Here is a 144,179-nt window from a genome sequence, read left to right on the forward strand (position 1 = left end):
GGAATGAACCCTGTATTACTGTGGCTGGCACTGATTTGATGTGTGCATATTAGTCAGACACCTTCTGTAGTGTTGGTTCTGCCAGCAGTCCAGTTTCCAACCACTCCTGTGACATAGGAATGTACACCTAGTTTACTGATTGTAGCTGGAACACAGTATGGGTGATGGTGTCCTATGACCTGGCAAGGTCATGATATGCAGTGTGAATCGACTCACTGTCATCTACATCTGTACCGAGTACATCAAATACATTGATCATGGTTCATGGCCTTACAGACCATACTCAGCAGGGTAGTTGTGCTCTATTTCCCATTATCAATGGTGTCTACCTCTTTGTGGGGTGTGATAACTGTTGCTGTGCACCATTCGGTGTGTCCTGGCACATATGTTCACATAATGGTGAGGGTGTTCAATTAGTCTTCCGGGTTATGGCTCATCTGAATAGAGACTGGGACTAACCTGTACCTGTTTGAAAGTCAGACTTAGCACGTGGACAAAGTTAGTTCCACTGTTATCCTCCTACCTGTAGTTGGAGATGCAGGAGGTTTGCTCATCACTGGCCAGTTTGATATGACAGCTCTAAATAATATAGGGGGTTCCGCTGCTGCTTCCCTTCACATTCGTTATGACTGCTTTATTGCAACCATGTTCATTCTTCATGTGTATATACATACATATATATATATATATATATATATATATATATATATATATATATATATATATATATATATATATATATATATATATATATGTATATGTCTGTACATACACATGCATATACACCTACATACTTATTTACATTTCCCATACTGTTGAATGCCGCCACTTACCACCACACATACCCACTTACATCATCTTGCAAGTTACTTCTTGCAAGTTCTGGAGCATTTCTCCCCAGGCCTCCGCTGAAAACAGGATCTGCGGAACCTAGTCGGACTTTCCCGGTCAACAAATGTTAAATAAAAATAAATAAATAAAAAAATAAAAAAACTTAATCACCCTATATCTGAAGGCCATTATTCTGGGCATCATATAAAATTAGCAGCCCTTGCATGGCTTGGACCCAGGAACAAAAACACCTTAGTTTGGTTTGACCACTACACCATCTGTGGTACATTCTGCATGGATGGTAGTTAGGCTATATGACTTTACTACAGGCATTCCACACTACTGGCAACAAATGTGACAGTCGGTTGGTGTACATATGTATAACATATGTTAATGCTGATATGTGTCTGAGAGATATATGTATACATTTGCAAGTATACATATTTCTAAATAGGACACATACTTGGCAACTACTTCTATGCATGTATGCGTGATGTGTAGCTGTAGCTATGCATATATAAGTATGTACATTTATAGATGTATGACTACATATCTGGGGTTGTAGATGGCCATGTATATGAACACCCACATCCGGGAGGGACATGTACCATTTGTATACGGGGGTTGTGTGCATCATTATGACGTGGAACCTGGACAGGGTATACAATTTGTGGACATGTACTATTTGGACGATGGCTATGGGGAAGCTTCTGGGGAACATGTGAAAGGTATATATTCCCAATAATGCACATGGGGAGATGTGCATCATGGTCAGGTGTTTAATCCCGGGCCATAGGTTATGCAGGACTGGCTGGAGGCTGAGCAGGGTTGAGGACAACTACTGCTAATGCAACTTGTGTCCGGATGTCTACGGGGCTGGACATCGTGTTGTGCCACCAAGTCTAATCTTTAGAACAGACACTTAGCCCATGAGGGATATCCAAAAATTGTGGACGCCAATGACTCCCATTCTTTTGGCTGTATGAAAATGATGGAGGGTTTTACATGCATGGGATACCTAGTTTGCAAGCCTGAGACTGCCTAGGGTGAGAGTGCCTACTAGATGTGGGTAGGGGGCATTATGTGCAGATATGGCTGGCCCAAGCTAGCAGCCCGAGTATGGGTGGTTTTGGTGGATGTTCAGCAAGGGGGGGTGGTGTGCTGTGGAGGGGATGATGGGTATTCAATTATGTATCTAGGTGTGTAGGGGTTGGATGGCTCAGTTCAGGCCAGACCATTATGTGGGTGTGAGCCAGTACTGTTTCTGTACATGTGTATCACACACTTTAATGTTCATATGTTTGTGGGATTGTGTTCTGCAGTATGGCCTGTCAAGGTGTATTGGGGATGTGAATGTATGTTCTTTGGTTTCCTTTTTGATTCACCCACTGATTCCTTGTACACCTTCAGTTCACCTATTGTACATCTGACCCAGTCTCCCCTTGGCAAATTATTGCATAACCCGTTACACCCCCCAAATTCCACAAACACACCATCCATCCCTTCTCTGGTTGCTGGCCCATGGCACAGACAGCAGTACACATTGCGTACACTACATATCTCTGGTATCAATATGGTTGTGATCTGATGTGATGTGGTCTTCCACATGCTGTACTTCATGCACATAGGTACACGCAAATACTTATCTTTCATAACATGGTAAGTTGACCCGGGTAATACCCATTCATCTTTGGGCCATCCAGACAAGGAGGACTCGGACCGCGAATGGGCAGATATTGAGCAAATGCTCTGACCATTGGTAGGGTTGCCACCTTTTCAAATGGCCAAAGTGGGACATTTTCGGTACAAACATGGATTTTACAGGCCGACACATACACACGGTCAGTACAAAGGATAGAACGTAACTTTTTTGCCTAAATAAAAGCTTATTCTTTTAACATTTTAGTTGCTTATTCTGTTTCTTATAACATTTAGGTATTTTAGATACAGAATAACTATTTTATGCAACTATTACATAAAATATAGGAAATAATTTTGTCCTAAAAATCTCAGGACATTTGCAATTTTTAAAATTTTTGTCAGGACAAACTGCCCATAGAGGGACTGTCCCTCACAAAGTGGGACTGGTGGTAACCCTAACCATTGGGCTAGGCTTAGCAAAGGGCAGTGGTGTGCAAACACTCTGGGTTTTGCTTCCACTTGGGATAAAAATGAACACTACAATGAAATACGGACACAGGGTTTTAAATGTCATTGTTCGAGGGATGGGGGCTCAGCATTCAGCTATGTGCTTGTGTGTTTACTCCTGTGATTTTGTTTTGGTGTTCGCGGAACTCTCTTGCGTGCTTTGCATACATTTCAGTATCCATGAACACTGACAGGAGTGATTACTATTAGAGGCAGGCTGTACTAGTCAGCATTTTATGTTGTGTGACTGTAGCCGACATGTTCATGCCTCCGTGCAGCGCTTAAACACGTCCCCTGCACTTGCGCACATTTCCTGTTCCATGGACGGTGCGGCAGTGTGCCTTCATTAATATGCATATGGTGTTGCTGCGCCATCTCTATGCTGCACGCTCGATGCAAGGCTAACGCCGTCCTTGCACCGAGCTTCATGAATCCCGGGCTTGTCTTCAACATAATGGTTATTTCTCTGTAGCCTTGGCAGTCCCTTGAGTAATAATAGGAAATACTTTGCACCTTGTATGCAACTTAAAAAAAATGCATTGTTAGAAACTGCTTGCTGCCTGCTTTCAATAGAAACAGCAAATTAATTAAAAACATCATATCGGGGGGGGGGCTGTTAACTTCACTATTAATCTGAATATCAAGAGTAGCATGGCATTGTTTGTGCGTGTTGTTTTGTCCATGTAAAAATAGCACCCTTAATACATTCAGTGAGAGCATGAATGATTTTTTACTTTTAATATCAACAGATCCATTGCCATTTTTATCCACACTTTTTTTGTATAACTACAGCTAATAGCTGAAACAAGTATGACACAAAAGTGCTAGAATGAGCTTCATTCTTGGTTATTTCCTTCCAATGTTACTTTCTCTTCTATCTGTGCATAAATGCTCCGCCCATGCCTGTGTAGGTTTCCACTGGGTGCTTTGATTTTCTCTCACATTGCAAAGACCTGATGTAGGTGAAACAATGATCCTCTAACTTGCTTGGTGGTTTGCATGCCATGTGCAAGTGTGTGTGTGTGTGTGTGTGTGTGTGTGTGTGTGTGTGTGTGTGTGTGTGTTCATGCACTTGCTCATATGTGTGTGTGTGTGTGGGGGGGGGGGGGGTGAGTCCCATTATAGACTAGTGGCCTGTTCTGGATGGAATTCTGTGCTGTATACCTACTGTGTGTCAGTAAATACTTTGGCGCCCATACTATCCTGTATTGGTTCTAGCAAATAATTAGATAAAGAATGAAAGAATGAATGAATGAATGGCTATAGCAACCCTACAATGCAGGCGTGCCATACACCAAATACTACTAGCAAAGCAAAACTCTAGGACAAGTGACAAGTGGAGTACCTCAGGGTTCAGTCCTGGGAACACTCTTGTTTGGTATCTACTTCTCTGAAGTACAGGCCAATATTAAGGGACTCTGGCTAACAAAGTTTGCAGATGACTGCAAACTGGGAGCCATTGTTGAATCCCCAGATGATGTGAATATTCTACAAAAGGACCTTACAGAAACAGATGCCTGGTGCCAGAGCCATAGGCCAAGCTTAATGCCAAGAAATGTATAGTCATCCCCTTTGGAAAAAAACATGTACCCATGAACTACCACATAGGTGGCAGGACACTAAACATCGAAAGTGTGATGAGAGACTTAGGGACACAAGTGGACAGTGGTCTCACTTTCGATAACCACATCGCCACAACAGTCAGGAAATCCTTCTATGTGGCACACCTCATCACTAAGGGCTTTTCATCCAGAAAAAAGGAGGTAATTGTCCCACTGTACTCATCCCTCATTAGACCCATTATAGAGTATAATGCCCCATTTGGTATGTATCTCACAAGACATCTGCAACAGCTGGAAAGGCCACAGAAATACTTCACTAAAAGAATCACAGGCCTAAAGCAGATGCCATATGCTGACCATCTAAAAAAACTCCAGCTATACTCTGTGGCATATCGTCTACTCAGAGGCGATCTCTGCTTAACATACAAGGCCATGTCAAACCCTGAGTTGTTGGACATGCTCCACTTAAAGAAATCCCAATCCCTCAGAGCCACACGCTCCAGGGATCTAAACCTTATCATCACATTGAACAAAACATGCTGGAGGGATAGGTTCCTGACCCAGAGACTCCTCATACTCTGGAATAGACTGCCCATACATGTCAAGCAAAGCATCTCATTGGCCCTCTTCAAAAGGAACCTTGATGATTGGATGGGAGATAGGAAATTCACCCCAGGGATCATGTCAGTCACCCTGCTAGACAGGGTCCCAGAGAAGTAAATATTGTGGGAAAAAATTTCCAGGGAATTGTTATGGCTAGGCTTGCATAGGCCTTAGGGCCGATAGCCTAGTACCAACCTATGAACTTATGAACCTATGAAAGGAAAGTGCTGTAAAAATATAGGCAAAATAATCTAGTAAAAGTCCACATCATCTACTCCAGCTGTAGTAGAAAACAGAAAAGTGCTGGCAGTTGCAAGTCTACACTACTAACACAAATAAAAATGAAGTAATGCTAACCATCCCCACAGAAAAAAAAAATGTTGCATATTCTGAATGCAGAATTTATGTTTGATAATTGAAAAATTGGGAAGCACATGTATAGTACTGATATTTGCAAATGAAGTAAAGAGAATGTTAAATGTGCGCAACTTAATAATGATGGTAGACTGGCAAACCGATCTGTGCAGGAAGCAATTATGATCTACACAGATGAGTCCATTTCGGAAAAATTTTCAATAAATACATACTCTCTGCACTTTAACTACATTAAGTCTGATGGCTTGCACAAATATTGAGGTGCGCATAACAACAGACGATATGAACATAGTCATTAGATATCCAATAGTACAGAATGAAAGGTATGCACAGGAAAAATGAATGGACAGGCACAGCTGACAGTGGCAGCATAATCATCACAAAACATTTTCAAAGTTTCCTCCCACATTCCAAAGACATGCAGTAGGTGGACTGGACATTCAAAATTGGCCCTAGGTGTGAGGATGCATGTGAGCGTGGGGTATGGAAGTATTAGCATGGTAGGGTTAACCATCTGGTGGTGTGAACCTCGGCTCTAGATGATTGTCACTGTTGAAGTGACACCCTGTCCTCATACACAAAAATGGGAAAAGGGGGTGTGAATTTATGGATGGATGGATGGATGGATGGATGGAAGTACAAGTCACTATGATCCTGAAGGGGGTTACATGAAAAGCTCTGCATTAAACAGGAAGTCATGCATGTCAGTGACCTAGTGAATGGAAAATGACATACACACCACAGATGTCTGGGTGAACCTGACATCATATCTATAAAGGTAGACAAAGCCAAGACTGACACTCAGGACTATGTAACCAAATGAGTGTAGAGAAAATACTACAAATATGTGTTACATAGTGAATCCTGTGAAGTATGCCCTGGAAACATATGTATTGCAAGATTACTGGTCTTCCAAGCCACATATCGTGTATAATGATGTCACCCGCAAACACTGCAGGCAATTTGCACAACAGGCAGCATCATAATACGTTTGTGACAGGTCACGATGGTTAAGTATGCATATAGATTATGTTCAAAATACTGTGCCATTGTTTTACATTTACTTATAATATTTCTGCTGCTGGTATCAATTACCTTGAAGTGTCCCTGGAGAAAGATTTTGAGAGAAGGAAATGTAAGTATAATACTTTTCCTAAACATACCTTCTCTGATACATATTTGCAGTATAATAGTAATCACTAGTCCCATTAGAAGAAAGGCTTAATAAAGGGTCAGTTCGCATACTTAGCAAAATTAGTGTCAGGGGATGACACGTTGAAGCATGAAATGGAAAAGATAATCTCTATGTTTAATGACTGAGGTTACCTCATAGACTTAGGTGATGACATCAAGGAACAAGTTCTTAAAGATACAGATACTAGGCATAGGCTTCTGTTGGGGAATGGGTTATCAACAGATAGGCCTTTGGAAAATCCTTTACATAATAATAATTTTAATAAGGATATGGTTTTAAAATACAGTCCAGGGACTTTTAATGTTAGACAGCTAATAGAACAGAAACAGAAAATATTTTCCTATTCTAATGACATACTCTTGAGGACAGGTGATAAACCTACTTTTATTTATAAAATGAGGAGGAAAATCAAAGAATAATTGGAGGTAGTATAGAAATCTGTCAATACCACTATTTCAGAAACATATAAATGTGGTATATGTTCACAATGCCCATCTAGACATGTTGGACCTAAATTAAAATGCATTGGTTGAGACCATGATTTCAGCTTCACAAAGAAACTTATTTGTGGTAGTGTAGGCATTGTATATCTGACCTACTGTGGTCTCTGTCAGTGTTTTTATGTGAGCAAGACAGACCCCGGGATTCAAGAAGCACGGTGCAAGGACGGTTTTAGCCTTGCACCGAGCATCCTCACTACAGATGGTGCAGCAATGCCATATGAATATGTATGAGGGCGTGCTACCACACCCTCAACATGCACAGGAAACGTGAGCGAGTGCAGTGGGCATGTACAAGTGCTCTATGGGGGCTTAAACATGCCCCGACAGTTGCAAACCCTACTATGCCTACTAGTAGAGCCCGTCTCTAATAGCAAGTCAGTAATTCAGTGTCCGTGGATACCGAAATGTATGCTAAGCATACACGAGTGTCCACGAACCATGAAATAAAATTGAAGTAGTAAACACACAAGCATATAGTGGAATGTTGAGCCCTGTCTCTAGAACTTTCACAATTAGATCCCCCATGTCCCTATTATACATTTGAATTGCTGCAGTATCGAAGGTGTAAGCAAAGTGCAGCTTGTTTGCGCATCGCTGCCCTCTGCCGAGCGTAGCTTACATATCAAATTCATTGAAATAGAGAAAAACATGTGGAATCAACGTAAATGTCAATAGTGTAGTGTTTAGAGCATCCGCCTAACAAACAGGCATTCACGGTTCGAGCCCAGCGATAGCACATATCATTTTCCATGTGGAATGAATGTCGCTTTGCTGTAAAACCGACATAAGAGTATCACATGAGATATTTAGCTTAAATATCATTCTATCAAAGTGGCACTGTCATAATGAAAAAGGCACTAGTATAAGCACAAATAAGCAGCAGTAAACATATATAAGTTCCAGTAAGTGAGTCTGAGTGTGTTTGCAAGGGTCTAAGCAGTGCCCAGCATAGGAAATGTATATAAGTATTTACAGATATATAATATATATACATATATATATATATATATATATATATATATGTATATATATGTATATATATATATATATATATATATATATATATATATATATGTATATATATATATATATATGTATATATATCTATATATATATATGTATATATATATATATATATATATATATATATATGTATATATATATATATATACACATATACTATATATCTATGAAGAAAGAATGCCAAAACAATAAAGCATGCAAAAGAAATGAGAAGGGAATCAACAGCAACCCCAGTATTATATAGCACTGTCAGAGTATGTTGGGTAGGAGTGAGAAAAGCACTGCTACTCACACCACAGGCAGGATTTTACCAGTGGGAGTAACATTGTTGACCTGCTAAGTCTACTTTACACACAGAGGGTAGTCCCTGGTGGGACTACTCAAAAATTTATAGGCTATTTGGCCATCTGACCATTACACAAGCATGGGCAGGTATGTTCAAGGACTAAATGGTGGGAGAGCCTGAGAATACATAGGTCGGGACAACATACGTGTAGGGCCCCTAACGTTTGTGAGAGATCAATGGGTGGAAGTGTGTCATGGCTGCGATAACAAATGAACAATGGATGGTATGCATGTATGTTGAACTCGGGTGGGGTGGAGGAACTATGGGTATGAAATTAGTAAGCCAGGCGTGCCAGGGTTGGATGGGCTAGATCTAATTGGAACACCCTGTGGAGGTCAGCGAGTTCATTATAAGTATATATGCATACACACATGCAGACATCTATATGTAGAAGTACATCTTCTGTAACACATTAATTCCATTTGCAGACATAAATAACATGAATGTGCCCTTACAAACCTCGAAGGTAGATAGAATAATAAGTTGTGCATAAGAGGGAAGGGATGAAACAGCTAACATGCAGAAGTGTGTACAATGTCTGAAGTCAGTGCTGTGCTGAAAAAAATAAAATGTGAGGACTTTCCCACACATGGAATCATTCCTGTGATCTGCCTGCTATGGCAATGCCAATTACTAAACCAGTCGATTTGTAAAAGAAATACGCCGAACATGTACATAATTAGGCTCTCAAGTGTAATGTGTGCATTACCACATAGTCATATGTATTAATTTATTGTAGTGTCATGTTAACGGGAGTAAGGATGTAATGAAGTAAAGAGTCTAATCTTGACATAAAGACATGTGTGCCCCATGTGGCACAACCCAAGAATTGCGAATATTGTCCTTTTGGTCGCTCATGTCACCGATGTTTGTGGACTAAAAGTTTGGGAGTTCTGAGGATACGTGGAGTGAGTCAACCGATGGGATGGGTCTACGGAAGTAGGGAGTGGCCAATGTGTAGTGGTGTGGATACACCGCAAATCCAACTGGAGAATGGATGACTGCAGTTTTAGGGCGGCATTGGGGTGAGTGTTTGGGGAACCAGGAGCCATGGGTATATGGGTATATATACAAATGAAACAGCACAGCAATAGTGAATTGGTTAGAGCAACCGCCTAACGAACAGAAATTCCCGTTCCGAATCCCACTGCATCACATAACATTTAACATCGGTAATCTGTACATGAACATATTGCAACATCTGTCCACTGTATAACCTGAAAAATAACACTTAAAAGTTAACTGGAGCAAAGTGTCAGTATCATAATGAATAAGGCACTAGTAAGCAGGTTTAAGCATATATAAACACCAGTAAGCATGTGTAAGTGCATTTGCATGGGGTATGCATTGCTTTACAGACACACACATATATATATGTATATAAATATATATATATATATATATATATATATATATATATATATATATATATATATATATACATATATATAGATTTCTATATATATATATATATATATATATAGCTATATATATATATATATATATATATATATATATATATATATATATATATATACACACATATGGTTGCAGACATATACATATAACTATATATATATATATATATATATATATATATATATAAATCTATATATATATATAAATCTATATATATATATGTGTGTGTGTGTGTGTGTGTGTGTGTGTGTGTGCATAGATATACACAGATATACAGCTATGACAGGAAACAGCACACAAGAATGACATATGTTCACAGGCTATGCCAATGGAAGTAAGGGGCCCAAGCAAGAAACATAAAACACATAGCATGACCTTCCGCCCCCCCACCAGCCAGACATGGGAAACATACACACAAACAATGTAAAGAATCTACTGCTCCCCTGACCACGGGCAGGATACAACCAGGGGGGTACACAGTGCCCCCGTGAATTCTAATCTTGGAACACAGACAGGAATGTCCCTTGTGGGACACCCCAAAAATTGGGAAGACCAAAAGAAGGTGATAAACCGAACATTCTGGCTGGGGTGTATACATACCCAGAATACAAGGGTGGGAAAGCCTGATGACCCATGGGTTGAGACAATTGTATGAAATGGGTCCCATGAAGTGGAGAGTGAGCAGCGTCTAGTGGTGTGTTCAGAACTGATCAGGACCCAGAGTAAGGATGGGTGCTGTAGAGGAGGTGCGGGTGGGGGAACTATGGGTAGCTACTTATGGATCTAGGTGTGCAGGTGTTGGCTGATGTGGTCCTATATGGACAGCCCCAGGGATGTAAGCAAATGTGTTCATTGGGCAGAGGCGTCACCCAACGAGCAGCCATACCCACTACGAGTCCCACTGCAGCAAAGTGTAATCTATATGGCAAGGAATGGAATAACCAGATGTAGATGTATATATGAAGAGGTATGTGTGTGTATATCTACCCATAGCAACATAGAGATAAGCCTCTCCCTCTCTGTAGTACAAATGTATAGATACAGAGACAGAATACATATACATACCTACATATAGATATATACATATGCAGACACCCATAGACCCATATGTTGTTAGATATATTTATGAGCAGTGTGTAGTGGTGTGTTTATACCCCAGCTGCACCCACAGTAAAGATGAGTGCTGTAGAGGAGGGGCAGGTGAGAGAACTATGGATATGCAATTATGGGCCTAGGCATGCAGGTATTGACTGGTGCAGTCGTATTAGGACCACCCCGGGATGTACGAAATATTCCGAAATGGGCATAGCTGATACCAATACCTCTCAACCCCCAAGAGAAAATACACTGGACAGGACATAAACCATTGGGGGAACAAATAGGGATCATACCTCTGAACTGTCCCCGATTTCCAGGGACGTCCCTGATTATGACTCAATTTCTAACTCTGTCCCACTTAATCCCTCCTTAAACTAGTGACTATTGGAGGAAAGGTGGTGAATTACATGTAATGAATAATGACAACAATTAAGAGTTATAAACATCATTTACCTCAGAAAATGTGGATGAATTCATATGCTCTGAGTCTGTCAATGTGTCAGGTTAATAGCACTAATAATTTAAATGTGTCCCTGATGTTGTTATGACGTGTCCCTGATTCAGTTGATATTTCTCCCCAATCGTATGAGAGGTCTGATAGGGACAGAAAGCACATATTCCACTGACAACCTTAGAAAGATGATACAATATTAGGTATGTAATAGCATGATTCGGCTGAAGGATGTGGGTTCCAAAACCCAATTACTTGTTTTTATTGAAGAGTGTCAGTTCCCATGTATTAGCCAGACAGGTGCAAATAGCAAGAGGAACACACCAATAATATGAATCAAACTCTGGACAGGCCGTGGATTCCGTACAGTCAAACGGCATGCTTTCGCCTAATGGGCAGCCATTCCCAATACTGTTTGCATGTAATCCAATGTAATAGGCATCACAAGGTAATATCATAGTCCTCACTGCCACCCAGGGGTGTGAGTGTCAGATGCAAACACCAAATGCAGTGCATTTACAAGTGTGGGAGCAAGCGGGTGTAAGCCTGTTTGGCCGCCATTATGCGATTATTACACTGGTGAAGCAATGTAGAGGCTAGCTGAGTGTAAGAAACTGTAACCGGAGGTTAGCATTGCTTAGCTCCACACAAACCCACACACACCCACTCACAACTACTTTAACATGCTTTAATCACTCCGTATTCAATGGCCTTGTTCTACCCAGCAACAAAATAAATGGCCTCTGCAAGGCTCAAAACCAGGACCCTACACACACAGCTATTGTGATTTAGCACTAAGCCATGGCAGATATACAGACATCGGATCTTATCACAAACATATCATCCAGTGCAGTCATTCAACAGTATAGGAAATGTACTCCATCATGTACAAATATATAGATATTTCAAGAACATCCCATGTGACAACAAAGCATTACAAAGGAATGAAAAGGGAACCACCAGCAATGCCTGTATTATGTAGTGGTGTTGTCCTATGTAATATCAAGAGTCCCTCAGACAGACATGTGTCATTAATGCACACAAACATTTGTACATTGGTCAAATACATCACTCTGTTCATTTTCTTTACATTAACACAACAGTTCCTGTCCAATCATTATGTGAGAACAGTACACTTGCAAGGTGCTGTGTGCAACATCATCATCATGAAAAAGGTAAATGGGGTAACCATAGAGGGACCGGTAGTGTTGTGTGTACAATGGGGTCGTCTGCATTATGTGTACCTGGAACCTTAAGAAGTCATGCGCATACCATGTTCGTGTGCCTGAGAGACAGGGGTGAGGACAACTGGAGTATGTTGTGAGGCATATTAAAGGGGTTACATGTGTCCAGTGGACACATGTGTGAAATGGACAGCTATGTATGAGGCAAATGTTCTAGAAACCAATTGGCCTTTTGTTTCTGTAGGGTGAGAGTGGGATGTGGGGGAAGGAGAGTAGGTATGCTCGTGGAAGATAGGTTGGGTAGGATGACAGACAAGACAGCATACAGGGTTGGTATATGACACATGTGGGGGGATACACCTTGGACGGGGAGGGGTGTTCAGCAGTCACAAGCCCATGAGCCCCTAGATGGAAACAGTGGGATGGAGGTCCCCAGCCATGGGCAGCCACTACTGCACCAAAACAGCCACAAAGGTGGCAGTGCTGGGGGCTGTCTAGGAGGGGCAGGCTCACCCTGTAAATGTGACACTTTGTCCTCGAGCTGGCATATCTGACCTTGAACCACCTTATTGAGCCCCCTACGCTCTATGTCCGAGACTGTACGACAGTGGACATGTTCCTGTCTGGACCTGCTCTCAGGGGGGACAAGCCCCATCCTCAGTGGAAATTCCCCCAGAAGGTGGTGCAGAGCCAATAGAGGTGGAGGTCCAAGGCTGGGACCCAGATGTGCTTGCATTCGGTGCCATGGCCAGCTGAAGTGGGACAGGAGGTTCTGCCTGGACCTCCAACCCATACAGTCTATGGTGTTGCAGTTTTAACACAGATATGGCTTAGTAATAGTCAACAACATTCAGGATTACTTATAACAGCATGCATAGATATGACCATCAAACCGACACAACAGATGGTATACATTTGCAGAGGGAGTACAACACATGCATATATACTGCATGACATCTGTGCAAAGTGTAGAATACTTGTGACTGCAGCTATAAACAGTGGCCCATTATTGGCATGTCACTGAGAACTCCAGACAGTGTCTGTCATACCACTGTTTCATGTGACATATGTCCAATCAAGTATGATATGGCAGTAACTCATCACTATCATCATATACTGGCTTCAATCCTCACACCATGCTCCTGCTGTTCACAGATGTGTGTTCAGTGAGTAACACAGGAAACAAATGGTTCCACACACTGACCAGTCCACAGATGGCCGTACAGATGGGGGTTCTCTCACAAACAGAACACTGTCTTGTCAGTTTTAAAACATGCAGAATAGCCATTACCACACCCAACTTGTTAAATTGGCAGTAGTCTCAATGAAGCATAGCTACACTTACATGCTGTAGTCATGTCTGGCACATCACACTCCTGTCTTTAGGCTATTTCCCACTGTGAATGTTGTTTGAGGAACATCCAGATATCATCTGTGAGGCTGTTTACCAAACACCAGATCCAGGTACCACTCACAGCGACTGTCATGGGCAAACACCAACATGATAATCCTAGATATTGTACTGTGTTTCCATGCAATTGGCTATGGGAACATCATCACAGCTGTCCCACATGCAGTCAGCTAGAAGAGGACTGCAATAAGTGCAGAGGCCATCACCTAATCATGACCATCACTTACAAAACACAAGTTGCTGCTGAGCAGGTGTACAACTCCACATCCACCAGAGAGTGTGTGGGAGGAACAGACAGAGGCAAAGTACATCAGAGAAGGGCTTGGAGACTAAATCTTACGCATCATCTGTCACACACCTACCAGTACAGGAGTTCAAACCCCTGACTAACTAGTCATTACTATTACAAGTGCATGCAGTTACTCCATGTGCCACAAAGCTGACATATTGGTGTACTGTAAGAACATATATGTGTACTGGCGGTCGACATCTGCAACAGAGATATAGTAGACATACATTAGGTGTAGCACACATGGCTGTCCACATGAACGGATTTCATTGTCAACACAACCACACTATCCAATGGACTCATATTGACACACTTTGTCAGGCCCACAAATACACTTACTAACTACTTAGTTTGCCATACTGCTGTAATTTACAAGTACTACATGCACCACAGGGTGTATCCGGAGGTTCTATGGGCTAGGGCATGTGAACGTGTCTGATTTCAGTCGGTATGCCAATGGGAGTTATACTGGGTGTGACTGTGGGTGGGAACATCATACCCCACATGCAGACACAAGGTGCCAGTACTGACATCCATGTGTGCATTGCTTTTTGGGTATGTAGTGGTTGGCTGTGCAAGATGGCTGCACAAGGCTGGGTGAGGGGTAAACTTTGGCATCATACCACTCGACAATGGTGTGCAGTGTGGTACAGGGGTGTAGTGTTTGCAATGTTCCACACAGGTGGGTATTGTATGAACTGTCCTGACATCCTGGTTACCATTGTGTATGGCCATTGCTTTGCAATGCATGTCATGTCTGTGTTTGATTGTCCTTGACATGGACATTGCCTGGGATGTGCACATCCCACAATAATGTACAGTGACATGGACAAGTGTACCTGGTTTGGCTGGCACATGTTGTGTACACAGACTGTTATCCTCAGATATGCCAATACGGGCCTGGTGTGGCAGGACCTGCTTATAGACAGCAGGTTGACTCTGCACCTGCATCGATAGCATGATACAGGTATTCCCTGGTGTCACTGGCATCGGTCCATACAGGGCACATATGTAAGGCATTGTATGGCCTCTGTGGATCACATTTGATGGCACCACATATGTTGCAGGCATCCACTGGGGAACATAGTGAAGGCACATTGTCCGCAATTATCCACCTATTGTATTGCTGTACAGGGTGCCATGCCCTCTGCAGCCCACTGCAATCACACCATGCCTACTATCTGTCATCAATGTGCAGGGTACTAGTAACATAGCAGGATATTCTAGGCAAATGTGTTAGCGTATGACACATGAGTTCAGAACATATTCTGGGTAATAGTAGGGTTGCATACTTTGTTCACCAGGCCTTTTGCCAGATGTAGAGGTATGGCTTGCCAACACAGTCCCATGGCTGACTGACATCTGTACTCCTCGTGAGGTGGACATTGTGACATATAATATGGACACCATATAGGAAAACTACAAAATCCACTCCCCAACATGTCCAGTGGTGACACTCACAGCCACTGATTGTCAAACACACACACCTGACATGTCTTATAATAGAACTCATACCTAATTAGTGTATCACACTGCAACATTACACAGTTACAGCATGCGCTACAGAGATTACTGGGTTACAGCAGTCCCAGAGGTGTATTACTAGGTGGGTGACAACAGCAGGATTGCCAAAGGTGGTTGTGTGAATTGTAAAGAGTGTGCATACTATAAAAAACTTTGCTCTTTTCTGAAGCAGACAGACAGCTGTCCTGTCATGGAATAGAACCCTACCCTAACTAGTTTATTACACTACAGCATCATGCAGTTACAACAAGTGCTATGGAAATTACTGGATTACAGAAGTCCCAGAGGTGTATTTCTAGGTGGGTGACATCAGCAGGAATGCCAAAGGAGGTTATATGAATTGTAAAGAGTGTGCATACTCTAAAAAAGCATTGCTACTTTCTCAGACACTTGGCCTCTCTCGGAATAGGAATAGAACCTGCACCTAGCTAGTTTATCACACTAAAACAGCACACAGTTACAGCATGCGCTACAGAGAACACTGGGTTGCAGCACTCCCAATGGTGTATTTCTAGGTGGATGACATCAGCAGGATTGCCAAAGGTGGGTAAGTGAATTGTAAAGAGTGTGCATACTCTAAAAACATTATTTCTTTCACAGACAGACAGATACACACACTTGATCTGTTTGGGATTAGAGCACCTACCAAACTAGTTCAGCACACTAAAGCATTATGCAGCTACAGCACGTGCCATGGAGATAACTGGGTTGCTGCTGTCCCAGAGGTGTATTCGTAGGTGGGTGACATCAGCAGGATTGCCAAAGAAGGGCATTTCAAGTGTAATGCAATTTGTACATGTCTGTTACCTGTGTGTACCCACTGCTTACTGTTATGAAAACACATTTACACCTGCTTACAACTGCTTAAATGTGTCTTATGCAGTCCTAATTGACAATATCAACAAGGCTTGTAGTTTTTGAATCCTGGACCATGCACAATAAGGTCACTGGATGTACTACTAAGCCATCTGGGTTGTATACATGTTGCATGGAGTTTATAATGCACATCGTACTACAGGTATTCCACAGTACTGAAAACAAATGGGACAGTCACTTTGTGTACATATGTACAATACCCTTGAATGTACTATACTCTGTGAAGCAACAAAGACATGTCCACATCTGTACAACTGTCTTAACTACATATATATATATATATATATATATATATATATATATATATACACACACACACACACACACACACACACACACACACACACATGTCTAAACACCATTTGTGACACAGAAGGGTACCAAAGGAACTGACATGTACACAAAACAGAGACATCTCTTGTGTTATAACATTTAAATCTTAAGCACTTCACCAGAGAAGGGATGTTTGTTGTTTATGTGGAGTTTGGGGTGGGGAATGATGACTAATGTAATCTACCCCGGGGATTGTGGAGTTAGGGTGGGGAAATGATGGGTATGGACTTACACTCCAGTGACCACTTCTGTGTAACTGCTCGACAGTGGCACAGGAAAATAACATACCCAACTGTAGTCGTGCTTGACTGTGTATTCTTTACCTTTCCTAACTATGTAATACTTTGTAGACACCGGTCACAACAGATGGCTTCCATGGTGTGCTAAAAGACATTACACATGTGTATGCCTGGCTACAGGGTTGTCACACACACAGACATGCACACACTTGTCAGTATTCTGCATACACATCTTGCCTATGTAAAGGTAACTAGTACAGTGGTATGCAGTTGGGGTATGTGCCACAGAACACATACAATTACACTTACTGATTCCACGTCTGAGCTTGGTGACATCACAGGACTGATTACTTGTAGTGGGGAGGGGGGAAGAGAGAGGTTTAGCAGTTGACCAGGATAAAGGCCAGTGCAAAAGGAAGTATCTCTTTGGAATGCAGCAAAATCCACTGTCATGACAGGATGCTGACACAAATACACACACACAACCATTTATTTACACACACAAACTCAGGTATGTGCTGTTACACACACAGTTGTTAGTGGTGGGATCAGAACTCCTGCCTATTGACAAGTCATTATTACAGTACTACAGTTACAAGACGCACCACAGAGATTACACATTCCCAGGTAGTCAGACTGCCCTTTTAAGATTGAGAACAACAACAGGGAGACTGACAGTCACGAAGTACATAGCTGTAGATCTGTGTGTTTAAATTAGGTGTCCATTACAACCTTTATGCATAAACAAGACACATCATCTGCAGGTAGGCCTGTGAGGTATAGCTGTAGCACAACAGGAACCTGAGCTGGAGTATAGCCATCTGTGGAATGGACAACTACTATCACTATACAGGGTTACAGTGGGCATGCTCATACACTTAGTAGCACAGGGCCATTTAGCTTGCAGTATGACTACAACTACACAAGGTTATACTGGGCATGCTCATACATTTAGTAATAAAGGGCTTGTTGGATGCACTGACTCAAATTACATAAGGTGGCAGTGGGTACGCACATACACTTAGTAGCACAGGGCTGTTTGGGATGTACTCTGATTCTAACCACAGAAGGCCACAGTGTGCATGCTCATACTCTTAGATGTGCAGAACACATTGTAATGGACTCCTCTTGTAAACACATAGGTTTACAGCTATGTACACCTTACCTGTCAGTATATATACACATCATACTGGTTTACTACCTGATACCTGTATGTGGCCCGTAAATTATATATCTGTGATAATTGAGTACAATGCCCCTTTTGGGATGTACCTTACCAGACACCTGCAGCAACTGGAAAGACCCCAAAAGTACCTCACCAAGAGGATCATAGGGCTCAAACAGATGCCATATGCTGCCCGGTTAAAGAAACTCCAGGTCTTCTCAGTGGCATACCGCCTGCTCAGAGGCGATCTGTGCCTGACGTATAAAGCCATGTCCAACCCGGAATTAATGGACATGCTGCACCTCAGAAAATCCAAATCCCATTGAGCTACGCGCTCGAGAGACTTGAACCTCAGCACTGAAATAAATAGGACATGCTGGAGGGATAGATTCATAACCCAGAGGCTCCCTTCACTCTGGAATAAAAGCCCAGTCCAGGTTAGTCAGAGTCCCTCATTGACTCTCTTCAAGAGGAATCTTGATGAGTGGATGGGAGATCGTAGGTTTACCCCGGGTATCACTTCTGTGTCACTGTTAGACAGAGGCACAGTATACTAACCTCGAAAAAGGGCATAGCAAAATTAATTTAAAATGGGTGGCGAAAGCCAAACACACTCTGGCTAGGCTTATAAATGCCCTAGGGCAGATAGCCTAGTATGAACCTATGAACCTGTGTCTGTGCTGTGTGATACACATGCATACATGTTCATGAAGTATTGACATATATATGTTAAGTATACACATTCATACATGTGTGGACGTGACAGACAATAGGTTACCTGAGACACACAGGTGGATGCTACCTACAGCATGTGTCACACACCTTGCTGCCCTGAAAGGAATACATTGATAGCAGGTTGTGGACAGTGGCATTATACATGGAACAGTGGAATGTGCAAGCAGAATGTGTGAGCCACACTGTGTAATGGTACTGAGGTGTAGGTGTCAAGATGACCTCTCCCGGCTGTGTTAGTAGTTGTCATTATTAGCAGGACTGCTACCCTAAGTATATCTCACATTGGTCATATACACAAATGCTGCTGCTGTCTGTCGCCTTACATGAGACATTTGTTACCAAGCACATTACTGCCACTCACAGTGGTGTCATGGTATGAGTGGTAATTGCTATACCAAAACAATGAGCCAATGTCTTGCTGTTATCATGAGGTTGTCCAGTGTCTGTCATTCCGGGCTGTCATGACTGAACGACAAGCCTTCAACACAGAGCACATGCATCCATGTTTCACATGTGTGTGGATAATACCTAGGTCACATTTACCCATATAGCCACATTCCAAGGCAAATGTCCTACACCCAGAAGTAACACCCTGACACGTACAAGACAATTGCATTGGATGATTATGCTAACCAGTGCTAGATGTGTGGCTTTAGTAATCCATTTGCTCAATGTAGAACCTACAATGGGGAATACTGACATCTGTGCAGTGAGGAACACCTGGCTGAAGGCTCTGTAGTGCACAATTGCACTACCACCATATAACTCAGATCCAGACATGTGAGCCATAACAGTGGTATGGACCATTCCAGGTGGTGATGTACACATATTCATAAAGGGTAGTCACATGTAAAGACCACTACTCTGGCATAACACATCACAGATGAGTCAGGTGCAGGTGACAGTGGCAAATGCTGCATTCTAGGTTGCATCCTCATATACATCCAGCACCTTGTCCCCAGACCACCAACACTCATCCATATGTGGTATGACATAGTATGGTAGACCACCAGATAACCCTCGATTGGTAGACTGTACCTAGTCCTACGTCAATTGTGCAAAGTACCCATGTACAGACACAGCTGGATAATGTGTTATGCAATGCAATAATACCACTGTGTGTAACCAGCTCAGTTGTACACATACCAGGGTCCCTTGGATGTTGTCAGCATTAACATGGTCGACTGTTACTGTACACCAGTAAACAACACCCTCATGGTTAGACATGACCTAACTGTACCTGCCCTGGATATCTACGTACCACACTCATACAACATAAATGACATTACCATAGCTTTCGTTATCCTTTCTACATACAAGTGGCTACAGTCATTACACACATGCACATGGCAGATAGCATGCTAACAGTACATACGGTTTGATATCTATGTTAACAGAGGTAATATTCCCTCTCTACTGGTCAACCATGACACCTATCATATCATACAATACCCCATGTGGCATGTATGTCATTAGACATGTCCACCTAATGCAATGCCTACAAACATACCCAAATAAAAGGATCATAGGACCTACACAAGGCCTGTATTGACAGACTCAAGGAAACCCATATCTGCTCTGTATGTTCCTGAGTAGTCACAGGTGATATGTTCATGACATGTACAGCCATGTGTGGCCACAGCTCCTACATATACCCCATGCCAATAATTGCAAGCCATGCATGCTGTATGCTGTCTGGACATTAGCCTTAGTACCACAATAACCAGTACATGCTGGGGTGAGATGTTTACAAGCCACAGATCTCGCACATGCTTGAATGAGTGTACTGCCTAGCTCTAACAGAGCACATTGCTGGCACTCTTCCAGTAAACATGAGGTATGTGTGGCAAATATGATGTGCTCACTGTTGACCATTACAGTGCCCTGGCTTCACCATGGCCCTGTCAAGTAACAGTTTATAGGAGCATGACATGGAATAATGCTGTGTGTGGCTCGCTAGTATGTGCTGTTGTCATATATGTACACTTGGCTACTCTGTGAAGGTGGTGGTGTCCTACTAGTACATGAATACAACATCCATTATGGTGTAATGCTCGACTATGTTTTTCACACATGCTGTGGGGAAGGTGTGGAATGTATCCTCTTGACCTGTTAGTGCACGTACTGATGTAGACCGCATATGTGTACATGTATTGATGTTTGTGTAAATTCCATGTGTGTGCAGTGTCTGATGTCTGAAGGTGACTGTTGTCTTAGTACATCATGCTGTTGCAATACAGCCTCAACATTGCCAACTGTATATGGTGATATGCTCTAAGTACAGTAAGCCATACATAAGGTAGGGACAGATGTTTGGACATGACTACTAAGTGGTGGGGCTTCTTTGCAGATGAATGATTACTGAGGACAGCTCACTGGTGTGTTATAACCATTCCTACAATAACCTGTGTAACTGCTACAGTCAGGTTTTGTTAATTGAAGTGGAAGACAGACAATGTAGAATGCTGTAAGGGTGACACTGAAGGCAAACCTCATGACACCTGTAACAGTAATACCTCCCTTATGCATATATTGTGCATATATCAGCACAGTTGGCAAAGGAAAGAATCAGTAAGCTTTGTACCGGATGCGATAGTGCTGTATTTCTGTAATACCTATCATGAGATAGGTAGGTGTTGATTCACAGTACTGGCACGTGTGGGTGTGTGTCCATATATGTCACGTATGGTTGGGAATACATCCCAAATGTTTTCACTCTCCTGAACACTGTTGTTGACACCAGTACAGAGTGAAGTGTAGAAAGAATGGCATAGGCAGGTGGTTGAACCTCACGCATGTAAAGTGTCTGTATGTGTGTGACATAGGTGTATATCTTTATGAATGCCACAGTCTGTGTGTTTGTGTGTGTGTGTGTGTGTGTGTGTGTGTGTGTGTGTGTGTGTGCGTGTGTGTGTGTGTGTGTGTGTGTGTGTGTGTGTGTGTGTGTGTGTGTGTGTGCGTGTGTGCATGTGTGCGTGTGTGCGTGTGTGTGTGTGTGTGTGTGTGTATGGCTGTCCATTCCCTGGAGTGAGACTGTATTTTACCATAGTGAAATGTTAATGCCCCCTCCCCCCATCCACTCAATGCAATCTAGCATCCCTGTTGATATCATCAATCATAGACGGGCATTCTAACCACCTCTTAACATGTACACCCTGGGGTGTGACCTGTTGTTACCATTGCCTACTAATGGACTCCCCCCACATACACTCACTGCACTGTAATATCCCTGTTGATGTCCTCGATCTTAGGCCATTCTGACTACCTGTACAAATCTAATCTCTGTGGCGCATCTTGTAATTGCATAGTACTATAATGATGATATACACATAGGCAGGGGTTCTCATACGAACACTGGCAACTGTGTGTCAGAGTGTGTGTTACTGTGTCTGTGAATCCCTGAGTGTGTGGGTGTGTCTGTGTTTGCATGCTGTCATGACAGTGGGTATTACTGCTTCCCAATGACAAGCCACTATTTCCACTGGCCTTTACCCTTGTCATCTGGCATACCACTCTTTTATCTCCTCCCGCTCCAGGTTACTATACCTGTTATGTCACCCACTATGGATGTGATGGCTCTGAACACAGTAGCTTACTACACAGCTATCATGCTCTTGGATCATTAGAACAGTAAACATAATTGAAACATGGGAGAATGTAACTATGATGTGGAAGCTACAAAGTGCATGCAGGTATTGTCATACTGACTGGGGGGTAGTCAACATGTACATATGGGACACAAATCACAAACACCGATATCCCCCGGCACATGCAACTACACCTGAAAGAGGAAAGCAGAATGTCAAGATCGATATACTGTTAGTGTTGTTACACATGATGCCTACTGTCAAACATACAAAATGCATTCTAAAATTGTAATACATGGTATGTCTGCTGCCTGTCAACACTACTCAACAATATTAATCTACAATCGTCTAAGTAGTATGTTCACCCTGTGCTTCCGACCATATGAGCATGTCCCTGCACGATGGTGTGGATGACAGGGATGCGGCACAGGCATCATCATAAACACAGGGTGATAATGTTTGCCAGAGGCCTAGGCTGCACCATTGGATGACATCATGTGTGTGTGTTAGGGCCTGTGATATTATTGGGTGTGTGTGAATGTTATGCTCGTGTGTGTTGAGGTGCCCTACATTTGTTTCTGGTGTGTGTGTATGCATGCACGCACACATGTCTGGCATGTGGCTGGCCTATACAAGGGTAGTATTGACAGCTGCAGACTGTACAAGGCAGGTTTCACAGTTCACGGTTTTCAGCCACGTGACCTGCGCCTGCCAGGGGTTGCACAGGCACTACCAGCCAGAGGTCCAGATTGGGTGCTGTCTAATGACACATGTCCACTGGAAGCATGTCCCTGTTGGAACCATCCAGGACCATGTGAATGTGGCCTGTGGTGTCCTGGTGTGGACTGCACAGCACCAGCTGCACTGCTGCTGCTACCACCAATATGAGAGCAGGCATGTGCAGTAGCATGTTCACGTAGACCTTCAACTGGTGATGTAGCTGACCTACGTCCACGTGTCCGATGCCTCACTTCCACCAGATGTTCCAGCACAGACATTCCATGCTCGAGGATTGACATGCCAAGGTCAAGGACTCCCACCATGTCACCTAACTGTCTATCCAAAACATCTGCAAGATGATGGTGAGCATTTGCAAGTGCCTGGATGTTGTCAGTTAATGAACAGACAGCAGCCCTTTGAAGCCTCAGACGTTGTCTGTTTGCCATTCAGCACATGCCTGTGCCTCCATTACAGCCCAAAACATGCATCTGGTTACTCCAGCTGATGTGCTTTGTCTCACAGGGGCATATTGGTCAGTGGTCCTACTGCGGGCAGCACTGGGCACATGTCTGTGTGGGACATCACCAGTCAGTTGACTGGGATCATGGTGTGTAGGTACACATTCCATAGTCTCCACACTTCCCTGTTCCATGCTACCACCCGCCAACTGTCCTTCCTCTATGGCCAGTGGTGATGGGGTATGTGTAGGCAGGGGAACTGTATGCGAGGATGAGGGGGAGACAGGTGGAATGGCAACCAATGGCACAGATTCAGCCCCTGACAACTCTGCCTGTGCCTCAATCATACTATCATCATCACTGCTAGAGTCTTTGGGGACATTAACATCAGTTGGATCACAGGAGGGCAACACGCCTACATCACCTGTGAGGAGAAGACAAGAACTGAACATTACAAGTTATACCAGACACACAGACAGACAGAGACACAGACAGAGACACAGACATACACACACAGACACAGACACACAGACAGACAGAGACACAGACACACACACACAGACACACACACACACACAGAGCCACAGACACACAGAGACAGAGACACAGACAGACTGAGACACCGACAGACACACAGACACACACAGGCACACAGACAGACACACACAGACACAGACAGACACACGCATAGACAGAGACACAGGCAGATACACAGATACACAGACAGACACACAGACAGAGGCAGACAGACAGAGACACACACACAGAGACACACACAAACACACACACACACGCGCGCTACATGCAGGTGATATGGCAGATGGCATTCATCATACATCCCTGGGTTGCACACAACAGTATGCATGTGTTATAGCAGACGGCATGCACCTTACACAATTATAGTGGTGGTTAGCATACATACCTGTATTGCACCATTTGTGTTAGTAGCCTGTGCCCCATACCAATAACACAATGCATGCACTTTGAACCATTGCACTGCACTGCCATGGTGTGTGCAACATACACCACATGTTAACAGGCCATCGCTGACCTTTGCACATCTGCCACTGATGATTTGTGTTGGCCACCAGCCCTATGTGTAAGGACATGAGCAGTAGGTTATATCGACTGCATACTAAACTTGCCTGAGCCCTAGCTTGCATATCTCCCCCAAAGCATTGCATGTCTGTTCAACATTATTCCGCCTACCCCTGAGCTGAGTCTAGACATTGTGCATGTGGCTGAACACACATGTTTGACAGGACTGTCCCTACTTTGCAATGGTGCCACAGACTGGTTCAGGTTTACAGTACACTGGCCTGCTGTGTGGCATATGACCTTGCCACTCACATGTAGTATGACATGTCTTCTGCTGACATGTTGAATGACATGCATACATGTGTAACACTGTGGTGTCCTTTCCAATCTACAGTACGGTAATGGTGTTCCAATGCAGCTACATGTTATACTAACATGGGCCTTCAGCTGATGCAATGTTGTCTGTCCACTCTACAAATATGCAGGGACATACTGCACATTGAGCTGATGTGCATAGCCATCGCACGGCATCATGTGGCTTTAATTTTGCTATACAGTGTGAGCTACTGACACAGTTCATAGCCATGACTATGTTCACAAACTATAAATAGCTAATGTGGAATGTGACCAACATCAATGAGGTGTATACACACTAAACCCTAATGTGGAATGTGTGACACAGGTCACAGAGGGGTATACAGATGACACCCCTGCACATCTGCAACCATATTACTGATGCCTGGCAACTATGCCCACACATGGCTAACTTAGCAGTGCTCTATGTCCCACAAGCCATCTGTGTACCTCACACACATGAGGAGCAGGCACGACAGTGATGCCTGACACCAGCAAGGTGAATGTACTGTATATGTGGCCTGATGTGGTTGTATGTGTATGTTGTGCAACCCATGTATATATTTGGATACTATATAGATGAATGCTTTCATGTCATGACACACTCAAGATGTTCAAGACATGTTATGTGGTGGATTCATGTTATGCCTACACAAGCTGTGCACAGGCCTGTATGATGTTTAGTGTTTCACATATGCAATATCACAATTACACAGAGGCCATAGTTGTAGTGTGTCGAGCCAATGTACAACAAGGTGTACACACATGTACATCACTTTTACTGTGTGTGTTGCTTCATGCTTCTGGCCACCCTCCATGGCCATGTGTACACACGTTCTGACCAATGGTTGTGATGGCCATCTTATTTCACATGTCAGTGTTATCCCATATGACATACACCCATAGATGTCATATGCACCACTGAGGACAGGGTTATGCAGACAAAGGGTGGTATGTATGGGATGTGAGACATGTTTTGCAGGATAATTGAGCAGTGTTGCAGGCAGCCCACTACAGGTCATGAACATATCAGATAGCACATGACATTGTGTGACATTCATAGCAAGGGTATAGTCCACAAGGGTGTATCCTGTGGGCTGGTAATACTCCAGCTCCAACACATTTAGAGTGTGTGCACACATATGCTCTCTGTACAATATTGTTTGTATTCTCAACATGTGTAATGCTGATATGTGGTACCTGTCCCTACAGTGAAACAAACCTCCACCGTTGTATTCACTGTTGTCTACACATCTGGCAATGACAGTTTGGAAGGTTTAGTGTAGGTGTTTCATATAATCTTCAATTGTTTCACATGGGTAAACACTGTGATGCATTGCAGGTCTGACCAGTGTCCATTAACAGGATCGCCAGACATTATGTGTATGTGTGTTATGGCAGATAGCATGCAAATAATATGTTCAATGCATTATCAAGCCTGGTAAATAATAACAATCTCACCTGACACAGGCTGCTGTCGCTGCAAAACTCCAGAGGTACCTAAACAGGAGTGTCACAGCAGTAAGATCATTATCCACACCTGTGTGATAGCTACTGGGTGCAATGTCCATGTTAGCGCATAAGCCAGTACAATACACTATACTATGGAGTATGCGCATCTGACTATAGTATGTGCCATGTGTGCATACATGCCTTGCATATGATGTTACATTACATATTGTACAGTAACACATGTAACTATGTGAAATATAGTTGTGTTATATGTGCAGTAGTGACTTAGCAGGCAACTCCAGGCTCAGTGGTTGAGAGACACCCACCTCCACAATACCAGCTAAAGCTTGTGGATGGAGGTGTGTAGGTGTCCCTAGGTTGGCCAGTAGCTCCTTAGTACATGTGTGTGGGGGCTGGGTGAGTGGCCCCCCACCTGTTGCATGTTGTTCCCTGGTGATTGCATTAGCACGCTGTTGCGCCTGTCTTATGAGGTCAATGCAGTGTCGGCACACCTGCTGATACCCTCCAGCAGAGTTCCTCCCACAGGGCATCCCACTGCTGTGCATCCTGTAGCACATGGCTGTAGAGTGGTGTGTGGTTTTCGAGGAGGTATGGGACAAGGACCTTATCCTCCAAGCGGCTGTACACCGGCAGTCTGCTACTTGACATACCTGGAAGACATACTGATGGAGACAGCTCACAGTAACTCAAAGAGAAGTACAGAAGTAGAGCTGAACATACATGTGTATCACATTTATTAAGATTACAAATACGTCTTTGCAAATCTACATGACACTAACACCATTGACATGTATAAGTCACACACATTTGACATTTACTGTCGATCTGATGTTATCGCCATATATGTGTGTGTCATGTGATGACATTGCTCATACACCATGCGGATGTTGTCTTGACGTGGGCATGTCTGTTTGCCTGTACTGGTGTCTTTACCTATCAGCAAATGCCTGGATGTGTCTACATTAATGCAATCGATCTTAATGCTTTGTATATGTCACATATATAGTTATACATAGCTGTTAGGGACATGACCTGTGATCCTGCAGACTGGCAAGCATGTATGTGTTTTGCCATATACATCTACATGGCACTGTACAGCCATGTAGCATCCTGCCATCTATTGCCTGTGTTGCACATGTGTAAGATAAGGGACAATATCTAGCCTGATGGCAATTGCAGGGTTGGATATCAACTATAGCATGCATGGTCATAGTGATCTAGTAGGTTATATGCCCTGGGCCATTTATGAGCCTAGGCAGACAGGTTACCTAGCTGTAGGCAACAGACAGTTAAGTATCAGTGGCCTGTTCAAACAGTGCCACAGAACTGATCCATAGGGTTCCTGATATATTTGGCATGAGGTCATCACACCATGTCACAGAGAGGCACGATGTGCAGCTTCGCTGGACAGGGATGCATAGTATGGCAAGAGTATGTTAAGTGTATGGGACAGAGATCTGTCAGGCATGTTGTGATCCTTGTACTAGAAAGGTGGATGTCCATGAAGTATGTGTTTATTTGGGATCAGGATGTGTTAAGTGTAGCATATCCAAAACCTCTGGGTTGGACATGGCTTTATTCAGGGTAGGCTGCATGCTACATAGTGCAGCTAGGGATTGGGAAGGGCAGTATAGGCCATCTACACATGGGCAACAACCCTTAAAGGAAATATGTGATCTATTATGGGTCACATGGGTGTTGAGGATGGCTCAGCAATTATCTTTAGATTCCTGGATGGCACCCTGTCATGATTAGGGGTCCCACATACGACTACCTGTCTGGTGTGGTGAAGTAACTTTCAAAGGAAAGAGTACTGTCCAGCTGCATCCCATACCCACAGTTGCCATTATGTTGACCACTGACTAGGAGGTAGTTCAGTTTGTAACACAGGGGATGACAATGCAATACTTAGCTGTCAGATTGTGGCCATACCTCACACACCACACATCTGACACACTAAGGCCCTTCTGTATGTTGAACGCAGCACACATTGAGTCTACTATTGCTCCTAGTTCATAGTCATTTGCAAACATCAATAGGCTGATGCCTTCTGTGTTAATCTGTGTGGTATAGAAAACAAAGAGGGGGAGTACCAGGAATGAACCCTGTATTACTGTGGCTGGCACTGGTTTGATGTGCGTGTATTAGTCAGACACCTTCTTTAGTGTTGGTTCTGCCAGCAGTCCAGTTGCCAACCACTTCTGTGACATAGGAATGTACACCTAGTTTACTGAGTGTAGCTGGAACACAGTATGGGTGATGGTGTCCTACGACCTGGCAAGGTCATGATATGCAGTGTGAATTAACTCTACTGTCAACTACATCTGTACTGATTACATCAAATATGTTGATCACGGTTCATGGCCTTAAAGACCAGACGCAGCAGGGTAGTTGTGCACTATTTCCCATTATCAATGGTGTCTCCCCCTTAGTGGGGCGTGATAACTGTTGCTCTGCACCATTCGGTGTGTACACAGCCTGACATGGAGCTATGATTGAACATGATGTGTATGTGGATAGCTGAATGTTCTTGCATTTGTGTAGGATACACCCTGGGATGTTGACAGGTCCCATAATAGCTGTATGTTTGGCTTTAGAGAGTGCAGCTTGTACCTGCATGGTCGTTATTACAGGGACCCTGTAGTGTACATGGATATATTACTAAGTGTACCTGTTGGGGGGAGGTGGGAGTGGGTTTAGGTTCTCCAAGACCCTACCTGGATGAACAGGTGCTATTTTTGTAGGTACAGTACTTCCCATGCCATAGTGCTGTGCAGCACGGCAGGTCTTGTCATTGCCATTACGATTAATGATACAGCTATAGAATGCTCTGTGCTTGGCCTCATAATATGTAGCTGATTAGTTTCACAGTAGCTTTGTGTGGTTTTATATGGTGTATCTGCATTTTACTGAGGCTGACCAGGGATCACCTACACTCATGTGTGTTCACTCATGCAACAGTTACTACCTTCTGTGGTACAGTTTAAAGCATGGTACCACTAGTTTGCCTTCTTGTTTGTGTTCAGTTAAATCCTGGTTCTGTTTCAATGGCACAATCACTGCACATATGTGACTGCTTAAGGTTCGTTTGTGTAGGATTCAGCATTTGCCTATGCATTGTCCATCTGCATGGGTGCCATGACAGTCACCACTCTGGTCTTAGGAAACATAATATTGGCATTGGAGACTAACTATGTGTAGCATACTGTTAGCCCTGTTTATGTGAATACTGTGATCCAGTTCAGTGGGGTCAATGGAATTCAACATGCATTGAGTGCAGGTGTTGGTACATGAGGAGTCTTCCCTGTTCATAATGGAATAGTTGAGAGTAGCCATCATTATGGTTCTGTCTCAGACCTAATCTTCCCCATTACAGCACATTATGACAGTTGGGAAATCCGTGGCCTGGTGGGTGATTTGTCTCAAGGTGCAATTTGAATTCCACTTTGGCACAAAGGTAGTTGCTCAGCATAATGCATCTGGAGTTATGGAAGTGCAACTAGCGTGGGGGTGTACTGGTGGTGATCTGTCGCAAGGTGCAATTTGAATTCCACTTTGGCACAAAGGTAGTTGCTCAGCATAATGCATCTGAAGTTATGCAAGTGCAACTAGTGTGGTGGTGTACTGGTGAGTGATCTGGGGCAAGGTGCAATTTGAATTCCACTTTGGCACAAAGGTAGTTGCTCAACATAATGCATCTGAAGTTATGCAAGTGCAGCTAGCATGGGGGTGTACATACCCTTCAGGAATATGGACACACCTGTGGCCCATGTGTTCCAATAAAGGATAAATGGCAAGAGGTGAGGGATGTGTTATAACAAGGTCATGCAGGTGTGCTCTCTGGAGCACTGAAACATGGCTCAGCCACTGCACAGATATGCTCTCCATGTTAGGGATTGACATATGTGTGTCTGTATAGTGCTTCTGATATGTATCATTGTGTAGCAATACCCACAGTTTATTGCTTGGCTGTCCCTGTAACAGCAGTGGACCTTCACTTGAACTGTGCATGATGAAAGCACTATAGGAGAAGCATGAGCCCTAGGCAGTATCCAGATTCCCAGGAGTGACAGGTGCAGGCCCTGTCTGGCAAAGCATCATGGTCTGTCAACCACATTATCCCAGGAAGACAGATACTGGATACCCTTTGACTTGGACCACTACACTAGACAATTGTGGAATATGATCCTTTTGTCCCTGTACGGCAGTATCATTCTGGCCAATGGCAGAATGCTACCTAAGCCTTGGGATATACCTGCATGGGCTACAAGACCTGACAGTTCCTACATGTGTTTCCATGCAGTCCAGGCTACTGCATCAAAGGTCCTGCACAACAAAATGAAATATGCCAGAGCCATGTGTATAGTTCAAAAGGTGGTCTGAGTGTATGGGTATGTCGCTAATCATGGCAGGCAGGCAGCTGACAGTATGTATGCCCTCATATAGGTTGGTATGTAACATAGTGCTAGAGTTTGCATTCACAAATGAGTACTGTTGGGCATGTTTCCAGCCACGTGCTCTGAGGTGTGGCACAATTATGCAAACTATGTCATACAGTTTGTGTATTTTGGTGTCTGTCTCTTCCAGCTTGGGGGAGTCACTTGTTTGCCCACATACTTAGAAGCGTCTATGAATGTGTGTGATTTCTGGTAGTTTGTGTGGGTGTCTTACTGTGTTCTGGAAAGGGTATGTGAAGGTTGTGTTGATGAGCTGCATTTGTTAACCTACACTTCATGACTGTCCAGTCCAGTCATCGCTGTAGACTGGGCTGCCTTCTAGCTTACCCCTGTAGCTGCATCCCAAACAATGTGTGGGGCGTGGTGTTAGGTGGGTTTGGCAGTGTACATGACATAGAGATTACATTCCCACAGGATGGCCACATACACCAAGCTGACATTAGTAAACACCAGTAGCTGACTAGTGGACATGCCTGTATGAGAATTCAGTACTACAAGTACCAAGTACTGTATTTAGTTTATGTATTGCCTATGAAGATGTTTTAGACAGTGATGCTCACATGTAAATATTTGTGTTATGGATGTAAGAACACTGGCTCTTACGGAAACATTGTAGCTACCTTTAGCAGCAATCCTCCTCTGAGGAGCACATCACATCCTGTTAGTTGATTACAGATGATGCAAGTATCTACAGGTCATTTTCCTTCTCTTGGTATATACTCACATATCCACCAGGACCATGAACTCATATGGGCACTGACACCCACTTTCCAAACAGAGTCATGTATCAATAAACTCTGAAGCCACTATCAGCATGATCAGGATATAATCAGATAGTGTGAGCCATCACCTATGAAGCAGCTATTAAACATGGGCAGCTGTCTCCTACATCTTACACTTCTACTGCAGATGTTACACTGGAGTTAAAGATGATATGCAATCTGTTTCATTACCAGTGCTGTGCACTACCTTACATACAGTATGTGCATGCGGCTGTTAAATTGTCAATGAGACATTGGGCTACACAAACCTGATAGTTCAACCAGTGTGTCTCTACTCTCAATATCCACTCTGTAGGTGTGCACATAGCCATTTGGCCCAACCCTGAAAAAAGGGTCACTACACATTTGCATAACATGTAGACATACACAGCTGTTATTGCTTGCAAACGATACTAGAGAGTACCAGCCATGTAACAAGGGTCACTACACATTTGCATAACATGTACACATGCACAGCTGTTATTGCTTGCAAACAATACTAGAGAGGTGGATATTACATGTGTTATGTGCATGGATAGTTACCTGGCTCTTCCAATTATCTTTGCTATCATGCTGCTAAACTGTCAGATGAATACAAATGATAAGTATCCTGTTACTGAGTATTGTAATTGCCAATAGACATAACTACTGTTTGCACAACATAACAGAACTGCTATGTAGAATAGAATACAGATCTGCCTAAAATACTGTACATTACACAGTTATTGGCGCAATATCCCACAATGCACACCATATTTACATGGTAAGCCCATCTTTAACATGTTCATCTTACTTATACACCCATACATATGTTGACTGTTACAGTATATCGACATATACTATCCCCTGTTATAGCACATACTTGTTGAATCAATCCTGACACTGACAGTGGCTGGAAGCAAATTGGTGGGTTCCACGCCCATATCATCTATTGTGGTGTATGCGGAGTTTGCTGTGTGACCTACAGCAGTACACACATAGAATACTACAAGCGTTACTACTGCTCAACAATACATCGCTACAAGATAGCTATTTCCACTACATGCATTGATTACACTGTAATTCTTAGAGAACAGGTATTACATACACAGACATACTACATGTTATACATACCTTCTTAGTAATCGGAGGTGTTATTGACTAGTATAATACTCATTTTCGGTTTGTCTTTCAGTGTTTTGTACTGTCCTACAGGTAGATACAGATGGTTTGAATGTGTGACAAGGCAACCTTTTATAGTTACAGATCAGTAACATGTGCTATCCCGATAATCAATTGGCGTTCCTAAGTAGCTAATTACATGCACGTCAGCTGCGCTGCTAGTGCCTTAGCCAGTACCATGGCTACAGTGGAGTATAATTGAGTAGTCCACTTAGGCATTGTTCCTTTGACTTACTTGTGAGGAGGGCAGCGTGGAAGTGCTGTTTGGAGTCTATTGCAACAGCTGTATGGAGACAAACAGTAATATATTGTGCGTAATGCCTAGAGGATTTGGTCTAAATGTGAGTACTGCTGTTATATTTCTGAACACTGCTACTTGTGCAGGGTTTGTCTGTACCTAATACTTCTGCATATGTTTCAGTCTGGCCAGGTTGTTTGACCAGCTCAAGACTGCATAGCTATGCATATAATGTTAGGGGGTTTACAGTGTGCTTGCCAGAATTATTTAGTTTGGTGTTACTGGGTATCATACTGTGCTGATAATTAGTACTCAATAACACTTCCTGGTGTACAAACCTTTCAACCCTCTGAAACGGGATTAGTTCATACAAACCCTGTTACATCAGCAGCTGTTCAATTGTATAACGGCAACTATTTCACATAGGGTCATGTTAGTGTGTCTGTGTCCAGGTATGTTAAGGTTTCAGCAGATGTTGTACAGTAGTTGAATAATAGGTTATGGTATGACAGTATGTATTGATGTAATTATTTTGGTTGTGGGGTAGATGTTGGTGAGTGTACATAGCACATGCAGGTGTGTAGGAACCCCTTTTATACAACGTCTATGTGTGTTGGTGTTCTTTCCCTATGTGAACACCTATCCCTTAGTGATCTAATACTATGGTAATTGCAGGCTGATTCATTAAGGCACTGTTAAATGCTTCCTGTGTAGCATGCAGGTACTGTTAGTCCTTGAATCCTTTTGGCAATACATCAGAATGTAATAAAGTTTTGCAAAATGAAAGCTGTCTGTGTATTTCTGTCATGGATATTTGCAGTCATTGCAGTTGTGTTGGTGACTGTGTCCATAGAACATATTTGTAATAGTGTATTGGCATATACTCTTCATATGTTATGTTCATATTGTTTGGGGGGGGGGCGCGGAATGTGTGATTGCTATGGTCCATGTTATACTCAGATATGAACACTTCGGAAGCTGTCTACAGACATGTATGCATGTATATATATATATATATATATATATATATGTGTGTGTGTGTGTGTGTGTGTGTGTGTGTGTGTGTGTGTGTATATATATATATATATATATATATATATATATATATATATTCTAAATAAACTGTAGTAATGAAGAAGAAACAATAATATTCAAAACTGAACTTCTTACACACCAAACTTCTAGTAGCTGAAGGCTATTAAATAATATAAAATAATAGTAACTGAATGAAGATGCAGACACCAAACTGATATTTAAGGTTTTGCTCTTATTAGGTAGATGAGCTTCATTAGAATAAACTTGAATTCCACATAAGCACATTCAAAAATTGTACATTAAATCATATGACAGTACATTAGCTGGTAAACAGACTCAATTTAATATATACAGTGAATATAGTAACCAATAACCTATCAGTAATACATTCAAACTGTACCAATCCTGTGAACTGTAGTAAGTAAGAAATATGAATAAACATGAATAAACATGAGAGAATCTATATATTGATGATTAGGAAAAGATACAGTATTAACAATACCGTCTCAGGGCACATTTGATATGGGTATGCATGTGAATGGAGATGAAAACGTGTGTAAACCCGGTAAACGGGTATGCGCGAGGCGCACTGCAGCTGAAACAGGAAGGATATAGGAAAGAAATAAGGAAATGCTGCAGCAGTGAAATTCGAGTACAAATGACTAATTAACACCTAGGAGCCTACAGTGGCTAACTGACAACAGCTAACAAGGCTGCAAGCAGCTACCTGCAGAACAGGAAAGTGGAGGGGCTGTACTGCAAAGAAAACAGTAAAGTGTCAAAGCAGAACAAAGCTGATTTGCAGTATATCAGCTACAAGGCATGTTTTGCCATGACTGGGTAGGGAAAGTACAAAACAAGAAAGATGGCAGGTGGATGCATGCCTGATAATGGGAGGGGACCCAGGTCTAACAGCGAATTGAAGGGCAACAGATTAATCAAGGCAGGCAAGTACATCTCCACAGTAAAGGCCCCACACATGCAGTACTTATTGCAAAACCCATAATTAGGACACGCTGCAGCTGGAATAGCTCCTACACACCCACTGACATCAGCAGCATCCATAGCACAATACTATAAAGTGTGAAAGCACCTCACACACATCTGTGTATTCCCATACACTCTGCACCAGTGGTGTATACAGACGGGGAACTTTTATTATGTACATGTTAGGGGCTGCCATAGCTTTGATCCACTAGCATGTGTTGGAGGCTGAAGGTGGTGAGGAGGATGATGCACTCGACCACCTCAGGCACCAGAGGAGGAGGTGAATGTTCAGACCCAGGGTAACCTACCAGGCGCTATATGATCTGGAGATAGTAGAGTGTTACAGGGTGGACAGGGACATCCTACAGCAACTTGTGGAGCTGTGCTGGCCATGCCTCAGAGCCAGAACAAACAGAGGGGAACCCATCCCAGTGAATACGAAGGTATGTGTAAGCCTGAGAATATTAGCTACAGGTACCTTTCAAAGACCAACTGGGGATATCATGAGGATCTCACAGGCATCAGCATACAGGGTACTATACCAGTTCCTGGATGCCATGTTACCACATGCCAATGAGCACATAAAATTCCCCCAAACGCAGGAGGAGTTGGACAGCAATATGCATCTCTTCCACCATGTGGCAGAATACCCGGAGGTACTGGGTGCAATAGACTGCACGCAGATACACATCAAGTCACCACCCGGTGAGCAGGGTAGGCGCTGCATAAATCGCAAGGGATACCCCTCCATTAACTGTCAGGTCATGTGCAATGCCCAGGGCATTATCATGGATGTGTGTGCTGGCAGCCCTTGGAGCTAACAAGACTCCCACATCTGGCATGCCTCACAGCTGCATCAGTTATTTGCTCGGGGGACATCCCAAATGGCCACCTGGTGTGGGATGCTGGCTATGCACTGGAACCATGGATGATGACTCCCATCAGAAATGCACACACACCCATGCAGGAATGCCATAATGAGGCACACGCACAAACCAGAATCATCATTGAATGTGTGTTTGGGATGCTGAAATCACAGTTCCGTTGCTTAGACATATCTGGTGGAGCCTTGCAGTAGTCTCCAGGCACATGTGCCCACATCTTAATAGTGTGTACCATGCTAAACAATATGGTCCTGCGGAAACAGCTGTAGCAGGGACAGAATGGTGAAGACCCTCACAGCCCACCACCATTGCCAAGGGCCCCACAGGCACAGAGGTACTCAGACCATGAACACCCTGAGCCAGCCCCAGTAGGCAGATGGAGGTGTGCCCAGTATGCCCATGCCTTGGCAAAGAGGAAACATATAGCACACACACTGACAGTGTAGGCACCTAGGGACTGACACCTTTCTCCACCTGCACACACAGTAAGAATGGATGGCACACACAAGACTACCTGTAAATTGTCATGTATAGGCAGCCTAGTGTGTGCATCCAACATAGACAGCACTCAACTATTGCACACACAACTGCCATTGGCACAAGGTAAGTCAGCACCTGAACAGTAAATTAAGCTATCAGAATATGCAGATACTGTATGCACAGATTCAAAGGTAGGTACTTAGCCAACTGCCAGTGACCATTCTTAAGCCCAGCCAAAATGTGTCAGCTTTTGCCACCTTATGGATTTATTAACTGTCCCTCTGTGGAGCAGAGCCAATGGTGGGATCCCTGGGGTGCATTTACTATTCCCAATCCACTATTCAAGGTTTCTCTTGCACAGTGTTAGTCAGGGGCTCTGTATAATGTAGTTAGGGTTGTTGTTCCAAAGTATGGGGAGTGTCTGTGACAGGAAGCTGTCCCTCCAGCGTCTTCCAGTTATTGTTGTGGCAAGGTTCAGCTCACTACAGTGTCTGGCTCACTGTGACATGGATTCCCATGGGAGGAGCATATCCATCAAGCCCAAGTTCGATACGGCTGTGTTGGCCAGCGGAGATCATCTGTAGACACCCAGCTGTTGGAAGTGTCTTCTGAGGAACATTCCACATGGGTTATTATACCCTATGATGGGACTGATGAGTGATGAGTAATGGGGCACTATAACCGCAGTATGTCTAGATGTGAATCCTTTAGTAATCAGATGGCCTACATACAAGAATGTCCTAACTACTGTGGAGATATGATTGTCAAAGGCGAGATCACTATCTACGTTGCTGCCCAGATACCCCAATAGCTCATTAAAGTGGCTGCCACTTATGTGTTAATATGTGGGTGCCAATTCCACAATGGAATGACCATGCAGTTAATGGCACTTGGCTGGAGGCCATGACATTGACACTCTGTGGCGTTCTCTATGAGGCCCCTTGATGGATGTCTGTGTCAGCTGGACTATAAATCATGGCTCTCAGTTCACAGTCATTGCCAAACATGGTCTGTCGTAGTCCACCTGTGTTTGCCTGTACTTCTGAAATGTATATGCCTAACAGTTGGGCTCACAGGACTGAGTCCTGTGGGACACCAGTCGTGACTGGTCAAGAGTTGGACTTGGAAACCGCTAGTCGTACCATGTGGGTTCTGTGTGTAAGCCTGTTGGCAACCCAACCTGTGATGTATGGGTGTATGTACAGGCTGGTGTGTTTATCAATAATACCTGAGTGGGACATGGTGTCAAAAACCTTAACGAGTTCCAGGTAGTATGTGTGAACCACCTTCCCTATCATCTAACGTCTTGGTGACCTTATGTAAGATGTCAAACTTCAGTAGGCATGAACAGCACTCAACCAAGCTGACCTGGGTTGGGTCACGTGTTCGGAGGTTATCAATGTCTTTGCTAATGAGTGCCATGAGGATGCGAACCATACCATTACAGACCAAGCTAGTCAGGCTTATGGGGTGGTAGTTACCATGGTCAGTTGTGATTCCACCTTGATGGAGTGGAATAACCGTTGCCACGTGCCATTGTATGGGCATGTAGCCTGTGGAGAGGCTGAGGTAGGAAAGCTTAATTAGGTGGGGGGGCAGGTTGTCCTGTACAGTTTGCAAGATGCAGTCTGGGACAACATCTGCCTTCATTGACTCTGTGTTCTGTTGTTAGAGAGGGCAATTTCTACCTGTGTGTCTCTGATGTGTGGGATACTGTACCTTTTGGGTAGTGTAGTGGGCTCTTTAGGGGGTGAAGTATGCACTGAATGTATCTGCAAGGATGTTGGCAATATCAGTAGGGTCAGCATATTTTGTGCTATATTTCACTGGCACAGTGCAAATCTGTGTGCCACCACGTAGATCCTTGACATAGCCAATGAAGGATTTGTGGTTAACTCAAATCATTGCGTATTCTCCTGCTGATGTTAGCCTTGGATGATGTCATGAGGGACCTACGTATCATACTAATAGTGGCCACATATGTCTGCCCTTCGTGGGATTTGCTGTTTGTCTAGAACACTGTCCTACTTCTGTAGTATAGCCTGTTTAGTGCAGAGGTCCACCAGACCACTGTCCTTGTCTAGGAGGAGTGTGTCTTGGTTTACCAGTAATAGCACAATCCATACATCCATGTAGGTGCTTATACACTGCATTTGTAAATCTGTCTATATATTGAGCAGTGTTTCCCCTTAGCGTGGGGGCTGAGAAACCCCCCACCCCTATCACTAGTAGTGTAAATTAAGCTGTAGGAAAGGTATACACTGTGGTATCCATGGGTGGGGGAGATGCTTGGGTGTGGAAGTAGTGAATAGTTCATGGTTTGATCAAACCAGTCACCGGTTAACCTCTGCTGTGGTGCACCTGTTGCCCATGTTGGTGATGACCACTTCTAGTAGTTTCCACCCCATGTTAGGGAGGTTACCACCTGATACAGGGCATATGAGGTGATAATTTCCAGGAAGCACTGGGCCTCGACGTGAGTACTGGAGTAAGTTTCCCAGTTAATGGTATGATAGTTGACATCGACCAATGCCAGGGTTTGCATTAGGCCAGTCATGTTCTCCACTGTCTCCAGGTAGGTGGAGTGGTGGTCCTGGGTCATGGAGGGTGATCTGTAGCAGGTCACAGTTTACATTGCAGTTGTGACTGATGTTAGCTGCACATGAATCATCTCAGAGATATCATGTTGCCCCACTAACCTGGAGGTGTAGGTATCCCTAATGAATATGGATACAGCCACTCCATGTCTGTCAGTCCATGTTCTGTGGCTGAAATGTGTGGTATGCGTTGTAGTCTGGTAGTGTTGGTGTGCTCTCAGGAGCATTAAGACAAATCTCAGTTACTGCACAGATGTTGTTGTTGTCCATCCTGAGGAGTGCTGTGAGTGCAAGCATGTTGTGATCACAACCCCTGGTGTTGAGCAGCATAACCCTCTTTGAATCTGCTATTTTGCTGTTTACAGAGCTAGTATTCACCTTCAAGACTCTCCTAAATAAGGCACCATGAGGGCATCAATAGCCTTGGCCAGTATTCTAAAGCCTAAGGCTGACACATAGGCCGGTATGGTATTGTTGCATGCATGTTCCCCATCTGTGCTTGTTGTTCATCTCTCCTATAGGTAACCAACTGGTAAGCAATAGAAAGCCTTAAACTTATACAAGTCTTCTAGCTTCCAAGATAGGCTTTTGGAGTGACTAAGTATTAGTGTTCTGTATGTTCTTGCTGCACTTAACTGTTACCTGACTACATGGTGATTTCTCACTGTATATTGTGATATTGTGAGCCACATATTATGGCTGTGATGGCCTGCACTTTAGAGGTTTACAGATAGCCTACTACCTATCTGCCCAAGGGCAATTAGAAGCATAGCTACAGTGTATTGGCTGCTGCTGCGCCATTGATGAAGTAACTGAGCCTCTGTAAAGCATAGCCAATTAAGCAATTCCAGGCAGAGTTGCTGGAAGATGTTGAAGACTGGGGTTGTGGAGTGTGATAGGGACACTTAGTGATCTAAAGAGGGCATGTTAATGTGACAATTCAACACCATGTAATTCCCCGAACAGGTCTTGCAGCTATCAAACTGGACAGGCTCCCCCACCCACTGGCTGTATGGTTCTGGGACACATGATCCCAGGGGTGTATATTCTGTTACCCATTCACACAACAAGGTTTCCCTTGAAGAGTGTCAGTGAGGGGCTATGCCCAATGTAGTTAGGAATGTAATGTATTGTTATTTCAAGAGTATGTGAAGCTCAGTGAGTATGAGGGCCTCTGCCCTTTGCTTAGCCTAGCTTACACATAGAAATTATCAAAATAGGAAATAGGCGGAAGCAACGTTAACGTAAACAGTGTAAGGGTTACAGCATCTGCATAGTATCTGTGCATTCGAGGTTCCAATCCCAAAAAGGCAGGGATGTTTATCATGTTCAAAAGTATACCTTAACCACAGCTTGCATATACAAGCAGTAATCGTCTGTATAATAAACATTTGAGACACCCATATAAACCCATGTGTGCTGGAGAGTACAGTCAAAAGAGAATGTAATGTTATGTCAGCACATAGTGAGATGTTACTTCACTGACATGTATATATTCTGAGTAGCTAGCGGATGTGGCCATGTTTGTGCCCACAGGTTATACGTTACAAAGTTTGTTTAACTGTGTTTAACTCCTCTTATAATGTCACACAAACACATTTAAACATGCTTACAACTGCTTAAATGAGCCTTATTCTGGAGTAAAAAACATTTGTAAAGCATCTCAGGTGTTGAACCCTGGACACTGTAGTAATGGGACGTACCACTAAGCCATCCAAGTTGTATATATGTTTCATGGTCCTGAGACTACACCTTACACCATATGCATTCAACTGTAATGATCACAAATCAGACAGTCACTTTGTGTACGTATGTACAGTACATTGTAATGTACTGTAGTTCGTGAACCAACACATTCCAGTCCACATATGTATTACTGTTACACATTAATTTGAAATATATATATATATATATATATATATATATATATATATATAAGGCAGTGATGTCTGCACACACACACACACACACACACACACACACACACACACACACACACACACATATATATATATATATATATAAATATATATATATATAAATATATATACAATTACATCAATAGCCACATATATAAACGTCTATGAACACACTTTGTGACACAGAAGCACTCAAAAGGAATTGGAGTATACACAAAACACATGTATTATAACAATTAATATTAACTTAATTCACCATAGAAGGGGTGGTTGTTGTGTATGTGAAGATTGGGGTTGGGGAGGAATGATGGGTAATGCAATCATGCATCAAGGAGGGCCTGGGTCGGATGTCCAATAAGTGAACTGGAGGGATATACATAGAGTATGGGGACAATATAAAAAGGATACAAAGCAAGAACCTTTCTCATTCATAATACACCCTGTCATGTCACATTGCAACACCTAATTTCACAGACATATGAACATTAACATGTATCAGGCATATGTACACCAACCGACTGTGACATTTGTTTTCAGTAGTGAAGAATGTCTGCAGTACAATGCATATTCTAAACGCCATAACATTTGTACATATCTCAGATGCCTTAGTGGTAAAGTCAGTGACTGTGGTGTTCATGGTTCTGGGTTCAAGGGCTGTTAGGTTATTTTGAGGGAAAGAATAAGGGCTGTTGGATGCAGGTGGATTAATGCACTCTTAAGCAGTTGTAAGCGGGTTTCCATGGGTTTGCCCGATGGTAAGCGGTGCTGAAACACAGTAAACAGAGAAGCGTCTCACAGATTTAACCTTTGCTTAACGTCACACAGACCATGGGCAAACCTGCTTACAACCTTGTAAATGTGCGTTATTCACACTTACCCTACTGCTGCCTACTCTGAGAGGTAAAATAATAACACCTTCCAGGAGTAGAACCCACAACCATGTACTCCATCCTCAGAGTAACCTAACACTAAGCTACCTGGGCTGAACCTATTCCAGTTGTGTATGCAGACAGGTTAAAACACAAAAGGGAAGAATGTGTTGAAATAGGACAACCTGCCATGTACCCAATTAAAGGTGTATGCTCATATAGAGATATATAGATATATAGATAGAGAGGGAGAGATACAAAGAGGCATGTCAATATATACAGGTCTGCATACATATGTAGATATATAGATAGGTTAAAAACATGTACACATCTATGGAGGCACAGATAAATGTATACAATAATATATATATATATATATATATATATATATATATATATATATATATATATATATAGATATATAGATATATACACACACACACACACATATATATATATATATATATATATATATATATATATGTATATATATATATATATATATATATATATATACACACACACACATACACACACACACACACACACACACACACACACATATATATATATATATATGGTTCTACCTGACATAATCGAAACCACACAACACCGACAACCACATCACCGACACCACATATTCGACAGTCCATAATCGAAACCACACATAACCGACAACGAAATAACCGACGGTACACAAACACGAAACCCCATACAAAACAAAACACATCCCCATTCCACAAACCACACACACAACACAAGCACACCAAAATCCTTACAAGCCCACACTAAACCTTACCCTAACCCTAAGGTCCGTCACTCACTCCTACCTACCCCTAACCCTAACTCACTTAACCCCCTATCGCCTCCCTAACCCTAACTCACTTAACCCACCTATCGCCTCCCTAACCCTAACTCACTTAACCCACCCCTATCGCCTCCTAACCCTAACTCACTTAACCCACCCCTATCGCTTCCCTAACCTAACTCACTTAACCCACCCCTATCCCCACAGACCGTCAATCTCACACTTACCTGCCGCACCCTAACGTCCGTCACTACCGCATACTCACACAGCCTTTCCCCATGTCGGCATCCTCGGCGTTGGTGTTGTCATCCGTCGTGTCGGTCTTCTGCATTGTCGATGTTCTGCAACCCGATTCGCGTCGGTCTTCTTCGCTTCGATCTTCTGGAGCTCAGTTCGATGTCGGTCTTCTCAGCTGTCGACGAAGTCAGGTAGAACCATATATATATATATATATATACATATATATATATATATATATATATATATATATATATATATATATATATTATATATATATATATATACATACATGTCTGTAGACAGCATCTGAAGTGGTCATATCTGAGGATAACATGGGCCATAGCAATCACACATTACGGCCCCCCCCCCAAACAATATGAACATAACATATGAAGAGTATATGCCAATACACTTTTACAAATATGTTCTATGGACACAGTCACCAACACAACTGCAATGACTGCAAATATCCATGACAGAAATACACAGCTTTCATTTTGCAAAACTTTATTACATTCCGATGTATTGCAAAAAGGATTCAAGGACTTACAGTACCGGCATGCTATACAGGAAGCATTTAATAGTGCCTTAATGAATCAGCCTGCAATTATCATACTGTTAGTCCACTAAGGGATAGGCATTCACATAGGGAAAGAGCACTCACACACAAAGACGATGTATAAAAGGGGTTCCTACACACCTGCATGTGCTATGTACACCCACCAACATCTACCCCACAACCAAACTAATTACATCAATACATACTGTCATACCATAACCAATTATTCAACTACTGTACATCTGCTGAAACCTTAACATACCTGGACACAGACACACTAACATGACCCTATGTGAAATAGTTGCCGTTATACAATTGAAAAGCTGCCGATGTTACAGGGTTTGTATGAACTAATCCCGTTTCAGAGGGTTGAAAGGTTCGTACACCAGGAAGTGTTACCGAGTACAGATTATCAGCACAGTATGATACACAGTAACACCAAAATAAATATGTCTGGTAAGCACACTGTAAACCCCCTATCATTATATGCATAGCTATGCAGCCTTGACCTGGTCAAACAACCTGGCCAGACTGAAATATATGCAGAAGTATTAGGTACAGACAAACCCTGCACAAGTAGCAATGTTCAGAAATATAACAGCAGTACTCACATTTAGACCGAATCCTCTAGGCATTACACACAATATATTACTGTTCGTCTCCATACAGCTGTTGCAATAGATTCCAAACAACACTTCCACACTGTCTTCCTCACAAGTAAGGCAAAGGGACAATGCCCAAGTGGAGTACTCAGTTATACTCCACTGTAGCCATGGTATTGGCTAAGGCAGTAGCAGCGCAGCTGATGTGCATTTAATTAGCTACTTAGGAACACCAATTGGTTATCAGGAAAGCACATGTTACTGATCTGCAACTATAATCGCTGGAGGTCCTCATCCCACCCACACCTGAAATAAAAAAGACCACAGTAAAGAACTTCTCGAAAGCCGACTTCACACTTCTAAAGACTAGTGTGGTCTCCTTTAAGGCCCCCGAGCCGACGGAAAACAGTACTCAAGCCGCTGAATCACTTACAAATGCCTTCTACCAGCACCTGCAGGACTGCATGGATAAGGCAATCCCAAGCAAAACAAAGACTCTTTGTACCAAAGGCAAGCGTCCACTCTGGTGGACCCCAGCCATAAACAAACTCTACAACAAAAGGAGGAAGCTACTACAAGATAGAGCAAAATCCTTAAAAGGTAAGACACCCTTGATCACTATAAGTAAAAAACTAAGAACTCTCATAAAATCATCCAAAGCAAATTTTGAGAGAAAAATAGCTAAAGACTCAAAAAACAATCATAAGGCCTTCTTTAGCTATGTTAGAAACCTGGGAGGAAACTACCAGATATGCTCAGAACTAGTTCAAAATGATGTGAAGATTACTGATCCTACAGACATTGCCAACATACTGGCTGACAGGTTCAGTGCAAACTTCTCCCCTCCCCAAAAGGAGAGATATCTATACCAGCGATTGCAGCCCCAAACATCTCCAACACCCAAGTGAGAACTGCTCTCTCCAAAGCAAAAACACAGCATCCATGGGACCTGATGGTGTCCCCGCTGTGCTCCACGAACTCAACGAGAATTAAACCCACAGCTAGGACAGCTGTTTAATCATAGTCTTACCTCTGGATACGCATGCCCAGGAGTGGCACTGCAACTGTGGTCCCACTTCACAAAGGCGGTGCCTCCACCGACCCTGGAAATTACCGCCATTAGCTTGACAAGCCGTATCTGCAAAGCCATGGAGAGGATCATAATGGACCTCATAAATAAAGACATAGGAATTTGCAGACTTTGGATCCATCCCAGTTTGGCTTTGTCAAAGGCAGTTCATGCCTTCTAAACTTGGTTGACTTTTGAAACAGTCACCAAAGCCATTGATGAGGAAAGGCAGTCCATACAGCCTACCTCGATCTGGCGAGCCTTTGATACAATACCCACTCGGTATCATTGAAAAACTCATCAGCTTAAATGTTAACCCATACATCACAAGATGGGTTGCAAACTGGCTGAGTGACAGAACCCACAGGGTCAGAGTTGCTGGCGCCATGTCAGACTCAAAGCCTGTCACAAGTGGTGTACCACAGGGCTCAGTCCTGGGCCCACTCTTGTTTGGCATCTACTTTTCCGAAGTACAAGCAAACACAGGAGGGTTATGGCTGACAAAGTTTGCAGATGACTGCAAACTGGGCCATAGTAGAAAACACATCTGACACAGATATCCTTCAGAAGGGTCTCACAGAAGCGGATAACTGGTGCCAGAGCCATGGCCTAAAGTTAAATGCCAAAATGCATAGTCATACCCTTCGGAAAAACAAGGTTACCCTAGCTACCAAATAGGTGGCAATCCACTGAGTACAGAAGAAGTTATCAGGGACCTGGGGACCCAGGTTGATAGTAGTCTGTCATTCGACACCCATGTAGTTAAAGTAGTTAGGAAGACCTTCTACATTGCCCACCTTATCATGAAGGGATTCTCATCTAGATCAAGGGAGGTCATAGTCACCCTATACTCATCACTCATCAGACCAATGATTGAGTACAATGCCCCATTCGAATGTATCTGACCCGACACTTGCAGCAGCTGGAGAGGCCACAAAGTTCCTCACCAAAAGGATAAAGGGTCTCAAACATCTGTCCTATGCTGCCCGACTGAAAGAACTCCAGCTCTATTCAGTAAACGCTTGCTCAGAGGTGACCTTTGCCTAACATACAAGGCCATGTCAAACCCAGATTTGATGAATATGCTTCACCTCAAAAATCTAGATCCGTCCAGAGCCACAAGGCGGGAGACTTAAACCTCGACACGGCTATTAATAGGACGTGCTGGAGGAATAGATTCATCACCCAAAGACTCCTATGCTGTGGAATAAAATCCGGTATATGTGAGGCAGAGCACCTCGCTGGCCTTGTTCAAGAGAAATCTTGACCAATGGATGGGAGATCGCAGATATACCCCAGGGATTTCCTCAGTGTCACTGCTCAACAGAGGCACAGCAAAATAATGGGTATAGTTCCCCATACTAAAGGGGTGGCGTAAGCCACAAAACTATGGGCTAGGCTTGTAAATGCCCTCGGGCAGATAGCCTAGTATGAACCTATGAACCTATGAACCTATAAAAGGTTGCCTTGTCACACATTCAAACCATCTGTATCTACCTGTAGGACAGTACAAAACACTGAAAGAAGAAATGAAAATGAGTATCATATCAGTCAATAACACCTCCGATTACTAAGAAGGTATGTATAACATGTAGTACGTCTGTGTATGTAGTACCTGTACTGTAAGAATTACAGTATGATCAATGCATATAGTTGAAATAGCTATATTGTAGCGATTTAATGCTGAGCAGTAGTACTGCTTGTAGTGTTCTATGTGTGTACTGCTGTAGGTCACACGGCAAACTCTGCATACACCACAAGGGATGATTTGGGCTTGGAACCCATCAATTCACTTCCAGCCACTGTCAGTGTCAGGAATGGTCCAACAAGTATGTGCTATAACAGGGGATAGTATATGTCGATATATTGTAACAGTCGACATTTGTATGGGTGTATAGGTAAGATGAACATGTTAAAATTGGGCTTACCATGCAAATATGGTGTGCATTGTGGGATATTGTGCCAATAACTGTGTAATAGGTTCATAGGTTCATAGGTTCATAGGTTCATACTAGGCTATCTGCCCAAGGGCATTTATAAGCCTAGCCCATAGTTATGTGGCTTTCGCCACCCCTTTAGTTTGAATAAAAACTATGCCTATCATTTTTCTGTGCCTCTGTCAAGCAGTGACACTGAAGTAATCCCTGGGGTATATCTGCGATCTCCCATCCATTGGTCAAGATTCCTCTTGAACAAGGCCAGCGAGGTGCTCTGCCTCACATGTACCGGGATTTTGTTCCACAGCATAGGGAGTCTCTGGGTGATGAATCTGTCCCTCCAGCACGTTCTATTTATAACCGTGTCAAGGTTTAAGTCTCCCGCCTTGTGGTTCTGAGGGATCTAGATTTTTGAGGTGAAGCATATTCATCAAATCTGGGTTTGACATGGCCTTATATGTCAGGCACAGGTCACCTCTGAGCAAGCTATGAGACTGAATAAAGCTGGAGTTCTTTCAGTCGGGCAGCATAAGACATATTTTGAGACCCTTTATCCTTTTGGTGAGGAACTTTTGGGCCTTTCAAGCTGCATCAGGTGTCTGGTCAGATACATTCGAACGGGCATTGTACTCAATCATAGGTCTAATGAGTGATGAGTACAGGGCGATGACCTCCCTTGATCTAGATGTGAATCCTTCATGATCAGGTGGGCGATATAGAAGGTTTTCCTAACTACTTTAGCAACATGAGTGTCAAACGAAAGACTACTGTCAACTTGGGTCCCCAGATCCCTGATGACTTTTCTGTGCTCAGTGGATTGTCACCTATATGGTAGCTAGGGTAACCTTGTTTTTCCCGGGTATGACTATGCATTTTTGGCTTTAACTTCAGGCCATGGCTCTGGCACCAGTTATCCGTTCTGTGAGGCCCTTCTGGAGGATATCTGTGTCAGATGTGTTTGACTATGGCGCCCAGTTTGCAGTCATCTGCAAACTTTGTCAGCCATAACCCTCCTGTGTTTGCTTGTACTTCAGAAAAGTAGATGCCGAACAAGAGTGAACCCAGGACTGAGCCCTGTGGGACACCACTTGTGACAGGCTTTGAGTCTGACATGGCTCCAGCAACTCTGACCCTGTGGTTTCTGTCGCTAGCCAGTTTGCAACCCATCTTGTGATGTATGGGTTTACATTCAAGCTGATGAGTTTTTCGATGATACCTGAGTGGGGTATTGTGTCAAGGCCTTTGCCAGGTCGAGGTAGGCTGTATGGACTGCCTTTCCTCATCAATGGCCTTGGTGACTGTCTCAAAAAGTCAACCAAGTTTAAGAGGCAGGATCTGCCTTTGACAAAGCCAAACTGGGTTGGATCCAAAGTCTGCAAGTTCCTATGTCTTTATTTATGAGTTCCATTATGATCCTCTCCATGGCTTTGCAGATAAGGCTTGTCAAGCTAATGGGGCGGTAATTTCCAGGGTCTGTGGAGGCACCGCTTATGAAGTGGGACCACAGTCGCCGTGCGCCACTCCTTGGGTGTATCCTGAGGTGAGGCTAAGATTAAACAGCTGTCCTAACTGTGGGTTTAATTCCTCGTTGAGTTCATGAAGCACACAGGGGACACCATCCGTCCCATGGATGCTGTGTTTTTGCCTTAGTGAGGCAGTTCTCACCTGGGCGTTGGAGATGTTTGGGGGCTACAATCCTCTGGAATAGATATCTCTCCTTTGGGGAGGGGGAGAAGTTTGCACTGAACCTGTCAGCCAGTATGTTAGCAATGTGTGTAGGTTCAGTAATTTTCACATCATTTTGAACTAATTCTGAGCATATCTGGGAGTTTCCTCCTAGGTTTCTAACATAGCTAAAGAAGGCCTTATGATTGTCTTTAGAGTCCTTGGCGATTGTTCTCTCAAAATTTGCCTTGGATGATTTTATGAGAGCTCTTAGTTTTTACTTATAATGATCAAAGGTGTCTTACCTTTCAAGGATTTTGCTCTATCTTGTAGTAGCTTCCTCCTTTGTTGTAGAGCTTGTTTATGGCTGGGGTCCACCAGACTGACGCTTGCCTTTGGTACAGAGAGTCTTAGTTTTGTTTGGGATTGCCTGATCCATGCAGTCCTGTAGGTGCTGGTAGAAGGCATTTGTAAGTGATTCAGCGTTTGAGTAATGTTTACCACTGGCTCAGGGGCCTTAAAGGAGACCACACTAGTTTTAGAAGTGTGAAATCGGCTTTGAGAAGTTTTTCACTGTGGTCTTTTTGTTTCAGGTGGGGCGGATGAGGACCTCCAGCAGATTAGTTTATGATCTGATCTCACCAGTGAGGGTATACTTCGGTGTTGAACATTTTGATCCCATGTTCGTGATGATGAGATCAAGTATGTTTTCACCTCTTGTGGGGATGGTGACTAGTTGTTCCATGGCATTTGAGTTTATGAACTCCAGGAATCTTTGGGTTAGAGTGTTCGGGCTTGAGTAGTGTTCCCAGTCTATATTAGGGTAGTTGAAGTCACCTAGTATGATGGTGTTTGGAGATACATTTATCCTCCAATGTTTTCAGGAAGGCCATGTGAGGTTCCTGAGTTTGAGAGGGTGGCCTGTAACATGCTACAAATTGCAGAGCAGTCTTGCCTATGGTTAATTGCACCTGGATGGTCTCCGATGCATCGTGCATTGCCACCAACCTTGAGGTGTGGGTGTCCTTTATGAATATGGACACCCTCCTTTCTTGGTGTTGTCCGGATTTTGGGGCCGAACGTATGATATGAGGTGAAACCTGTTAGTGCTGGGGTGCTCTCAGGAGCCTTGAACCAGGTTTCTGTCACAGCACAGACATCGATGTTCTCCATATTGAGAAGGGCCTCGAGTGCATCTTGAGATTGAGACTTCTGGCATTGAGCAGCATTACCCTTAGTTTTTTTCCTTTTGGTGTTCTAGGGTGGTAGGTTTAGAATTTGAGCCTTGCCTAAAAAGTCACTATGGGGTGGCAAGAGCCTTTGCCAATATCCGGAAGCCCAGGGGTGACAGGTGCAAGCTGTCCCTTGGCAGCGTGGCTTGTCCAGCATGTCATCCCAGGCAGACAGACATTGGATCCCTTTGAATGACACCAGAATTTAAGCCAATTATTAAAGCTGATCATCTTATCACTGTATTGTGGCATCATTCTAGGTGAAGGTAGGATACTGCTCAAGGTCAGGGTCATACCTGCCTGGGCTACATAATCAGAGAGCTCCTCGGCCTCTTTCATGTAGTCCAGGAGGTACGTCTCAGGTCGTTGACACCAGCGTGGACAATGACTGAGTCGTACTTGTACCTGCTGTTGAGAGACCTGAGTGCTTGCGTTATGTGGCGGATTCTAGCGCCTGACAGGCAGCTTACTGTGACCTTCTCCTTACTCAGTCTGGTGAGCGGACGTCAGTGTGTCTGACTATGGAATCACCAATGACAAGTGTGTCTGGCATTTTGTTTGGCCTTAAGGGCTGTGACTGTTTGACACTCTGACTGTGTGGTCTATGTGTTGCATGTGTTGGGTCGTGAGGTGGTAGTTGTTTGGGTGTCTGCTTTGGTGGCCTCTGCTGTTTTGGTAAATTTTTGACCAGAGCCTCCGAGTATGTCTTTGTGTGAGTATGTGTATGATTTGAAGTTGTGATGGTACCATGTGTGACTGGGTATGTATTGTGTGTGGTTGCCTTCTCGTCCTGTCTGGTCTTGCCAGTCCTATGTTGAGAGAGCTCAGCCTCCAGTTTGGCCATATAGTTGCATCTCTCGCATGTATTTGTGTTTTGTGGGAGAAGGAGAGGATTGTCTGTGTACATGAGGCAATTGTAACATTGCCTCAATATTCCCAGGTTCACCAGTTGAGCTGGAGAGGACACTAGCAACTGATCCCTCGACATACTAGAAGTAGTAGATAAAGAACTTTCAAAGGACTCGGGAAGTGGGTTTTGGGCTGGTGGGGTACTATCTATAATAAGAGTGCTTTATCAAGGTGCAAGTACTGTAGGAGTAAGTGCTAGGCTTTACAGATAGAGAATAGTCTACTTGGGAATCAAGTAGAGATGAACTTTTCAGTTATAGGATATGCTGGTTAGATCAGCAGTACAGTTTAGCGTGTTTTATAGCAGGGGCTGAAGGGAGCTAGAATTGGCCCAAACGACCAATGGACTACTAGTTTCTGGCTGAAACTTCACCAAATCGGACAAAAGGCAGCTCAGTGCTTCCCACTCCCACTGGTAAGCAAAGAAACTTCCTCCTTCCTAATAAGGCAATGGATCAGTAACAGGAACTAAAAACAAAGCCCAGGGATCAGCAACTCTGAAACTGGACTACTCTAGTTCAGTAAAGTGGGAAAACAAGAGATTTTTTGTTTTATTACAGAGATAAGGAAAAAACAGACAGTAAATGCTATAAATGCTGTAAATCGGCTAGCGACTTTAGTGTGTAGCCTACAGAAACAATTTGCAACAATTAGTAACTTAAAGTGCAATAAACAGTGTAAAATGCAGAAATCACTTAAAGTAGCAGTAAAACAGGCAAAATGTAGTCGCTAGCTTAATAACAGTGGGAAAGCCACAAAAAATACTTATATCTGGTAGAAAGTCACTCTTTTAGCTCTCTGCTGCTTGGATCACTCTGCAGGCCACCACGAGGATCTGTGCAGAGTTGGTACAAGCTGGAAAACACGTGTTTAGCGTGTTTTATAGCAGGGGGCTGAAAGGAGCTAGGAATTGGCCCAAAACGACCAATAGACTACTAGTTTCTGGCTGAAACTTCACCAATTCGGACAAAAAGGCTGCTCAGTGCTTCCCACTCCCACTGGTAAGCAAAGAAACTTCCCTCCTTCCTAATAAGGCAATGGATCAGTACATGTACAGTATTCTTGGCAGATCTGTATTCTCTTCTACATAGCAGTTCCGTTATGCTATGCAAACAGTAGTCATGTCTCTTGGCAATTATAATACCCAATAACAGGATATATATCATTTGTATTCATCTGCCAGTTTAGCAACATGTTAGAAAAGATAATTGGAAGAGCCAGCTAACTATCCATGCACATAACACATGCAATATCCACCTCTCTAGTATCGTTTGCAAGCAATAATAGCTGTGCATGTGTACATGTTATGTAAATGTGTAGTGACCCTTGTTACAGGGCTGGACCTCTCTAGTATCGTTCTCAAGCGATATCAGGTATGACCTTGACCCTGAGTAGCATCCTGCTCTCACCTAGAATGATGCCACAGTATAGAGACAAAATGATAGACTTCAACAATTGGCTAAGCTACTGGTGTCATTCAAAGGGGATCCAGTGTCTGTCAGCCTGGGATGACATGCTAGACAAGCCACATTGCTTCAACAGGGATTTCTTGCACCTGTCACCCCTGGGCTTTTGAATACTAACTAAGGCTCTCGCCACCCCCATAGTTCCTTTTTTAGGCAAGGCTCAAAAGACATACCCACCTCCTTAGACAATACAAAGAATAAAAACTAAGGGTAATGCTATTCAATGCCAGAAGTCTAAACCTAAAGATGCACGCACTTGAGGCACTCCTCAGTATGGAGCAAATCGATATCTGTGCAGTGACAAAAACCTGGTTCAAGGCTCCTGAGAGCACTCCAGCATTACCAGGATTCAACTCATATCATACTTTTCGGCCACAAAACTCAGACAAATACACCAAGGGAGGGGGTGTTTCCATCTTCATCAAGGACACCCACATCTCCAGATTAGTGGCATTGCATGATACATCAGAAACAATTCATGTGCAACCCCCCCAGCATTACCAGGATTCAACTCATATCATACTTTTTGGCCACAAAACTCAGACAAAAGCACCAAGGGAGTGGATGTTTCCATCTTCATCAAGGACACCCACATCTCCAGATTAGTGGCATTGCATGATACATCGGAAACAATTCATGTTCAACTAACAGTGGGCAAAACTGTCTTCCAAGTCATAGCCTGCTATAGATCACCCTCTCTGTCTCAGGACCCACATGCGGCCTAACTGAGAACACTAGAGAATATGAAGATCCCACCAAACACCATAATATTGGGGGACTTCAACTACCCAAACATCGACTGGGTAAACTACTCGAGTCCAAACTTATTTGCCCAATGGTTTCTAGAATTCATTAACTCAAATGCCATGGAAGAACTAGTCACTGTTCCTACAAGAGGGGAAAATACATTAGACCTAGTCATTACAAACATAAGGGATCAATGTTCCACACTGGAGGTAAATCCCTCGATGGTGAGATCGGACCACAAACTGATCACAATGGCCATCCACATCCCAACCCCAAACCCAGCCAAGGAAACCACAGTAAAAAACCTCTCAAAACAAACTTTACTCTCCTCAAGACAGAAGTAGGAAGCTTCAAAGCCCCTGAGAAATTGGAAAATGTTACCCAAACCACAGAATCCTATATGAACGCACTCTATATGCACCTACAGGAATGCATGGATCTTGCCATCCCAAGTAAAACCAAGGCTCACTCCTCCAAAAATAGGAGACCAGTCTGGTGGACCCCAGCCATAAACAAGCTATGCAACAAAAGGAGAAGACTACTACATGACAGGGCCAAAACCCCAAAAGGGAAGGCATCCCTGATCAGTATTAGCAAGAAACTTCACTCCAACGTAAAAGCCTCAAAGGCAAACTTCGAAAGAAATATTGCCAAAGACTCCAAAGATAATCACAAGGCATTCTTCAGTTATGTCAGGAACCTGGGAGGAAAAACCCAGATCTGCTCAGAGCTAGTACAAAATGGCACAAAATACATGGGAACCGACTGACATTGCCAACATTCTGGCTGACAGGTTCAGTGCAAACTACCCCCCCCTTTCCCCCCAAAAGGGCCTGTGTCTATCCCGGATGAATGTAGTCCCTTAGATATCTTAGACACACAGGTAAAAGCAGCCCTCTCCAAAGCTAAAAACACAGCATCTATGGGATCAGTCGGAATACCAGGCTGCGTCCTGCACGAGCTCCAGAAAGAACTAAACCCCCACTTAAATTCACTATTCCAACTCAGCCTTAAAACAGGTTATGTACCCAAGGAATGGCATACAGAAACAGTGATCCCCCTCCACAGAGGTGGCACCACAATGGATCCTGGGAACTATCGCCCCATAAGTCTGACTAGCCTAATTTGCAAGGCTACAGAGCACATCATTATGGATCTCATAAACAAAGACATAGGGAACCTCCAGACACTGGACCCTTCCCAGTTCGGTTTTGTTAAAGAAAGATCCTGCCTCCTAAACCCAGTTGACTTTTTTGAAACAGTCACCAAAGCCATAGATGAGGGAAAGACAGTTCACACTGCCTATCTGGATCTCGCTAAGGCTTTCGACACAATACCTCACTCTGGAATCATAAACAAACTAATCAGCTTAAACATCAACACATATGTCACAAGATGGATTGCAAACTGGCTTACGGATAGAACGCATGTGGTCAGGGTTGGAAGTGCCATGTCCGACTCTAAACCTGTTACAAGTGGAGTCCCACAGGGCTCAGTCCTGGGGCCCCTCTTGTTCAGTATATATTTCTCTGAAGTACAGGCCAGCACATAAGGACTGTGGCTTACCAAGTTCACCGATGATTGCAAACTGGTAGCCATAATAGACTCCCCGGCTGACACAAGCATCCTCCAAAAGGGTCTTACGGAGACAGATGCCTGGTGTCAAAGCCATGGCCTCCAACTTAACTCCAAAAAATGCGTGGTCATCCCCTCTGGGAAAAACAAGGTGCCCACTAATTACCACATAGGAGGAAACCCACTAAGTACAGAAGAAGTAATTAGGGATCTGGGGACCCAGGTTGATAGCAACCTCTCCTTTGACAATCACATTGCAAAAATAGTCAGAAAATCCTTCTATATTGCCCATCTTATAACTAAAGGGCTCTCATCTAGATCTAGAGAGGTCATTGTGCCCCTATACTCTTCACTCATCATACCCATAATTGAGTACAATGCCCCATTTGTGATGTACCTTACCCGGCACCTGCAGCAGCTGGAGAATCCCCAAAAGTTCCTTACCAAAAGGATCATGGGCCTCAAATAGTTTCCCTATGCAACTAGGCTAAAGAAACTACAGCTCTACTCAGTTGCTTACCGCCTGCTCAGAGGCGACCTCTGCCTGACTTACAAGACCATGTCCAACCCAGAATTAATGGACATGCTCCACCTTAAAAAAAACAAATCCATTAGAGCCACATGCTTCTCAGACTTAAACCTCAGCACAACAATAAATAGAACATGCTGGAGGGATAGATTCATATCCCAAAGGCTTCCCACACTCTGGAATAAAATCCCAATTCACGTAAGACAAAGCCCCTCACTGGCCCTCTTCAAGAGAAATCTTGAGTGGATGGGAAACCGTAAGTTTGCACCTGGGATCACTCCAGTGGAACTACTGGACAGAGGCTCTAGAAGTTAAATTATAAGGGTGGAGAAAGCCAAACACATTTTGGCTAGGCTTTTAAAAGCCCTAGGGCAGATAGCCTAGTATAAATCTATGAACCTATAAACCTATGTGTACTTGTTATGCAAATGTGTAATGACCCTTGTTACAGGGCTGGTCCTCTTCAGTATCATTTGCAAGCAATAACAGCTGTGCATGTGTACATGTTATGCAAATGTGTAGTGACCCTTGTCACAGGGCTGGGCCAAATGGCTATGTGCACACCTACATAGAGTGCATATTGAGAGTACAGACACGCTCGGTGAACTACCAGGTTTGTGTAGCCCAACCTCTCATTGCCAACCTAACAGCCACTTGCACATACTGTATGTAAGGTAGTGCACAGCACTGGTAATGAAACAGGTTGCATATCATCTTTAACTCCTATGTAACATCTGCAGTAGGAGTGCAAGATGTAGGGGACAGCTGCCCATGTGTAATAGCTGCTTCATAGGTGATGGCTCAAACTATCTGATTATATCCAGATCATGTTGATAGTGGCATCAGAGTCTATTGATACATGCCTCTGTTTGGTGAGTGGGTGTCTGTGCCCAACAGAGCTCATGGTCCTGGTGGATATGTGAGTATATACCTAGGGAAGGAAACAGACCTGTAGACACTTGCACATCTGTAATCAATTAACAGGATGTGATTTGTTCCTCAGAGGAGGATTGCTGCTAAAGGTAGCTACAATGTTTCCATAATAGCCAGTGTTGTCACGTCCATAACACAAATATTTACATGTGAGCATCACTGTCTAAAACATCTTCATACACAATATGTAAACGAAATACAGTACTTGGTACTTGTAGTACTGAATTCTTATACAGGCATGTCCACTAGTCAGCTACTAGTGTCTACTAATGTCAGCTTTGTGTATGTGGCCATCCTGGGAGAATGTAATCTCTATGCCATGTACACTGCCAAACCCACCTAACACCATGCCCCACACATTGTTTGGGATGCAGCTACAGGGGTAAGCTGAAAGGCAGCCCAGTCTACACCCACGACTGGACTGGACAGTCATGAGGTGTAGGGTAACACATGCAGCTCATCAACACAACCTACACATACCCTTACCAGAACACAGTAAGGGCACACACACACTACCAGAAATCACACACATTCACAGATGCTTCTAAGTATCTGGCCAAACAAGTGACCCCCCCCCCAAGCAGGAAGAGACAGACCCCGAAATACACAAACTGTATGACATAGTTTGCATAATTGTGCCACACATTAGAACATGTGACTGGAAACATGTCCAACAGTACTCATTTTTGAATGCAAACTCCAGTACTATGTTACACACCAACCTATACGAGGGTATACATACTGTCAGCTGCCTGTCTTCCATGATTGGCCACATACCCATACACTCAGACAACCATTTGAACTGTACACATGGCTCTAGCATATTCCATGTTGTTGTGCAGGACCTGTGATGCAGTAGCCTGGACTGCATAGAAACACATGTAGGAACTGTGAGGTCTTGTAGCCCATGTAGATATGTCCCAAGGCCTGTGTAGCATTCTGCCATTGGCCGGAATGATACTGCAGTACAGGGACAGAGAGATTGTATTCCACAATTGTCTAGTGTAGTGGTGCAAGTCAAAGGGTATCCAGTATCTGAGGTCCTGGGATAACATGGTTGACAGACCATGATGCTTTGCCAGACAGGGCCTGCACCTGTCACCCCTGGGAATCTGGATACTGCCAAGGACTCATTATTCCCCTATAGTGCCTTCATCATGTATGGTTCACATGAAGGTCCACTGCTGTTACAGGGACAGCCAAGCAATAAACTGCGGGTCTCGCTACACAATGATACATGTCAGGAACACTATATGGACACACATATGTCAATCCCTAACATGGAGAACATATCTGTGCAGTGGCTGAGACATGTTTCAATGCTCCAGAGAGCACACCTGCATGACCATGTTATAACAGATGTCTCACATCTTGCCCATTATCCTTTACTGGAACATACGGGTCACAGGTGTGTCCATATTCCTGAAGGATATGTACACCTGCACACTAGTAGCACTTGCTTAATGTCCAATGCATTATGCTGAGCAACTACCATTCTGCCAAAGTGGAATCCAAATTGCACCTAGTGACAGATCACCCACCATGCCTCAGAATTCCCAACTGTCATATTGTGCTGTAATGGGGAATAATAGGTTTGAGACAGAAAACCATAATAATGGCTACTCTCAACTATTCCATTATGAACTGGGAAGACTCCTCATGTACCACCATCTGCGCTCAATGCATGTTGGATTTCATCAACCCCAATGACCTGGATCACCATAGTCACACAAACAGGGCTAACAGTATGCTACACATAGTCAGTCTCCAAAGCCAATGTTATGCTTCTTAAGAGTGAAGTGGTGACTGCCATGGCACCCATGCAGATGGACAATGCATGTACAAATGCTGAATCCTATACAAATGAACTTTAAGCACTCACATAAGTGCAGTGATTGTGACATTGAAACAGAACCAAGATTCAACCAAACACAAACAAGAAGGCAAACTGGTGGTACCCTGCCTTAAACTGTACCACAGGAGGTAGAAACTGTTGCAAGAGTGAGCACACATGATTATAGGTGATCCCTGGACAGCCTCAGTAAGATGCAGATACACCATATAAAACCACACTAAGCTACTGTGAAACTTGTCAGCCAAATATGAGGCCAAGCACAAAGCATTCTATAGCTATGTCTTTAATCGTCATGGTAATGACAAGACCTGCCGTGCTGCACAGCACTATGGCATGGGAAGTACTGCACCTATAGAAATAGCAGCCAGTCATCCAGATAGGGTCTTGAAGAACCTAAACCCACTCCCACCTCCCCCCCAACAGATACACTTAGTAATATATCCTTGTACAGTACAGAGCCCCTGTAATAATGACTATGCAGTTACAAGCTGCACTCTCTTAAGTCATACATACAGCTTTCATGGGACCTGTCAACATCCCAGGATGCATCCTACACAAATGTAAGGACATTCAGCTATCCACATACACATCATATTCAATCATAGCTCCGTGTCAGGCTGTGTACAAACCGAATGGTGCACAGCAACAGTTATCACACACCACTAAGGGGGAGACACCATTGATAATGGGAAATAGTGCACAACTACCCTGTGAGTCTGGTCTGTAAGGCCATGAACCCTGATCAACGTATTTGACATACACGGAACAGATGTAGATGACAGTAGGGTTGATTCACACTGCATATCATGACCTTGCCAGGTCATAGGACACCATCACCCATACTGTGTTTCAGCTACACTCAGTAAACTAGGTGTATATTCCTATGTCACAGGAGTGGTTGGCAACTGGACTGCTGGCAGAACCAACACTACAGAAGATGTCTGACTAATACACACATATCAAACCAGTGCCAGCCACAGTAATACAGGGTTTACTCCTGGTACTCTAACTCTTTGTTATCTATACAACACAGACTAACACAGAAGGATCACAACATGCCTGACAGATCTCTGTCCCATACACTTAACATACTTTTGCCATACTATGCATTCCTATCCAGCAAAGATGCAAATCACCGCTCTCTCTGACATGGTGTGAAGTCCCCATGTCAAATATATCAGTAACCCTGTGAAGCAGTTCTGTGGCACTGCTTGAACTGGCTACTGAAACATACCTGTCTGTTGCCTACAGCTAGGTAACCTGTCTGCATAGGCTCAAAATGGCACAGGGCATATAGCCTACTAGATCACAATGACCATACATGCTATAGTTGATATTCAACCCTGCAAATACCATCAGGCTAGCTATTGTCCCATGTGTTACACATGTGCAACACAGGCAATACCTCGCAGCATGCTACACAGCTGTACAGTGCCACGTAGATGTATATGGCAAAACACATACATGCTTGCAAGTCGGCAGGGTCAAGGGTAATGCCCCTAACAGCTATGTATGACTATATATGTGACATATACACAGCATTAAGGTTGATTACATTAACGTGAACACATCCAGGCATGTGCTGATAGGTAAAGATGCCAGTACAGGCAAACAGACATGCCCACGTCAAGACAACATCCACATGGTGTATGAGCAATGTCATCACATGACGCACACATATATGGTGATAACATCACATCACCAGTAAGTGTCAAATGTGTGTGACTTATACATGTCAATGGTGTTAGTGTCATGTAGATCTGCAAAGACGTATTTGCAATCTTAATAAATGGGATACATATGTATGTTCAGCTGTACTGCTGTACTTCTCTGTGAGTTACTGTGACCTGTTTCCATCATTATGCTTTCCAGGTATGCCATGTAGCAGACTGCTGGCATACAGCCACTTGGAGGATGAGGTCCTTGTTCCATACCTCCTCGACAACCACACAACACTCTTCAGCCATGTGCCACAGGATGAACAGCAGTGGGATGTCCTGTGGGAGGAACTCTGCAGGAGGATAAATGATGTTGGAGGTCACAATTGACCCTATCAGCAGTGCACTGACTTCATAAGATGGGCAAAACAGTGTGCTAATGCATTCACCAGGGAACAAGGTGCAACAGGTGGGGGGGTATTCACACGTACTGAGGAGCTACTGGCCAACCTGGGGATACCTGCAGACCTCCATCCACAAGCTTAAGCTGGTATTGTGGAGGTGGGTGTCTCTCAACCACCGGGCCTGGAGTTGCCTGGTAAGTCACTACTGCACATATAACACAACTATATTTCACATAGTTACATGTGTTACTGTACAATATGTAAAGTAACATCATATGCAAGGCATGTTTGCACACATGCCACATACTATAGTCTGCTACTCTTTGTATGAACATATGTGCATGCTCCATAGTATAGTGTATTGTACTGGCTTATGTGCTAACATGGACATTGCACCTTGAAGCTATCACACAGGTGTGTATAATGATCTTACTGCTGTGACACTCCTGTTTAGGTACCTCTGGCATTTTGCAGTGACAGCAGTCTGTGTCAGGTGAGATTGTTATTATTTACCAGGCTTGATAATGCACGGAACATATTAATTGCATGATATCTGCCATAACACACGTACACATAATGTATTGTGGTCCTGTTAATGGACACTGGTCAGACCTGCAATGCATCACATTGTCTACCCATGTGAAACAATTGAAGACTAGATGAAGCACCTACACTAACCCTTCCAAACTCTCATTTCCAGATGTGTGGATGACAGTGAATACAATGGTGGAGGTGAGTTCCACTGTAGGGACAAGTACTACATATCAGCATTACACATGTTAGGAATACGAACAGTACTGTACAGAGAGCATATGTGTGCACACGCTCTAAATGTGTTGGATCTGGAGTATGACCCGCCCACAGGATACACCCTTATGGAATATACCCTTGCTATGAATGTCACACAATGTCATGTGCTATCTGACATGTCATTGACATGTAGTGGGCTGACTGCAACAGTGCTCAACTATCCTGCAAAACATGTCTCACATACCACCCTTTGTCTGCATAACCCTGTCCTCAGTGGAGCATATGACATCTACGGATGTATGTCATATGGGATAACACTGACATGTGAAATAGGATGGCCATCACAACTATTGGACAGAACATGTGTACACATGGACATGGAAGATGGCCAGAGACATGAAGCAACACACACAGTAGAAGCGATGCACATGTGTGTGTACACCTTGTTGTACATTGGCTTGGCACAATACAACTATGGCCTTCGTGTAATGGTGATAATGCAGATGTGAAACACTACACATCATACAGGCCTGTGCACAGCTTGTGTAGGCATAACATGAAACCACCACATAACATGTATTGAATATCTTGAGTGTGTCACGACATGGAAGCATTCACCTATGCAGTATCCATATACATACATGTGCTGCACAGCATACACATAGAACCACATCAGGCCACAGATACAGTACAGTCACCTTGCTGGTGTCAGACATCACTGTCAGGCCTGCTTCTCATGTGTGTGAGTTACACAGATGGCATGTGGGACATAGAGTACTGCTAAGTTAGCCATGTGTGAGAATAGTAGCGTGGCATCAGTAATATGGTTGCAGATGTGCAGGGGTGTTATCACTGTACCCTTCTGTGACCTGTGTCACACATTCCACATTAGGGTTTAGTGTGTATACACCTCAGTGATGTGGGCCACATTCCACATTAGATATGTATCGTATGTGAACATAGTCATGGCTATGAACTGTCAGTCACTCACACTGTATAGCACTTGTGAAGCCACATGATGCCCTGCAATGGTTATGCACATCAGCTCAATGTGCAGTATGTCCCTGCATACTTGTAGGGAGAACAGACAACATTGCATCAGCTGAAGGCCCATGTTAGTATAACACGCCCCTGCATTGGGCCACTATTACCGTACCATAGATTGGAATGGACACCATTGTGTTACACATGTATGCATGTCATTCAACATGTCAGCAGATGACATATCATACTACATGTAGCCAGTGTAATGTAAACCTGTGCTGGTCTGTGGCACCATTGCAAATAATGACAGCCATATCAAACGTGTGTGCAGCCACATGCTAAATGTCTAGACTTAGCTCAGCGGTAGGTGGAATAATGCTGAAGAGACATGCACTGCTTTGGGGGAGATATGCAAGCTAGGGCTCAGGCAAACATAGTATGCAGTTGACATACCCTACTGCTCATGTCCTCACACATAGGGGCAGTGGCCAACACAAAGCATCAGTGGCAGATTTACAAAGGTCAGCGGTGGCTTGTTAACATGTGGTGTATGTTGCATACACCATAGCTGTGCGGTGCAATTCTGCAAAGTGCATGCATTGTGTTGCAGGTATGGGGCATAGGCTACTAACACAAATGGTGCAATACAGGTATGTATGCTAACCACCACTATAATTGTGTAAGGTGCATGCCGTCTCCTATAACACATGAATGCTGGTGTGTGCAACCCAGGGATGTCTGATACCTACCACTATAATTGTCTAAGCTGAAACTATAATTGTCTAAGCTGAATGCCATCTGCCATATCACCTGCATGTAGTGTGTGTGTGTGTGTCTGTGTGTGTGTGTGTGTGTGTGTGTGTGTGTGTGTGTGTGTGTGTGTGTGTGTGTGTGTGTGTGTGTGTGTGTGTGTGTGTGTGTGTGTGTGTGTGTGTGTGTGTCTGTGTGTGTCTGTGTGTGTCTGTGTGTGTGTGTGTGTGTGTGTGTGTCTGTGTGTGTCTGTGTGTGTGTGTGTGTGTGTGTGTGTGTGTGTGTGTGTGTGTGTGTGTGTGTGTGTGTGTGTGTGTGTGTGTGTGTGTGTGTCTGTGTGTGTCTGTATGTGTGTGCACCTGTGTGTGTGTCTGTCTGCCTGTCTGTCTGTGTGTCTGTGTGTCTGTCTGTGTGTGTGTGTCTGTTTGTGTGTGTGTCTGTCTGTGTGTGTCTATCTGTCTGTATGTCTGTTTGTGGGTCTGTGAGTCTGTCTGTGTGTCTGTCTATCTGTCAGTGTGTGTCTGTCTGTCTGTCTGTCTTGTGTGTGTCTGGTATAACTTGTAATGTACAGTTCTTGTCTTCCCCTCACAGGTGTTGATGTAGGTGCATTGCTCTCCTAAGGTCCACCTGATGTTAGTGTCCCCACAGACTCTAGCAGTGATGATGATAGTATGATTGAGGCACAGGCAGGGTTGTCAGGGGTTGAATCTGTGCCATTGGTTGCCATTCCACCTGTCTCCCCCTCATCCTCACACACAGTTCCCCTGCCTACACATACCACATCACCACCGGCCATAGAGGAAGAACAGTTTGTGGGTGGTAGCATGGAGCAGGGAAGTGTAGAGACTATGGAAGGTGTGTCTGCACACCATGATCCCAGTCAACTGACTGGTGATGTCCCACATAGGCATGTGCCCAGTGCTGCTCGTAGGAGTACCACTGACCAACATGCTTCTGCAGGACAAAGCACATCGGCTGAAGTCACCAGATGCATGTTTCAGACTGTAGTGGAGGCACAGGCACATGCTGAATGGCACAACAGAGACGGTCTGAGGCATCAGAGGGCTGCTGTCCATTCATTAACTGACAACATCCAGGCATTTGCAAATGCTCACGATCATCTTGCAGATGTTTTGGATAGACGATTGGGTGACATGGTGGGAGTACTTAACAGTGACATGTCAATCCTCGAGTGTGGAATGTCTGTGATGGAATATCTGGTGGGAGTGATGCATCAGGCATGTGGATGTAGGCCAGCTACATCACCTGTTGAAGGTCTACGTGAACATAGCGGTGGTAGCATCAGCAGCAGTGCAGCTGGTGCTGTGCAGTCCACACCAGGGCACAGCAGGCCATGTGCATGTGGTCCTGGATGGTCCCAACAGTGACACAATACCAGTGGACATGTGTCATCAGACAGTACCCAATCCGGACCACTGCCTGGTAGTGCCCGTGCAACCCCTGGCAGGCGCAGGCCACATGGCCATGGCCAGACACCGTGAACTGTGAAACCTGCCTTGTACAGTCTGCAGCTGTCAATAATACCCCTGTGTAGGCCAGCCACATGCCAGACCTGTGTGTATGCATACACACACACTGAAAACAAATGTAGGGCACCTCAACACACACGCATAACATCCACACATGCCCAATGATATCACAGGCCCTAAAGCACACACATGACATCATCCAAGGGACATGCTCATATGGTCTAATGCACATACTAGATAGACAATTGTAGATTAATATTGTTGAGTAGTGCTGACAGTCAGCAGACATACCATGTATTATGGTTTTAGAATGCATTTTGTACATTTGACAGTATGTATCATGTGTAACAACACTAACAGCATGCTGATCTTGACATTCTGCCTTCCTCTTGCAGGTGTAGTCGCATGTGCTGGGGGATGTCGGTGTCTGCGGTTAGTGTCCCATATGTACCTGTTGACTACCCAAAGGTCAGTATGACAATACCTGCATGCACTTTGTAGCGGCCACATCACAGTTATATTCTCCCATGTATCAATTATGTTTACTGTTCTAATAATCCTAGAGCATGATAGCTGTGTAGTAAGCTACTGTGTTCAGAGCCATCACATCCATAGTGGATGACATCACAGGTATAGTTACTTGGAACGGGGAAGAGGTAAAAGAGTGGTATGCCAAATGACAAAGGTAAATGCCAGTGGAAATAGTAGCTTCTCATTGGGAAGCAGTAATACCCACTGCCATGACAGCATGCAAACACAGACACACACAGGGAATCACAGACACAGTAACACACACTCTGACACACACTCTGACATACACACACACACACACACACACACACACACACACACACACACACACACACACACACACACACACACACAGGTGCCAGTTTTTTATGATGAGAACCCCTGCCTATGTGCATATCATCTTTATAGTACTACGTAATTACAAGACGTGCCACAGCGATTACACATGTACAGGTAGTTGGAATGGCCTAAGATCGAGGACATCAACAGGGATACTACAGTGATGTGAGTGTATGTGGGGAGGGGGGTCCATCAGTAGGCTATGTAACAACAGATCACACCCCACGGTGTACATGTCAACAGGCGGTTAGAATGCCCATGTATGATTGATGATATCAACAGGGATGCTAGATTGCATTGAGTGGATGGGGGAGGGGCATTAACATTTCACTATGGTAAAATATAGCCACACTCCAGGGACCGGACAGCCATACACACACACACAAGCACACACACACACACACACACACACACACACACACACACACACACACACACACACACACACACACACTGTGGCATTCACAAAGATGTACTCCTATGTCACACACATGCAGAAACTTTACATGTGTGAGGTTCAACCACCTGCCTATGTCTTTCTTTATACACTTCACTCTGTACTGGTGTCAACAACAGTTTTCAGGAGAGTGATAACATGTGGGATGCATTCCCAACCATAGGTGACATATATGGACACACAAACCCACACGTGCCAGTACTGTGAATCAAACAGCTGCCTATCTCATGATAGGTATTACAGATGTACAGCACTACCACATCTGGTACAAAGCTTACTGACACTTTCCTTTGCCAACTGGGCTGATATATGCACAATATATGCACAGGGGAGGTATTTCTGTTACAGTTTTCATGAGGTTTGTCTTCAGTTTCACCCTTACAGCATTCTACATTGCCTGTCTTCCACTTCAATTAACAAAACCTGACCTTAGCAGTTATACAGGTTATTATAGGACTGGTTGTAACACACCAGTGAGCTGTCCTCAGTAATCAATCATCTGCAAAGAAGCCCCACTACTTAGTAGTCATGTCCAAACATCTGTCCATACCTCATATATGGCTTACTGTACATAGAGCATATCACCATATACAGTTGGCAATGCTGAGGTTGTATTACAACAGCATGATGTACTAAGAAAACAGTCAGCTTCAGACATCAGACACTGCACACACATGGAATCTACACAAACATCAATACATGTACACATATGCGATCTACATCAGTAAGTGCACTAGCAGGTCAAGAGGATACATTCCACACCTTCCCCACGCCATGTGTGAAACATAGCCGAGCATTACACCATAATGGATGTTGTATTCATGTACTGGTAGGACACCACCACCTTCACTGAGTAGATAAGTGTACATATATGACAACAGCAGATATCATTGAGACACACACAGCATTATTCCATGTCATGCTCCTACAAACTGTTACTTGACAGTGCCATGGTAAATTCAGGGCACTGTAATAGTCAACAGTGAGCACATCATATTTTCCATACACACCTCATGTTTACTGGAAGAGTGCCAGCAATGTGCTCTGTTAGAGCAAGGCGGTACACTCATTCAAGCATGTGCGAGGTTTGGAGGTTTGTGGCTTGTAAACATCTCACTCCAGCATGTACTGGCTATTGTGGTACTAAGGCTAATGTCCAGACAGCAAACAGCATGCATGGCATGCAACTGTTGACATGGGGTATATGTAGGAGTTGTGGCCACACATGGCTGTACATGTCATGAACATATCACCTGTGACCGCCCAGGAGAATACAGAGCAGAGATGGATTTCCCTGAATCTGTCAATACAGGCCTTGTGTAGGTTCTAGGATTCTGTTATTTGGGTCTGTTTGTAGGCATTGCATTAGGTGGACAATTTTAGAGACATGCATGCCACATAGGGTGTTGTATGATATGATAGGTGTCATGGGTGACCAGTAGAGTGGGAATATTACCTCTGTTAACATAGATATCAAACCTTATGTACTGCTAGCATGCTATCTGCCATGTACATGTGTGTAATGACTGTAGCCACCTGCATGTAGAAAGGATAATGAAAGCCATTGTAATGTCATTTATGTTGTATGAGTATCAATGTACATATCTAGGGCAGGTACAGTTAGGTCATATCCAACCATGAGGGTGTTGTTTACTGGTGTACAGCAACAGTCAACCGTGTTACTGCTGACAACATCTGTGGGACCTTGATATGTGTACAACTGAGCTGGTTACAAACAGTGGTATTATTGCATTGCATATCACATTATGCAGCTGTGTCTGTACATGGGTACTTTGCACAGTTGATATAGGCCTAAGTACAGACCACCACTCGAGGGTTATCTGGTGGTCTGCCATACTGTGTCATAAAACATAATGGATGCGTGTTGGTAGTCTGGGGACAAGGTGGTGGATGTATATGGGGACACATCCTAGAATGCAGCATTTGCCACTGTCGCCTTTACCTGACTCATCTGTGATGCGTTATGGAGTAGTGGTCTTTACATATAAGTAGCCTTTATGAGTATGTGTACACCACCACCACCTGGAATAGTCCATACCACTGTTATGGCCCACATGTCTGGATCTAAGGTATATGGTGGTAGTGCAATTGTGCACTAAAGAGCCTTCAGCCAGGTGTTCCTCACTGCACAGATGTCAGTATTCCCCATTGTAGGTTCTACATTGAGCAAATGGATTAGTAAAGCCACGCATCTAGCACTGGTTAGCATAAGCATCCAATGCAATTGACTTGTAGGTGTCAGGGTGTAACTTCTATGTGTAGGACATTTGCCTTGGAATGTGGCTATATGGGTAAATGTGACCTAGGTATTATCCACATGCACGTGAAACATGGATGCATGTGCTCTGTGTTGAAGGCATGTCATTCAGTCATGACAGCCCGGAAAGACAGACACTGGACAACCTCATAATAACAGCAAGACTGGCTCATTGTTTTGGTCTAGCAGTTGCCACTTGTACCATGACATCACTGTGAGTGACAGTAATGTGCTTGGTAGCAAATGCCTCATGTAAGGTGACGGACAGCAGCAGAGATTGTGTATATGTCCAATGTGAGATATACTTAGGGTAGCACACAGCCGGGAGAGGTCATCCTGACACTTGCACCTCAGTACCATTACAAAATGTGGCTCACACATTATGCTTGCACATGTCACTGTTCCATGTATAAAGCCACTGTCCACAACCTGCTATCAATGTATGCCTTTCACGGCAGAAAGGTGTGCGACACATGCTGTAGGTAACATCCACCTGTGTGACCCAGGTAACCTATTGTCTGTCATGTCCACACATGCATGAATGTGTATACTTAACATATATATGTCAGTACTTCATGTACATGTATGCATGTGTATCACACAGCACAGACACAGATATATCATTTACAGGCAACATACAGGTATCAGGCAGTAAACCAGTATGATGTGCATATATACTGACAGCTAAGATGTGCATAGCTGTAAACCTGTGTGTTTACAATAGGAGTCCATTACAATGTGTTCTGCACATGTGAGTGTATGAACATGCACACTGTGGCTTTTTGTGGTTAGAATCGGAGTGCATCCCAAATGGCCTTGTGCTACTAAGTGTATGAGCGTACCCACTTCCACCTTGTGTAATTTGAGTCAGTGCATCTAACAAGCCCTTTATTACTAAGTGTATGAGTATGCCCAGTATAACCTTGTGTAGTTGTAGTCATAGTGCATCCCAAACGACCCTGTGTTGCTAAGTATATGAGCATGCCCACTGTAACCCTGTATAGTGATAGTTGTTGTCCATTCCACAGATGGCCATACTCCAGTTCAGGTTCCTGTTGTGCTACAGCTATACCTCTCAGGCCTACCTGCAGATTATGTGTCTTGTTTGTGCATACAGGTTGTAATGGACACCTACATTAAACAAACAGGTCTACAGCTATGTACTTCATGACTGTTAGTCTCCCTATTATTGTAATCAATTGTAGAAGGGCAGTCTGACTGGGTTGGAATGTGTAATCTCTGTGGCATGTCACGTAACTGCGTAGTACTAAAATAGTGACCTGTAGATAGGCAGGTGTTCTGATCCCACCACTGGCAACTGTGTGTGTGTGTGTGTGTGTCAGTAAATGGCTGAGTATGCTTGTGTGTGTGTATTTGTGTCTGCGTCCTGTCATGACAGTGGGTTTTGCTGCATTCTAAAGTGATACCTCCTTTTGCACTGGCCTTTATCCTTGTCAACTGCTAAACCTCTGTCTACCCCCTCCCCACTTCAAGTAATCGGTCCTGTGATGTCACCCAGCTCAGAAGTGGAACCAGTAAGTGTAATTGGATGTGTTCTGTGGCACATACCCCAATTGAATACCACTGTACTAGGTACCTTTACATAGGCAAGATGTATATGCACAATACTGGCAAGTGTGTGCATGTTTTTGTGTGTGACTACCCTGTAGCCAGGCATACACATGTGTAATGTCTTTTAGCACACCATGGTAGCCATCTGTGGTGATTGGTGTCTACAAACTATTACATAGTTAGGAATGGTAAAGAATACACAGTCAAGCATGACTACAGTTGGGTATGTAATTTTCCTGTGCCACTGTCGAGCAGTGACACAGAAGTGGTCGCTGGGGTGTAAGTCCATACCCATCATTCCCCCACCCTAACTCCACAAATTCCCGAGGTAGATTTCATTAGCCATCATTCCCCACCCCAGACTCCACATACACAACAGCCATCCCTTCTCTTGTGAACTGCTTAAGATGTAAATGTTATGACACAAGGGATGCCTCCGTTTTGTGTACACGTCAGTTCCTTTGGAACCCTTCTGTATTAGAGGGTGTTCAGACGTGTGTATGTATATATATATATATATATATATATATATATGTATATATATATATATATATATATATATATGTGAGTGTGTGTACATGCATATATCTATATATATATATATATATATATATATATATATATATATATATATATATATATATATATATATATATATATATATATATATATATATATATATATATATATATATATATCTATGGGTTCCATACACTAGATCGAATTTTCACTAATTCGAAATAGTGCATGGAATGCTCACTGCAGCGAAAGTGTACTTACGCAAAGTTCAGTACAATGAACAGGTGTTGTACTGAACTTCCGTGTAGTACTCACGGACCTTAGGGTTAGGGCACGGGTCATAGTAAGGGGATAGCCCGTAGGGTTTATGCATAGTGCGATAGTCACAAACCTTAGGGTTAGGGTAAAGGGATAGCTTTACTAACTATCCCCTTACCCTAACCCGTTCCCTAACCCTAAGGTCCGTGACTATTGCACCATAGTGGAGTACATAGCTTGTTTTTTATGTCATCCACTGTGCTGCGGTGTTTTTGGTGAAGTGCACTTACGCAAAAGTTCATTTTGTTAAAATAGACATTTGCAGAAGTGAGGCTTCTTATTAGAAGTTCGAAGTAGTGAACTTTTGTTCTTGTAATAGGAATCCATATACATACATATAGATATATATATATATATATATATATATATATATATATATATATATATATATATATATATATATATATATATATATATATATGTGTAGTTATGACAGTTGCACAGATGTAGACTTGTCTTTGTTGTTTCACAGAGTACAGTACATTCAAGGGTACTGTACATATGTACACAAAGTGACTGTCCCATTTGTTTCCAGTACTGTGGAATACCTTTAGTAAAATGTGCATTATTGACTCCATTCAACATGTATGCAACCCAGCTGGCTTAGTGGTACTTCCAGTCACCTCAGTGTTCATGATTCAGGATTCAAGACCTGCAAGCCTTGTTGATACTTTCAATTAGCACTGCGTAAGACACTGTTAATCAATTTTACGCAGGTGTAAATGTGTTTTCGTGACAGTAAGCAGTGGGTACACGCAAGTAACAGACATGTACAACTCACAGTATACTTGAAATGCCCTTTCTGGCAATCCTGCTGTTGTACCCCCCCCTTGCGAATACATCACTGGGACTGCTGTAACCTACTAATCTCCATGATGCATGCTGTAACTGCGTAATACTGTAGTGTGCTAAACTAGTTCGGTAGGGGTTCTATTCCAAGAAAGGCCAATTGTTTGTGTGTCGCTGTCTGCTTGCGAAAAGAACAATGCTTTTTAGAGTATTCATTCTTTACAATCCATATACCCACCTTTGGCAATCCTGTTGATGTCACCCACCTAGAATTACAGCTCTGGTACTGCTGTAACCCAGTGTTCTCCATAGTGCATGCTGCAACTGTATTGCTGTAGTTTGATAAACTAGTTAGGAGGGGTTCTGTTCCAAGAGAGGCTGATTGTGTGTGTGTGTCTCTGTCTGCATGAGAAAGGAACAATGCTTTTTAGAGTATGCACACTCTTTACAATTCACATATCCACCTTTGGCAGTCCTGCTGATGTCATCCACCTAGAATTACACCTCTGGTAGTGTTGTAACTCAGTATTCTCCATAGCATGTGCTGTAACTCCGTATTGCTGTAGTGTGATAAACTAGTTAGGTAGGGGTTTTATTCCAAAAGAGGCGGACTGTGTGTGTTTGTGTCTCTGTCTGCCTAAGAAAGAAACAATGCTTTTTAGAGTATGCACACTCTTTACAATTCACATATCCACCATTGGCAATCCTGCTTTTGACACCCACCTAGTAATGCACATAAGGAACAGCTGTACTATGATAATCTCCGTAGCACATGCTGTAACTGCGTAATACTGTAGTTTGATACACTAGCTAGCTGGGGGTTCTATTCCAAGACATGGCAGGTGTGTTTGTGTGTGTGTGTGTGTGTGTGTGTGTGTTTGACAGTCAGAGCATGTGTGGAAGTGGCTGTGAGTATTTAACCACTGGACATGTTGAGGAGCGGATTTTGTAGTTTTCCTATATGGTGTCCACCTCATGAAGAGTACAGATGTCAGTCAGCCAAGGGACTGTGTTGGCAAGCCGTACCCCTATATCTGGCAAAAGGCCTGGTGAACGAAGTATGCAACCCTAGTATTACCCGGAATACATTCTGAACCCATGTGTCATACAAAAACACACTTGCCTAGAATATCCCACTATGTTGCTAGTACCCTGCAAATTTATGACAGATAGTAGGCATGGTATGATTGCAGTGGGCTGCAGAGGGCATGACATCCTGTACAACAGTACAATAGGCACATAATTGCGGACAATGTGCCTTCACTATGTTCCCCACTGGATGCCTGCAACATATGTGGTGCCATCAAATGTGATCCACAGAGGCCATACAATGCCTTACACATGTGCCCTGTATGGACCGATGCCACTGACATCAGGGAATACCTGTATCATGCTATCAATGCAGGTACAGGGTCAACCTGCTGTCTATAAGCAGGTCCTGCCACACCAGGCCAGTATTGGCATATCTGAGGATAACAGTCTGTGTACACATGTGCCAGCCAAACCAGGTACGCTTGTACATGTCACTATACATTATTGTGGGATATACACATCTCAGGCAATGTCCATGTCAAGGACTGTCAAACACAGACATGGCATGAATTGCAAAGCTATGGCTATAGACAATGCTAACCAGGATGTCAGGACAGTTCATACAATAACCATCCATGTGGGACATTACAGACACTACACCCCTGTACCACACTGCACACCATTGTCGGGTGGTGTGATGCCAAGGATTACCCCTCACCCTGCCTTGGACAGCCATCTTGCACAGCCAACCACTACACACCATGTAAAAATGCACACATGCATGTCAGTACTGACACCTTATGTCTGTGTGTGGGTATGATGCTCCCAACCACAGTCACACCCAGTATAACTCCCATTGGCATACCGACTGATGTCAAACACGTTCACATGCCCTAGCCCATAGAACCTCCAGATATCCCCTTTGGTGCATGTAGTACCTGAACATTACTGCAGTGTGGCAAACAAAGTAGTTAGGAAGTGTATTTGTGGGCCTGGCAAAGTGTGTCAATGTGAGTCCATTAAAGAGTGTGGTTGTGTTGACAATGACATCCGTTCATGTGGACAGCCATGTGTGCTACACCTAATGTATGTCTACCATATCTCTGTTGCAGATGTCGCTCACCAGCACACATATATGTTCTTACAGCACACCAACATGTCAGTTATGTGGCACATGGAGTAACTGCATGCACTTGTAATAGTAATGACTAGTCAGTCAGGGGTTTGAACCCCTGAACTGGTAGATGTGTGACAGACGATGCTTAGGTTTTAGTCTCCCAGCCCTTCTCTGATGCACTTTGCCTCTGTCTGTCCCTTCCACACACTCTCTGGTGGATGTGGAGATGTACAACTGCTCAGCAGCAGCTTGTTTTTTGTATGTGATGGTCATGATCAGGTGATGGCCTCTGCACCTATTGCAGTTCTCCTCTAGCTGATTGCATGTGGAGCAGCTGTGGTGACATTCCCATAGCCAATTGCATGGAAACACAGTACAATATCTAGGAACATCATATCAGTGTTTGCCCATGAAAGTCGCTGTGAGTGGAACCTGGATCTGGTGTTTGGTAAACAGCATCACAGATTATATCTGGATATTCCTCAAACAACATACACAGTGGAAAATAACCTAAAGACAGGAGGGTGATGTGCTAGACATGACTACAGCATGTAAGTGTAGCTATGCTTCATTGAGACTACTGCCAATTTAACAGGTTGTGTGTGGCAATGGCTAGTCTGCATGTTTTAATAACTGACAAGACAGTGCTCTGTTTGTGAGGAAACCCTCATCTGTAGGATCATCTGTGGACTGGTCAGTGTGTGGAACCATTTGTTTCCTGTTTTACTTACAGAGCACACATCTGTGAACTGCAAAAGCATAGTGTGAGGATTGCAGTCGGTACATGGTGATAGTGATGAGAGTTACTGCCATCACAACCCTGATTGGTCATACATCACATGAAACAGTGGTATGACAGTCACTGTTTGAGGTTATCACAGTGACATGCCAATAATGGGCCACTGTTCATAGCTGCAGTCACAAGTCATCTATGCTTTATGCAGATGTCATGCAGTATATATGCATGCAATGTGCTCCCTCTGCAAATGTATGACATCTGTTGTGTTGAGTTGATGGTCATATCTATGCATGCTGTCATAAGTAATCCTGAATGCTGTTGACTGTTGACTGTTGACTATTACTAAGCCATATCTGTGTTACAACTGCAACACCATAGGCAGTATGGGATTGGAGGTCCTGGCGGAACCACCTGTCCCACTTCAGCTGGCCATGGCACCAGGCACCAGCATGTCTGGGGCCCAGCCTTGGACCTCCACCTCTGTTGGCTCTGCACCACCTTCTGGTGGAACCGCCACTGAGGAAGGGGCTTGTCCCTCCTGAGAGCAGGTCCAGACAGGAACTTGTCAGTCATCGTACAGTCCAGGACATGGTGTGTAGGGGGCTCAATAAGGAATTTTGAGGCCAGATACACCAGCTTGAGGGCAGAGTGTCACATTTAGAGGGTGAGCCTACCCCTCCTAGGCAGCCCCCAGCACAGCCACCTTTGCGGCTGTGAAGCTGCAGTGGTGACTGGTCATGGGTGGGGACCTCCATCCCATTGTTTCCATTTGGAGGCTCATGGGCTTGTGACTGCAGAACACCCCTCACCATCCAAGGTGTATCCCCCCACATGTCATATACTGCCTTGTATGCTGTCTTGTCTGCCATCCTACCTAACCTACCCTCCACAAGCATACCTACTCTCCTTCCCCAACATCCAACTCTCACCTTATGAAAACGGAAACAAAAGGCCAATCTGTTCCCAGGACAACATTTGCCCCATACATAGCTGTCCATTTCACACACATGTCCACTGGACACATGTAACCTTTTTAATTTGCATCACAACATACTACTATTGTCCTCACCCCTCTCTCAGGCACACAATCCTGATATGCACATGACTCATAAAGGTTCCGGGTACATGTGATGCAGACGACCCAATTGTACACACAACACTACCGGTCCCTCTATGGTTACCCCGTTTTAACTTTTTAATGATGATGATGTTGCACACAGAACCTTGCAAGAGTACTGTTCTCACATAATGATTGGACAGGAACTGTTTTGTTAATATAAATAAAATGCACAAAGTAATGTATTTGGCCAATGTACAAATGTTTGCATGTATTAATGACATGTCTGTCTGAGGAAATCTTGATATTACATGGGACAACAACATTACATAATACAGGAGTTGCTGGGGTTTCCCTTTTCATTATTTTTTAATGCTTTGTTGTCACATGGTATGTTATTGATATGTCTATATATATATATATATATGTATATATATCTGGACATAAACACACACATACATCTACATGATGGAATACATTTTCTATACTGTTGAATGACTGTGCTGGATGATATGTTTGTGATAACATCCAACATCTGTATGTCTGCCATGGCTTAGTGGCAAATCACATTGGCTGTGGTGTGCAGGTTCCTGGTTTCGAGCCTTGCAGAGGCCTTTCATGTTGTTGGTGGGCAGAACAAGGGCCATTGGATATGGAGTGATTAAGGCACTTTTAACCAGTTGTGAGGAGGTGTGCATGGGTTTGCGTGATGATAAGCAGTGGTTACTTTTGGTTAAAATTCCTTACACTCAGTTACCTTCTTGTTTGCATAACCTGTGTAGGCAGTGCTTACCCCCATGCAAACAGGCTGAAACCCACTCACTGCTGCCAAAAATGTGCTTACTCCAGCTTACCCCATGCTAATTTCTTTAAAAGAAAAGAAAAAAGGGGTGATAGGAAAGTGGTGAAAAAGGGGCACAAAGAGGGAAAGACAGTAGGCAAGGTAGCTCGGGATGTGCAGGAAGGGTGTAGGGAAGGTCCATAGCTGTCCATTTCTTCTACAGCAATGGCTGTGCATATGCAATAAATTCGGCGGTACATTTGGACACTCACAACCCTGAGAGAGGGGTGAGGACAATAATAGTATGTTGTGATGTCAGTTAGAAATGTTTACATGTGTCCAGTGGACATGTGCGAAATGGACAGCTATGTATGGGGCGTGTTTTTTTTGCGGGAACAGATTGACATTTTCTCTTTTATTTTAGGTGGGAGTGGGATGTTGAGGAAGGAGAGTAGGTATGATCAGGGAGGATAGGTTGGGTAGGATGACAGACAAGACAAACAAGACGCATATGGGGTGGTATATGACACATGTGGGGGGGACACCTTAGATTGGGAGGGGTGTTTGGAAGTTGCAAGCCCATGAGCCCACAAATGGATACAGTGTGACTGAGGTCCCCACCCATGGGCAGTCACCACTGCACCTTCACAGTCAAGAAGGTGGCTGTGCTGGGAGCTGTGTAGGAGGGGCAAGCTCACCCTCTAGTTGCCACACTCGGCCCTCAAGCTGGCATAGGCGGTCTCGAATCTCCCTTTCGAGCTCCCTACACACCACTGCCTGGACCATACCATGGGTGACTGGTTCCTGTCTGCTCCCCCTTCCAGGGGGTGCTGAGCCCCATCCCCTGCAGCAGTTCCACCCAAAGGTGGTGCAGTGCCAAGGAACGAGGATGTCCCAGGCTGGGCCCCAGATGTGCCGGTGCCTGGTGCCATGGCCACCTGAAGTGGGACAGGTGGGTCCACTGGGTCCGTCCTTCCCATACGAGCTATGTTGTAGCATGTTTAAGGCAGATATGGGTTAGTAATAGTCAACAGCATTCATGATTAGTTATAACAGCATGCATAGGTATTCCCATTACCCAGGGCACCAAATATAACATAGTTGCAGAGCAAGCAGAACACATGCATATATGGGTAAACAGTGGCTATTACAATAACATGCAGGTTTCATTGATGGCAACAGGACACCAATATGGGAGTATTTTAACATGGCACATGCATAACAACAGATGTGAATATTTATATACCAATAGGACATATGTCCCAACAAAGGTAAGGAGTGTAGACATACCAAATGAGTTGTGTAAATTGGTTATTTTGCACATATAATAGGGGTGAGAGAGAGAGTTCAATTAACAACTAATAAATCCTTGTAGTTTTCACAACATTCATAGTCACTGCAGTGGTCTGTCCCTTACATGTATTATTACACTACCCAATGGTGTTATATTGTATAATGGTATGTTTGTAGATTAGTATGTATGGGACCTGTCTAACGTACAGGCTTGACAAGATGCAGGTGTAAATGCAGCATGTTTTGAGATGCTGGGATGACAGGTATGTTTGTATGTACTTTCTCTGACTATGTACAAGTCTGACTATCAGTTATATGTTATTTACAGTTGCCTACATTTCTTGGATCATCACACTAATTTGTCAGGGGAACAGGGCAAAAGGCAGGTGATGTGGGCCACTTATCAGGACATACTGGGCAGATTGGAACAGTTGAGGGGTATGAATATACATACCACTTTCTATTTGAGTATTTTAGCATAATCTGTACAGTTGTTAAGTGTACATATGCATACGGCTTTCTCACTGAACATTCTAAAAAACTGTGTGCAGTTGTGTGGAATGATTATGCATACAACTCACTGGCTCTCCTGGGATCCAAAGCCCTGCTGTGTGTGACAAAAGCATTACAGTTAAGATCACTGTACACTATGCTATCAGGCAATTGTTATGAGGCTTTGCAATGTATTTAGTCTACTATGATTGACCTGTTCGCATTTCCGACATTGTTATACAGCACTTCATATACATTTTATCTGCATACCACAGTGAGAGTAACACTGCTTACTACAACAGTACTATTTAATAACTGCAACAATACAAAAACATATGACTGCAGAATAAACAGAAGCAATGCAGGGGTTACACCTTTATTCGCAGCATATTACACAATTCTGTATACTGGTACAATACTTTCTGAGGCTCTTACATTTATTTGATATGACAGTACATGCAGGCTATTTACTAACCTGCCTCGCGATGCATCCTTTGCAGCCTAGCATCATAGGCTTGCTGGTTCACAGCACGTTCATCTGCGGCTGTCAGAGAAGTACAGTGATATTTAGTCATACCTATCCATAGTATACACAAGCTAAGCAATTATTAACTAAGTAGTGGAAGGAGTACTTACTCAATTCTGGGGCATTCTGCATCTGCCTTGCTTCCTGGATCCACTGTTCCAGGACATCCCCCCTCCACCGCTTAAGGTCTGCATGATGGTGCTTGATCTGCTCACCAGTCCGGGGCAATACCTGTGGTGCTAGTGAGGTCACGGGCAAGACTGTCCCTGGCCTCCATTTTGCACTGTGAGCCCTGGTACTGGCCCTGCAGTAGTCTCCTGTCATGGTGCTTTACCAGAAGCCATACCATGAAATTGGACTCCTGGATACCCCAGCACTGCACTCTAAAGTGAGTGCCTTCTCTCACTCCAGCCATTCTACCTGCAGGGGGATGCTACAACCAGTTATGAGCCATATTCCCACCTCTCCGGTTTAAGTAGGGCTAGATTCCCGCACTATTCCGTAATTGGCTGGTTTTGAAAAGGCTAAGCTATGGGCACACCTGCTTACTTCATGTTGGCACTGCTTAAAGAGATGTACTTGTGGGCATATTGTATTGGCTTCCCTACACATTGCTTACAATTAGTTAGGCTGTGCTGCGGTTAGCATTGCTTATTGGTTATCTAGCATTATATGTGCCTTTTGTCAATGATGTCTTGCTCATTACAGGTTATATATGTGTCTGGTATCCATCATTCATGTGCACATACACTGTATGGGGTCCTGGGGACTTCATATCTTTATTACTCTATGTTTACTGCAGTACTCCAATTCACATATTTGTGGTCTGTGGAAGGTTATAGCAAATTACTCTGTACATAGATTCAGTTCACATATTTGATTTGATTTCCTTGTTGTGAGGATTAGTTTGCTGATACCTCCTTTTATATGTATTGCTATTATGGCATAGTGGTTTAATACTATGACTATGGTGTACAAGGTCCAGAGTTCTAGCCTTGCAGAGGCTGGTTATTTTGTTGCTGGCCAGAACACGAGTTGTTGGGTACAGAGTGATTAAGGCACTTTAAAGCAGTTGTGAGCGGGTGTGCGCAGGTTTGTGCGGAGCTAAGCAATGCTAACCTCCGATTACAGTTTCTTACACTCAATTAGCCTCTACATTTGTTCACCAGTGTGATACTCACATACCAGCACCCAAACAGGCTTAAACCCGCTTGCTCCTGCACTTGCAAATGCACTGCATTTGGTGTTTGCATCTGACACTCACACCCCTGGGTGGGGGTGAGGACTACGATAATACCGTCTGATGCCTATTACATCGGCTTACATGCCTAGAGTGGGTTGTTGCAACCATGTGTTTGCAGGTGTTGTATAGTGGGTTATGCAATGACACATATGGTCATACCGTACTTAGCCATTTAAACTGGACTGTGCTGCGGTGGGTCCCGTATTGGGAATGGCTGCCCATTAGGCATAGGCATGCCAGACGACTGTACGGAATCTGCAGCCTGGCCAGAGTTTGCTTCATACAATCTGCACCTGTCTGGCAAATACCTGGGAACTGACACCATTAAATACAGCCAAGTAATTGGGTTTAGGACCCCACATCCTTCAGCCGAGTCATGCTAATGCATACCTATTATTCTATCAGCTTTCTAAGGTTGTAAATGGAATATGTGCTTTCTGTCCCTATCAGACCTTTCAAACAATTGGGGACAAATATCAACTGAATCAGGGACAAGTCAAGAAAAAATCAGGGACAATCAGGGACACTTTTAAAATATTAGTGCTATTAACTTGAAACATAGACAGACTCAGAGCATATGAATTAATGCACATTTTCTGAATTAAAAGAAATTTATAACTCTTAATTATTGTCATTATTCATTGTATAATTCACAACCTTTCCTCCAAAAGTCACTAGTTTTAGGAAGGATTAAGAGGGACAGAGTTAGAATTTGAGTCAATATAAGGGACGTCCCTGAAAATTAGAGACAGTTGAGAGGTATGGTCCCTGTTTGTTCCCCCGGCCGTTTATGTCCTGTCCAGTGGATTTGCTCTTAGGGGTTGAGAGGTATGGACGTAAGCTCTGCCCATTTTGGAATATTACTTACATCCCTGGGGCAGTCCTAATACAACTGCGCCAACACCTGCACGCCTAGGCCATTAATTGCATATCCATAGTTCCCCCAACTGCCTCTCCTCTACAGCACTCATCCTTACTGTGTCTGCAGGTGGAGTCTAAACACACCACTACAGACTGCCCACTCTCTGCGTGTTGGGACCCATGCCATACGTTGTGTCGACCCATGGGTTATCAGGCTTGCACAACCTACTGGTCCATGTACATCTACAGCCTGGATTCATGAATCATTACAGGGACTGACTCAGATGATCAGTAATTTTTGAGGTGTCCCACAAGGGACGTTGATGTCTTTGTTTCAAGATTAGACTTGGCAGGTCTCTCCCACTGGTAGTATCCTGCCTGTGGTCTGTGAAGCAGTGGTGTGTTTACTTTTATTGTGTGTCTGTATGTTTCACTGGTCTAGCTGGGGGGGGGGGGTTGATGCTACTTGTTACATGTTTGTTGATTGGACCCCTCACCCCCATATGCACGGCCTGTGAACATATGCAATTCGTAACTGCTGTATCATATCCTAGCTATATACATGTGTATATTTACACACACACACACACACACACACACACACACACACACACACACACACACACACATATATATATATATATATATATATATATATATATATATATATATATATATATACACATTACTATATACAGATATATCTGTATATGTATGCATACATGTATATATTTATATATTGCCATCTATATATATCTAACGACATATGGGTGTATGAGTGTCTGCATATGTATATATCTATATGTGGGTATATATATATGTATTCTGTCTCTGTATGTATACATTTGTATTACGGAGAGGGAGGGGTATATCTCCATGTAGCTATGGGTAGATATACACACATACCTGTACATATATACATCTACATCTGGTTATTCCATTCCTTGCCATGTAGATTACACTTTGCTGCAGTAGGACCCGTAGTGGGTGTGGTTGCTCATTGGGTGACACTTCTGCCCAATGAACACTTTTTCTTACATCTCTGAGGCTGTCCATATAGACTCTCATCAGCCAACACCTGCACAGCTAGGCCCATAACTAGCTACACATTGTTCCCCCACCCGCACCTGCTCCTCTACAGCACCCATCCTTACTCTGGGTGCTGGTCAGGTCTGAATACACCACTACACGCTGCCCACTCTCCACTTCATAGGACCCATGTCATACATTGTCTTGACCCATGGGTCATCAGGATTTCCCACCCTTGTATTCCAGGTATGTACCCACCCCAGCCAGAATGGTCGGCGTATCACCTTCCTTTGTTATATGAAAATGTTTGGGGCGTCCCACAAGGGATGATCCTGTCTGTGTTCTAAGATTAGATTTCATGGGTGCACTGTGTACCCCCGGTTGTATCCTGCCTGTGTTCTGGGGAGCAGTGGACTATTTACATTGTTTGCAGGTTTGTGTGTATGTTTACTCTGTCTGGCTGGGGGGGTGGGGGGAGGTCATGCTACATGTTTCATGTTTCTTGCTTGGGCCCCTCACTTCCATTGGCATAGCCTGTGAACATAGGTCATTCTTGCGTGCTGTTTCCTATCATAGCTGTATATCTGTGTATATCTATACACACACACACACACACACACACACACACACACACACACACACACACACACACACACACACACACACACACACACACACACACACACACACACACACACACACATATATATATATATATATATATATATATATATATATATATATATATACATATCCGCAAACGCACTTAAACATGCTTACTGGTGCTTATTTATACTTAAACCTGCTTGCTAGTGCCTTATTCATTATGACACTGACACTTTGCTCCAGTTCACTTTAATTGTTATTATGCAGGTTATACAGCAAGACAGATGTCAAAATATGTTCATATACAGATTACCAATGGAAAATGGTATGTGCTGCAGTGGGATTTGGAATGGGAATGTCTGTTCGTTAGGCAGAAGCTCTGACCACTACACTATTGACATTAACGTTGATTCCGCATGTTTTTCTCTATTTGAATGATTTTGATGTGTAAGCTACGCTAAGCAGGGGGCAGCGACATGCAAACATGCTGTGCTTTGCTTACACTTTTTTGATATTGAAGCGATACAAATGTAAAATAGGGACATGGGGAATCTGATTGTGAAAGTTCTAGGGACAGGGCTCAACATTCCACTACATGCTTGTCTATTTACTTCTTTGATTTTATTTCACTGTTTGTAGACACTCTTGTATGCTTAGCATACATTTCAGTATCCACAGACACTGAATTAATTGCTTACTATTAGAGGTGGGCTCTAATAGTAAGCATAGTAGGCTGTGCAACTGTGAGGGCATGTTTACACCTCCATAGAGCACTTAAACACGCCCCTTGCACTTGCATAAGTTTCCTGTGTCCATCGAGGGTGCAGCAGTGTGCCCTCATAAATATGCATATGGCGCTGCTGCACCATCTGTAATGGGAACACTCGATGCAAGGCTAAAACTGTCCTTGCGCCGAGCTTCATGAATCCTGGGGGTGGTCTTTATACTCAGAAATATGCCTACTCAAGGCATTAGTCATTTTGTTGTTTCTTATGTCCGATAAATGCTCCTTAAACCTGTCCTTAAATTGTCTACAGGTTTTGCCTACATAAAAGGCAGGACATGACTGGCATCTAGCCACATATACCACATTCTTACTGCAACAGTTGAAATGCCCTCCAATGTGAATATACAGTCCATTTAGCCTTGTATACTCTGGGGCCTCTGCTATACACATACAGTATATGTGAGTTAAGGTGACAGTTAAGGTTGAATGCCACCCAGACACCTGGTATTAATGAAAATTTGAATATTGCATGTCTTTTGAAGTTAAAAAACATTTTAGGCTAATACTATAAGTTTAAGATATAATAGTGGATATTTTACGTTTTAAAGAGTATGTCTATTTTTAATGTTACCATTTTTTTTTATTTGTATATTTTTTTATATGTATTTGCCACAAATTGTTTATACTGTTGCATTTATAACTTTGCTATATGCATTTTCCTTTTAGAATTGTATGTGATTGTGTAGCATATTTAATTGGATAATTGAATGTTTTACACATAAAAGGGCTGGGTTGTGGAATTAAAATTGTTCTGATGAAGTCCCTTCAGTAGGGAAGAAAGCACTCAACCAGTGTGTGGTACAGTAAAGCTGCTGGATTTTACCAGTTGCTGTGGAGTTTTTTCTGTAGACAGGTATTACACCATCTCTGGAACAGGCTCCCTATCCATGTGAAGCAGAGTACCTCCCTAACCCAATTTAAGTGCAACCTGGAAAATTGGATGGGGAACAGGAAATTCCTCCCTGGTTTGGCACCTATGTCTCCAATAGACACAGACAACCTGTAAAGGGTTCATCTCCTAGGCCCTAGCTTGTAAATGATTCATCTCCCAAGCTCCTGCTTACAGTTATCAAGGGTATCAGAACTTGTCAGAGATTTGGGATGCATGGCTAGCTTAAAAAGGCCCTTGCAGTCGTTAGCCTAGTAAACCCTATATATCCATACCTAAAAAATCTATATCTATATATCTATATCAATCTCTCTCTCTCTCTATATATATATATATATACATATATATATATATATATATATATATATATATATATATATATATATATATATATATGTATATATATATATATATACATATATATATATATATATATATATATATATATATATATATATATATATATATATAAAGAGAGAGAGAGAGACCTAGTATTGAAGAAATATACTTTCCAGCCTTAATGGTAGTGCACAATTTCCTTAAGGAAGAACAAAGCAAAAAAGAGAAAAGTAGTTGTACAATGTATCAGCATATGACTTACTATAATAGGCTGTTGTTAAAAACTTCTTATGTAAGATCCATGTCAAAGATCACTTTACATTCTTATTAAAAATAAGAACACAGGAAATCAGCTTTACAAAAAAGAGAATGATGAAGACAGAGAGCATGCAGTTCAGATTCATCATTGGGAAATATCCTTCATCAACAAATTATAGCATAGCCAGTTCTCCGTGCAACACTGTTATGGTAGTGAGGGATCATATCACCTGGGGAGAACAGTGAATGTGGCACTTTGTCAACAATGTGAAGCTTTTTACATTGATAAGACTGAACATGAATTTTGTGAATGGATATATGAGCGTCTATATGGGGTAACAAAATGTAAAAAACACAAATGCACTGTATAAGCATGTTTGTGAATATCCCAGATATTCTTTTAAATTTTCTGTGCTTGAGCAAGTCAAAATGGACCCAAGAGGAGGTCCATTGAAAACTATTCTGGAGACTAAAGAAATTAATTGTCAGATCTTTTGAAATGCATATTGCTGGACAGGATTAAATGAACAAGCCAGCATAGTACCTCTGTTGAAACTTAAAGCACTTAAAAGATGATCGGTTGACCCTTTGGGTTTTTATAATAAAATGGAGACTTTTACAGTGATGGGTTTTATTTGATTTGAATGTTATTTCATCTGAACATCTATTGTTGAATTGTATTTAATCAAAAAGGAATTCAATAAGTATTAAATTGGGAATTTCCTATTTTGGGAGTGTGATTTTTTTGGTAGGTTATTATTGGCTATACCTAATCATGTGATTTTACTAAGGTTTTAAAAGGATCTTTGAATGGAGTAATCATTGTCTGATGAAGTTTTGCATGCTCAAAATGAAAGCACTTATTTTTTTATATTTTTATTGAATAGTTTCAACTTACTTGATTTTTAACCTATTAAAGTGATTTTGAAGCATTTTGGAATTACATCTTTATTCCCTGTTCTCAGTTTTTGACATTTTTTTTCTGTTCCTTTTGCTGCCTATCTTATGACCTGGGTCGACAGTTCTGTCACCTTTACTTATTATGTTGTAATAATTTTTAGGATATCTAGCACAACTGATTTATAAAGATACCTCATCTACATCAAAGTATGTTTTAGTACACTGCCCAAGTTAGACTGATTATTGAATACAATGACCCTTTTAAGGTATACTTTGTCAGTCACATAGGTTTATAAATTCATAGATGTTTAATAGGCTAATGACCACAAGGTCCTTTTTAAGCCTAGCCATGCATCCAACATCTCTGACAAGTTCTGTTACCCTTGATAAGTGCAAACAGGGACTTGGTTGATGAAATATCACAAGCAGGAGCCTGGGAAATTAACCATTTACATAATGCCTATGTCCATTGGAGACATAGGTGCCAAACCAGAGATGAATTTCCTGTTCCCATTGCAATTGTCCAAGTTATCCTTGAATTGGGTTGGGGAAGAACTCTGCTTCACATGGATGGGGAGCCTGTTCCAGAGATGGGGCAGTCTCTGGAATACATACCTGTGTCTCCAGCAGGTCCTATTTATACCAGAGTCAAGGTTAAGTCTTTAGAATGGGCAATTATTGTGCTGGTTGTTTTGTGGATATGCAGGAGATCCATCAGAATGGGGTGTGACAATGCCCTGTATGCCAGGCAAAGATTTCCCCTCAAAAGCCTGTAGGAGACAGTATAAAAAGATAGTGTCTTGAGGGGGTCTGCATAGGACATTTTACTTAAGCCCTGTATTCTCTTAGTGAGGAACCACTGTGGGCATTCCATTTGTTGGATAATCCTGGTTAGGTACATACCAAAGGGAGCATTGTACTCAATGATAGGTCTGATGAATGCAGAATACAATGGAACAATGACTTCCTTGGTTTATACGTTACACAACATAGAATGATTTCCTCACTGCTGTTAACAAGTTGTGGTCAAAGGCTAGAATACTGTCTATGTGTATCCCTAAGTCCCTGACTACTGGGTCAGCTGTAAGGGGTGTGTTACCAATATGATAGTTACCAGGGGTGGATGACTTCCCAAAGGATACTATTATGTGTTTCTTGACACATCATACAGATAGAAAGGTGAAAAAAATATTATTGTTCTAAAAACACTTTAACTATCAAGACAGATTAAATCCCCTTACCCTATACTCTACCTCTTATAGACTTTTTCATGGAGATCTGTGCTTGACATTCTGTATTGTTGCAGACCCAACCCAAATAGATCTCTTATACTTTCATAGGACAAATGGCTAAACAAACACTACTAATGATGATTTTAATCACTACTGCAATATAAATAAACAAGTTAGAGAGATAAATTCTTTACCCAATCATTGATCCATCTTTGGAACAAATTTTCCATATATGTTAACCAGAATGACACCCCTAACTCCTTTAAGACTAATATTGATGATTGGATAAATACCCTTGTGTTTACCTCCAGCCTGACATGTTTTGCCTTTCTGGAAGTTTGGGGATACATTTTGAGGGTGGCATTTTACCAGGCTGACAGGATCATCAGACTTGCTTGCATTGAAGTTCCAATAACCCATTGATTCCATAAGCTAGAAACAAATATTGGTCTCATCCATTACATCAGCTGCATTCCAGACTTCCTTGCTATCTACACTCACAGTGGTGATACAAAGAGCATGTGAAATGAACTGGACACTGTAAGCTGTGTAGCAAATTCTGATTTTCTGATATAACTAGCAGAGCTTTGCAAAAAGATTTTTTGTGCTACATTTCCAACATTCTCTCCCAACTGTGTGTCTTTTCTGGCCACCAGAATGTGCACATTATAGTTTATTTGCAATGCTTCAATACCATTTGTTGTTTCTTATCCTTCTTCCATTGACTTAAAAGGGTTATTTTCTAATGGAGTGTGTCTTCTGAATAGAGTCTATAGCTGAACGTTTACTCAGTTACCACTTCTCAGTCTTAAAAACACCATCAATAGTGTTTCCAAACTGTAGAACTTAATCTCAAAGCAATTTTTTCAGCCCTGATCTCTGATTTCTATTGTAATCTTCCCTTTAATCAGATAATCAGCAACAATACAGAATATGAATGAATAATTTTTCACTTTAAGTTCATGATAAATTCCTTCATAGATTCAGTTTTGTTTTATAATATTCAATTATATGCACTAATGATATGCATATCTCTAATATGACTCAATTTGTGCAGACATAAAAAAGTTTTAAACATCTGCGTTCACATTTATAGCCTTTCTGTTCTGCCTCCAATAACTGTATGTTATTGAAGACATCAGGAATGCCTGGAGTTGTTGCATTTGGAAGCAGTGTAACCTCCTTGTTACCTTCAGCCTCATCAGTCTAACGTATAGCTGTGTGGAGGGAGAATCCTTACTTGAATCATGTCACTGCTGTTCACTATTCCCTGTTCATTTAAGAAATACTCCATTCTTTACTTATCCAGTACCATATTAATAGCTGCAGGATAAGCAGTCCATGAATACATTGTTGTGTATCAGAGGTGTGATATCAGCTCATCAAATTATGAAACTGCTTCTACTACGAAACAGCAAAAAAAAAAAAAAAGACATTTCATTGGTTTGCATTCCCTGACTTGCAAATTAAGAGCTGTCTGTTGCTCAAGAAGTAATGGGACAGTTCATAACAAATGCTTTTTGTATTAAGGTACAAGACCCTGCAGGTACCACATGGGGTAATCCTGCCATAAACCCAGACTTATAAATAAATAAGTACTGCATGGTTGTAAACCATTGGGGAAGACAGAACTTCTTAAAACAGTGCACAGTGGAGCTGGTTTCACTCTAACATGAGGGATTCCCATTGATTTGGAGATTTAATACCTTGAGGTCACACTGGGAAGTTTTATGGTTAGCAAAACAAACCATGAGAGAGCACATTGCACTATCTAATAACACTAAAACAGTTAAATATATTTAAACAATATTAAAATCTAGGCTAACTCTAATATTACACTATCCTGAAGGCAGAAGAAATACTTAGTTTTCCTACAAAATGAAGTATTTGACATCAGCATATAAAGCCTATATATATATATATATATATATATATATATATATATATATATATATATATGGCATTATCCTAGATCAGCAGGTACTTCCCTGAAAATAAAAAAAACATTTGTTTTAAACAAGCATTAATACAGTGATCTGACTGCATTAAATCGCCATGCTGAGCTGGAAAGATCATACATTACCTATGTCATTCTCATTATGGTTATATAAAGTATACAGTATAGGCTTGTGCTCTTAAGAAAGTGTTTTCTTCTTTCTTATATAACAATATAAATAATTGTCCATACATGATTAAATATGCTCATTATTTACACCTTAGTGTCTGTGTTGTTCTAACTATATGCATTCCCAAATGAGAACAGTTTCAAAAATATTTAAGCTTAACAGGTTGTGCATGCTAAGAATGAATAAACAACTTGTTTATACCATTGGTAAAATATAACATAGTTCTACAGTTCTAACCTATCTCTGTTTGGAGACATTCAACCCAACCCTGGATCCACTCATAAACCTAATACATTAACCATTTCAGTGTTACACTCCCAACCAAACAATTCTTCTCTACTGCTATCCAATAAATTCCACTGTGTCTGCCTCCTAGGAACTGAACCTAGTTAAGATAAATCTTCAAAGTATGTGCAACAAGGTTACAGACCTCCCCACCAGGATGTCCTACACTTTTCCAGCTATCCTAGCTAACACCAAAACATTGTTTAAACATAACATAAAATACACCAAAGTACTATCACCTATCTGCAATATAATTAGGGAAGACTGACAATTTAAAAGAGCTGGAGGAGTTTTTATGCTATATCCTAACACCTATGATATCTCCCCTTACATAAAATGTATACATACATTTCAGAATGCAGAACTGAAATAGCCCAACTTATTCAATCAGATCTGCAACACTAACAGGGTCTACACCTTGGAATTTTGGTGTGCATGGTGGATCTTTAAACCAGGTTTCTGTAATGGCACAGATATCATCATCCTGCCATCTGAGAGAAACATCTAAATAATTAATTTTTTTTGTTGGTACTTCCTGAATTTAGCAAATGTATCTAAACTTCTGATTTTTGTCTTGTATGTCTTTCAAAATTTTTGTTTTGGAATTTGAGGGGGTTAGAAAAAGTCACTTTAGAAAATGAAAATGTCCTTTCAGTACCTGCACTCCTTGATGAAGAGTTGAAATTCTTTGCTGTGAAGAACATTGACCGACTGCATATCTGACACTTGACTGACAGGCATTGAATTCCCTGTGCAGTGCATCATTATCTAATGCTGCTAAATGAATGCCAATATTTTGCCTCACTATGGACTTGCCAATGCAAAGTTAAAGGATGATTTTATTAGCTTAGCTCATTTCCTTCTTCTTAGTGAGTTCCCTAATTCTATTGTATCAAGGACGCATAAGATTGTTCATTACAACAATTGCAGTGACCATGGCATCATAACTAATAATCTTTTTTTACTTTGTTGAGAAGCATTTAATTTTGCCTCTCCTCCTCTGAAATGACACACATTTCTTGCAAAATCTTTTGGGATATGTGTCTGTTTTATGCCCAGTGGAATCACTGATGTCTAAGATATGTTGGTGTTACTGGATCACAATTTCTGCCTTCTGAGCTTTCAAGTCTGGTGCAGTAGACAGTGTTGTTGGCTCGCAAGTTCTCCTGTTCTATTCTCGGCTGGGTGCCTTCTTTGTGGAGTTTTCATGTTGTCTCTGTGTTCATGTGAGTTTCCTCTGGATGCTCTGGTTTCCTCCCACATTCCAAAGACAAACATCTGGAGTGTTTCTCCCTGGGCCTCTGCTGAAAAAAAAAATATATATGTATGTATATATAAGTCTGTATCTACTAATAAACAGTGAGTGGCCTAAAGATTCCATCCACAACCCTTTTTTCCAAATCGGGTCAGGGTATTACTTCAACAGTGATAATCATCTAGAGCCATGTTTTACACCACATGCTGGCTAGCCCTGCAATGGTAGTTCTTCCACACCACACACTAACACTCAAACTATGGCCATTTTAAAATACCCAGTCCACCTACTGCATGCCTTTGTTATGTGGGAGGAAAATGGAGTACCTAGAGGAAGCCCATGCAAACATAGGGAGGACACATAGACTCCACACAGAAGGCACTTCAGCTGAGAATCAAACCAGTGAACTTCTTGTTATGAAGTGACAACACTATCCTCTGGGCCACCTCATGTTCATAAAATTGAGCACAAAAGTTGACTTTGCAAATACCAATACACTACTATATACACTCCGAGCAAGAAACCTCTCTTATACAAAACAATGTGTAAAAAAAACTTCAAAACATAACTAACTCCAACACTGCACAATCTCAGACAAAGGGCATATGTTCCTACTCTGAGAAATGTACAGTCTCAAAAACTTGTTGACCATTTCTGTAGCTGACTAAACAGATGTCGACCAAACGGGAATGTGATTAAAATCAATTCTCCCATATATATAGATATAGATAGATAATATCTATATATCAGTATCTCTATATATCTGTCTATATATTAAGAAAAAAAAGGCAAAACTAGTTGTCCAGGAATGTTATTGGCATACAAATTACTAAAATAGAAACTTCTAATGCAAGATCCATGTCAAAGATCACTTTGCATTCTTTTGGTTTATTAAGTCAAAACAAGAGATGAATGCTATCACTCTTGTTAAAGCTTCATCAGTTCTAAGTTATAATATAAATAACAACTAATATATACTTTTCTATTTTCCCTCCTTCATCCCCGATGTGGCGACTATGACCCCCCACAACCGCTGCTTGTTATATATACTAACTTTGAGATTGCACAATCTCGGCAAAGAGCATAAAGACCATATTTCCCTATGTACACCTGTCAACCATCAGTGCAGTCTATTAAAGAGATGTCGACAAAAGGGGAACTTGATTAAAACCAGTCTCCCCATATACATATATATATATATATATATATATATATATATATATATATATATATATATATATATATATATATATATATACATACATACATATATGTATATATACATATATATGTATATATATATATATACATATGTACATATCTATATCTATCTATATGGGTACCAATGCTTGATACCAGCATATTGTCAAATTGGCAAAACTAGGCTAGACTTCAAGCCTGTGGTACATACCAAAAATGCAATAAAAGTTATATTATACACTAAAGAATGCATTATTACTCTGCATACATGCATCTTAGACATACACAATAAAATTGAGAGTTTTAGTGTTCCTTTTATGACTGTGAAAGGTATTAACCAACAGTTACTGTTGCTAAAGATTTGGAGTAAATTAAGTTTAATTACATGTATCAATAAATACAGTGCAACTCAATACGATATAATACAGTCAAGCAGAGACACATAAAAATGCCTTATTCCTATACAATATAAACATGGCATCCTTAAATGAGGTAAGGTTTTCACAAGTCATTATAGAACCTGTTAGACAATTCTTCCCCTAGACTTTCTATGAACCAGTTACTGGTTCTACTACCCATATGATAAGATCAGAGTAAGCTTTATTGTTATCCTTCCAGTGGAGTGCTTTTCAGTTTATACTCTTAAATTCTAATGGTTGGGGCCTGAAGAATTTAAAAAAAAATGAAGTTACTAAATCATAGTTCAAACAAATGTTCACATTTCTAGAACCAGAAGTACTGTTAGAAAACTATAAATGGCAAACTATTCAGCCCAAAGTCATCTGTATAGTGGTCTCATTGATCTGATTCTTGGTCTTAAACTGGGTTTGATAATCTACAGTAAACAGTAAATTTTAATTTTTGTAATTTTGATAACAAGTTGTGATATCTCAGTAACCATTTGATCAATTCATATATTACCAGCAACATTTTCTTCATACAGATGTAAGCTTTTGTATGATGCTAATCAGTTGTCTGTGTCACTTGACAATTTAGATATTTAGAGAAGTATAAATATTATTACAATATAAATAAGTAGTACACAAATATAATCAATATCATTTTAGATGCACTAGGTAGAGATCCAATATCAATATGGTTGTATTTAAGACAACGTTTTCTAACATCTTGTATTTAGCATGGTTTTGGAATATTTTATTAATGAAATATGAATGAGCAATATTTGATGCCTAGAGGTGTCAATGGAACTTAACTGGGAAAACTCCTGAAGGTGCCACTAGGCTGAAATGAGTCAAGCCTAAACATTCTCACAAAATGGGCTCTTCAGTGCTTTAAAGACTTGTCCTATATTGCTTCTCTGCTATCTATAAGCCAAACAAAACAAGTGTGCACTTTGGTCTGACATACTACTGCCTCTTGTCTATGTATCTATTTAGTAACTGTGCATTATATGTTCTCTAAATTCACTTGCCTCTTTTTGTAAATAGGTGCCCAAGTATGCTACCATATTCAATTTTTGACCTTAAGACAAAGATTTAGACATTTGTTAACAGATTCTCATTCCTAAAATTAATACATTTTTCACACACCCTGTAGTCTTACTCCATTTTTATTTACTTTGTCAACATGATAGTTAAATCTTAAGTTATTATCCACCAAAGCTCATAGGTCTTCAAATAGTTTAACACTTTCAATCTCCTTGACATTTATCTTGCAATTACACGATGCTTCAAGAATTCCAAAATGCGGATGTTTAGTTGTATTGATATTTATAATCAGTTTTTCTACTGCCAAATGACCAGATGCTAAAGATATTTCTGTATGTTTAAACTATCTTTGAAATTAATGATGTACTGCCCATACTTTAGATCATTTGCATAAAACAATGAAAGATGTCTATTAGAATTTGAATGTCAAACAAAGTAAAAGCAGGGCATACTATTCTGGGCATGATTAATGTGGAGGATGCATAAACTAGTGTTTTTCAATAAAAGGGAAAACTTAGTTTTAAATCTAAAACTGAATTACTAAACCACTAAGTGTGGAACGCAAGGACCTGGGAAAGCAACATTACCTATGAAAGTGAAGCTAAAGGGAAATCTAAATATGCTGGCCATTACAGAGAAAGCTGATGAGTATCATGATGAATACTTTCCCGTAGCCAGAGGGAAGGAAGATAGTTGATTCAGGTTATGTACTGAACTTCACTTAATTAAATACATTTGCGAAAAAAAAATCGTTTCCCCTTGTCAGCAAGAGGAAATATTGTTACTGACATTACTGGGTCCAAACACTTCTGAAAAGTAGGTGTTTCATTAGAGTTTGACAAGTTTGTCGAGGTAAGGAAAGCCTTTAGCAGATTGTATTTTGGCCTGACATCTGCTCCACAGGTTCAATGCAGAACAGTGCACCATATTTTAGAGCATGTGACTTGATACTAAGCTAGATACTGATCATATACTTTCTGAGGTAAAACTCTAGAAGAACATATCAATAGCCTAAGAATGGCAAAAGAGACAGATGTCTTTGATGTGTGAAAACTGAAAGAAAGAATATCCTAGAACATACCTTTTGTGTATAATAGTCAGTTCTCTGTCATTTTATGAAATCTGATGTTATCAAAAGGTGTACTTTCTTATGTTGTCAGTGTTCTCATGCACATTTCACAAGTAAGAACTCTTCAGATCAGCAACATTTCAACCTCTTTTTATTTGGATTGTTTAAAGTGTATTTTATGTTTTTGACTCCATGTGGTATCATAAATAAATAAATAAATACACATTTAAACATGCAATTATCATTTGTATGCATTATCCAGTATCAAAATTTTAATAAATACCTAACCAAAGAACTACCACAAATAAGATAGCCACATCATTTTATATTCCCTGGCAAAACAGAACTTCAAGGCAAACTAGCAAAAAACCATAACACTTGGCATGAAAGACATGAGATTTTTAGTTCTGCATATAAATTACATAACGGAAGAAAAATAGGGAGAGATTAAGCCATTAAAGTGACTGGTACATTTGGGTTATCACAGGATGAACAAAGAGACTAGCTGTATTGAGGCAGAAGTTTAAAAGAGTGCTGTCACTGAAAAAAGTCTGCTTTATGTGAGACTTTTTACAATAAACCAAGGGCTACAGGAAGCTATTGATGCTAAGTAAAAGACTAGGAACTTGGAAAGCCACATGGTTCCTTACTGAGAGATAGAATTGTAAGTGTCATGCAGAGTTGACAAGTGAGAAGTAATTTATTTATGAAAAGAACTTGACACTAGAACAAAGCAATAGAGATATGTACAGCAAGTGGACTGACTGATATGAAGATGAAAGACCTGAGGGATGAGCCAGAAATATGTAGCATGAATTCTAAAAGAGGTGTCAAAAAGAGCTGGAAAAATAAAAAGTATGCATAAAAAATATAAACTTGACAGTGTCTGATTCATAGACGTGATGTATGCATAGATAGTGGCAAATGTAATGGAGCCTAGTGTGGCATTACCTAAAGCTGATCAGATATGCATTAGGATCAATATAGTAATGGGATACCATGCAAATAACTGCATAGTATATTGGAACATGTGCATTATAAGAAACAGCAGCAGTATGCTGGCACAGTGAGGAGTAAGTTTTTGAAGGTTAGTGAACTCCATTTTCAATATATGAGGAAGAGGAAGGTGGTAGGTCAAAATGAATGGCTGTAGAATGAAGAGAAGTAGAAAGGAAAGTAGCAGGTGTGGAAAGACAAACATAAAATGCAGACTGACTAAGGTGGAATACGTAAACAAAAGTGGGGATAGCAGTGAATGGATGAAAACTGACAGAAGCTAGATATCAGATAAAGTGGAAAGTTGGACACTGTACAAAATAAAGGGATTGACACTGAAAGAGTTCATTGACATATGCCAGACTGACCCAGAGTGCAGCACCAGGCCATAATTCATCTCTGTGACTGATGCAGGTTTTAACTACTTTGTACAAGAATCAGGGAACACGCTATTAAGTGAAGCAGGCAAAGACACAAAATCATAGGAAAGTTTTAAATATTACCTAATTCTCTTAAAAAATTAGTAAACTATTAGGCTTTATAACAACAGGAATGTTCTCATCAAAATGAAGTACGAAACTAATATCTGGCATTGCTGCCTGGCTATAAGGATAAGGCCCAGTACATTGCTAAGATCATGTCCATCACAGGGTGTTGACCACTAGCACAAAAGTAACTGAAAGAGATGGATGAATTTTGGATGTGTATGCCTGAGTAAGGGAAGTGAGACCTCATATATGGACTGGCCTACATGTAGTTGCTGGACTAACAATATCCAGCAGAGTATGAGTTTGGGGAGGAAATGTACATCTGTATGGTATAGTACACTACTTGTGTGCTACAACTGATTCACCAAGGACCATCTGCATATCTGTCCTCTCATGTATTCTCAGGCCACAACTCCAACAAGCCACACATCAAGGTATGCATGTCTTAATATGCTATATACATCTAGAGTTGCCTATCACTATACATGGACTGGGAGGTGGTGAGTTACAGGTATATGTCTGAGTAATTCCAAAGGTATCATGTGGTCTTGCTATTACATATACTATTGGTGGAGGAACCAGCACAATGAGTCAGCACGTGACAGATGTCAGCATGTCACCTATGGCTGACCATATAACATGAACATAACACTGTCCAATGATGCAGTGCCACTGTTTATAACAGTAGCATGTAAATGCTCCCCTACATTGACAACAGCACATGTTTCTGTGGTTGTACAAGTCAAAACTGAAGCTTCACCAGTGTTGGGCAGCCCACTTGTAAGTGTGAGTCTCACTGAGTCTCCTCATGAATCCCTTGCCTACATAGTCTTTTAACATTTGCACTGCATCTGGTATAGACTTACCCACTTTAAGGTAGATGTGGAAGGGGGGCTTTGTAGTTCTGTCATGACTGCAGATCAATCACTGATCTGGGCATGACACTAGGCATAAATCAAAAGGATGGTCAAAACAATGATCTAGGCACAGTCAACAGCTAACCACAACACTGTAAAGGTTAGGAGTATGCCAAAAGGATTGTGTGACTATATGTACATTAACTCCTTCACAGAGACATGTATTATGGGATAGAGAGCTGCTATTGCTCCTGAGGCCTATGGTGGCTAAAATGGCCTTCATGGATGTTTCTATGAGGCACATGACAAACTTCCACTAGATTGCTGATGCAGTTTGTATAGTGCATAGCCGTAGGATAACCCATATATAAGGTGGCTGGTATATGCCAAAACCTCACACACCACTCAGACTGCTACTGAGGTAACTTCACTGTTACCTATGGCTACACAACCTCCCGAAGTCAGGTTGTTGATTCTCTGGGTCAGCATCTAAGACCCCTTGTCAGGCTCCTTTCAAATGTTTCTGTAGATTTACTTCTTTATAATCAGCAGTGGGCATACTGTTCAGGTCATGGGGGAGGAGTTAAAGTTGTTTAGGCTCTTGCCATGAGATACTGCACCTGTGTGCATGCACTCAATCACATCCATGTTGCAGGCTGCATCAAAACCAGAGACTGCATGCCATCACAATAGAATTCACCAATGGTCACACCACAGCAGTTCAACCCAGCTACTGGAGGATGTGATCCCTGTCTCCACACAACCTGCTAGCAGAATAATTGGAAACTAATTTCAGCTTTCTTGAGCGTACCACAAATTATAGTGTGGTGTCTGCTGTCACTGTCCTGACTGTCCATTCTGTAGCCTGAGTGGTTAAGGTTATGCAGAACATGCTCAGCACATGCACTTCCTTGCATACCCCGGGTGTAGTAATGTATGCATCATTTGATTCTTTGTTCTTATTGCCCTGACCCATAGTTGGGTACTAGATGCTACTTCTTTGCCATTGCAATGATGTATTTCTCCTGACTCCATCTTGCATGTGGTACCCATGCTACGGCTTCACCCCTAGATTCTACAGCCTGCTCTTCTAGTGCTGGTTGTACCACTGTGCTGGGCCTTGTTGAAAGTTTCTCTCTGCTGCTGTAGCTGTTTACTTAGTGCTATATTGTGCAATAAGGCACGCATCACAGAGATTTTGTTGTAGGCTCCATTGTATATTTCAGTGTCCTGGATGATGATAAGTGACTCAGCAAGGATGGTGGTTAACACATTTTCTGACATGTTCTAGGGGTTGAAGATGTGAATAAACATCCTTGACTCCAAAACATATCCAGCATCACCTGAAACACACACAACATTTGCACCATTATATATGGCCTGCTCCCCTGTGTGCATGCCATGTGTGCATGCTGCCATCCATGTGTGCATGCTGCCATCTCTAACCACCGCTGTGTGCACTTATTCACTGAGTAATCCTGTTGAAAGTCCCTGAATGAACTTGCGGTATATGTTGAATGTGCATCATATGTTTAATCACAGGAACTACCAGGCTGCCATTAATACTCATTATATATAATACCCTTGGTATTACACATTATATGGCAGTTGAGGGAGTGGAAGTTCTTCCTGTTGCTGTATTTTCACCCCTGAGGACTAGCTGGGCCTTGATTGCAGTGACTGTGCAGTCAATGGCTCCCCGGACTTCAGGCAAATGAGCTATGTTGTGCAACATCTGCATAGCAGTGGTTCTCTACCCTGTAGATGAATCACAAAAGGAAAAAAAGTAATACTCCACAATGAATGGGCAGTATAAAACAGTAATTTAATAAGCACAAAACTCAGAAATTCAGATAAAATGCACTCAAAACTCTAGCGCCTCGGCTTTCCAGCCTTCCACTAGATAAAACATCTTCCTCCTGGAAGTCTGGAAAGCCGAGGTGTTAGAGTTTTGAGTGTTCTGTACCCTGTATTTTTGAAGACCCTGAGATGCTCCTCCACATATTTCAGTGCTAGATCATGCTGCTGAGGAACTGGTGTAGAATATAAAAGGATGGCACCTGAGATACACTCAACGTGTCTCCTACTGGTCACTGAATGGTCCCTGTAGCTAACATGGTTAATGCAACACATATTTATTTTTGTGTCCACCAGGATGGACATTCCATTTATCCATATTGATTTCACTTATGTGAAACAGTTTTAATAACTCTCCTATGGTCTGTATTTACCAAGTACTGATCTACTATATAGTGTTTCATTACGTGCCATGTACATAACACACTGCCAGCTCATTCTGCAATGGCATGGATGCCTGTGAAGTGAAATGCAATCACTACTGTCTATGATAGTGGACACAAGCACATGGTTTCTTTTCCTACAACTGCAACTCTCTATGATAGTGGACACAAGCACATGCTTTTTTTCCCTATATCCGTAACTACTTTTATTGTATTCATAGCATACACTAAAATTCTTCAGTATTCAGAACAGGTTTTAATGCAACACAGTGCATCTGTATAATACAACTCTGAATCACTCTGTCCTGTTTGCTTTCAGCATTTGTATAATCAATGTGCCTCATTTGCATTGGATACCTCATTCTATATCACTGTGTAATCATGACATGTGCTATGCACTGCACTATTGTTAATATTGTATAGCTGTGCTGTCAGTGTCATTAAATGCTAATACCCTGCATGCTTCTTTACCTATTCTATCTTATGCTGCACATTGTATAAAACTTTTATTAATTCCAGCCATAGTAGCCAACCATGCTATTATGACTCAACTAAAACTAAAGTAGATAAGAACTAAAACTAAAGTATGTAAGACGGCAGCCAAAGTACAGGTTGTGTGGAATACTGATGCTGTCTGGCAGTTAGCTCACAAAATTAAAGCTATCAACTGTTAATGTACTTCTTCCTGTAGTCCAGTGTTTGATTCCATAAACCTTCATTTGCCTGCTGTCTGAGTCACTTAAGCAGTAAATGCTCCCAATATGGGTAAGACAAAGGTCCCGCTAGATTAGTACTCTGCTTTGTTAACAAATAAATAGTCATTAAGGTAGAAATTACCCACTTTGCAGTGGTACCTGATAAATATGGGGAAATGCTGATTAGTTTACCAAAATGTATAGCCCCAGATAAAAAAGTAAAATTTCTTTAGCAGATGTTAGTATTTTCAAGTAAGAAATGAAAATACTGAATGTACTTATTAAGAAAAAAAAGTCACTGCATTTAAAGTAAAGAACAAAATTTCATATAAAGCAGAAATGAATGAGGTTATAAAATTTATAATTATTTATTGTTAGGATGACAAAATAAACATCTCAATATAACCTTAGGTCCTAATTAACTTCTACCTTTTTTACTAACTCATTGTAAAAAAAATCATAGCACAGACCATACTTTTTCCTTGTACTGGCATCCTGCTTAAGGGAACTTTACCAATAAACTAAAATCTATCACCTCCATCCTCAAATTAGGAAATGAGCCAATATAATGGGAGGAAATAGCTAAAGAGAGAATGATAACAGAGCGGCATGAGAGCAAACAGAAGCTTGAATCCCTACCAGGGAGTTTAGCCAGGTAGAGGCAAAGAAAAAGGAGTATGAGCATGTTAATTGAAAGACCAGTTCTGGTACAGACTTTACTTGCGTCCAGAAAGAAGTTACTTTTAAAAAGGGGTAATTAGTAGGGCATATAAAATAGTGCTTAATAATAATTATTAGAATCAAGCAGAGGAAGATAAAAACAATTGAGAAGAGAGAATGGAAAGGCAATATACAAAACAACAATGGGAAGGTATCTGTGTAGCTCACAGTTATGCAGCAAAGTCCAGAAGGATTAGAATTTTTGCTTGTAAATGTTTGGGTAGATGCTTTTATGCCCAAAACAGAATTTAGAGAATTTTTTCTCAGGTAGATGTCAAATGCTGGAGGTGTGATAAGACAGATACATAACAAGGAATACGCTTTTTTTTTTTTTTAATGGAACGAATTGCGTGATTTAAAAAAATTCCTACAGAGTACTTTGTCGGTAATGTTGGGGGGAGGGGGCAAATGCCTGTAGCTAACAAAGTGATTATTTTGAGCTGAGATATAGCACCAGACTTGTCCAGACATGGTAATGCCATGACTAATGCTGCTGGCTGCCAAAAAAGCAATTACTAGAAAATGGAAATCAAAATCTAAACCAACTGTAATTAAAGAACTGGATATTGTAGAGAAAATAAAGGAAGATAAAATAACTGGAGGTGGAATCTTTAGAAAGAGGAAGGTGCAAGCTACATGGAAATAAAAAGAATTTGTGGGAGCAATACATGTAGAACAATGTTAAGGAGGAGGAGCAAGGTTTATGAAAAGGCACTTTTCCACACATCGTTTTGTACTATTGGAAATCTAAGACATCACGTCTTTGCTGATAATTACCACTCAAGAGTTGTATCAACCCCATTCTGGCTGAGCCTCAATGTTCTTTTCACTGCTTGGTTATTTCACTTCAGCCTTTCCTGTCTTCCTGGTCACTTCTTTATTTCTATGTCTTTCCCTTCATGATATAATTGTATATAATGAAAAGAAACAGCCAACATTAATTGTTTCATTACTCTGTAACTATTAAAATGACAATTACTATGTAACAGTAAATGCATTTCTTCCCCTCGTAAATTTTATTTTCTTGCTGCAATTTTTTTCGTGATTTGCACTATTGTCTGAAACATTAAATATTTTAGTGGATTAGTGCTCTGCACTGGTTATCAACAAATGAAAAATAATACAAAACAATATTTAAGCTAGATACCAGGGCAGAGTGTATTATTTTGAAAGAGAGGTATTTTTAAGGTCTTGGGAGTAAAATGCAAAGTGTGTAGTTATAAATTTACTTGAAAGCTGAAAGAAGAAGAAGAAGCTATATTCAGATTATAGGTTCATTATTTTATGGAACAAATGTAATTTTGAGTACATGTTAAACAAGTGACACAAACTATTGTTTCTGTTGGAAACACTGCAATGTCCAATGTCTTGGACACAACTGCATGCAAAAGTTTATAAATGGTGAAATGAATTCATTGTGTGCCAAACAAAATGCATTGTTATGAAGCCAATTAAATATTTGAAACTGAAGCCAAAATAATGTGTGGTGACAATGAAAGCAATATGGATCAAAGAGCAGATGATAGAAATATGATGGCAAAAGTAACAGCATTGCTTTGTGATTCAGAAAAGTGAGTATACTGGAACGTGCCATCAGCAGTCCCTGGGGGTAGGATCATATACCCTTTCCCCATAGATAGTGTTACCTTGGAGTTAGCAGATATAATTTGCAAGATGTCTGGGGGCACAGACCCCTCATGGGGATTGCAGAGGGCAAAATCACTTTAGTTGTTTTTTTTTTTTTTTTTTTTTTTTTTAATGTTTTGTGTAGCAGGAATATTGTTTTGCCTGCTGGCATAAAAATTTTATTTTCCATGTTTTGATTACATGGATACTCGATTACCTGAGCATTTGGCTCATGTTGAGAAATACAGTGTTGTGGTTCATTGACCTTTTAAACTAGATCCATCTATCTATCTAGCTAGGCCTTATACTGCTGAAGGTGAAGCTAAATTATCACTTTAGCATATTTTATCTAGCAGTATAAAATTTACCTGGAAAGGAAGTAAATGTCCATAACAATAAAATTAAATGGTGTGACTCACATCAAGTATTTAGAGTTCAAAGAACTTGTCTTTGTATCCATAAACATTCTACTTCCCTGATTGTTTTTGGTGATAAACAATCTGTGAGGGGGAGACACTGTATTCCATTGAAGTACCTGATTGGACCTCCTCTCATCTCAGTTATTTCTTCAGCTACTATAGTCTCATTTAAAGCCAAAGTCACTGCAATACTTCCTGTTGCAGGTAACTTGGGTGTATTTTAACAGGAATCTAGCAGCCTGTGTTACTGTCTTTAAAATTATCAGGACTTGTCTTACCTTCTGTCTTGATGCACTTTTATAGATTGCTTTCCTTGTACTTACTCCATTGTTCACTGACCAGCTCCATTCAGCCCTTGCTACACTTGAGATTCTCTCTGCTCCCCTACCCTATCCCCAGTTCTTACCCAGCCCCACTACATCTACACTAATACCTCATTGCTCCATCTCCTATACTTATCCTCCTATTCTGTACCTAACTGCACTATCCAATCACAAACGTTTTTTGTTATAGCATCTCCACCCACTTCTGCTCTAAATTCCTTCTCAAATCTCACTCTGCTCCGTCCACATCAAAGCCTATTTATTCTCCACACTCGTTTTACTGCTCTGTTCATTACCATACCTCACCATACTGCAAAACTTTTTGCAATACTAACCATGTTGTTTCCCTCCTATATCACCATATTTGTCTCCGTGCTTGCATTCTTAACACCCCCACTACTAGTAATAATAAATAAGCACACCTCAACTATTACTTCATCCTCACTCATCAGTCATCTTCCCACTAGCCACTCAAAAATCTCTTCAAGCTTATTTCCCATAACTCCATTCCACTGCTGCAACTCCAAAATACTAAAAAATGTCAGTCCCAATGTCAAGTTAATACTTCTACCCATCTCTGCTAAAAATGCCATAATAAGAAAAACATTGTTCTCCACCATACATCAGTGTGGTGACATCCAACCCAACCCAGGTCCCAAACAAACCCCAAATGAAAGAATTTATCCTAAAACTTTAAAAATAATCACTCTAAGTATTAAAAGCATATGCAACAAAATCACAGATTTTCATGCCCGGATGACCCTGCACAACCCTGACATCCTAGCCACTACAGAGACATGGCTAATGCCTGAAATAAAAGATGCTTAAATACTACCCCCTGGTTATAATATTATTAGGCTAAATGGAATACATAAAAATCCAGGCTGAACAGCTGTAATCTTCCCAAATATGCTCATAGTAACTCTCTGCACAGGCACAATCCCTAATTTTGGGAAAGAGAAATCCTAATCTCATTCCTAAAACTTCATAGAACCAAGACCATATGCACTGCTGTGCCATATATCCCCCAAGGACATAACTATCCTGGATAGCAGATACAATCATACATGAAATTATCCTCCTGGGTGATGTAAACATTGACTGGCAGACTTTACCCAGCAATTCAGCAATTAGCATCATGAACCTCTTTGGATTAACTCAACTTATTAATGAACCAGTAAGATGTGGCAAAAATAACTCCCAGCAATCTAGGACTGAATTCTGGTAAACAATCCATCTAATTTTACCTCTTCAGGTACCCACCCTGATACACAAAGTGACCACCTGCCAGCTTATTCCCACAGGAGTATTGCATAACTAACAAAAGTACATAAGTTCAAAGCTACCCATAATCTCTTTAATTTCTCCAAGGATTCTTTCATTTAAACTCTGAAAGCAGTTAACTGGTCCACCCTAAAAATATTCCCCTTAAATGATGCAGTTGAATACTTAAGTGCAGCATTTCTGAATATTCTTAACACCTTAGCCCAACAGCGTACAAAAAGAATTAAAAGCAGCCTTACCCCATGGCTCACCAATCAATGCAAGCTCCTTATAAAAGACAGACCCCGGGATTCATGAAGCTCGGCGCAAGGCCGGTGTAAGGCTTGCACTGGCGGTGCAGTGAATAGTCGGCATAGCAGCGCCATATGCATAGTAATGAGTGCGCGCCGCAACCACAGACACGTGCGTAGGGCACGTGAGCGAGCCCAAGTAGGATGCGTCCGGAGGCGTGGCCAAGCCGGCAGGCGATGAGCAACTTAAAGTGCTGACTTCCACAGTCCGCCCGTAATAGTAACCGCACCAGCCAGGGCCCGTGGAGAATGAAACGTACGCAGACTATGCAACATAGTACCCGTCCCAACAAAACGGAGAACCAAACATCAACCCACGAAGCCCTAAGTGTACCCGTCCAAGGAACAAAGGATACGCGTAATACCGTGTCCGTCCCGCAATGCACTGTCAGTGGGCATACCCAGTGAAGGTGTACCGCAGCATGTCAGCGTGCCGCACCGACATAGAAGAAGCGACATGGGCATGGTCACCAGCAGTAGTGAGAGTACACAGCCGGGTAGCCGTGTCGATATAACAACAAGAAGGAAACAAGATACCCTAAACACAGGCAAACATGTGCATAGCAACATGTACCACACCCAGCAACGTGCTCGTCGCATACACATAGGACGGCGTATGTCTAAGCGTAATATCCAGAAGCAGCACTCATGCATGCAAATGTAATACACAATAACCCCGTCATAGCATGTAACCCGCACCCATGTACGACCGTGCACCCAACCCAGCTAGCAGCCTTGCGCAGCTACACACCTACACACAATGGGCATACCTGAAATGTGGTAAGAAGTATTGTCCTAGGCAGTGCCACGCGGGCAAATATGTACCCCACATGTTAACAACCCACCTCAGGTACAGATATCCAAATGGCTGCATGTGAATGTGTCGGCAGAATGTGTACATCCCGCATGTGGTATGGACCTGTCGAAACCCCATAGGCGTGCACACGCCACGGTGCACATAACTGTACACATCTGGACAAGGCGGTATGTTCAGCCACCGTACCGATGATTAGCTATGCAGACATGTCAAACACAACACATATAGTGGAACATCTGCCTACCAAACAGGATGCCCTAACAGGGTGCCACAGGCACAGAAGGGTAAGGTGGGACATCACATGTTGAGAGTAGTGTTGCCGGACGGCCAAACACCCACGGCCAACGCAAAGGACGGAATAACATGCATATGCCTGGATGGATGGGTATGTCATAGCATGGGAATAGGCCAAGCCATCCACCATAATAGCCATGTGTACCACATACAAACAGCCAGTAACATGCAGTAGTAATGCATGAAGGCATACACGACTGTGGGAATAGCACAGGACATATGGCACGTGCCAAGTGTAGATCCATGACACAAAAGTCCAGGATGGGGCCCCCTGCAAAGAGGAACATGTGCCAACCCCACCTCCCACAGATGTACCGGCAGTGAAAACACATGCCAAACACACACCAACACTACCGTCCATCCCACGACAGCAACGGAGGCTGGTCAAAGACCACCATGATGCGCGCACAAACAGGGACACGTGTAACCGTTGCCTTAACACCCCCCCCGTAGGCCAAAGAATAATAGAATGGACATATGCATGTAATGCTGTGAAGGATGTGTGGTAGTCCTCAGTATCACAGAGGTAGGTACACAGATACACTGTAATCAACCGTGACGTATGTGCACTGTAGACAGCATACCTGCAGGTAATACAGAGTTCAATCATGTGCCACAGAAATATACACATGAGAAAGAGGATAGGGGATAGACAAGTGTGAATGGGACAAACTATGAACATAGGTTCATAGGTCCATAGGTACAGAGTAGACTATCTACCCAAGGGCAGCCATAACCCTAGGCCATAGTTAGGTTTCCTTTGCCAACCCTCCGGTCCGGAGATAAAATGCCTATTATATTGCTGTACCTCTGTCAAGCAGTGACAATGATGTAATCCCTGGGGTATATCTGCAATCCCCCATCCAACGGACAAGATCCCCCTCGAACAAGGCTAGCAAGGTTCTCTGCCTCACATGTACTGTGATGTAGATCCACAGCATAGTGAGTGTCTGGGTGATGTATGTGTCACTCTAACACATCCTATTAATGACCGTGTCAAGGTTCACGTCACCTGCCCTTGTGGTTCCGAGGGATGTAGATCCAGTAGGTGAAGCATAGTCATCAAATATGGGTCGACATGGCCTCGTATGTCAGGCACAGGTCAACACTGAATAAGAGGTATGTGACTGAATGGAGCAGGAGTCCTTACAGTGGGGCAGCATAACACAAATCCCTGACACCCTGCATCTGTCTGACGATTAACCTATGGGGCCTTCCCAGCTGCTGTAGGTGTCGGGTCAGATACCTTCCGAATGGGGCAATGTACTCAATCATAGGTGTAACAAGTAATGAGTACAAGGAGACGATGACCTACCCTGATCTAGATGTGAATCCCTGCACGATCAGGTGGGCAATGTAGAAGTTCTACCGAACCACGATAGCAACGTGTGTGTCGAACGAATGGTGACTGACAACCTGGGTCCCCAGGTCCCTGGTAATTCCCCCCGTGCTCAGTGGACTGCCACCCATATGCCGGACAGGGGTGACCTCATTCTTCCCGATGGGTATGACTATGCATTACCTGGCATTTAGCTGTAGGCCATGTCCCTGACAGCAGATATCCATATCTGGGAGGCCCCTTTGAAGGATATCTGTGTCAGATGTCCATCCCACTATGGCACCTGGTTCGCAGTCATCTACAAACAATGTCAGCCATAACACCCCTGTGTGTGCTTGTACTGTGGAAATGTAGATGTAGAAAAAAAGTGGACCCAGGGCAGAGCCCCGTGGGACACCGCCTGTGACAGGCAGTAAGACCGACATGCTGCCAGCAACTATGACCACGTGGGTTGTGTCACCTAGCCAGTTTGCAACCCATCCTGTGATGTACGTGTTCACATCCAAGCCGATGGGTTTATCAATGATACCCGAGGGGGGTATTGTGTTGAAGGCCTTTGCCAGGTCGAGGTAGGCTGTATGGACTGCATGACCCTCATCAATGGCCTCGGTGACTGTCCCTAAAACGTCAACCAGGATTTAAACACATGAACCGCCCCTGACCAAGCCAAACTGGGTTGGATGCAAAGTATGCAGGTCCCCTATGTCATCATCTACGGGCCGCAGTATGATCCCTCCCCATGTCTTTGCAGATAAGTCTTCTCATGGTAATGGGACGGTAATAACCAGGGTCAGTGGCAGCACTGGCCCTGTGAAGTGGGACTACAGTCGCCGTGCGCCACAACTTGGGTACGTTACCCGAGGTGAGGCTAAGAATAAACAGCTGTCCTAACTGTGGGTCTAATTCCTCAATGAGATCGCGGAGTACACAGTCGGGACACCAGCTGGTCCCATGGATGCTGTGTTCACTACCCTGGAGAGAGCATGTCCCACCCGTGCGTTACAGAACATTCGGGGACCACAAACCGCTGGTACAGACATCTCTCCATGTGGGGGGGAGGGGGTGGAGATGTCTTCACCGATCCTGTCAGCTCGTATGTTGGCAATGTGTGTATGTTCAGTAAACTCCACATCATTGTGAACCCAGTCAGAGCATATGTGTGAGTTACCTCCCAGGTGTCCAGCATAGCAAATGAAGGCCGTATGATTGTCTGCCGAGTCCTTGGAGATATATCTGTGGTACCTGCCCTGGACTATGTCATGACAGCCTGTAGCTCTTCACATATAATGAGCAAGGGTGTCATACCTCACAAGGTGTCTGCTCTGCCTTGTAGTAGCCACCTCCTCTCGTTGTACAGCTTGTGTATGGCTGGGGTACACCACACTGGATGCTTGGCATTGGTACAATGAACCACAGTTGGGTAAGGGAATGCCTGATCCATGCAGTCCTGTAGGTGCTGGTAGAAGGCATATGTAAGTGATGCAGTGGCTTGAGTAATGTTGACCACTGGCTCAGGGTCCTTAAAGGAGACCACAGTAGTGTTCAGAATTGTGAATTCGGCCTTTGAGAAAGCCATGTGTATGGTAACTGGCAACACCCACAGCAACGTATGTCAATAGCAGAAGCCATTGTCCAAATAACATAGATTAACGTCAGTATTACAATATGTATTATTAAACATGTATTGACACGTGTCTGCTAATTACACTTGCAAATGGCCGGTAAGACCGGGCCAAAGTGCTCGTGATTTACCTGTTATGGTGGTGTCATTCCGACAATAAAGTGGCGATACTTCCCTACTGGGACCTCTGGGGATTATTTAAAGCGGTTGTTAACCTGCATCATTGGATGTACACCATTTGGTTCCGGTTTTGGAAAACCTGGTTTCCGTAGCACTACACACTATGGGTAGTCAAGCAGACATCCGCGATTGGTGAACATACAGCAGCAGTCAAAACCACTGGCCACATGGACACAGTCCGACAAGCTCTACACTTTACATATGCACATTGGTGTCCATTGTAGGACCCAAAAATTGTCCTGTATGGAATACCTGCCAGCCTTCATCGTCCAACCAGGAGAAGCGACAGTCGTGACCATGGCACAGCTAGACATATGCACCACCAGCGTGTTTAATGTTGATGACAAGTGTCCATGAAATGCAGAACATATGCACAGAAATCCCCAGAGTTCCGAGTCCATAGAAGTGCGTCCACATCCCAGTCCCGCACACATGAAGGATGTGTAATGGGTACTGTCGAGTGTTGCAGCCAAGGGATCCTGGGTATGTAGAAACAGGGCTCGGTGTTGTTTGGCAGATAATCCGTCGTCCCGCCCCGTGGGAGGGATGTGGGCATAGCACCTGCCTTACTCCCCACTAATAATGCAAAGCATCCACCGGAGAATGCTAAATGCAGGTGTGAAATGTGTACAGCCCTATACCAGTGTCCAGTAGGCAATTCTCATGGATGGACAAGCGTACGACTAAGATGGCACCCATAACTGCAAACCCGGTGGAATTACACAGCCGCAGTAAGGCATAACACAGGAAATACACATAGGGACTACAGTTGACATTCCCCATACAAAGTTGGACCGCCGTGCGAACACCGGCGTACACAGCACTCAATCTGCCAGCAACAAAATGGGGATCACTCGCTACCATACTGTGGAACAGATGGGCGACCTGTGGAACACATACTAATGGCACACCAACAACGTCAACTAGGATATGTAAACTATGGCATTCCCACCTATAAAGAAAACATGCTTCAATGAATACATAGGGGATCAACATGTTCTGGTGGTGTTATGTTGAAAATACAGTGACGGATATTTCCTATTGGGACATCTGAGGTTTATTTAAAGCAGTTGCTAACCTGCATCTTTGGATGTACACCATTTGTTCTCAGTTCTAAAACACCTGGTTTACGTAGCGCCACATAGAATGGGTAGTCAAACAGACATCCGCGATTGGGGAACATACAGCAGCAGTCAAAACCACTGGCCAGTTGGACACAGTCCAGCAACATCTAACTTTACATATGCACATTGGTGTCCATTGTAGGACCCAAAAATTTATCCTAACAGAATTCCATCCAGCCGTTACCGTCCACCAGATGACGTGATAGCCATGACTATGGCACAGTTAGACATATGCACCACCAGCATGTTTAAGGTTGATGACAGGTGTCCATGAAATGCAGGACATATGAACAGAAATCCCCAGATCGACGTGTCCATACATGTGCGTCCACATCCCAGTCCCGCACACATGAAGGATGTGTAATGGGTACTGTCGAGGGTTGCAGCCATGGGATCTTGGGTATGCAGAAATGGGGCTCGGTGTTGTTTGGCAGATAATCCGTTGTCCCGCCCCGTGGGAGGGATGTGGGTGTAGCACATGACCTACTCCCCACTAATAATGCAAAGCATCCACCGGATAATGCTAAATGCAGGTGTTGAATGTGTACAGGCCATAACAGTGTCCAGTAGGCAATCCTCATGGATGGACAAGCCTACGACCAGGATGGCACCCATACCTGCAAGCCCGGTGGAATTACACAGCTGCAGTAAGGCATAACACAGGAAATGCAGATGGCAACTACAGTGGACACTCCCCATAGAAATCCAGACCGCCGTGCGAATACCAGCGTACACAGCACTTAATCTGCCAGCAACAACATGGGGATTACTCGCTGCCATACTGCGGAACAAATGGGTGACCTGTGGAACACATACCAATGGCACACCAACAACGTCAACTAGGAAGGTCATAGGATGTTTAAACACTGGCGTTCCCGCTTATAAAGAACATCCTTCAATGAATTAATAGGGTCTACATGTTCTGGCTGTGTTATATTGACAATACAGTGGCATATATGTCCTACTGGGCCTTTTGAGGATTACTTAAAGCAGTTGCCAACCTGCAGCATTAGATTAACACCATTTGGGTTAATCGTAGTAAAACATGGGTTTCGTAGCACAACATAATATGGGTAGTCAAACACACATCCGCGATTGGGGAACATACAGCAGCAGTCAAAACCACTGGCCAGATGGACACAGTCCAACATGTTCTACACTTTACATATGCACATTGGTGTCCATTGTAGGACCCCAAAAATTTATCCGTACGCAATGTCAACCAGCTGCGATCGAGAGACCCAGATGAAGTGACAGCCGTGACTATGGCGCAGCTACATATATGCACCACCAGCGTGTTCAAGGTTGATGACAACTGTCCATGAAATGCAGGACATATGCACAGAAATCCCCAGATTTTCAAGTCCATAGAAGTGCGTCCACATCCCATTCCCGCACACATGGAGGATGTGCAATGGGTACCGTCGAGGGTTGCAGCCATGGGATCGTGGGTATGCAGAAATGGGTCTCGATGTTGATTGGCAGATGATCCGTTGTCCCGCCCCGTGTGAGGGATGTGGGTATAGCATATGCGTTACTCCGCACTAATAATGCAAATCATCCACCGGAGAATGCTAAATGCAGCTGTGAAATGTGTACAGCCCTATACCAGTGTCCAGTAGGCAATTCCCATGGACGGACAAACGTACGACCAAGATGGTCACCCATAACTGCAAACCCGGTGTAATTCCACAGCTGCAGTAAGGCATAACACAGAAAATACAGATAGGGACCACAGTACACACCCCCCATACAAAGCCAGACCAGCGTGCGAATACCGGCGTAGACAGCACTCAATCTGCCAGCAAGAAAATGGGGTTCACTCGCTTCCATACTGTGGAACAAATGGGCGATCTGCGGAACACATACTAATGGCACACCAACAACGTCAACTAGGAAGGTTATAGGATGGTTAAGCTATGGCGTACCGACATATAAAGAACATCCTTCAATTTATTAATAGGATCCACATGTCATGGTGGTGTTATTTTGACAATACAGTGGTGGATATTTCCTATTGTGACTTCTGAGGATTATGTAAAGCAGTTGCTAACCTGCATCTTTGGATGTACACCATTCGGTTTCAGGTTTGAAAGACCTGGATGCCGTAGCACTACATAATATGTGTAGTCAAACACACATCCGCGATTGGGGAACATACAGCAGCAGTCAAACCCACTGGCCAGATGGACACAGTCCAACAGGTCCTACACTTTACATATGCACATTGGTGTCCATTGTAGGACCCAAAAATTTAACCCTATGCAATAGAAACGTGATGGAGCGAGCGACGCTGAAGGAGTAACAGCCGTGACTACGGCACAGTTAGACATATGCACCACCAGCGTGTTTAAGGTTGATGACAGGTGTCCATGAAATGCAGGACATATGAGCAGAAATACCCATATGGCCGAGTCCATAGATGTGCGTCCACATCTCAGTCCCGCACACATGAAGAATGTATAATGGGTACCATCGAGGGCTGCAGCCATGGGATCGTGGGTATGCAGAAATGGGGCTCGGTGTTGTTTGGCAGATAATCCGTTGTCCCGCCCCGTGGGAGGGATGTGGGTATAGCACATGCCTTACCCCCCACCAATAATGAAAATCATCCACCGGAAAATGCTAAATGCAGCTGTGAAATGGGTACAACCCTATACCAGTGTCCAGTAGGCATTTCCCAAGGATGGACAAACGTACGACCAAGATGGCAGCCATAACTGCAAACCTGGTGGAATTACACAGCTTTAGTAAGGCATAACACAGGGAATACAGATAGGGACTACAGTAGAGACTCTACATACAAAGCCAGACCACCGTGCGAATACCGGCGTACACAGCACTCAATCTGCCAGCAAGGAAATGGGGATCACTCGCTACCATACCGCGGAACAAATGGGCGACCTGCGGAACACATACTAATGGCACACCAACAACGTCAACTAGGAAAGTCATAGGATCCTTAAACTATGGCGTTCACGCTTATAAAGAACATCCTTCAATGAATTAATAGGATCTACATGTTTTGGTTGTGTCATTTTGACAATACAGTGGCGGAAATTTCCTAATGGGACATCTGAGGATTAGTTAAAGCATTTCCTAGCCTGCATCATTGGATTTACACCATCCGGTTTCAGTTTAGAATAACCTGGATAACGTAGCACTACATAATATGGGTAGCAAGCAGACATCCGCGATTGGGGAACATACAGCAGCAGTCAAACCCACTGGCCAGATGGACACAGTCCAACAAGGTCTACACTGTACATATGCACAATGGTGTTCATAGTAGGACCTCAGAGATTCATCAGTACGCAATGTCAACCAGCTGCGATCGAGAGACCCAGAAGAACTGACAGCCGTGACTACGGTACAGCCAGACATATGCACCCCCAGCGTGTTCAGGGTTGATGACAACTGTCCACGGAATGCAGGACATATGAACAGATATTCCCATATTGTAGAGTCCATAGAGGTGCGTTCACATCCCATTCCCGCACACATGCCGGATGTGTAATGGGTACCGTCGAGGGTTGCAGCCATGGGATCCTGGGTATGCAGAAACGGGGCTCGGTGTTGTTTGGCAGATAATACGTTGTCCCGCACCGTGGGAGGGATGTGGGAGTAGCACGTGCCTTACTCCCCACTAATTGTGCAAAGCATCCACCGGCTAATGCTAAATGCAGGTGTGAAATGTGTACTGCTCCATACCAGTGTCCAGTAGGCAATCGCTAGGGATGGACAAGCGTAGGACCAAGATGGCACCCATAACTGCAAACCTGGTGGAATCACACAGCTGCAGTGAGGCATAACACAGGAAATACAGATAGGGACTACAGTAGACACTCCCCATACAAAGCCAGACCGCTGTGCGAATACGGGCATAGATAGCACACAATCAGGCAGCACCAAAATGGGGATCACAGCTTCCATACCATGGAACAAATGGGTGACCTGTGGAACACATACCAATGGCACAATATCAACGTCAGCTAGGAAAGCCATACAATGGTCAAACTATGGCGTTCCCACCAATGAAGAACATCCTTCAGTGAATTAATAGGATTAATGTCAATTGACCATGGAATACACCTAATCAACATCAAAGACCCGCTGGCACCTTATGGCACACAAACCAAGTCACACATAGGTAGATGAAACAGTCAACGCAGACATTTTGTCCACGACAGGTCACATATGGTATACAAAGGTTACTTCATAGACATGTAAGCGCTTTCAACCGTAGGCTCCTTGAGACTTACACATAACATAGAAGCATCCAGGCTTTAAATATCCCCCCTTACACTTCCATTTGTTACTTTCTTTGCAAACAATGAACATGTAACCACATCATAGAAAGCACAGACGCAATGTTAACTACACACACATATGTTAACATCTCAGAAAGCATCCTATTAACACATGTATTATATGATATTGTACTATGCCGAATACTCATCAATCAAAGATCTAACAATATATATAGAAGATATGCATAGCATATCACTGTAATACAGCGGTACAGAACTGAAAGAGTGGACAAATGTGTGTTAACTCTACATCTGTACCTAAACTACATTACTGTTACGGGGGTTTAATCCACCTGCTTCTCAAAAGTGGCCTCATCAGTGTTCCATCGGTCAGCCGTGGTGTGTGGCCAACCCTCCACCTACTAATCCATCTAAATCCACATTCTATAGCATACCTGATGAGGTCCCCCCTCTGGTATTATAACCTAGACGTTGTAAAACACCGAATGTAGACGTAGGCCTTGTGATGTGCTCATAGCCGGCCGTAGGCATGCACCAATCCTGCGGTTGCCCAGGGCGCCGCACTAGTAGGGCCACCTGTCTAGTAGGTGTGTCATGTAGGTATACCAAGATGGGGGCACCATGTGTTGTGGTGGTGGGTACCATGGAGCTCTACAGCCTAGGGCAGCAGTTGATCTAAGGCCGCTGCCGTAGGAGGGGTAGTACGGTCTGCAGGTATGTGCAGACGTGCACATGAAACAGCGGTCCACAAGGATTACCCATAGTGGCGACACCTGCACAGATGGCTATAGTGGGACACACACACGGCCATGCGTACAGCACAGGTAGACATACGCACACCATAAATAGGCAATTACACACAAGGTGTATGGCGTGTACGGGTACAGTGTCAGTACAGCAAGGATAGCTGTCTGCCACGATATCCAGCAGATGTCTTTAGGGTGTTCTGGAATACGGACGGTGCATGGACAATGAGTGGATATGCAATGTACCACAGTTCTATGTGTCAGCCGTGCAAATATGCGATACATGGGAAAGACAGCTGTCCATGCAAGAGCAGCACTACGGGCACAACATAGGTACGTAGATATACAATGACAGAGATACAGACGGACACATGTGTGAGGCCGGTGAGTGTAATGTACACAGCACCACCCCACCACACCATAGCAGGGTGCACGTGGAGAACACGCTACGGAGGTCACCAACCACAGCAGGCACACAAGCAGTACACGAGCTGCGTCTCACCATCCACAAACACAGGGATGGTGGCAGGATATGAGTGTTCTGCAGAAACCTCAAAGCCATACCCTATGAACCCATGCAGCTGGGAGCATGGACACACACACACATGTGGCAGGCATGGTGATTGACCACACCCCCACATACCCAACCGCACAAAAGTATGACACAGGTATGGAATGCGCTACGTGGACCACCGAACACACCACCGTCAGAGGCACATGTACAGGTGGGTGACAACATCCGTAAAGGAATGGCCGCTGATAGCCAAGGTATGTGTTGCGAAGTGTCTAAAAGCATGTTCATCTGCAGAGGCAGCTGGAAGCACACACACACACACACACACACACACACACACACACACACACAGGGAAGGGCCGAGAGTCGAACCTACGCCTACCTACATGAACTCACTACAGCATGAAGCATTTACAGAACGCGCTACCGAGATTACTGAGCACAGCGCTGTCAGAGGTATACTTATAGGCGGGTGACATCACCCGTAAGAGAATAGCTGGCAATAGCCAAGGTATGTGTTGCGAAGCGTCTAAAAGCATGTTCATCTGCAGAGGCAGCTGGAAACACACACACACACACACACACACACACACACACACACACACACACACACACACGCACAGGGAAGGGCCGAGAGTAGAACCTGCGCCTACCTACATGAACTCACCACAGCATGAAGCATTTACAGAACGCGCTACCGAGATTACTGAGCACAGCGCTGTCAGAGGCATACTTCTAGGCGGGTGACATCACCCGTAAGAGAATAGCTGGCAATAGCCAACGTATGTGTTGCGAAGCGTCTAAAAGCATGTTCATCTGCAGAGGCAGCTGGAAACACACACACACACACACACACACACACACACAGGGAAGGGCTGAGAGTCGAACCTACGCCTACATACATGAACTCACTACAGCATGAAGCATTTACAGAACGCGCTACCGAGATTACTGAGCACAGTGCTGTCAGAGGCATACTTCTAGGCGGGTGACATCACCCGTAAGAGAATAGCTGGCAATAGCCAATGTATGTGTTGTGAAGCGTCTAAAAGCATGTTCATCTGCAGAGGCAGCTGGAAACACACACACACACACACACACACAGGGAAGGGCTGAGAGTCGAACCTACGCCTACCTACATGAACTCACTACAGCATGAAGCATTTACAGAACGCGCTACCGAGATTACTGAGCACAGCGCTGTCAGAGGCATACTTCTAGGCGGGTGACATCACCCGTAAGAGAATAGCTGGCAATAGCCAAGGTATGTGTTGCGAAGCATCTAAAAGCATGTTCATCTGCAGAGGCAGCTGGAAACACACACACACACACACACACACACACACACACACAGGGAAGGGCCGAGAGTCAAACCTACACCTACCTACATGAACTCACTACAGCATGAAGCATTTACAGAACGCGCTACCGAGATTACTGAGCACAGCGCTGTCAGAGGCATACTTCTAGGTGGGTGACTTCACCCGTAAGAGAATAGCTGGCAGTAGCCAAGGTATGTGTTGCGAAGCGTCTAAAAGCATGTTCATCTGCAGAGGCAGCCAGAAACACACACACACACACACACACACACACACAAGGGCCGAGAGTCAAACCTACGCCTACTTACATGAACTCACTACAGCATGAAGCATTTACAGAACGCGCTACCGGGATTACTGAGCACAGCACTGTCAGGAGGCATACCCCTAGGTGGGTGGTATCATCTGCAGAGGCAATGCGGCCGATAGGGAATGAAGACAGAGTGCGCAGTCACACAGCCTGTTACCATCCCAAGGTGGCCGTACAGTAACACGGTAGTGCTGCAGTCGGGAATACCAAATAACTACGGAGCAGTACATCACGACATGAATACGGGATGCGCCACATGACAGTATACCCTATGAGAGGGCATCCGGCGTGCAGGATGTAGGCAGCCAATGTGGCATGACAGCCACATATGAGTCACCTGGATGGTCACCATGGCTATGCAGGATGTCATTGGCCATGGCTACACGCCTAGTAGCAGACATCGGTGCCGACTGTCGTGTGTACCCCCGACAGGTGTACTGGCCATGCCTCTCACACCTAGCGGTTGCAAAGGGGAGACAGACATGCTCATGGCGTATCATCACAGTCGGGCGCGGTGTGCACTGTACTGTGTGTCCATCTACACAGCTGCTTACTGGGCATGCTCAGACACTTAGAATCGGCACAGAGCAGACATGCATACACATGGGGTGACAGCATGGGAGGCAGACTGTGGACCATCGTGTGTGTCCAGCCACACAACAGCAACCCGGCCATGCCACAGACGTGGCAGTTGCGAAGGGGAAACAGGCATGCACCCGGGGTATCAATGCAGTCAGGCGCGGTGTGCACTGTACTGTGTGTCCATCTACACAGCTGCTTACTGGGCATGCTCAGACACTTAGAATCGGCACAGAGCAGACATGCATACACATGGGGCGACGGCATGGGAGGCAGACTGTGGACCGTCGTGTGTGTCCAGCCACACAACAGCAACCCGGCCATGCCACAGACGTGGCAGTTGCGAAGGAAACAGGCATGCACCCGGGGTATCAATGCAGTCGGGCGTGGTGTGCACTGTACTGTGTGTCCATCTACACAGCTGCTCACTGGGCATGCTCAGACACTTAGAATCGGCACAGAGCAGACATGCATACACATGGGGCGATGGCATGGGAGGCAGACTGTGGACCGTCGTGTGTGTCCAGCCACACAACAGCAACCCGGCCATGCCACAGATGTGGCAGTTGCGAAGGGGAAACAGGCATGCACCCGGGGTATCAATGCAGTCGGGCGCGGTGTGCACTGTACTGTGTGTCTATCTACACAGCTGCTCACTGGGCATGCTCAGACACTTAGAATCGGCACAGTGCAGACATGCATACACATGGGGCGACGGCATGGGAGGCAGACTGTGGACCATCGTGTGTGTCCAGCCACACAACAGCAACCCGGCCATGCCACAGACGTAGTATGTGCTACGCGCCATCCGGCATGCAGACAGAGTGCACACACCACAAGTCATGGCCAGGTAAACCCATACACACACGCAGGGTGGACACACATGCAGTCACATCTACACACACAGATGACAGCACAGGCACCACGGGTGCAGGCTGAACATGTACACACCGAAGTGAACACTGTAGCTGCTATGCCAGCACCATGTTATCGGTGCAGAAGTATGCCTCACGGTCCAGAAACTGCATGTGACATATGTCCAGAAGACTATGTGGCGGTGTACGTCCGTCGTGCAGAGTACACATGTACTATCAATGATCCCACAGGTGTGATGTAGTCCACCCGTACCGGTATACATGGACAGGGGTGCTCCACACATGCCACGGGCCTGACACAGGTATGACACATGACTGCAGCTGTACCACAGTGAAACAATGTCCGGATATGTCACATATGTGGTTTCCAGGCTGTGTGCATGGACTGCACGCAGGACACATATGAAGCCTGTGATGTACCACATGCATGACACAGGCGTACGCAGTAATACACACACGAAGGGAAGGCGGACACATGTCTGTGGTATGCACCCCCTACAGGGCGTGGCGGTGTTCACAGGGACACATATCCTTGTACAGTTTGCCTGTGACAGCTGTGATACCAAACCACAGTCCATGTTCCATGCATGTTGACACACATGTCACAACGTAGCAATGTATACACACATGGCAACAGGGGATACATGTGACATGTGTACTGTGCACGGTGCAGCCATGCAGGGCCAGTGTCTGGTGTCCGTAACACAGTTGCAACCCCCTCCCACTTGCATACCCATCATGGGGGCCGTCATATGGTGGCATAGTAACAGCACGCATGGCAGTCTGTGTGTACACCATTTGTTTAAACACCTGTCCACATGCATGTGTGCAGGTGCTGGTCACAGGTGTGTCACACACCGTCCTACCCTGCCATGTGCATACAGTCTGCTATGTCGCCTTTACATGACAGCGCTGCCATGATGCATACCCATCGGCCATGCGGGTTCAACCATATGTCACATTGCCACTGTAACCCCTACCACCACCCAAGTGCAGATATTGGCACAGCTGCCGGATACAGTGGTAGTACGCAGGATGCACCACATACTGCTGCATGCCTGCACAAATCCCATGTAGCGGGTGTGGCATTCCTAGCACCAACATGTGTGCAGGAATGTGTGCCCATGTATGCCACAGATCAGGGGAACTATGTGCCACATGCCACACATCACTGTACACCATGGTAGAGCTCTGTACCTACCTCAGTGTGGGGTGCACTGATGTGGATGGTGTAGTACATGCAACACGTCATCCCTCCGTGTAGACATGTGTGGCCACCACCATGTCGGTGTATGTCTGCTGCCTGTTGAGAGGGTGTATGCAGATATCGTGTTGTGACTGGACACTGACCACACAGGGTGAACATCCCGTAGTGGTGCTGCATTGTACAGCCCTGTCATTTCCATACCTGTGAGCCTTACTGGCCACCTGTGCAAGACCACCCCCTGTGACATGGCATGTCGGTGCATTGTCTTGTGAGGGTGCCGACCACACAGACAGGTGTCCCCATCTGCACACAATGGTGTGTGTGCCATAGAGGTGTACGCCCTGCGAATGCGGGAATATTCCTATACCGGTACAGCATCCGACTGTCGAACACTGTGCACCACAGCTGACAGGTGTCACCTGCGGTCAGTAGCCAGCACACTGCGTACGACACCTGCAGAATGTCACCATACCTGTACTGTGTCATGCCATGTATGTGATGTCTCTGTCCACCATAGCCTGTGGCACCGACCACAGGCGTCAGGTGCAGTATACGTGTGGACATGTGCGTCATGTACCGTGTAAGAACGTTACACTGTATCCGGCTCAGTGCTCCGCAGGTTTATGTGTATGACCTCTCTTCTTGCAATCCCGACTGTCTGTTCTCTACATCAGAAAAGCTCTGCACCTGCTCCCATAGTATTCCCACATAGATAAAGTACATGTATACTCAATGGAGTACTACACTGTCCTAGAATCCCCTTGTGTGCCCACTTCCCTATAGGTGCCTTCTGACCCGGTTACACAGCAAATGCATTCACATCCTCTGGCATGTCAACGGGCCAATTGCTAGCGACCTCTCCTGTTCAGATGGTGAATCTGGGCATCCTGGCCACTGTTACAGGTGCCTCATGGACACGGACAAGCCGCACCTCCCCCAATGAACATAATACATGTGACAGACGCAACTATATAGCCAGACAGGGGGCTGTGCTCTCTCCAACCATGACCGGCAAGACCACGGGAAGGGAAGGACACAATGCACACCACATACCCAGTGTCACATGTGACTATCGCAAATGCTAATCAAACACATGAACACACTAAGACATACCTGGAGGCACTGTAGGACATGTCACGAACCTAACGAGCCCTCTGAAGCAGACACACAAGCTACTGCCTCCACAAGACATAGGACATGCAACACATAGTTCTCAACGTCAGTGTGCTAACCTGGCAGAGCCCCAAAGGCGACACACACACTGCCAGACACACCTGTAATGGGTGACGCCACTGCCAGACACACCGACGTCCCACCCACCATACTGAACAAGGGAATGATCACAGTAGGCTGCCGCCGGGCGCTGGAATACACCACATAACACACGCACTCAGGTCACTCCGCAGCATGTACAGGTATGACGCGGTCATTGCCCATGCTGGTGTCAACGACTGGTGGCATACCACCCTGGGATACATTACAGGAGACATAGAGGGCCACTCAGATTGTGTAGCCCAGGCCGGCATGTCCCTGACCCTGGGCAGTACCCCACCCTCATCAAGTATGATGCCACTATACTGGCTCAATGTGGTCACCCTTGATAATGTGCCTGGTTACCGGTGTCAGTCTGAGGGGATCCAGATTCCTCTTACCTGGGATGACATGCTTGGCATGCCAGGCCCTTCGCATGGTATGGCTGGCAGCTGTCGCCCCGGTCTTCAAGGGTTTGGCGAAGGCACCTGCCACCCCCACAGTGCTCACTGCAGGCACGGCTGGAATGATAAACCTACCACCCTGCACTACAAGCCTGGAGAACACACAGGATAAAACAGCTCACTGCCAGTGGTCTACGGCCAAGCTGCACACCCTCAAATGCCCTCCTCAGTATGGAGGACATCGATGTCAGTGCTGTGACTGAAACATTGGTCAGGGCTGCTGAGAGCACCCCAGCACTGTCGGGTCATACCCCATATCACGCGTTCAGGACCATAACCCGGACATAACACAGGAGGAGGGGGAGTCCCCATTTCCATGACGGATGCACACACCTCCATGTTGGCAGAGATGCACGTAGCAGCGGGGAATATCCAGTTGCAATTAACCATGGTTAGGACTGCCCTACAGTTTGTTGCATGCTACAGACCACCCTCCCAAACCCAGGATACCTGCACAGCCGTCCTGAAGACACTGGTGAGTGTGAATGCTCTCACAACACCGTCATATTGGGTGACATCAACCACCCATACATAGACCGAGAACATTACCCAGGACACAACACCCTACGCCAAAGGTCCCAGGTGTTCATACACCTGACTGCTGTGGAACACCCATGCACCATACCCACAAGGGGGGGACGTATACCATTTCTGATCATCACACATGGGGAGGATATGCTCCACACAGGATGTACATCCCTCAATGGTGACATCAGACCGTATAGTGAATCCACTGGTAATCCGCATCCTGCACCCAACACCGGCATGGGAGACCAAAGTGACGTCCTCTCCACAGCAAACCACACACGTCATATGACCAGTGTGGTACCCTACAAGGCCTCCATGCCAGTGGTAAACACAGGCCACACTGCTGAAACCCTTACAAATGCCTTCTCTGAGCACCCCCAGGGATGTCTGCACCAAGCGGTCATGATAACATCAGGACCTTGTCCACCGAAGGCAGGCACATGGTCTGGTGGACCCCAGCCATTGACAAACTGTATAACAACAGTTGGAGCTAATACATGACAGAGCAATATCAGTACCAGGGAAGGCATCACTGATTAATACCGGCATTAACATACGATCACACATACAATCATCCAAGGCCGCTTGTGGGAGTGGTACTGCAGAGGACACATAAGACAACCATAGGGCCTTCCTTAGCTGTGGTAGGGACATGGGTGGGAGCACACAGTCATGCCTGGAATTACTCCAGAATGGTACAATGATCACTGAACCCACAGACATTGTCAACAAACCAGCGGACATGTTCCATGCATACATCTACCCCCAAGAGGGGACGTATCCATCCCACCAGAGTCTAGCCTCCCAAACATCTCGTATGCCCAGGAGAGATCTGATATCTGTTAAGCGGTGAACACAGCACCAATGGGACCAGATGGTGTCCCTGGCTGTGTGCTACACAACCTCATTGAGGCCCTCGCCCCACATAAGGCCGCTGTGTCAACTTAGGCTTACTACGGGCTAGGTCCCCGCTGGATGGCATACGGCAGCTGTGATCCCACTACACCAGGGTAGTGCTCTTATGGACTGTAGACATCCCTGCCCTATCAGCTTGACAAGCCTTGTCTGCAAAGCTGTGGGGAGGTCCATACTGGAGCCCATAAGTACAGACAGTGGTGTACAGCCAATACCGGAACATACCCACATCGACCTAGTCAAGGGCAGATCCTGCCTCCCAAACCTGCTCGACCTGTCTGGAGGGGTCACTAAGGCCATTGATGGGGGTACGTCGGTTTGCACAGACTACCATGACCTGGCGGGAGCGTTCAAACAACACTCATCGTGGGACTCATGGGAAGGCTCACCAGCGTGCATGTGGAGACATATGTCACACGATGGTTTGCCAACTGGATGGAGGTCACACCACACAGGGTTTGTGTTCCTGGTGCCATGTCAGACTCCAAGCTGGTCTCGAGTGGAGGCCCACAGGGCTCAGTCCTGGGCCCCCTCCTGTTCGGCATTCAACCTTCCAATGTGCATGCAAACATAGGGGGATTGTGGCAGACAAGGTATGCAGATGACTGCACACCGGCCACCATACTCAACACCCCATCAGACACGGACATCCACCTGGGGCCTCATAGAAATGGATAACTGGTGCCAGAGCCATGGCCTGATGCTACATGACAGGGAAGGTGCAGACCTTCCCAGTGGGAAGGACATGTTCGCCCCGACGTACCATGTAGGTGGTAATCCATTAAACATGGTGGACGTGTTCAGGGACATGGGTACCACACCTGTCGGTAACCTCTGTCGACACTCACAATGCCAATGTGGTTGGGAAGACATTCCACTATGGCCACCTGGTCAGGAAGGAATCACATCCACATCAGGGGAGTTCATTGTACCCCTGTACTCTTCACACATCAGACCAATGATTGCGTACAACGCCACATCTGGGATGTACCTAACCTGACACCTGCAGCACTCGGAAGGACCACAAACATTCCACTACACAGGGATAAAGGTGCTGAGACATGTGTCACATGCTGCCCGACCAAGGGGACTCCGGCTGTATACCTTCCCAGCACATCTGCTCTGTGGTGATCTGTGCCTGACATACACGGCCATGTCCGACCTGGGTGACATGGACATTTTCCACCTCCTAGGCTCCAAGCAAACACGGGCACAGAAGCAACTGACAGAAACCTCAACACGGACATAAATAGGATGTGCTGGGGGAACAGGGTCAATGCCCAGAGACCCCCTACAACATGGTAAGGATTCCCAGCCCATGTGAAGCAGAGCCCCTGACTGACTTTGTCCATGAGCAATCCTGACGTGTGGATGTGTGATCGTCGGTATGCGCCAGGCATCATCTCTGTGTCACTGCTGGACAGAGGGACAGCGGACTGATGGATGTGGTATCCTCATCCTAAGGGGTGATGACAGCCACACACGCTCTGGCTAGGCTTACACATGCCATAGGGCACATAGCCTGGTATGTACCTATGCGCCTATGTACCTATGTAGGGGTCCATGCAGGTTGCGGGTACCTGTGGTATGCTGATATTGCCAGATGCGCCTGTGGGTACCCCACAGCTACACGTGGGGGACTGATAACAGTACTCCCAGTAGGCACATGCAAGTACACCATAATTGGCATACAGGTTAACTGAACCAACATGGTGCTACACATGTAACCGCCACGCATACCGTGTACACAGATCAATGTATGCTGCACCTGCACTACATGGTATGTCTGCTGCATGATGTCATTGCATGTCCCACGTCACATACGCACCTGTCACCTGTCATACACAACCACTGCAACATACACATCGCGTACTATGCGGACACAGGTATCACATACACCTCTCACTATCTTGTCCACCCTGTGCATCAGAATATGTTTGCATAACCGATGGTGTGGATCACGGTGCTGCAGCAGAGGCTTCATCATATGCACAGGGTGATATGTGTGCCAGGGGCATAGGCTGTACCAATGGATGACATCATGTGTGTGTGTAAGGGCCTGTGCATTTACTGGGCATGACTGTGCAGAATGCATGTGGATGTGGTGGAGCCCTACAGTTGTGTCTGCTGTGTGTGGGTATGTGTGTACACAGTTCAGCCATCTGTGATGCCTACACGGGGTATACTTGGCAGCCCCAGACTGTACAGTGCAGGTTGTACGGCTCACTGTGTCCGCCTGCGGCCACGTGACCCGTGCCTGCCTGGGGTTGCACGGGCACTACTGGGTGGAGGTATGGAGTGGCCACTCTCTGATGACACATGTCCGCTGGAACTGTGTCCACGCTGGGACCGTCCAGGGCCACGTCCACGTGGCCTGCTGTGTCCTGGTGTGGTTGGTGTAGCACCAGCCGCACTGCTGCTGCTACCAGCACTGTGTGAGTGGGCATGAGAGGTGGCACGCACACGTCGACCTGCACTAGGTGGTGTTGCTGGCCTACGCCCACGTGTCCTACGCCTCACCCCTACCAGGTGTTCCAGCACAGACAGCTCACGCTCGCGGATTGACATGCCTCGGTCGAGGATTCCAACCATCTCACCTAATCTCCTATCCAGAACATCGGCAAGCTGCTGTTGAGCATTCGCCAATGACTGGATGTTCTCATTTAAGGAATGGATTGCGGCCCTCTGCAGCCTCTGCCCTTCTTGGTTCTGCCGTTCGGCACGTGCCTGTGCCACCATTACAGTCTGAAACATGCGTCTGGTGATACCAGCTGCTGCACCCTGTACGGCAGGTGCATGTCTACCAGTGCTCCTCCTACGAGCAGCACCAGCCGCATGCCTGTGTGGCACATCACCAGTCATTACACTGGCAACATGGTGTGTACCCGCACCTTCTGTAGCCACCACACAGTCCTGCTCGGTGCCAACAGACGCTGACTGTCCTTCCACTATGGGCAACGGTGATGTGGTATGTGTCGGCATCTGAACCGTGTGCGGAGATGAAGGGGACATAGGTGGGATGTTATCCAATGGCACAGCTTCTGCCCGTGACAACCCTGCCTGTGCCTCATGCACATGGTCATCACCGCTAGTATCTGTGGGGACACTAGCATCAGATGGACTGCAGGAGGGGAACGCACCTACAGCACCTGTGAATACAAAGACATACCGTAAGTTACATTACACACACGCAGACACACACACACGCAGACACACACACACACACACACACACACACACACACACACACACACATGTGAACACACACACGCTGACATACACACGCAGACACACACACATGCAGACACATCATGCATGTGATATTGCAGGTGGCATGCAGCATTCCCACACCACAGCCCAGTGAATGCAGCCCAGACATTAATAGTGGTAGTATGCATACTGCCCAGGGGTGCACACTACATCAAGCAGGTGTCTTTCAGTAGGCTTGCAGTACACACATTCATGGTAGTTTGCATGCATCACCGTGATACACCGTGTGGCCACGGGAGGGTTAACAGTACACATGGCTGGCGTCACTATGTCATGTACACCGCAAACATGTGTGGTAACATGTAGACATGTGACAATGGTGTCCCACCACATGCACCACATCAAAACGGATGTCACAGTGCAGTGTTATGTGTACAGGCTACAGATAGAATGCATGTGTAACAAGGATGTCTGTGCAGGTGTGGTTGGTGTGAGCTGTGTACATAGCTGTACAGTGGGGAGTACGGGCACTGTGCCACTGCATGGCAGCAAGACACAGGTATGTTTCTATGCGATGCGTAACCTGGACGCATTGCATTGCCATGTCTGCAACACAGTCATGCTGTTCCACAGCACGTATATGGTAGACATTGGTGGCACCTCTATTGGCTGCAGACAGGCATTTCATTAGTCTGGTGTACCACATCAGATGTACAGGGGGTCCCCTACAGCTATGACCACACTATGTGTGGACAGGGTGCAACGGTGACTACCCACTGCGGATGTACTGTGTGGCAACATGCCTGTAGGTATCACACATGGCCATGTTTGACTGGTTCATGGACAATTGTGTGTGATGGGCATCGTGTACACATCCCTGTGGTGGCCCATGTGACATACACCCATACTAGTCTGAGGTGTCACATTCCCGAAGGCTATGCAGACATTGTGGATGTCTGCTATGTCGTGCGTAGGTCATGTCATGGTGTGACAATGTTGCGGACAGACCACCACGTGCATGGGACATGTCATGTGCCATGTCACAATGTGTGCACCCAATGCAGGGGCATAGGTCACATTGGTAACACCTGTGTGCTGGCCAGATCACAGCTCACTATGTGGTACTATGTGCGTACCACAAAGGCATACCAATGCATAGTACACATGCAGCCATTGTAGAACACCTCCACCATTGTATGCATAGCTGACTGCACATATCACACCGATGGGTTATGTGGTGTCATGCCGGTCTATACTAACGGTTGTATCTACTGTACATGGGTAGCGTGTGTGTCGGGTGGTGCAACCTGTATACTGTGACTAGGGCAGACCCAGGTGTGCATGTCATACCTGGACACATGGGGAATATCTATACACTGTATCATGCCTATTACTAGCAACAGTCTCACCTGCGACAGACCCATGTCTGTGCAACACGCCAGAGGTACCTGTATAGGGGCGACACAACAGTATACACATTATCCATTACTATCGCCACGGTAAGCACTGTGCATGTCACATCATGTACCTGTGTGTTAGCATGTGCTATGCACATGTCTGCTAACACAACGTAGCATACTGTAGTATGCAGCTTGTGTGGCCATATACCTGGCATGTGTTGGTACATTATGTGGTGTACCACGACATCCACACCTACGTCAGTTATCATACAAACATGCAAGACTGACTTATCAGGCAGCTCCAGGCTCGTTGGTTGGGAGACACCCACCTCCACGATGGCAGCGAGTGTTTCTGCATGTTGTTCCCTGGGTGTCCCCAGACTGGCCAGGAGCTCCTCCGTGAGTGCGAGTGGGGGCTGGGTTGGTGGCCCACCACCGGTCCCACCTTGTTGTCTGGCGATTGCGGCGGCACGCTGTTTCGCATGCCGAATTAGGTCTGTGCAGTGTCTGCGGATCTGCTGGTAGGTGTGGTTGTTGCCGCCCACGTTGTTCACCCTCCTGCGCAAATCCTGCCACACATCATCCCGCTGCTGTGCCTGTTGTGGCACATGGCTGAATAGTATATCGTAGTTGTCATGGAGCAACGGTATAATCACATCATCCTCCTGTCGGCTGAAGGCAGGCAGCCGGGAACATGGCATTATCTGTAAGACATAATGATGTTGACAGGTCACATTTACACTGCTGTACTGGCATACTGCTGGGCATACCTTGCTATGACATGTACAACATCTGCACTGTAATCTCTGCGATGCATCATGGCAGTGACACAGCCGACGTGTTGCCGTCACACCATTGAGCAGTGGGTTTCATATCATATCTGTGTGTCACCTCATCACACTGTACACGCACCATGTTGATGTTAGCCTGCTGTGGACATGTGTACCTGCCTGCACCTGTGTCCATATCAGTTGGCACATGTCCCCATGTGACAACAGTTCTACTGTTCACCTGGATGCTGTGTATATGTCACTAGGCATCATGTACGCGGCCATTATGAACGTCAGCGGTGGCACTGCACACATACACATGGACACCTGTACATGCATGTGTTGTGCCATGTACATCTGCACAGCACTGTACGGGTGTTGGCCAACCTGCCACAGCTCACCTGTGTTGCACATGTGATACACATGGGACAATGTGTAACCATGTGACATTAGCAGGAAAGGTCATGCATAGCATGTGCGCACGCACGTTGTCCACAGCAACACACAGCACCTGTAACACCGCAGGGTGCATCACTGCCACATTACTGCTGTGGACGGTTGATAGTGAAAGTGCCTTTTGTCCACCGCACCATGTAGGACTGTGATAGCACATGCAGCCTTGCTGGGCAGGGCTGCATGGTATGGCAGGGTATGTCACATACATGGCACTGGGATGTGACCCACCTGGGGGGTACTGATATTGGCAGGGTGGCTGTCCATTCCATATGTCATTGCTATGTGTATATGGACATTACACGTGTCTATCATCATGGTGTGGACACTGGCCTTCTGCAAGGTAGGCTGCACGCTGCTTGGTGGGGGTGTGTCTGGTGCATGCAGGTATCGCACATCCATGCATACACATTAACCCTGACAGGTGCGATGTGCTGCAATATTGTTCAACACAGTGCTGTATGTGCCCACACACTGCTATCCCGTACACATGGATGGTTGCCTGGCCTGACATGGGTACCACATATGTCTACATCCAGTGCCTGCTGCCACCCCCATGTTGGCTGGTGCACCGCACAGCGCCATCCCTCCCACGGGGAACGTGGTGTTGGGCACAGCATAGGTATCCATGTATGGGGACAGGGATGTTCACATAGCAGGGGCACTGATGGTATCGTCAATCTGACCATACACGTATGACGCACCCCTCACACATACAGCCCATTCAGTATGTTATTCGCAACACTGACACAGCTATACTGCTAGGCCGGGGACATTCCCAGACGTACATACACAGATGCGTGCACATCTGTCTGTGGCATGGGCTAAACTATTGGTATGGTTCGGCACATAACGTGTTTGAGTGTGGCTGGCGCAGACCTACTGTGCACATGTCTACACAGTAAGCCTGTTCTACAGTAGCCAGCGGTGATGTGCTGTGCACATATCAAAGCTGCACATTGTGTTGGTGTCTGTCTGTCCACGGGCCAGTGGTGGGACACACAGGGGTATTGGTGAACATATATGCATGCCACCCTGTACTGCTGTACTGCTAGCTTCGGGTGCTAATGTGTCATAGACATGCACACCTTACCCGAACAGGTGGTAGTGGGTTGCCACCCGTACCCATCTCCTCTTGTGGGTTGCTATCATCCGACACCCTCTTTGTATTGTATGTTCAGGCTATGCACCTGTGTGGGGCATGTGGGCATGCAATGCAGTACTGCGTGCCTTTGCACCCATCGCAGAACATGTCACACAGGTACACTGGCAGCCATACACTTCACAGCTTGATGACGGCACAACACGTGTTGTACACATGTAACACATATCCTGTGGGACATGGTCAAATGTACAGGCATGTCCAACAGTCACGTACCACTGCTACCCCTACATAACGGCTATGCAGGACATGTGGCGGTACAGCAACTGTCACATGTACATGTGCAATGCCCCCCTACCTACATGGCTTGGTACTGCCTGTGGGGCATATGCGTCTGCATCCATGCTATGGCCATAGATGACAGTTGTACATCGATATGTGCAACATACCTCATTTGGTGTTCTCATGTGTGCATGTTCAACATGTCTACGCATTGTTTGTGTCTGTCACACAGTCATTGTTGTACATGGTTTACATGCCAGCCATGGCGTACTGTGTGTGATTCCAGGTACTTCATTGGGATACCAGCATTGTACATTGTCACGGCGTATTCCAGCCATCACATAGCCGTCCTAGCTGACACTGTTATCCAGCCAGTAGGAGGTGTTCCGCCATCTGCACATACGTCACACAGTACGAGGGCGGCTGACACCCATTCTGGGGACAGGGTTCTGACCGCTGTGGATGTGTGTGATGCTGTCGACGACCATGACTGCGCCTGATGGTCACATCTGGATGTGTAACATTCACAACACACACCTACCTTCACGTAGCAACACATCATCCACAACAATGGACATTCCTGCCAGAACACTGTGTGCAGTATGTCTGTATGACCACTGCAGGCACCACTGGTGGCCCCCAGCATGGCAGCCAACAGCACCAGTGTATATCCCGTGTGACCATGGATTACACCATTCACAACACACCTGTTTCAGATGACCCTGTTGTGGATCACAGTGCAGTTCCACACATCATGTTACACTATACATCATGCACTGATATGTTGCGGACGTGTGAACGGCTGTGCAACTCAACATATGCACACATGACACATCACCTGGTACAACATGTCTGGCTTACCACACGTTATTGTGACCACCCTGTGATGGCATTGTACAGGCTACATGGACTGGGACATGTGATGGCTCAAAGGTATATTCACCCTCCGGGTGTGTGTCTAGCCAAGTGTACAGTAGGCAGTGGTCTGAACACAGGGATACTATACATTGGCCCACTCTGTCACTGCGACTGTTGACTATGCTCATACTGTACTTATACAGGCATGTGGTATCTGACCAGTATGACAGTCGTGGTAGACCACACTACTGTGGCACACATGACCTACGGACATCTGCCTAGGGTGTGGAGCCCACATGTACATCTTCACATGCTATGCTGCCTCTGCGGCGGCGTCACATGTCTGTCTCCAGCAGGGCTGTAACAGGCAGGCACGGCATGCGGTATTGTGGGACAATGCTTGCACCTTCCACTGTGCTGCACACAAGCAAGGCACGCACACTAGTGCACGCCTCACATTTATCTGCAGTGCCTGGGACCTGCCTCCATGCTCTGCACAGCACACCTGCAAGTCCAGATTGTACACGGATCATACCTCCCAGGCACATACCTGGACTGCAACACACACAGGTGAGGGGATCCCACATCACACAATGTTCTGCACACATACTGTATATTTGCCGAACACAATGCATCGTAGGTGCTCCATGTTCGGATACCCATGTTTGTGACCGCTAGACACATTGTAACACGCAACAGAGATTACACTGTACACCACAGGTTACATGCTGGCTGTGTTGTCATACTGTACATTGGACCGCGGACAGCTGCTACTGCCACGTGCTGACAGCAACCCACACTTCCCTAGTATGGACTCCCATGTACCCACACATGCTTGGCCATGCACTCCACCTAGCTGGGTGACACATTACACAACACATACCATACCTACACTACCCTCAGCATGCATGATACCTCCATGTGTCTGCTGTGTTAAACCTGGGGATATCCCCCCTCTGGTAGATGAACATATATGCTTCACGGCCCTGCTAGCCACACCCTGGACACACACCCATCGCAGCATACATGGTACATGTGCTCTACAGCCGGTACTACTGACGTCTGCTGACGGGGGTTGTTAATGGCATGGCACCCCGGCAGATGGACAATGTACGTGACTATGCTGACACATATCACAGTGCACTTCCGCAACATGTACGCAATGGTAGGGACCATGCTATTCCACACAGAGACATGGTGGTACTGGCCTTTTCACAGACGCCACGGTGGTAGTCATGTTCCATGCACATCTGCTGTATGGGCACATGTGCAGGCTGTTGCACGGTGGGTATATTCACATGTGTGGGGTGCATCACTTGACAGCCATGGTGGGTCCCGTGGTCCATCACATGCTCCAAGGCTAGCTACCTACACATGACTGCCACACATTGCAGTGTGGGCCCTCAGGCAGTGTGGTGGTATGTCTGTGTTGTTTGGCTACATCCACATTCGATGTCGCATACAACAGTCACCCAGGCATTGCTGACTGAGATAATGTTGGCAACATGCCAGGCAATGGTGTACCTACCAACAATACACACTCTCACTCACTACAGGGTTGCAATCCATACATGGACATCGCAGTGTCCCTGTGGACACATACATGGTACTGCCATGCACACGTTATGTCCTAAGACACTGCCCCAATGTCACCTTCCGATCTCCCTAGCTGTTATGTCCCGCCAACCTGTTTGGTATGTGTCTCCACACCAGCCCACTGACGTAACTGCTAGCCTGTTGTTGGACATTGTGTACCTTGACCACCACACTAGCGCATCTATCGCACTACACATGGGTGGTACTGCATTGCACGTGTGAACTGCATTCGTACACCCATGACTGGACCATTCAGTATGGCACTGGGGCATGTCCTCACATACGTGCTTCACACACACATTGATGACCTCCATGCCTTTACTGGCACCCTTGTTGGGCTTCTGTGTGCCACAGCACACCACATACACATGCTGGACACCTGTCATACCATTGCATGGGTGGTTGGTGTGGTACAGAGGGTAACAGATCAGACATTGTCCCCACATTGCCCTTCAGCACCATTCCACATTCTGGTATTGGCAATGTACACATCCACCGTCACATCATACCCTGTGTCTCAGGATGTTAGGCTATATGACTCCTGGACAGGACACACAGTGGTGCTAGCATATCATGCTACCTACTACATGTCAGGTACATGTGGCATTACACAGTCCTCAGTCATGGGGCCCCTCATGTTCACTATTTGCTTACATACACAACATGCTGTCACAGAGTACTGTCCATGCCTAGATATCCCACATCTACATACCTGGCACCATTGTAGCTCCACCAGCTCATACTGATAACAACCGTACAGGTGTCGGTGTGGCGGATACATCGTGTGTGTGTCATTGCGTCAGGTTGCATCACACATGGTGCATGCACATCACCTTTGCATAGCAACAGTCATCCACTGGGTATCACATGGATACTGTCCCCATACATGCATATCACATTGTACATGGTTGCTGTACACACACATGCCCCACATGGTGCTGTGGTTGCCGTATTCCACTGTGGCATGGGTACACATCTACAGGGCCACACATATCTGTACTGTGTGTGTTGCTGGTACATGGGTAGCCATTGTACCTGTGCCATACACACATCTACACACGGGCAGGGTTACAATAACACATTCGTGGTGTACCTTCCACAACGGCTACGACTTTACATGGCACAGCATTATCATGCCATGATGTGTACCAGGCTCAGACAGTTTACATATGTGGATGACAGACGGGGAACACATCTGTACTCATCTGCATACCACATACACAGGGGTGTCATCTACTCTGACATGGGCCATGTCCTCCGCATTACTGATGCATGTAGTACTCATACATGGCAATTGCAGTGGGTGGGGTGAATGGAGCACTCCTGCATATGTGCACACATGCCACATTGCATGGCCTGGGCTTCTGTGTTACTTCCGCAGACACAACACACACCATGCTGTGGAACATAGGTCCTGTGCACATCCCACAGGGACACACTGTGGCACTGTTCATGTGATAGCTCCCTTGCTGATAGGGTGACACATAGTCATGGTACCACCACAGCAGCAGTACTGTGTAGACATGCAGTTGACATCCACCTCTGCTGTTCAGTGGACACTACCATGGGGAGGTGACACTACTGTGTACACTGCACATGTGTTTACACATGGACCTGCCGGACTTCATTGTTGCACACATTGCACCTGCTACAGATCGTTTGGATATGTTTACTTGGTGTTCCTTCCATTTCGGATGGCTATTCTGCTACTACTCTGTCCCATATGTACAGGCCATACGTATCCTGTTAGTGTACATACCGATAGGCCATAACTCCATTATGCATGATATGCCTGTGATACTGTGTATGATGTCTGTCATATCCACCATGACAGCTTTACATTACACATACTTGACATAGTAACCCCTACTGCGAGGCATACGTGCGCCGATGCGCATTACGTATGACATCGATGGTATATGCCCATACACATGTGTGCTGTGACAGTATACATACATGTCCTATCCCCTGCTGTGGCACTTCCTTGTTGGACATCCACTGCCAGCATTGGCGTGGGGTGTGGCATTGTTCTGTGTTATGCCCCCTGTGGCAGCCCTTGTGTTATCCGGCTGTGTACATGATGTCCCACTGCTGTGCACACGGTGTCCACAGTCGTTGGTATGCTCAGCGGGATAGCACTACATAACCACCTTTCACCACTCTCTGCTTTATGGACAAGTATCCTTACTTACAAACACCGGTCACATACAGTGCAGCTTCGTCATACACATCATGCGTTACACACCAGTACATATCGTGGGTTCTACATACCTTTACTGTGTTTCCTTCCGTTTTCCGTTGCGTGTCTCGCTATTGCGTTGTCTCTCACTCTATCCGTTTTTGATTTGTAGTTCGGTATGAGCATACGGTTTGAATATCCTAGGAGTCATCCTTATATCCGTCGTCATCTGCGACATGTGGGTTCATCACACCAATAGCTGTTCCTCGGTGTGTACTTGTGCGCATATCACCTGTGCATCTACTCCATTCGTACAGTACGCGTCGTAACTAGGGCATGGTTCATTCCTCGCCTGGGCGTTGGTTATTTGCACTACCTTTGTGGAGATGGTCTGTAGTGTGTTATGTTATGTGTAACTGCAGCCGCTATGTGTGGCGTCAGGTACATTTCGCAGTGGTGTTAGCCGTGGATTGTGTGTGTTGGGTATGGTATTATGTTCGACATGTGGGTGTCCCTGTCCTGGCGGTGTCTGTCGATGGCGTTTTGCATTCGGATGTGTAACATAGCTCTTGTATTCCTTTAAACAACGGATGCAGGTATGCATCCACTGCTGATAGTGTTTCCCACGCGAGATGTTGCGGTTATGCCGCTGTCATTGACTGCCTGTATGTTTGTGCTGCTATTGCGGCTTGTATCCCTTTGATATGTGCGATGGGGAATATCGGAGGTTGTGGGTGACGGCACGGGTTGTGGGCCTTGCATTTCTACATACACGGTATGCTTGTGTGTGTGCTCCATCCCTGCCTGGGGAGCTGGCAGTTACCTGTCTGTTGTTCTGGGAGTGTAGGTTGTGTTGATGTCGTCTGGTGTCAGTATCGCCTGCATGTGTGCTTCCTGCATGTATTCCTCCGTCACATCGGTAGTATATCTGCGGTTGTTCGTACGTGCCGACTATCCCTTGGCATTTTGTCCTGGATATTTACAGTCATTGTGGTCCTGTACTTGGGATGGCCTGTATGCTACTGGTTGCCACCTATTCGGGTGGCGATTGCTTGTTTGACACTCGTAGAACACACAGTGGTGTTTACGGGCTGATACGTAGCCACGATCAGTACCGGGGTAGCACATGCGTATTTCCATGGTACATGACTATTGCTGTGTAACATTGCCGACGTATCGTTTTGCAATTGACATATCGGTGTCATGCATACGGTCATGATTTGTACATACGTCCTTTGCATTTCATGTTGGCTATATTCCTGTGGTACATTCTGGGACATTTTCACTTTGCATCATTTTACGTCGCCACGCGCCTAGCCAGGGAGGGGCTCTCAGTACTACTTTGGGGGTACTGCTGTACATACGCCTGTGGTTCCTATACTGTATGCCTACACATGTTGTACCACTCCGCTTGTCACATGGCACCAACATACACATTTTACAGTGGCACACACATTACACTCGCACAGCGGAACACACGATACCCTCACCGCACACATACACATACTGCGGCTGTCACAGGGACAGTTGCACACAGTACCTGCATGGCCCGCATCACCGGCGGTGGTGTCTACCTCCACCCTCATATCCTCATAATATTACCCGCACATGTACTGTTACTGTACCGTGGCCTGGCGATCATCCCGACTCGCGATTATGCATTTAGGTAGGTTGACCTTTCCATGAGTGGCGTTTCCTGTTCTGTCAACCCTCCCTGATACTCAGGTTGTCGTTCACTATGTTTACTATGTACAGATATCGCGTCTTACTTCTCTGTCACCTTGCATCCCTCTGATTCCCTGTCTTACCTGTTGTACTTTATATATGTGTATGTGTACATATATTTCTATGTGTGTAATGATATCAATCTCCATATCTGTAGATGCACATATGTACATGTCTATATGTATACACCTTGCGGCGAACGTGGCAGCATACAGCAATGTCGTCTGCTGTAGGACCCACGTACGGTTAAGGTGTTGGCGTTCCATGCTCCGCTGGCTGTTGGGTGTGCAGTGTTTGGGTGCTGCCTATGTTGGAGTCACACATGGGACCACCCATACGGTACACATTATGGGTGGCCATGTTTGTGTGCCGTCCATTTCACTGTGTGTGCAGGTAGGAAGGTGTCAGTCCATGGGGCCTACGCTGTCAGAGTATGTGCTATACGTTCCCTCTTTGCCAGGGCATAGGCATATTGGGTACACCTCCGTCTGCCTACTGGGGCTGGCACAGTGTGTTCATGGCGCTGAACCCTCTGTGCCTGTGCTGGCCTTGGCAGTTGTGGTGGGCTTTGTGGCCCTTCACCATTATGTCCCTGCAGCAGCTGTTTCCGCAGGATCATATTATGTAGCATGGCACATACTATGAATATGTGGGCACATGTGCCTGGAGAGTACTGCAGGGCTTCACCGGATGTATCCAAGCACCGGAACCGTGATTTCAACATCCCAAACACACGCGCTATGATTATTCTGGTTTGTGCATGTGCCTCATTATGGCGTTCTTGCATGTGTGTGTGTGCATTTCTGATGGGAGTCATCATCCACGGCTCCAGTGCATAGCCAGCATCCCCCACAAGGTGGCCTTGTGTGATGTCCCCCCTGGTGAATACCTGATACAACTGTGAGGCATGTCAGATATGGGAGTCGTGGTAGCTTCCAGGGCTGCCAGCACACACATCAATGATAATGCCCTGCGCATTGCACACGACCTGGCAATTGATGGAGGGGAATCCCTTGCAGTTTATGTAGCGTCTACCCTGCTCCCCAGGTAGTGACTTGATTTGTATGTGCGTACAGTCTATCGCACCCAGTACCTCCGGGTATTGTGCCACACGGTGGAAGTGGCGCATATTGCTAGCCAACTCCTCCTGAGATCTGGGGAAGTATATATACTCATTGGCATGTCGTAACATGGCATCCAGAAACTGGTGTAGTACCCTGGATGCTGATGCCTGTGAGATGCCCATTATATCCCCGGTTGGCCTTTGAAAGGTACCTGTAGCCAGTATTCGCAAGCTTACACATACCTTTGTGTCCACTGGGATGGGCTCCCCTCTGTTGTTTCTTGTTCTCAGGCGTGGCCGGCACAGCTCCGCTATTTGCTGTAACGTGTCCCTGTCCACCCTGTAATGCTCTACTATCTCCAGGTCTTGTAGCCCCTGGTAGGTTACCCTTGGTCTGAACACTCTCCTTCTCCTCTGAGGCCTACGGTAGTTGTCAGCACCCTCCTCCGCAACTCCGTCTGTCTCTGACACATGCTGATGTATCACGGCCACGGCGGCACCCAACATATACATCTTAAAAGTTCCCCGTGTGTTTACACCTAGAGTGCAGCATTTGGGAATACACAGCTGTGTGTTGTGTGCATTCACACTTTATACTGTTGTGCTGTACACCCGGTGATGTCATAGGGTGTGTCTGTGCAGCCGTATCTGTGGATTATCTTCCGTGTTTTACCGTTGGCACTGCAACGCTGTTGCCTTTGGTGTTGCATTACACTTGCCTGCATTGGTTTAGCTTTAGACCTTACCTTACTGTTTCTGCACGTTGCGCATACTATTTCCTGGATTGCATCCTGCAGAGCCCTGTCATGTGTCGTTTCTGGGACATGGCATATCATGCATTTTGTCTGCCGCCGCCATTATGCTACCTCTCTACTTGGCTGTGCTGTATCGGTTCTTCACTCTTTGTATTCTGCTACCTCCCCTACTTTCTTTGCATTCATATGCCTCCCCTATCCCGTTTTGCGGGTTTCTGCATGCAGAGTTGTCAGCTGCCACCAATTGGCCTTCGTGGGTTGATTGTTGTTGATTGCTCATTACGACTCCAATTACACTGCTTCCGCATTTCCTCATATTCTCCGCATCACCTTCCTGTATCCGTTGTTGTTGACGGGGCGGCCGTCACATGACTGGGTTAGGGGAGCATAGTCATCCTCGTGCACATGCATCTCTGCGCGCATTGTGTGCTTTCAGCTCAACTATTTCCCCATACGCCGGTCCTGCTGCTGTGATGTGCATTGTACAGCCCATGTTTGCTGAGCTCCAATGTGCTTCCTCCTACAGTGGCACACCCCTCTGCGGTTGACATGTATTCCCTCTGGGCCACTCCTCGGTGTATTACCGCTGCACCGTTTGGTGCAGCCTTACGCCGGCGGGGGTTTTGCGATTCAGTATTATCTGCCTCATTTGCATGGCATTGACTACTAATTCATAGTTAAGGCGCTGAACACTGCCGCCACTACTTGGCAAACCTTGCGCCGTGGTTGTGGCTTTCCATGCATACTATGGTGTATTGTGGCTGTGAAGATAATGTGTATTATACTGCTCTTTTATGACATTGTCATATTATTTCATTGTTTAGCACCTTCCGTGGACATGTCCTGGGGTTCTGCTGTGGTTTCTGCGGACATACCATTTATGTCATTATTTACATTTTGTGCATGTTTTCTTTTGACATTTTCAGTGTCTTTCGCCATTGGCATGTTGCAACAGTATGATACCTGACGTTGACAGCCTTCCGTTACTCCTATGTCATGTTTGGGTATATGTAAACTGTTTTTTTTGGTTTACATTGCCGTGCCGTTATGCTACGCCTGCGCCACTTCGTGGATCGCTATATGCCTTCATTTGCATGGTGCAACACCGCACATGGGGTGTTTAACATACCTACGCCGGAGGCGGCGCAACTCAGGCGCACGCCGGTAGTGCACGTGGAATTGGATCATACCTGAATCGCTCGGCGGCCATATCTGGCGTTGTAGCGCCTACGCTATGCGTGCGCCTGGCGCAAGGTTCATGAATCCCGGGGAGAGACAAAACATGGATTAAGTGGCAATAGAAAAAAAATGCCAAAAATTGGCAACTATTCAGACAGCTATGAAACCAAGTCAAGAAACAAGTTAATAGACATAAAAAGTCTTGTTATAGTCACCTACAAGACAGCCATAAAATCAAGCCTAAAAAATTCTGGTCCTCCATATCCTCTCTCATCAACCTATGTACAAAAAAGAATCCCAGCCCAGCTCATGCCCAGACATTCCCCCTCTGCAAACAGCTACCTATTTCAATACATACTTCAAAGAATACATAATCAACAAAACTTCAAACTAACCTAACACACCATCTTCTACACAACTAGCTTTCCCTAACATAGACCCTAGCACTATCCTTCACAAAACTCGCCTTAATGCTTTGGATCATAAAGACCATTCTATGAGACATAAGGTATACTGTTGCTCGAGGACAATGCAAGCTTCTTATGTCTTTTTGCAGTTTAAGTGCCTTCTTGTTTAAGGCTGAATAGGAACAACCTTGTTGCCAAGATGTAGTTGCCTTTATTGATTTGCTTATCTGCCTCCATATTGAGATTTATTATTTATTTATTTATTTATTTATTTAAATTTGTTGACAGGGAGTGTCTGACTGGACGTAGGTCCATTTTCAGCGGAGGCCCAGGGAGAAAAGCTCCACAGTTAAAATAAACAGACAGTGTTTACATTGGATTACATAGTGATTAACAATTTGCATAGCAATTACTTACAACATATTTACAGATGAAGAACATAGCACATCAGTAGACAACTAGAATCTTTATCTGTGAAGTGCATACCAGACATTAACAAATGTTACAAGAAGAAGAAGTTTGTGCTGTATAATAAGTACTGGCTTATGAGCATCTGAGCTTGCTATAATCAAGGTAGTTAGTGGAGTGGAAAGAAAGGTAGTGGTTGGATGGGGTGGATGATATTAGAGTGTGAGTTACAAGGGCATAGCCAGCATGTTTTTAGTTGTGATTTTAGTAAAGTTTTGAAGTGGGTGCATGATGGTATGGAGGTAATCGTGGGTGGGAGTGAGTTCCATAATTTGGCTATGGCGCAAGAGAATAGTGCTTCACCAGCAGAGTTATTGGTTTTAGTGATCTGCAAGTGATTTTTGCTGCTGGATCTTAGTGGTCTGGTAGTGTGATAGGGTTGGAGTAAATTCTGGAGGGATGGGACATTTAGTAGATGGTTTACTAGTTTGTGGGCAAGTGAGAGTTGATACCATTGAAGGAGGTGAGGGAGTTCAAGCCAGCCCAGTTCAGCAAGTGAGAGACAGTGGTGACTACGGTAGGATGCCCCTGTGGCGAATTTGGCGATTTTGTTGTAGCAGGTCTCTAGCTTGTTTAGATCACATTGCCTTAGGTTGGTATATATTGGAGAAGCATAAAGTAGGGTGGAGCTAAGGTGGGAATTTGCTATTGAAATCTTTGCTGCTTTGGTGAGAAATTGCTTATTTCTATATAACGCTCCTAGTTTTTTGTGGACTTTTTTTATAGTCATGGATATGTGAATGTCAAATTTTAGTTTATTGTCTATTTCCACTCCTAGCAATTTGGTATGTTCAGTTGGGTATATAGTGGTGTTGTCTTTTGCCGTGATGTTAAAGTGAGAGTTGTTTTGAGTATGTTTGGTGGGTTGGAAGATGAGTAGCTTAGTTTTGTTTGGGTTGAGTATTAATAGGGCATTGAATAACCATGTTTCAACAGAGGAAAAGGCGTACTGTGTGACTTTTTGCAGTTTTGGTAGGGACTGGACTGAGCAGATGATGGTCGAGTCATCTGCGTATTGTATGAGTGTGCCATATTTGGTGGCAGAGGCTAGATTATTGGTGTAAACCGAAAAGAGTAAGGGTCCAAGGATGGATATTTGGGGAACCCCTATGGAGACAGGTAGTTGGGGAGATATGTCATTCTGCCATACAACGGATTGTTGGCGGTCAGACAGGTAACTCTGAAACCGGTTGGTGACCGATTGTGAGAAGGATAGGATATTGAGGACAGAGATAAGTTGTTTGTGTGGGACCATGTCAAATGCTTTAGATAGGTCTAGGAAAGTAGGAGAGGAGAGATAGCCATTGTTTTTATGCTGAAGGATAGTGTTAGTAAAGGAGAGTAAGGCAGTGGTGGTGCTATGGTTTGGTTGGAAACCATGCTGAGTACTGGAAAGGAGGTTGTTAGTAAGGAGGTAGTCTGAGACCTGAGAGTGTATGCATCTCTCTAGTATTTTGGAGAGTGGAGAGAGAATAGCTATGGGGTGGCAATTGGTTAGTTCTGTGGAGGGTCCGCCTTTGTGGAGGGGAATTATATGTGATACTTTCCACAGTGTGGGAACGTAACTTTCTGTCAGAGATCGGTTAATCAAGATGGATACTGGGTAGGACAGAGCATCAGCTGCGATTTGTAGGTATTCACTTGGGAGGCTGTCTGCTGCTAATTTGGTGGGTTTAAGTTTAGTTAAGAGGTTTTTTTTATGTTGGAGGTAGGTAGAGGAGAAAAAGAGAAGGCAGTGGGGAGATTACTAATTGAAGTTGTGGGTTGGAGGGGAGGGGGGTTGTGTTGTTTAGCTAGTGATAGTATGGTTTGGGTGAAGTGTGTGTTGAATGAGGAAGCAATATTTTTTGAGGAGTGAGGGATGTTAGGAGGGGGGGGGTACTGACTTTACCTGGGTGGAGGATGGAGTTTATGGAGGACCAGAATTGTTTGGGGCTGTGTTGTGAGGAGTCTAGGGCAGACTGGTAGTATTGGGATTTGTCCTGTTTTATCAGCTTTTTGACTCTATTGCGTAGTTCTAGGAATTTCTATCTAGCTGAGGGGGTTTTAGTTTTGTGCCAGTGCTCCCAGGCTTTATCCCTGTTTTTCATTTCTGACTTAGTGGTTTTCTTTAGCCATGGGGAGGGTTGTGCTTTGGTTCTGGAGAATCTTATGGGGGCATGGTAATTAAGGATGTTCATGAAGGTAGTATTAAAAAATTCAACTGCATCATCTAGACTGAGGTACTTTAGAGGATGCCAGTTACATTCTTTGAGGGATGAGATGAATGTGAGTGGGTTAAAGTTTAGTTTTTTACATATTTCACGGTAGATGACAGGTTTAGCTTGATATAGGTATTTTTTGAGTAGGAATGTTGTGGAGTGATCACTGAGGCTATCTGATAAGCAGTCTGTTATATATGACTGGGGGCTCTTACTGACTAGTATCCAATCCAGGGTAGTGTGCTTGGTGGAGTTTTTATTTATCCTGGTTGGTGACTGGACTAGTTGAGTGAAGCCATGAAGGTGTACATGATGGGTTGGATTGTTGCCAGAACAGGATTGCCAGTCAATATTGAAATCACCTAAGATGATAGTTTCTTGAGAAAAAAGAGAAGCTACAAGTGACTGTTATTGAAGTTAAGACAAAACTCCAACAATATGGTGATGGTGTTAACTTTGGCTTGTTAAAAGTTGAAACTAATGAAAATTTAATCAACGCAGAGCCAGATTTAATTTTATGCAAAGAAAAGAAGACTGAAGTCTAGGTCAATGGCATGGGGATATTGAGCCATGACTTTGACCCATACAACCGGAGCTGGATTAGTGATTCAAGTGTTAGTTGGAGTCATGTGAGGAGGGGAAGGAAGTAGTGGTGATCAGAGCTTACTTATTCTGTGAAGGAAGGATCTGCGTGTGGTCTAGCACTTCCTCAGCAATGCGGTGGGGGTGGGGTTGGGAGGTTGTGCTGTAATCACATGACAGATAGCTGCTGAATTTAGCATTCTGCAGGCAGGAACAAATTGATCTTATGTGAATTGATACCTAGGATTTCATGATATCTTGCCCAGATAGGTCATAGCAAAAATGCCTTGCATAAAAGGCTAGCATTTGTGACACTATTGGGTTGCCCTGCTTCATGTTTGCACTTCCCCTTTCCTATTCACTGACAATTGTGGTGGTCCTAGTCACAGGGGGAAGGACAAGGAACATTAAGGTTAGAAACAACAGAGTAACTTTGCAATTGGAAAGGTACACAACAGGGCAATTAAAAAAAGGAAAAATAGTTTGTACTGATAAAGCAGATCTTGAGAAGGTTACTGTACTGTTATGAAGTAAGGAGAAATCCTGGTCTAGGAATCAGAGGAGAAAAAGTTTTGCTAGTCTTTGACCATCATTTTGCCTTCACCAGCCTCAGATATGCAGTTTATTATCATTTAATACTAATGCTTCAAGTAATACAATGAAAATAAGATGAAGGTATATAGAGGCAAACATGCCCCGAGATTCAGGAAGCCATAATTTTATGTAGGAAAAGTGTAGCCGCTCCTGCATGGAAAATGTCTGCTGAGCGATTCAGGATAGTGCCGTTTTCATATGCACAAGAGGCCCTACACTGTTCTAGCACAGAAAACCATGTGGCATGCAAATTACCTCATTTGCTGGTGAAAACCATGCAAATGAGGTGATTTAGTGATTCACCAAGCTGCCGGGACCCCGTGTTAGAACAGTGCCAGTGCAGAAATGTATTTAGTTAATAACCAAATACATTTCTGCAAATGACAAAATGGAGGCACAAAAATGAAACATTTTTCATGCCAATGGCCTTATATTTGGCCATTGGCATGAATACTGAACATAATAAAAGGCCGGGCTAAGGCCTCCAAATGATGGCAATGGTAGACAGCCCCCCTCCAGACTTAAACAGACATACGACAACAGGTCTGGCAGTTGCATTTTAGTTCTGAATGGTAAGACGTCTGAAACTGAAATTTATGCCATTCAAATCTAACATGTGTACTCTACTGATATGCCTCCTTTCTGCATGATAGGTCACAATACAATATGAAATGGAAGCCAACAGAGTAACTGAAATACCAGTACAGTCATTGCAAATGTCTAAAGTCTTCAGGTGTGCACCCCCCAACCCACAATCCCATGTAGAAATGCAGTACCATGTAAGTTTGAGGAGTAATATCACTGGAGCACAGATTGCCAGAGCTGTCGCAATCTACATGATAGATTGTTGCATGTGTACAATATGCAGGGGTCAGTGTGGTAAGTTTGTTGTGTGTTTAATATTGCCTAGAAGTGATCAGCATGTAGGCCTGGATGGTTGGTCTCAGTGGCCTAGGTACAGTACTGTGGTCAACAGGGCCATGTTTCAACAACTGCAGTGCCAACTACACTGCTTCTCAGCTACACCCATGTCAGCAGTTGTATGTACTCACTGTCCAGATGTCAATATCTGTCACCGTCGAAAAGCTGGACATGCCATGAATGGGGGCCCATACACAGAAACAGTACACAGGTGGAAGTACCCTACACAGAGTGCATATAAAATAACTGTCAACTACACGCAACTTTGGAATTATACATAGAGGT

Source organism: Protopterus annectens, chromosome 3.part1, assembly GCF_019279795.1.
Source record: "Protopterus annectens isolate FY-2018-M chromosome 3.part1, PAN1.0, whole genome shotgun sequence".
Classification (NCBI taxonomy): Eukaryota; Metazoa; Chordata; order Ceratodontiformes; family Protopteridae; genus Protopterus; species Protopterus annectens.